Raw genomic sequence first — 144,179 nt, forward strand, 5'->3', positions numbered from 1 at the left:
AATTATTCATTTACAAAGTATACAGGATGGGACTTTTATTCTGAAGGATTCCAAAAATCTGTGTTACCCATAGGTACTTATTTATTCACGCCTGCTTCACAGCGGTAACATGGGTCACCTTCAGGGGACCATTGCGCTCTCCCAGAAGCTTGGCTGGTGCATAAAACCCACTAATTCAGACAAACAAAAAGTGTAATGGATCCACCTATAGAAATAGAATAAATAGAATGGAAATCCCATTTAAGTCAATGCTCCTTGATGGGTTGGCAATTCTATTTCTATGCATTCAATAGTCCAACGTTTACAACCTTGCAGATAGAGCTTGGAGTGAGTGTCTTGACTGGCTAGGTCTTTATCATACTTATTTTCCTGTCTATAATATGGTCATAGAACATTATCCTAGTTGGCAACCTTCATTTATTTTCTAAATGACATTGTGGACAAGGACATAAAGTCATAGCCACTTCCTGCTGCTATGCGGAAAGTTGTTAGATTTTGGAACATTATATTGTAGAACCTATGGTAATGTTTATACAAATCATATATGCTCAATTAGTGTCTGCTAGACCCTACACCCCCTTAATGGAAAGCTATGATGACGAAAGGAATGTTACCATCCTACTATAAAAAACTACAAATGATTACAAAAAGCCTAAATCAACTCTGAATATCCAAAACCTATGTGCAATTCCATACAAATTTCAAGCATACTGGGAAGATGTCTTTGACACCCTAATACCATGGAAGCAGGACTTCAATTTTGCATATAAAACATAAAAATAGATACATATTCAAGAGCCTCTCAGTTTAAAGATTTTCTACAAAATCTTGTCAACAAAGTCAAAATGCAGGTTCTGTAATGAAGAGGAGGAGGATATAGAACTAATGCATTTTTTTTTGGTACTGTCCGACAGTGGTTCCATTGTTACAGGTTCAAGACTGGCTTTCCCATCATTCCATCAAACTACATATTACCCCCAATTATCATATTGAGAGACCTCAAAGTCCATATTCGCTCAATTAATAACATAATACTTCTGCTAGGTCAAATATTAATATTCAAAACACAAAGTTCTTTATCTCTAACACCCAACCTGTTTATACAATTTGTTAGGCACAAATTAATCTTAGAAAGTACACTACAAACCAGAAAACTCAACAGCATTAAAGTAGGATATTCTGAGCAATAGGGAGTGGTTTGGAAACTATTATTGAGAAAGTCCACAAAATTGTTATTGAATTCAAATGAATACACGTTACTATAAGGGCAAAACGTTCCATGTCTGCTTTATTTATAATTGATTGATCACATGGCATTGCTTATATACAGTTGTAATTATATAGTAGGCCTATCGTCTGTGTCGTGTACATCTTCCTCAGTTTTTTATGTCTTGTCATTGTCTTGTTTGTATTTCGTAATTTTTTGTATTATTTTTTTTTTTAACCTAGACAGACACAGATATCAGTCCTTTCCACTCCTTGGGTTTTCTGCACTGTCATTTGCTTTGTTTACGTGGGTGCAAGGTGCAATAACGTAATGTCAGCAGCCAATCACTGATCCGTTGTTCAACTCTGTCCCAGACAATTATCAACATAACCCCTTATGCCTGCAAACATCTGCAACACACACACACATACACACACACACACACACACACACACACACACACACACACACACACACACACACACACACACACACACACACACACACACATACACACACACACACCTACACACAAACAGTCAGGCAGGCAACATAGACAGACAACCACTGCTGCACAGAGAGAAGGTAAACACTAAAGAGAGGTGGGTTAAAAAAGAAGAATAAAGAAAAAGAAGAACAACAAGATCAAGAGACGCTGTTTGTTTTGGAGGCCGGAGTAATGGAGATATTTAGTAAAGTGATGTTGGGAGGCCTGGTGTTGGTTCTACTGTGGTTGTTCATGCTGAGGAGGAAGAGACAAGTCCATCTACCCCCTGGACCCCGCGCCCTGCCGCTGATAGGCAACCTGCCTCAGATGGACAAACAGGCCCCCTTCAAGAGCCTTGTCAAGTGGAGTGGTGTGTATGGGCCAGTGATGACAGTGTATCTGGGGCGCCAGCGGGCCGTGGTGCTGGTGGGGTATGAGGCGGTCAAGGAGGCTCTGGTGGACCAGGCTGAGGACTTCACAGGACGAGCTCCCATCCCCTTCCTGGTCCGAGCTACCAGGGGATATGGCCTGGTCATCAGTAACGGGGAGCGTTGGCGCCAGCTACGTCGTTTCACCCTGACCACGCTAAGAGACTTTGGGATGGGCCGTAAGAGGATGGAGGAGTGGATACAGGAGGAGAGCCAACAGCTCATAGACAGTCTGGACGACACTAAAGCCATGCCCTTTGACCCCCATCCCTTCCTGAGTCGCACCGTGTCCAACGTCATCTGCTCTCTGGTGTTCGGCCAGCGCTTCGACTACGAGGACGACAACTTCTTGCGCTTGCTCAACATCCTCACAAACATACTGCGCTTTGGAAGCACCCCCTGGGGACAGCTCTACAACATCTTCCCCTGGCTGATGGAATGCCTGCCTGGTCGGCAGCATGTCATGTTCAGCCAGGTGGACGAGCTGAGAGGCTTTGTGATGAAGAAGATCCACGAGCACCAGGAGACCATGGACCCAGGCATCCCTAGAGACTTCATAGACTGTTTCCTCACCAGACTCAACCAGGAGAAGGATGTGTCCTCCTCTGAGTTCCATTATGAGAACCTGGTGTCCACAGTGTTAAACCTCTTCCTGGCAGGAACAGAGACCACTAGCACCACTATCAGATACGCCCTCATGCTTCTCATCAAATACCCTAACATTCAGGACCACATGCAGCAGGAGATCGACACAGTGATTGGTCGACACCGCGTCCCTCGGGTGGAGGACAGGAAGTCCCTCCCCTTCACAGACGCTGTCATCCACGAGGTGCATCGATTCCTGGACATCATCCCGTTCAGCCTCCCGCACTACGCTACCAAGAATATCTCATTCAGAGGGTACACTATCCCTCAGGGCACCGTGATCCTTCCCCTGCTGCACTCTGTTCTGCGAGACCAGGACCACTGGGCCACGCCCACAACCTTCAACCCCGATCACTTCCTAGATCAGAGCGGAAACTTCCAGAAGAACCCCGCTTTCTTGGCCTTCTCTGCAGGTAAGCGTGCCTGTGTGGGGGAATCTCTGGCTCGTATGGAGATATTTCTGTTCCTGGTGTCTCTGCTGCAGCGTTTCTCCTTCTCCTGCCCTGGAGGACCTGACAGCATTGACCTCAGCCCAGAGTTCAGCAGCTTCGGTAACATGCCGCGCCGCTTCCAGCTCATCTCTACTCCCCGCTGACCAAGAGGGGAACTGCAGCTGCACCACAGGAGGAACACTCAGGAGGAGGAGGTGTAGAGATGAGGGACAGGTGTTTGGACCAGATAGTAATGCAATGTATGCTGAGGATTCAGGCCAGTGTAATCTGATGAGTTGGAGGCTGATCGGTCAAGCCGGCTGTCAGTCAGGGGGTCCAGGTAGCAGTGTATCTTTCACTTTATCAGTGTATTTGTGTCTAAGCAATTAAGTCAATGTACACTACCAGTCAAAAGTTTGGACACACCTACTCATTCAAGGGTTTTTCTTTATTTTTACTATTTTTTACATTGTAGAATAATAGTGAAGACATCAAAACTATGAAATAACACATATGGAATCATTTAGTAACCAGAAGAGTGTTCAAACAATAAAAATATATTTGAGATTTGAGATTCTTCAAATAGCCACATTTTGCCTTGATGACAGCTTTGCACACTCTTGGCATTCTCTCAACCAGATTCATGAGGTAGTCACCTGGAATTCATTTCAACTAACAAGTGTGCCTTCTTAAAAGTTAATGCGTTTGAGACAATCAGTTGTGTTGTGACGACAAGGTATACAGAAGATAGCCCTATTTGGTAAAAGACCAAGTCCATATTATGTCAAGAACAGCTCAAATAAGCAAAGAGAAACAACAGTCCATCATTACTTTAAGATATGAAGGTCAGTCAATACAGAACATTTCAAGAACTTTGAAAGTTTCTTCAAGTGCAGTCGCAAAAACCATCACGCGCTATGATGAAACTGGCTCTCTTGAGGACCGCCACAGGAATGGAAGACCCAGAGTTACCTCTGCTGCAGAGGATAAGTTCATTAGAGTTACCAGCCTCAGAAATTGCAGCCCAAATAAATGCTTCACAGAGTTCAAGTAACAGACACATCTCAACATCAACTGTTCAGAGGGGACTGTGTGAATCAGGCCTTCATTGTCAAATTGCTGCAAAGAAACCACTACTAGAGGACACCAATAAGAAGAAGAGACTTGCTTGGACCAAGAAACACGAGCAATGGACATTAGACCGGTGGAAATGTGTCCTTTGGTCTGGTCCAAATTGGAGATTTTTGGTTCCAACCGCCGTGGCTTTGTGAGATGCGGTGTGGGTGAACGGATTATCTTTGCATTTGTATTTCCCAACGTAAAGCATGGAGGAGGAGGTGTCATCAAGGCAAAGGGTGGCTATTTGAAGAATCTCAAATCTCAAATGTGTTTAACACTTTTTTGGTTGCTAAATGATTCCATATGTGTTGTTTCATAGTTTTGATGTCTTCACTATTATTCTACAATGTAGAAAATAATAAAAATCAAAAACTCTGGAATGAGTACGTGTGTCCAAACATTTGACTGGTACTGTATACAGGGGTGAGCTAGGCGATGATGCTGCATGTTAGTTAGAGGATGCATCACATTGCATGGGAAGGAAAACTATCAGATTATACAATTGTGAAGTATTTTTCTACTCTTTCGCTGGCTTTATTCTTCTTTTTTAATCAGAAAGAAATACTATATTATGTATACAGTATGCCGTCTTCATACAACTTTGGAATTTGTGTAATTAATTGTTCAAGGATGACATACATGACAATACAATAGAGTACATAAAGACAGTATACATTAGGCCTATTACATGACATGTTGACCTCTTGATGTGTGGATGCATATTATGCTGCCCTGTTTTTCTAAATGGCTCAGAGAAGGTATGTTAACTAGCTAATTATGTGATCTGTGACCTTTTTACAGGCCCCTGACTCTGTTAACTTGTTGCTGCAGATCGGAAACCCCTTATCTGTTTGTTTGACAATATCTGATACAAAAAATGAATATGATATATAAATAGACAATGTGTGTGGGCTTTCATTCCCATTTGACTCCATGTGAACCAAATAAAAAGTTAGTAATTAGTTCATTTGGCCTCCCTTTTTGCCTCCTTTCTCTGAAGCTGGTAGATATCAATGTATGTTTTGTTTTGCAGGATCGTAGGGAAGCCAAATGCTCCCTTTTCCTCTTGTGTCTATCTATAATTAAATGTAGCTAATGGGCAGCACATGGTTAGTATGCCCCTGAATCAGATGCTCCATAACGTGACCACTCTGTGTCCCTGTCCCACTCTCAACATCACTCTGCCACTCAGTCACAGAGGCCAAGATGTTTCCCATCTACATTCAAGCGCGGTGAGTTCTTACACTTTATGCCAGGCAGGGACCCAGGTGTCACTAAAATCAATACTCTCAGTTTGTGGAACTAGCTGGCAGGACACTCCTACACTGTGTTGTATTGTTTAGAGAACAACATCTTGAGAACTCCAGATCAACTGTACGCTGATTGAGTGCAGTCAGTTCACTGTCTGAGTCACATTAGACAGAAATATCCCACATTTCTAGAAACTTTGTTAGTTTGCTCATTTCTATTTTGTTTGACAAGGCTATTGGTGACTGTGACCTGAGTTTAAAAGTTCATGTGATTTTTGTCTTTACCATATTAGTGACCAGACTTGGTTTTTAGCCTATAACTCTACAAGCTGAGGTCAAAACCAGACAAGTGTAATTTTATTGTTACATTCAACTTAGCTTCTTCTTTTATTTTGTTTTATCTACTCTGGGAGGGGGAAATGCACATTTGTTGAGGATGTTCTTGTGATGTGCAATATCTAAGTCAAATGAGGTCTCTACCAAAGTGCACTGTAATGGGTGGCAGGTAGCCTAGCGGTTAAGACCATGGGGCCAGTAATTGAAAGGTTGCTGGTTCGAATCCCAAGCTGACTTGGTGAAAAATCTATTGATGTTCCCTTGAGCAAGGCACTTAACCCTAATTGCTCTGGAAAAGAGCGTCTGCTAAATATAATAGGGAGGTGGTGGAGGCTTCAACTACTTTATTTAATATTTGTATTACATTTTGAGATAATAGATACAGTTGCATAGCCTACTAATTTGCAAGTAGATGCCATCAACCCTAACCTATAGGTTATGTCAGGTGAAAATAGACAGGATCCTGCCGTTCCTCGCTTTGTGCAGCAAGGTCAGGATGTTGTCTATAGGTAGCGCTACTACTCTCTTGATTAACGGAATTTTACAGTTCCAGGAATGTTCACTGTAGTGGGCAAGACTTCGTTCATTTTGCACCAGTTCAAAGTTTACATAACTTTTTTTCAGAAGAGAACAAAAACAAAACAATTATAAAGCTGCCTTTATTTGCACTAAATTATTTAGTTCCATTCTATCTCTTATCATTTATTTGCCTATTTTGTGTTTTGTTCCCCTTCAGAAATAACAAAAACAATCTGCGCCTGAATGTGACCACTATACTGAGCCTCCTCATAAATTGTGATATAACCATGACAGGGAGTGAATGTATCGAGATGTACAGTATCTTATTATTATTATTAATAATAATAATATAATTGTAATTAATGTGTGGGTAACCTCTGCTGGGAAGAGACAGAGGAAGAGGCGAAGCGAGAGTGATAACGGCCCAAAATCTGTCTTTCTTCAGCAGGTAGCGTTTTATTGTTTAGTTTTTCGCTCATCAAGCGAGGAGTTTTTGTATGGAGGTCAATGAGTGTCGAATTTGGTTAACAAAACATTTTATGGGTTATTTGCTACGTGTGGGTTATTTGATCGAATATACGTTTTGTAATGCTTAGGTTGTTACGACGGTACTGACATAAGTATGACACGTGACATCCCGGCAACTTTGAGAAAAAAACACTTTATAGCGGAGTTCTTCTGCCTGTTGTCCACACGCGTATCTGCCCTCTCATTGGCTAGAATGGTCCCACTTGATCTTGCCTCCTCCCGACTGCCTTCCATTTCTGAAGACGTTTCTTTTCATTGTTAGAGCGGCCACTTCAGTATTTGGTCAATATAATGGATAATCTGTGGTAGAGAGACATTTATGCAGGTGTTTATTTTGGAAGGCAGCTTTCTTATCCCATTTTATATTAATCTGCTAATTCTCTGGGTTCACTGATTATTGGCTGATCTAAGGTCATCTATGCATTTGTTACTCTCATTACCCAAGACTGAGTCTATTTGATATGATACTGATCCTAGATCTGCGCGTAGAGGCAACTTTGCTTAGAACCATAGACGTTAAGCTTAGAAGGCGCTACTTCCTGACAAACCAATCAGTTGAAACACTCATGACCGACAGGTTTCGCGCGTGCGCTTTCAGCACTTTCGGCTATCAGGAATATGGCAGCGTCCTGAGCCCAGAGTGAAGATAGCGCAATTAAGCAGCTACAGCATCGGATTGGAAAAACAGAAACACAACAGCCACGCACATTGGAGGGTGGGGGTTCAGGGTCGGAAAATAATTGCATCGGGTAGCGAACAAACAGGTAATTTCATCTGCGATTGCCACAATGCACAACTCATTTCCTTCATGTTTCAGCTCATAGACAGAGCTAAGCTAGCTAGCGTGGCTAACCTAGCTAGCTAGGCAGCTTACTAGCTTCCCCCTTTTGCGAAAAACACATCCAGTTAAAGTGTGTTGATAATAACATAAAACACTGTGACAGTTCTAGGCTTCGCTTGTCATGATATTTACAATGTTCATCACGGGAATGGCCATTTCGACTCGTCTTTACTCGGTCTCGAGACTCCTCCCAACTTGGCCCGCTCGAGCTGCACTTGAATGTGGCCCTACTAGCCGCTAGCTTGCTACCCAAGCAGAGCCAGATACACAGCGGCTGCCAAACGGGGTGTGATCAAAGTGAGTCGGCAGTTATTTTATCAAATTGCAGAAACCCATATATACATTATCTTTCATTGTGTCTGCGAAAGCATCTACCTAGTTAGTTTTTCTAACGGAAGTTAGTTATGTCAACCTATAGCAAGGTGTTTGAAGAGCCTTGTTTTGGTCATAACCTGTGTGATATGTACTGTGAAATACATTTTCAAATTTTATTAGTCGTATGTACAGGACACACATGGTATACACCGACAAACGAAATGCTTACCTGCAAGACATTTTGCAATCATACTGTACATTTGAAAGCGGCATCTACATTATCAGGCTAACTGCACTGTGTTGTGGTTGGCATACATTCTCAATAGGATTTATTGTGCTCCTACAGCTACATGAAATAATTAACTTTATTTATGGGAAGCAATTTCAGGAACAATGCTCATTATTCTGCTGTGTTATTAGTACGTGTAGGGGATTTTACTTCCTAAATGAGTGGTGGTAACATGTGGGGAATAATATCTGTCGATACCTTCATTCGGTCTACAACAAATGTGATAATCTAGGCAACTCCATCCACCATTTATCCAAGATTGAAGCTTTGGAAGTAGCCTTATTAGTTAGTCAGTTAATTAATTAGTCAGTGCTCAATCAGACACATAATAAGACTAATGTCCACTACAAAGGCTGAGATCCACAAGGCCTAGGGGGGGCAATTCCACGGTAACAGAATGATGCTGAGACTAAGATTCTACACTTTAAAATGTATGTCAAACAAAAACCAATCATTGCAAAGTTAAACAAACCATACAACTCTATACACAAGGACTACTTTTAAGAATTTCCACAAACCGTCATTCTGTTACCAAACTTTGCATCTGCACTGTTCTTCAAGTAGGCCTAAATGTGTTTTTCTAAAATGTTCAGTGGACATTGTTAAAAGTAGTCCTTGTGCATAGAGTTGTATGCTTTGTTTAACCTTCAATGTTTTTTGTTTTTACATACATTTTAATGTGAGAAATCTGAGTCTCTGCATCATTCTGTTACAATGGAATTGCCCCTAGTCATTGATTGCATGGACGCTATGTAACGATAAACAGATCACAAGACCCCTTTCCCTAAAGTTATCAGTTGCAGCAATATTACCAACTGATACAATGTTAAAGAACCCTAGTGGAAATGTTGAGGCACAGAATTATCAAACCTCAAGTGTGTAAAGCCAGGCATTTCTTCCTCAGTAGCAGAGTGCTATTATATTAGCTATCACTAACCAGGTTTCCATCCAACCTTTTTATACAAGTGAAGTACATTTCAGATAAAATAACGTTACCACAGGCATGATGGAAACAGCAAATTTGTCGGTAAACTTTCCAAATGTCGACAAAACAAAATATGCTAGATGGGATCTTTTTGTGTCTTTAAAATGAATTATGTGAGAAATGGCGGTGGAAACACTTTTATTAGCAAATATTGACATAATAACCATCATATCTGAGTAAATTGGAATCACGCAATGATATTGTGTGGTCCTCCCACTACGACTCGGGGGAAAGCATGCAGTTTATTAGGCTACAGATGAAATAAGTTATAATGAACTTCACAGGGTGGTGAAAGTGCTGTGCACGGTAATGAGTTTGATGTTCCTTTCCAATCAATATCAAGGGTCTTATTCTGGTGAAATGATGATCGATGCTTGGCTGCCGTTTGACAAATACAAATGATATTTTGTCCATAAAAATCTCATCATATAGGTAGCCTACCTGCGCTGTATCTGTGAGCTGTTGGCTAGAGCGCACATGCCAAGACCATAGTGGGCACATTCGCTATATAACACAATTTTGTTTTTGACAAAACCATCAAAGTTGAAAATGCGATGGAAACCCATTTAACTCGTTTTTTTAATTCGGTACATGGGAATTTAACCTCAAGTTATTTTTCTATGCACTACGTCATCACACACAGCGTTTTCTCCACAACAAGGTAATTTGATGTAAACATTTGCATATTGTTTTTATGCGGATTTGAGAATAGTTGCATGAAAATCTGTCGCCAATTGGATGGAAACCTAGCTTCTGTGTTATTTATATGCATCTATTTTCCCCTTTGATGGCATGGACTTATCTTAGAATTTCCCCAAAGTTTAATTTGTTGTTTTAAACAGTTTCTATTTCCATCCAGGGAAGCACTGTCTGCTGTTTGTAAGATAAATCTAGCAAGTGATGATAAAAACATAGGAAACGTGTGTTGTTACACCATGCTCCTGGCTTGCTAACTGTGTTCCTCTCAGACAAATACGATTTGACTCTTTATTCCCATAACTGTTACATAATTGTTATGTGTTATCTGTGGCAGTTGCTGTTATCTTAAAATCTTGTGCAGAACTCCAATGATTTAGTGTTATTGCACAGTCACATGTCACATGAAAGCAGGTTACACAGTCACCCAACGTTCAGAGAGGCTCTGCGCAGTCAGCACTGTTCACTCACTGCTTGGAAACCATACGCTGCCTCACAGGTCGTGTAACCCCCCTACTGTGAGGTGTCCTTACAATCCTTTTGCAGCTCTGCCTTGTTGATTGTGTGTATACCATCCCTTGGCAAGCTAAGGAACTATTTTCTCCAGGACCAAAGTACTTTTCTCTATAATTCTGCCTGGTCTGAGATGGCTTGTAGCTCTGCAGCTATTGATCCACAGGAAGAGCTGGGAAGGGCCATCAGATGACCACATCCTGGAATCTGGGCGTTCTCTTAATACCCCTCATCACGGTAACATAATTAAACTGCATGGCCTTTGAGTTGAGAGGAGTGCAGGGCACGTGGTCACATTTATGCCCATTGGAAACGTCCATCGCTATTATAAAATCACATCCGTCTGGGATGGATTAAATTCATTAGGAGGAATGGTTTGATGCATAAAAAATAATGTGCACAGATTCAGAAATGTTTCTTTTAGCTTAGATGACTCTAGCTCTGGTTCTCTTTCAGAGGAAGTTTGATAACTAACTTTAGGATTAGTCAGCTAGCTCCTGTCTGGTTTTCTATAGGCTATGTGTCAGTAGTGAGTCAAGAGGGAAGAACACCCATCAAATACGTTGCCTAGGAAGTTTGAATGATGCAGTTCTCCGTGATTGAATCTTCCCATTAAGAAGGGTTCTACTCGTCTCTTGGGGACACACTGGCCTTTCATAAGGATTTATTTCGCTGCCCCTTGCTGCAGGCTGACATGGAGAGGAAGGAAAATAAAAGTCTGTTATTTCCAGGAGGATCTGAGCAGAGTGCTGACTACGGTTCCCCATGTGACACTGACAATGCAGTGGCCAGCAGAGCGAGGTTAATACTGCTCTCTGGGCACGATTTACTACTAGTCTACTACTACTCTCACTGTGCTGTGTGTCTGTCTGTCTGCTAGTTACTACTAGTTTTACTTCTTTTTTTATCCAGTGACTTTCTTTGTGATTTTGTGTGACTGTAGTTACAATCCACATAGGCCTAGGTCTAGTATTCTCAACACAAGTACAGAAAATATGGAAACCTCTGTTTGCCGTCTCGTTATGACACATGGCCAATGTTCCACTTTCTAAGGGAATCTTCTGCTACGAGTCAAATTTAGTGTATATAAATATGGAGGTTTTTGAGGGTAAATCAGGATTGAGATTTAAATATATTATGTCTGAAAAAACGGTTCCCTCAGGTTTCATTGTTTTGTCATGATGATCAATAAATTCTCTTGGTATGCTGAGATGACCGGCTCAAAGGCTGCGTTTTTATTTTTGCAATGTTGTTGACCACTTGCATGCAGTTTCCATCCCATGTTGCTGTATTGGCACTATTTCCCCCATTGCCTGTAAGTAGACTATGCCTCAGTCTCCACTGAGTGTCAGTGAATATTTGCACACATAAGCTGTCAACGAAGAGATGGAGAGAGATGAATGTAAACTGTATGTGAAAGTTGAGGGCATCCACAGTGACTCTGATTCTAATAGTTGCTGTGATGGCTTTAGAAAAGGAATCAGTCAGAAAGAGTATCACATCTATCGGTTGTGTCGATTCCACTCTAATTTGCTGTTCAACACTGTTTATTCCATGTTTAGCACAACAGAGTTTGCCAGCGATGCGACAGGACTCTCCCAGCCAGCACAGGGAGTGTCAACAAGGATTTCCATGCGAGGTGTAGAATGTGATCCGCCAGTGTGAAGTGTGTGTGTGGCAGGTTCTTTTGGACAGTGTGTGACATAAGGTGCAGTAATGGAAGTCTTTAAGAGCAGGGTGGATCCTGTCTGACTTCTCAATAGAACTAAGCTTCTGCTTATCCAGATGCCTGTACTCCACTCCCAACTCACATGACTACTTCAGATAGCAGTAGGAGGGGAATCCATCCCTCTCATTGACCTGTGCTCTTCACGCGTAATTGAATTAGCAAACCGTAGGCCTAATTCTATGCTTGCTGCCATTCGCTCAAATGAAAGTTGCCTGGTGTCCAATTCCACTGCTCTGACCTCTATGTACTCAATGAAGCGATACTAAAGCGAGACTAAAAATCCCATTTCATCATCCCTTTGTGTCTGTCTTACCCTGACCTTGTTCTCTTGTGTTGCAGGTCTTGCCAGAAGATGAATGTCGTCAAAGACAACAAAGACCTGGCCTGTTTCTACACCACCAAACACTCCTGGAGGGGAAAGTAAGAGACACCTCATATTCTAACATTCCTTTCCCTGAAAGACCTCGCATTGATACTGATAGGATTTCATTGGTTGAATGAATGTTTTCTCTGTTCTTGGGGCTGGTTTGCTAGGCCGAGTTGGGTAATTGCTCCTTACTACTTCACTAGTCAAGTACCATAACTTCTATATGCATTGCTGCTTTGTGAAAGATAGCTTCGTTTTCTTGATGTTCAGGTCAACTAGGTAATGTCAGATCCGGTACATTCCCTTCTATTCTTTATCATTCTCTACCATCCCACACAGATCCTAGTTGTAGGCCTAGCAATCAGACAGCAGAACAGACACACTGATGTCAACAAGCCAAGGGAAAGGGCTGAAATCCCTGACTCAGTGCTTCCATTGTGTGTGTGTTTCCTTATCTTCAATGGGGGACAAGGTGTACATAAATCACTAGTGTCAGATTCTCGCTAACCTGAATACATGTCTCTGAAATCCCAATACCTAGATACCGCAGGTTAGACTGCGCTCGTGATCTATGACATAAGGTCCATAAATACAGCTCAATGGTAACAACCATGAGGTCATGAATCAATGGGATCTAGGTCTATATACTATGGAAAGGGAAAATGTTACTAAACAAACTGGTCCCATCCCTTTTCTCTGGTTGGCCTCAACAGTGGTGAGACATTGAGCAGTAGACAACGGGACCACAATACCTATACCTGCTTCCTAAATAGCTTTGTCCCATAAAGGCAGCCATTGACTGGTAACTTTAGCAGTAGTGCTAGAGAGCAGATTATCCACGGGAAGGGGAGGGTTGAGGGCTTCATAATATATCATCTTCTACTCTTCCTGCTCATGCTCCGGGATGTGTCCTCTTGGGACCTGTGGTGTGTGTGTGGACACTGTGAACTGGACAGTCAGTGAGTGAGGCCAGGGCATTGACTGGGAGGTCGAGAGAGAAGGGTTTGGTGTATTACGTAATGTTGTTACTCCTCTTCGCTCCCTGTGGAGCATAAGGCCGAAGCAAGGTCCTTTGCGGCTTTCTCAGCTTCACCCCAAGACAGTTTTGTTTGTATAGCCTACAGTAGACTATTTGCTGTGGCTTTATGGAACTCAATGGCAATGCAGGCGACTGTACGCAGGCACTTTACTGGAGTGCAAAGCCGAGCTTCTCTACTGTGAACACAGAACATCTGCCAGGGGGCCAACCTTAATTACAATCAACCTTGATTAGCCTGCACTCTTGTTAAAGTCCCAGCGTGAGCAGCACTTTTGTCCTTTTAATTAGAACCTCCTTAGTCCTGAAATACAGTAGAGAGCAGGTCCAGTTTGAAGAAGCTAGCTACAAGCCTTGGTAGAAAAGGTTCTCCACCGATTGCACGGTTTCAAAGGGCTTTTTCTGATGTGTGTGTAGTAGTATTTTCCTCTCCCACGGCTGTGTCCCTTGTGTAGTCTTAGTCCTTTTAAATCCTGTGGCTCCTGGCATCTTAAGGCTGTATTAGATTTGGCCCGGCGTGGCAAACAGGCTGCTCAATGTTGTGGCCACACAAAGGACCTCTCTCAGAGCCATCGCTGCCTGGATCGTGGACCGTCAAGAATCTCCGCTCCCCTGCTGCCATGACGAATCTGCTCTGAGCCGAGTGTGAAGGATTCACTCTACACACACAGACCACATAGGTTATGTTTAGGCTACAGTTTACACATACTCCTTACACACAACACACGGCTGCCAAAACCAGTTTACCAGGAAACTGGTTTTGGCAGCCATGTGTTTTGTGTAAGGAGTGTGTGTTTGGCCAGTGGTGATTCTGAAGGCCTCAGGTCCTGGTTTTGCTTTATTGGATTGTTAATACCCTTAAGGTCAAGCCAAGGTTATGAGGACAAGTGCTTTCCAAGATAAGTGTTGAAGTTGTTCTAGGCGCATACTTTCCTAATGGGATCTTAATGAGGATCTATAACAGTGTGGTAGCTAGCTAGCTAATGCCTAACCAGTAGTCTACCACTTAGTTTAGCGTCACCTAGCTTCATTTAGCTTAGCTTAACCGCCAGTGAAGGAGTGAAAGCTCCATTACTCAGTAATCTGATTGACGGACTGCTTCTTTTGTCTTCTTCTGATTCAATCAAGGCTCAGACTACATATCTCATCCTGTATGATGAAGTGGAATGGAGGCTGCTGTCCAAAGGGAGGCTTTTGTTAAAATGTCAACTTACAGTGCCTTCAGAAAGTATTCATACCCCCTATTCCAAAAAAATTTGTGTTACAGCCTGAATTCAAAATGGATTAAATTTATTGTTTTTATCCAATATCTCATTAAAATAAGTATTCACACCCCTGAGTCAATACTTTGTAGAAGCACCTTTGGCAGCGATTACAGCTGTGAGTCTTTCTGGGTAAGTCTCTAAGAGCTTTCCACACCTGGATTGTGCAACATTTGCCCAATATTATTTAAAAAATTCTTCAAGCTCTGTCAAATTGGTTGTTGATCATTGCTAGACAACCATTTTCAGGTAGATCTAAGTCAAAATTGTAACTCAGCCTCTCAGGAACATTCACTGTCTTCTTGGTAAGCAACTCCAGTGTAGATTTGGCCTTGTGTTTAAGGTTATTATCCTGATGAAAGGGGAATTCATCTCCCAGTGTCTGGTGAAAAGCAAACTGATCCAGGTTTTCCTATAGGATTTTGCCTGTGCTTAGCTCCATTCTGTTTCTTTTTTATCCTGAAAAACCTCCCCAGTCCTTAATGATTACAAGTATACCCATAACATGATGCAGCCACCACTATGCTTGAAAATATGGAGAGAGGTACTCAGTAGTGTGTTGTATTGGATTTGTCCCAAACATAACACTTTGTATTCAGGACAAAAAGTGAATTATAGTGCCTTGTTGCAAACAGGATGTATGTTTTGGAATAATCGTATTATGTACAGGTGTCCTTCTTTTTACTTTGTCAATTAGTATTGTGGATTATTTACAATGTTGTTAATCCATCCTCCGTTTTCTCCTATCACAGCCATTAAACTATGTAACTGTTTTAAAGTCACCATTGGCCTCATGGTGAAATCCCTGAGCGGTTTCCTTCCTCTCTGGCAACTGAGTTAGGAAGGATGACTGTATCTTTGTAGTGACTGCATGTATTGATATTTGAAACACTTCCCAAAGTGTAATTAATAACTTCACCATGCTCAAAGGGATATTAGTGTCTGCTTTATTTTTTCATACCTATCTACCAATAGGTTTCTTTAAAAAAAAGAATGTTAAACACTTAGTGCACACAGGGTGAGCATGCAACTTATTATGTGACTTGTTAAGCACATTTTTACTCCTGAACGTATTTATGCTTGCCATAACAAACATTTCAGTTTTAATTAATTTGTAAGAATTTTGAAAACCCCTTTTCTACTTTTTCCACTTTGTCAGTGACCAAAATATGTCAATTTAAGACATTTTAAGTTCAGGCTGTAAAACAACAAAATGTGGAAAAAGTCAAGGGGTGTGAATACTTTCTGAAGGCACTGTACCTGTAGTCTAATGGCGTTTTCTCACAGTTTTGAGCTATACTTTGAATCAGGGTTTGATTATTTGTTACATTGTATTTTTGGGGGGGGTTCCGGTTGATTTCACATTGCCAATGCAGTGGTGTAAAGTACTTAAGTAAAAATACTAAAAGTACTACTTAAGTAGTTTTTGGGGGTATCTGTACATTACTTTACTATTTATATATTTTTTTTACTTGCACTTTTACTTCACTACATTCCTAAAGAAAATAATGTACTTTTTACTCTATACATTTCCCTTGACTCCCAAAAGTACCCATTACGTTTCGAATGCTTAGTAGGACAGGAAAATTGTCCAATTCACACACTTATCAAGAGAACATCCCTGGTCATCCCTACTGCCTCTGATCTGGCGTACTCACTAAACACATGCTTAGTTTGTAAATTATGTCTGAGTGTTGGAGTGTGCCCCTGCTGTCTGATTTGCTTAATATAAGGAATTTGATACTTTTACTTTTGATACTTAGTATATTTAAAACCAAATACTTTAAGACTTTTACTCAAGTAATATTTTATTGGGTAACTTTCACTTCTATTAAGGTATCTTTACTTTTACTCAAGTATAACAATTGGGTACTTTTTCCACCACTGGCCAAATACCAAATGGAAAAAAATTCCTCAACAAACCACGTGTCCATGCAAGTCAGTTGTTTATTGGACAAAAATGCTCATCTATTATTATCAATCCATGTATGATTTATCATGAAGCTTCACTTGTGTGTCCCAATCTTCATATTACATTCGCTTTGGTCTTCCAACAACATGCAGAAGGAAACAGCGCAATAGCCGCTCTAACTGCAACGTGACTAGGCTATATGCAGTGGCCTATAGCCCCAGTCTCTCCTAATCTAAATCGGGTCGCTCATAAATGCGCTGCTATACTCACAGAATGTTTCAGCGATATTAAGTTATGATGATGCGTGCTGCATTTCATCAAATGTTTGCACTCAAACAACCAATAATACTGTGCGACTGGTTCTTTTCGTGTGTTTGGTCTGGACTGCATTCTCACCTGCAGTGAACTGCACCATGGTACGAATTGAATCGGACCGAGACCACCCTTTTTGAGCGAGCCACGGTGCGTTTTTTAGTGTGCTCCCGAGTATGGATAGTGTTCACACCAGTCCAAATGAACCAAACTAAGAGGGTAAACACACCAATTCGGTGTGAAAGCCCCCTAAATTGTTCAACATTTCTAGGCTAAGTCAGATTTCCATGCACATGGACGTCTCATTCAGTTTGTGCAGATGTCCATTACAAAGTCTGTTTTAAATGGCTACTGGATTTTCCTAGCATTAGCATGTTGGCTAAATGTTTGGCGGGTTGCACATAGCAACATTCCTAATGATTTGGATTCAGTTATGTTCGATTTTACCATTAGAGATGTGGGGTTTGTGTGTGAGCTGCGAAAGAGAAGTGGTTGTACCAAGGTTTCCAGCAGACACAGGAAGTTGCTTAAAGTGATGCGTTATTCTGAAATCTGAGGCCGGGAAAGGAAAGGAAAGCAAAACCCCAAAGTATGTACAGAGTGGAGGAGGGATGGCTTTAAAAGGCATAGATGACTGAAGAAGTGGTCACTTCAGTTATGCCTAGTTCATTTCTCACAGGGTTTTCTGCTGTGTCAGTGAGGTTGAGGGCTGGACTGTGCACTCTGCTGCATCTTGTGCTTTCTCTCATATAAACTCCCGTTACTGCAGGGTGTCAGTGAGGTTGAGGGCTGGACTGTGCACTCTGCTGCATCTTGTGCTTTCTCTCATATAAACTCCCGTTACTGGAGGGTGTCAGTGAGGTTGAGGGCTGGACTGTGCACTCTGCTGCATCTTGTGCTTGCTCTCATATAAACTCCCGTTACTGGAGGGTAAAACCTTCGTCTCTGTTACACCCTGGTAACATAATCTACCATAACCACCCCCTGCCTTCCTCCTCTGTCCCAGGCAACAGTGAGGAATTGTAAAGAAGGGAAGAGACATGGATTCAGTCAATGGAAAGGCTCTTTCAGTTTGTGTGTGTGCGCGTGTATACAGTGGAGAGAACAAGTATTTGATGCACTACCGATTTTGCAGGTTTTCCTACTTACAAAGCGTGTAGAGACGGAATCTAAAACAAAAATCCAGAAAATCACATTGTATGATTTTTAAGTAATTAATTTGCATTTTATTGCATGACATAAGTATTTGATCACCTACCAACCAGTAAGAATTCCGTCTCTCACAGACCTGTTAGTTTTTCTTTAAGAAGCCCTCCTGTTCTCCACTCATTACCTGTATTAACGGCACCTGTTTGAACTCGTTACCTGTATAAAAGACACCTGTCCACACACTCAATCAAACAGACTCCAACCTCTCCACAATGGCCAAGACCAGAGAGCTGTGTATGGACATCAGGGATACAATTGTAGACCTGCACAAGGCTGGGATGGGCTACAGGACAATAGGCAAGCAGCTTGGTGAGAAGTTCAAGATGACGGTCAATCACCCTCGGTCTGGGGCTCCATGCAAGTTCTCACCTCGTGGGGCATCAATGATCATGAGGAAGGTGAGGGATCAGCCCAGAACTACATGGCAGGACCTGGTCGATGACCTGAAGAGAGCTGGGACCACAGTCTCATAGAAAACCATTAGTAACACACTACGCCATCATGGATTAAAATCCTGCAATGCACGCAAGGTCCCCCTGCTCAAGCCAGCGCATGTCCAGGCCCGTCTGAAGTTTGCCAATGACCATCTGGATGATCCAGAGGAGGAATGGGAGAAGGTCATGTGGTCTGATGAGACAAAAATAGAGCTTTTTGGTCTAAACTCCACTCGCCGTGTTTGGAGAAAGAAGAAGGATGAGTACAACCCCAAGAACACCATCCCAACCGTGAAGCATGGAGGTGGAAACATCATTCTTTGGGCATGCTTTTCTGCAAACGGTACAGGACGACTGCACCGTATTGAGGGGAGGATGGATGGGGCCATGTATCGCGAGATCTTGGCCAACAACCTCCTTCCCTCAGTAAGAGCATTGAAGATGGGTCGTGGCTGGGTCTTCCAGCATGACAACGACCCGAAACACACAGCCTGGGCAACTAAGGAGTGGCTCCGTAAGAAGCATCTCAAGGTCCTGGAGTGGCCTAGCCAGTCTCCAGACCTGAACCCAATAGAAAATCTTTGGAGGGAGCTGAAAGTCCGTATTGCCCAGCGACAGCCCCGAAACCTGAAGGATCTGGAGAAGGTCTGTATGGAGGAGTGGGCCAAAATCCCTGCTGCAGTGTGTGCAAACCTGGTCAAGACCTACAGGAAACGTATGATCTCTGAAATTGCAAACAAAGGTTTCTGTACCAAATATTAAGTTCTGCTTTTCTGATGTATCAAATACTTATGTCATGCAATAAAATGCAAATTAATTACTTAAAAATCATACAATGTGATTTTCTGGATTTTTGTTTTAGATTCCGTCTCTCACAGTTGAAGTATACCTATGATAAAAATTACAGACCTCTACATGCTTTGTAAGTAGGAAAACCTGCAAAATTGGCAGTGTATCAAATACTTGTTCTCCCCACTGTATGTGCTTGTGTGTACATCATGCACCAAAGCCTGGCTGACTGTAGACAATAGATTTTCCAGCTGTAGTCAATACCCCAGTGCCTAAGTGCTTATCACTGCCTTGCTTTCCATTAGGCCTCGGCGCAACTCTAGAAGCTGTGTACAGCACAACAGCACACTAGTGTGTTTGTTTTTATATACCCAGTGTACTTTACCCTCCGTGGCGGCCAGTCCCGTCAGGTGAGAGTGATTCCTGTCTAAAGTCTCACTCGGGTTAATATGCATACTGCATACTTTACTCTAGTTGTCTATTAATGGAAATAAAGCTTGGCCTTGGAATTCATCTCTTGTTCAGGATATCTTCTGGGCTTAGCTGTGGTACGGCTTTCGAGAAAATCTAGATATTCAAACCAAACAGCAAAGGTGGGGAAGATCAAGCCTTCACCCCCATCTCCAGTAATAATGAATAGTTTATCCATCTAACCTATTGTTTTAGTCTGAGTTTTATCACTGCCAATTAAATGTTCCACTGCTTCCAATAACACTCGTATGAACTTTCATAGCAGTGCCTTTATAATGATATAAAGCTATCTCTGAGGTCATGGTGGGGGAGACTGAATGATGACTGTTGTTGTGAGGAGCAGCATATCATGCCCTGCCCTGTACATGACATAACCTCTGACCCATGTAAATAGGCTATGGCTATGTAGAGTTTCCTGACCATGTGACCTGCCCAGGAAAACAACTGAGCCCCTATTTAAAGCCTTTAACCTGGGCCCAGAGTAGAAAAACAACCCTGGCCCTGGCTACTACAGGACCGGTACCTGTCTTGGGCTGTTCTAAACTTGGGCTGGGTGAGTGGCTGTCTCTGCCTGGAGAGGATGAATAATGAACCAGTCGTGTACTTAGAGCTGAGAGCGAGGGAGGGTGGAGTTGGCTCAGGCTAGGATGAAAGGAAAACCATGTGCTTGCATGATGATAGAGGAGGAGAGGGAGCTCAGTTCTGCTACTGGGATTTATTCCACCCAAACCTTGACTCCGATTACTCTCAATCTACCTCTGGATGTCTATACTGATATCTGGGCACACTCAGATGTGGCCTTTCTACCTGTTTTATCCACTTTCTGTTTCTCTTTACCTAGTGAAGATGTGTGTGTGTGTGTGTGTGTGTGTGCACAGGGCACACGTCAGAATGTTTTGTGTTGGGGACAACGGTGATTAGGAGGTGCTGAAAGTGCTCCTTTCAGCTCATACACACTCTCCGTGCAGCTGTTGAAGAGAGGCAACTCTGTGTGAAGTCAAGGTCTACAAGCGTGACAGTCTTCTCATGAGAATATGCCTATGCCTAAATGTGTGTAGGTAGAAGATTGTAAGACGACAAAAAAGCCAAATAATAAGTAGTTGAAAATGTAGGGTCTACGTGATCGTAGTCATTTTGAGACGCAGAGCAAGGAAGGTTGCATGACTGTCGTCATAAGGCCGGTTCACCCTTCCTGTGTTGGGTCAATGTTCTTATTCTCATCTGTCAGTCAGTCAGCTTCCACCGAATCTGTTGCCTCACTCATTCAGCACATTTTAAAAGCATCAGCGTGACCCCAGCATGGTTAGCAGTATGTTGGAAGGTAGCCAGAAAAGTCCAGTCCATTCACTTTGTCCAATTAAACAACCCAGGAAATAAGTCCTTTGGCGGTTAGCTTAGCAACATCTGAGCCTCACGTCTGACTTCAGCCTGGTTTAGTGTTATAGTTCAGTTCAGATGAAAAGTTGTGGACAGGTTTTTGTTGCTATAGTATCTTGGCTCGAATATTTCATTTCAGAGCTCTCTCTTATCCTGTCAGTTTCAGTTTCGGTGCCCAAGTAGCATTTAGGTTAGTGTGTGTGTGTAGTCTGCCCCCAGCCTCTACACATCTACATGTTTGTATCTACAGTATCTGCCCAGGGACTACAGATGAAAACTAGCTAGCTCGTTAAATGTGGCACATTTACAGCAATGTTAATTAATGTACATTGCCCCTGTCAAATAAATAAATCCATCCTTTTTGATTTGAGGTCTTGTCTGCATCACAAATGGCACCCTATTCCCTTTGTAGTGCACTACTTTTGACCATTTGGGATGGATATTTGTTGGGATGTGATGCTACTCCTCAGTATCGCACTTAATTTCATTTTCAGCATTTGGCTGCTGGTGGTGAAGTGAGTTAAGGTTTAGCGGCCTTAGCCCTAGTGTGTTTCTCTGTGTGAGTGGCGACGTTCCCAGCTAGCCTAGTCTCCCCCTCTTTGTCTGAGCGTGGCAGTCTGATGTAGAGGAGAGGGATCAGGGGTGCAGCTTAGCGGAAACTCTTCAGCCGGTCTGAGGTAGCTAGGGTGGGGGGTAAATGGCTGGAACATCAGACCCCCCCCCCCCCCCCCCCTCCCGGACACACGCAAACTTGCGCACACACACACACACCAGGGCTGCACGATTTGGACATATCTAATAGCCATTTTGTGATTTTCATTCACGTTGGTGAAAACTTGATAGTTCTATGAGACATGGTTAAAACAAGTGTCAAAGTAGAAAACGGCCCATCTAAAATGAGATCACAAGCTGTTCTATATGAACATTATTTTAGATGTTATATAAAAACTTCAAAACAACCAAGCACACACAATTTCTTTAGGAAGTATCCTTTCAATGGTTTGGCAATGAAAAAGCCAGGAAGAAGTTGTTCCATTCAGAACAAGGCATGTCATTGCACAAACACATGCTGATGTACTTACTCTACACACCATCACGGGTACTAGGGTATGCAAACATTTGTGAGCTCAGTGCATTTAGCCAAATATTATTATAATTAACTAGGTTTCCCCTTTCATCTGTGATTTAGCTAGCTAGCGATTGGCATTAGCGGCTAATGAATTTTGTAAGCACAGACAGCATGCTAACTAGCGTTTTGCATAGAATAAGATACACAAACGAATAGTAGAGCATAGAAAATGTGGATTTTGACAGTATGCTGACTGCATGCGAGTGCCATTTGCGGTGTGGTCAAGCCTCGAAGAACAGCCTCCTTGAGTGGTTGGGAGCGGGGCTGCAGGAGGTGTGTGGCGTGTGTCTGGGAGCCGGGTACAGGAGAGAGAACTCACCAGCAAAAAATCACAATTATAAACTGGGTGGTTTGAGCCCTGAATGCTGATTGGCTGAAAGCCGTGGTATAGCAGACCGTATACCTCTTGTATGACAGTTATTTTTACTGCTCTAATTACATTGGTAAACAGTTTTATAATAGCAATAAGGCACCTCCGGAGTTTGTGGTATATTGTCAATGTAAATATTGATAAATAATGAATATACTGTACATGCGCCAATTTAATTCCACACAATTATGCTAATTAACCTATAGACCGATAAGCATGATCAGTCAAATGTATTTACATCGACTGGTATTTCCATCAATGAAAAGGCTAAAAAGTCTAACGGCTAATGGAAACCCTGGGTAGTAGGTGCCAGTCGCACCGGTTTGTGTGTCAAACAAGTTTCCCGTGTGTATCAAGAATGGGCCATCGCCCAAAGGACATCCAGCTAACTTGACACAATTGTGGGAAGAATTAGAGTCAACATGGGCCAGCATCCCTGTGGAACGCTTTCAACACCTTGTAAACTCCATGCCCTGACGAATTGAGGCTGTTCTGAGGGCAAAAGGGGGTGCAACTCAATATTAGGTATTCCTAATGTTTTTTACTCTGTTTTTTAAACACAGTCCGCTTCACTGTGGCTGCCCTTTTCGACTCCCTCTGAATGTGGCAGGCAGTCACATTTCTCATAGATCTTGAGCACACTTCCCTTGACTTATATATTAACTCAACCGCCCTCTCCCTCAGTGTCAGCTACTACTTGGTTTATGTATGTATGTACAGTGAGGGAAAAAAGTATTTGATCCCCTGCTGATTTTGTACGTTTGTCCACTGACAAAGAAATGATCAGTCTATAATTTTAATGGTAGGTTTATTTGAACAGTGAGAGATAGAATAACAACAAAAAAATCCAGAAAAACGCATGTCAAAAATGTTATAAATTGATTTGCATTTTAATGAGGGGAAATAAGTATTTGACCCCTCTGCAAAACATGACTTAGTACTTGGTGGCAAAACCCTTGTTGGCAATCACAGAGGTCAGACGTTTCTTGTAGTTGGCCACCAGGTTTGCACACATCTCAGGAGGGATTTTGTCCCACTCCTCTTTGCAGATATTCTCCAAGTCATTAAGGTTTCGAGTCTGACGTTTGGCAACTCAAACCTTCAGCTCCCTCCACAGATTTTCTATGGGATTAAGGTCTGGAGACTGGCTAGGCCACTCCAGGACCTTAATGTGCTTCTTCTTGAGCCACTCCTTTGTTGCCTTGGCCGTGTGTTTTGGGTCATGGTCATGCTGGAATACCCATCCACGACCCATTTTTAATGCCCTGGCTGAGGGAAGGAGGTTCTCACCCAAGATTTGACGGTACATGGCCCCGTCCATCGTCCCTTTGATGCGGTGAAGTTGTCCTGTCCCCTTAGCAGAAAAACACCCCCAAAGCATAATGTTTCCACCTCCATGTTTGACGGTGGGGATGGTGTTCTTGGGGTCATAGGCAGCATTCCTCCTCCTCCAAACACGGCGAGTTGAGTTGATGCCAAAGAGCTCGATTTTGGTCTCATCTGACCACAACACTTTCACCCAGTGAATCATTCAGATGTTCATTGGCAAACTTCAGACGGGCATGTATATGTGCTTTCTTGAGCAGGGGGACCTTGCGGGCGCTGCAGAATTTCAGTCCTTCACGGCGTAGTGTGTTACCAATTGTTTTCTTGGTGACTATGGTCCCAGCTGCCTTGAGATCATTGACAAGATCCTCCCGTGTAGTTCTGGGCTGATTCCTCACCGTTCTCATGATCATTGCAACTCCACGAGGTGAGATCTTGCATGGAGCCCCAGGCCGAGGGAGATTGACAGTTCCTTTGTGTTTCTTCCATTTGCAAATAATCGCACCAACTATTGTCACCTTCTCACCAAGCTGCTTGGCGATGGTCTTGTAGCCCATTCCAGCCTTGTGTAGGTCTACAATCTTGTCCCTGACATCATTGGAGAGCTCTTTGGTCTTGGCCACGGTGGAGAGTTTGGAATCTGATTGATTGATTGATTGCTTCTGTGGACAGGTGTCTTTTATACAGGTAACAAGCTGAGATTAGGAGCACTCCCTTTAAGAGTGTGCTCCTAATCTCAGCTCGTTACCTGTATAAAAGACACCTGGGAGCCAGAAATCTTTCTGATTGAGAGGGGGTCAAATACTTATTTCCCTCATTAAAATGCAAATCAATTTATAACATTTTTGACATGCGTTTTTCTGGATTTTTGTTGTTGTTATTCTGTCTTTTCCTGTTCAAATAAACCTACCATTAAAATTATAGACTGATCATTTCTTTGTCAGTGGGCAAACGTACAAAATCTGCAGGGGATCAAATACTTTTTTCCCTCACTGTATGGTTATTCAGTTCCAGTGACAAAACACTAGCAGTTTTTCAGAGCGCCACTCATCCGGTACAGAATAAACGTCCGCCTCCGAAATGGCACCCTATTCCCTTTATAGTGCACTAGAGAATAGGGTGCCATTTGGGATACACACAAGTTCCCTGTTCCATTGGTCTCACTCTGTCCAGTGTCAAACTCCCCATTTACATTTTACATTTTAGTCATTTAGCAGACACTCTTATCCAGAGCGACTTACAGGAGCAATTAGAGTTAAGTGCCTTGCTTAAGGGCACATCGACAGACTTTTCACCTAGTCGGCTAGGGGATTAGAACCAGCGACCTTTCGGTTACTGGCACAACGCCCTTACCCAATAAGCTACCTGCCACCCCCTAGCCATCCCCAGACATAATAAGGTCTTTATTTCTGCCATGGTTATTTCCAGCTCAGGAGGTATTTCGTGGAGCATTGACTGATGGGGGAACAAGGTTAGCATCAATTCATCAATGCTAATGGAATTCTCAAGCCAAGCCAATGCTAAGCTAACATCTGTCACTTCAGAAGTACCATCTCTTAGGCTACAGCAAGGGCAATCATGTCCACCACCTACCTCACTGCAGTGCTCCACAGTCCACTCCACACTGATTGTCTGCATCCCAAATGGTACCGTATTACCTAGGGCTGGCACAATTACCGTATTTTATGGATGAACACCGTCATGAAAATAAAAGAACTGTCCTAACTGTAAAAAAGATATATTGTTTTGTGTGTGTGGTACGAACAGCTGACTGAAGACAGGACGGCTGGGCAATCGTGTGGTTGAGTCCGTTTCCGCAGTAACATGGACTCTTTACAACATAACTTTGGTTGCCTTGCATTCATTTGGCAGAACAATAACCATCATCCAAAAGTCCATGACTGTTACAGCCCTGCTATTACCTATATACAGTTCTACGTTTGACCAGGGCCCATAGGTCTCTGCCTCTAGTCAAACGCAATGCACTGTACAGGGAATAGGGTGCCATTTTGAGATGCAGACATTGTTTTGGCTGTTAAGCTACCTCCTGTGTCTTGTAGATCCTTGTATAACAGATGTTGTGTAAGTAGATATCTGACATACTGAGCTCTCCTCCTCTCTGTTCCAGGTACAAACGAGTCTTCTCCGTGGGCACTCATGGCATTACCACGTACAACCCCACCACGCTCGAAGTCACAAACCAGGTCAGTGGACTCACCTTTAATCCTGTCATGTTTTCTCAAAGTCTGAGTCATGTGAAATCCATGTGATAAGTACCATTATGTGATGACTGTCAACATATTTTTTTCTGTTTAGTCCTAAATATCCCAGTGGTTATGGTTTTGTTCAGCATATCTCCTGTCACCAACTTGGTGAATATCTATGACCTGTCATTTTCACTGTTATGGAATGTGACTTGTTGACATGCGACATGTTGGTCTCTCTGTCTCTGTCTCACTCTCTGTGGTGCCCTGTAGTGGCCATACGGGGACATCTGTGGCATCACCCCGGTGGGCAAGGGCCAGGGCACCGAGTTCAACCTCACATTCCGCAAGGGCAGTGGCAAAAAGTCAGAAACGCTCAAGTTCTCAACAGAGCACCGGACCGAGCTGCTCACAGAGGCACTGGTGAGAGAACACACCATTGGTTCTGGAAGAATATACTTTATAAATACCTGAGTAGCTTAGTTCAACTGCCTTACCGCATCAGAACCCAAATATAAGTTTTTTTAGTCTAATGTTTGTAAACCTTTTAAGCAAACATTGTATAACTTCAAAAACATGGCTAAAGCTAGCATTTTGATCTCATGGGTGGTCAGTCCATAGCTCCATCTATACATTTGAGAGGGGTTACATTTCTTAAGCCCCACCCCTCAGCTGTTTACCCCAGAAAGTGGTGAGATGACTGCTTAGTAGTTCTTTGAATCCCAGGTTGCCCCTTTAATCAATATGTTGTAATGGGGAACTACACTCACCTCCTACCACCAGCACCCATGTGTAGCATCAGCCATTATTTTTTAATGAGAATGCTCACAACACATTAGCAACAGTGGCCGACTGTTGGTCGCTTTAGAAACACCATCACATACAATAAAAGTAAGGCTGTCAAATGATTAATTGCATTAATGGCATTACTTAATTTTTGAATTTCCTCAAATTTGGCCCTAAAGAAAATATTTGTCTATTTCTAAAAGCAGTGCATTGAGTTACAGGCATACTATGCTTTGATTGTAAGGGACGGAAACACAATTATCTACATTAGAATGTTGTAATCGCATGTTCACCATAAACAACACAAAAGTCCCTCTAACATACAAGCTATTAATGTTCCCTCTTAGGTGTTTAGGTAGGCCTACTCCCTCTTATCAATGTTCTTGAAGGTTAACACCTGCACACAGCACACACAGCTTTAAGTACTGTTAAAGCTTCAGGAATTCTAAATGAGTGTGACTATAGGAAAAAATAACTGGCTCTATGGATACAAAGAACAAAGAGCTTTTAAACTTGTCCAACAATGTTATGAACACACTGTAACCGTCTGTACTCTTCAGATAACTACACACACAATCATACACAACCCACTATTGCATATGCAGCCTACCTTTTGAAGCATCTCTTTGAGTAGGCTATCCCTTTTCAGTTCTTCCTGTGCCATCCAAATTTGGGCATAGCCTAGTCAGTGGTCAATTTATCAGGTTGCTTGGTAACATGGTAACAATGTTTGTTATCAAACCAACAAATAGCTGCTTGCGTGTAGTTTAAAACAGCCTGCGACATGCGCAAGAATCTGCGGCAGAAAGAAAAAAAACATAGCTCTGGTAATATTGGGCATAACTTTTACATGATTTTGTCTAGAGGCTTCAATCAGGTGCAAGCATTGACTGTAGCTGTGTTCCGTTTTGTGTTCTGCGCTTAAAAGGGTCCGTGAGGAAATTAGTGTGCTTAACTAGAGTCCATGCCTCCGCCAAAATCTAATTAGCATGATAAAACATCTGTTTAAGCTAGGGATCTGTTTTTTTGCATGGGCTAGGTCTCAATCCGCCGTTGTCGGCCTTCCGCATCTGCAGTGGAAGGTGGCAGAGCTACAGCGGTGTTTGTCAGACCAGGAGACATCCCAAAAATCGGTCTTCTCAAGAAAACGTCTGTAGCGTTCGAATGGTTTTGACCCCTCTATGGAAAGATGACACACTCACGAAAACAATGGAGTTCTCCGTTTTGCTCTATGACCCCCACAAGCGTCACGGGACTCATCTGAAGTCGGTGCTGCCGATCTGCCTACCTCTGTCTGTAGAGTCCGAAAGTTTGGCCTACACACTAACATGACCCCTCTGTGAAAAGGTGAAACTCACTAACACGTCCGTTGTTTTGCTCTGGGATGCCCACAAGCATCACAAGAATAGTCTGAAGGTAGCCCGGTACCAGTTAAAAAAATTAAATATGGAAATATATATGGAAGTAGTTTTATAAATAATTATCTGATCTTTCTTATCTCTCAGCTATAGGACAGACACTTCCTTTTGATACATTTTTGGACTATCTGTTTTTCAATGTATGAGTCTGTTATTCATTGCGTTTCTATGGGCTAATAGCAGTATTGCCAAATTTATCCCCCAAAAAAGTATATATATATTTTTTTATACCTAAATGGGTTCTAAAATTAAAAATCTAATTGCTAAATAATCCTTGGTATGACGATCTTAAAACAATTCCATATCTTGGCCTAAAGAATCCCCCTTAGACTCTAGGGGGTTAAAATGTTCAGTGCGGTGAAGAAATGGAGACAGGATTAATAGCGTCAAAACATTTTACGGCGATAAACAAAAAGCAATTAAGTTGTCAAAAGTGCGCACACACACACACATCTAAATTGCAGTGGAGGTGAAACATTTTTGCTGCAAAAACGCTCATTGTCTAAAAATGTAGCAAAAAATTATAGCGCTTGCAAGTTACAGGTCCCTTGACACACCACGCAGAAAACAAAATGTGTTGATGACATGAAATTGGTATTCTGAGGAGGTGTAAGAGATTCTCTCTCTAATGAGTCTGATATTTCCCATAAGACTCCAAAGTTCCTCTTTCTAGTGAGTAAATGGGAACGGCACCTCCGTACCTTCAGGCTCTGATCAGTCCCTACACCCAAACGAGGGCACTGCGTTCATCCACCTCTGGCCTGCTGGCTCCCCTACCTCTGCGGAAGCATAGTTCCCGCTCAGCCCAGTCAAACTGTTCGCTGCTCTGGCACCCCAATGGTGGAACAAGCTCCCTCACTCACCACCTTCCGGAGACATTTGAAACCCCACCTCTTTAAGGAATACCTGGGATAGGATAAAGTAATCCTTCTACCCCCCCCCCAAAAAAAAAAAAAAAAAAAAAAACATTGTAAAGTGGTTATCCCACTGGCTATAAGGTGAATGCACCTATTTGTAAGTCGCTCTGGATAAGAGCGTCTGCTAAATGACGTAAATGTAAATGCAAATTAGACCAGCATATTCTTCTCAACCTTTTATTTTTTATTTTTTATTTTATTTTTTATTTAACCTTTATTTAACTAGGCAAGTCAGTTAAGAACAAATTGATAATTGCAAGACAACCATTTTCACATCTTGCCATAGATCTTTAAGCCGATTTTAAGTCAAAACTGTAACTCGGCCACTCAGGTACGTTCACTGTTGTCTTTGTAAGCAACTCCAGTGTAGATTTGGCCTTGTGTTTTAGGTTAATGTCCTGCTGAAAGATGAATTAATCTCCCAGTGTCTGGTGGAAAGCAGACTGAACCAGGTTTTCCTCTAGGATTTTGCCTGTGCTTAGCTCCATTCCGTTTAATTTTTATCCTGAAAAACTTCCCAGTCCTTAACGATTACAAGTCACCCAAAACATGATGCAGCCACCACTATGCTTAAAAATGAGTGGTACTACTCAGTAATGTATTGGATTTGCCCCAAACATAAGACTTTGTATTCAGGGCAAAAACTTAATTATTTTACCACATTTTCTGCAATATTACTTCAGTGCCTTGTTGCAAACGGGATGTTTTAGAATATTTTTATTCTGTACAGGCTTCCTTCTTTTCACTCTGTCAATAAGGGTAGTATTGTGGAGTAACTACAGTTTTCTCCTATCACAGCCATTAAACGCTGTAACTGTTTTAAAGTCACCATTGGCCTCATGGGGAAATCGCTGAGGGGTTTCCTTACTTTCCTGCAAATGAGTTAGGAAGGACACCTGTGTTTTTCCATAAATAGCCACTCCTCACCCTTTTTGCAATCTATCACAACTGAAAATATTGTAACCACAAATATCAATGTCCTTATCCGACACCGAATCATTCAGCCAAGTCTCTGTGAGAAACAACATATCAGGGCTCGCGTCCTGCACCCACACATCAAGAAGGCCAATCTTTTCAATCAAACTCCACACGTTTGTGTTCAACAGCCTAATTAAACTTATTCAAAGGATGATATCAATCATCTAACTAAAAAGAAACAGTGCATTAGGAGGTTTTTTTAAATGGATGGCAATGCATCACAGCCCGTATTCATAAAGTGTTGCAGAGTTAAAGTGCTGATCTAGGATCAGGTCCCCCCTGTCCACGTAATCTTCATTATGATCTGTAAGGCAAAACAGGTCTTAGATCAACACTCTCTGAGAAGTTTTATGAATACGGGCCCAGATTACAATGGATACATGTTTAATCTGATCTCCCCTTCTCTCTGCAGAGATTCAGGACAGACTTCTCAGAGGGAAAGATAACTGGCAGGGTGAGTATTGAGTGAGGTAATGGAGAAAGGAGCGAGGGAATGAAGACCTGAACGAAAGAGTGAAAGGAGAACAGAATGCATGACCTCACTACAGAGGAGAATGGAATGATATGAATGCCGATATGAATGAATATAAGGTGGAGGAGGGGGAGCAAAACAAATGAGTAAACAAACACTGCACACATCCCAGGGCCATGTTGAGTAGATCAGAGAGGGGGAGGAGGAAGGGCATAGTGGAGCAGCCTCTAGTTCTTCTTCCTGAGTTGATAATAATAGGATCTGTGTTCTCTCTCTCTTTCCCTCTCCTGCGCTGAGCTAGTCTAGGAGACGCGATCAGGAACCCTGAGGGTTTTATTGAGTGTTCCAAAATGGCACCCTATTCTCTATGTAGTGCACTTCTTTTGGTCAAAGTTAGTGCACTATATACGGAATAGGGTGCCATTAGGGACAGAGCCTCTGTCCATGTTTGTTTTCTCCTCCATCAGCACAATCCCATTTCCTTGGGGGAGAGAGGTTGGAATAGAACAGCAGCTCGCCTGCTCCCGTAAGGGTGACTTTCATCTACAGCACAGATCAATACAAATTCTTGGTGATCTCATCGAAGAGGAGCACAATGGTTGCACCCCAAATGCCTCCCTATATAGTGCACTACTTTTGACCAGAGCCCTATGGGTCTCTAAGGGGGTTTCTAAGCATTATCATTACCTAGCTCTGGTCCAGGGCATTACTGTACGTGCTGCTTGCCGACGTTGCGCACGTAATGCCCCGGACCAGAGCTAGGCGTGATGATGCTCAGAGCTATATCATGCAGTGATGCTATGACATTTGTCCACTTTGTTAACATTTGTGTCCCTCCTGTCAGCGCTACAACTGTTACAAGCACCACTGGAGCGACACGCGGAAGTCGGTGAGCCTGGAGGTGACCCCGGGGGGCATCGACCAGATCGACCCCCAGACCAACCGGGTGGTGTGCTCTTACGACTACCGTTCCGTGGAGGGCTTTGCAGAGGTCAACGACTACCAGGGGGGCTTCTGCATCCTCTATGGGGGCTTCAGCCGCCTGGTACGTACCTAGGGGGGAGGGTAGTGTGTGTGTGTCTCTCTCTCTAAACCAGGGCTCTCCAACCCTGTTCCTGGAGTGCTACTGTCCTGCAGTTTTTCACTCCAGCCCTAATCTAGCACACCTGATTCTAATAATTAGCTGGTTGATAAGCTGAATCCGGTAAGTTACAACGGGTTGGAACGAAAACCTACAGGACAGTAGCTGTCCAGGAACAGGGTGGGAGAGCCCTGTGTCATGTAAAACTCTTCCCAGTGTGAAATAGTTCCCAATTGTTCTGATTGTGTTGTGATTGTCGAGGTCATGTTGTAAAAATTTTCACAGCGTGAAAATGTCCCTAGTCAATAATTGCACGCGCGTCTGTGTGGATGGCTGAGCTTGTGCAGATGTTTCTCTTACACCCCCTCGCCCTTGATTTAGCAAGCCTAATTAGCTGTAAACTGGTCGAGATGGCTTGTTCTCAGAGGTGTGCAGTTTGAACTTGTTTGTATAGCTAACTAACTAACAAATATATATGTACTGTCAATTGAAAACGTAGCGCCCAAGTCTTTGCAATCGCAAAAAATCTCTCCTCACATCAACCCTCAGCACATCAACCCTCAGCACGAGTCGACAAGCTTCAGATTGGTCAGAGTCAATACTCCTGGCCACCATTGATTGGCAGATGTGTGAAGCAAATGCGCGTGCCCACAGAACAGTTTTCCGAGGTCGAGGGAGGGTGTGAGAAACATCCGCGTAAAGAGATGCTTGTGCAATTATTCAACTGGGAACATTTTCACGCTGGGAGAAATGTTACAGCATGACGTCACAATCAGAACACGATCAGAATGATTGGGAAGGTTTTTACATGACACCCTGCTCTAAAGGTTTGTTTGTCTGTGTGCAAATGTGTTTATGCCCTTGAGAAATCCTACTGTCCAGGACTTGACTCACCATTCTTATTGCACCCCAACCCAATCCCATCCCTTTATTCACCTTCCTATTGCCTCTCTCTGCCCATACTTCCCATCCCCCTCTCTCTACCGTCCCATCCCTCCCTCTCTTACCTATCTCTTTCCCCCCGATCCCTCTCTCTCCAACTTTCCATCCCATCTTCAGCACCTGTTTGCGTCAGAGCACCGGGACGAGATCATCAAAAGCGCCATCGAGCATGCGGGCAACTTCATCGGCATCACACTGCGGCTGCGTAAGGACCCGCTGACCTTCGAGGACTTTGTGACGGATCGACTGGGGAAGTACGGCTCGGACGAGTCCATCACCTCCCTGGCTGAGTTTGTGGTGCAGAAGATCTCCCCACGCCACTCGGTCAGAATCACTCCTATCCCGATCACTCCGTCCATTACTTTTATATATGACCTGTTTATTTGACCTGTGTTGACCTTTTATGAGGATGCAATTTTTCTTTATTATGACATCGAGATGAAAATGTTATTTGTAGTCAACTGGCCCTTATAGACTTGAGACTAACTTCTTCTGTGATGTTTGTCTCTGACAGGAGCCCGTTAAGAGGATCCTGTGCCTGACAGAGACATGTCTGGTGGAGAGAGATCCAGCCTCCTACAACATAGTCACCATCAAGCCCTTTGGAGAGGTGGGTGGCTGCTACAACTCCTACATAAATACTGGGGCTGACTCATAGAATTGGTAGAAGAAGAATTTTCCATGATGTGTTATAATGTGGATTTCTGTCTGTTTTATCCATTCTATTTCTATGGCCCGGCCTCTGCCTCAGGCTCTGTTAAATGCCATGTTTGTCTTTTTCAAATAAATTGGACTGAAGCACTGTTGTTTTAGTGTAATTTGGGGTAAACGCTGTGTGTGTCTGTGTGTGTATCTGCAGGTGTTTGCTCTCATCTGCGATGCGGAGAACCCCCAGGTGTTCACCATAGAGTTCATCAGAGGCCAGATCAGGAAGTACTGCTCCACAGACCGGTACAGTGAAACACACAGCTCCTATTGTACACATACGGTATCATGAGTGCCATATTTGCCCTCTACAGTTTCCTTCCACAGGTTTTTCTTTTTATACCAAATCTGTCGGTCTCACTCTGCTCTGCTGTTCTTCATGTGTTCATGTGTGTTATATTTAACCCATCCCACATCTGTCTTTCTCTATTGTTTATAAGTGTGTGTATTTGTGGGTCATATCTGTTTCCCTCTCCATCTTATTGACTGAATCTGCTGTGTGTGTTTAGGGACTCCCTGATGGCCAGTCTGCTGGACGGGGTTCGTGCGTCGGGTAACAGGGATGTGTGTGTGAAGATGGCCCCCACCCAGCGGGGCCAGCGCTGGGGCCTACTGAGCATGCCTGTGGATGAGGAAGTGGAGAGCCTGCACCTCAAATTTCTGGCAGTGCCCCCTAGTGAGTAACACCTTTCACGGGTGTATTCATTAAGCACCAAACTATTTGAACTTGTCCAATAAGCCATTTTCAGTTGCAAAATGTTTTTCGTTTGACCCAGGTTTTATCAGTGACCTGAAATGGCCAGTTTAATATTATATCTTTAAAGGACTGAGGGTTTGAACATGTGTCCCTGTCCCTCAGATGGAAACTTTGCAGACGCAGTGTTCAGATTCAACGCTAACGTATCCTACAGCGGTGTGCTGCACGCCGTCACCCAAGACGTAAGTGTGTTGAAACCTACCAAGCGACAGTGTGTTGAAACCTACCAAGCCACAGTGTGTTGAAACCTACCAAGCGACAGTGTGTTTAAACCTACCAAGCCACAGTGTGTTGAAACCTACCAAGCCACAGTGTGTTGAAACCTACCAAGCCACAGTGTGTTGAAACCTACCAAGCCACAGTGTGTTGAAACCTACCAAGCCACAGTGTGTTGAAACCTACCAAGCCACAGTGTGTTGAAACCTACCAAGCCACAGTGTGTTGAAACCTACCAAGCCACAGTGTGTTGAAACCTACCAAGCCACAGTGTGTTGAAACCTACCAAGCCACAGTGTGTTGAAACCTACCAAGCCACAGTGTGTTGAAACCTACCAAGCCACAGTTTGTTGAAACCTACCAAGCCACAGTGTGTTGAAACCTACCAAGCCACAGTGTGTGTTTGGTAGTGTACTAGGCCTATTTTTAACATTCCTCTCCTCTTCCGGTCTCTCAGGGTCTGTTTTCGGAGAACAAGGAGAAGCTGATAAGCAATGCCGTCTTGGCCCTGCTGTCCCAGGAGTGTGAGCTGCCGGGCCCCAACGCTGAGCTGGAGAGCCACTTCCAGGCCCTCCGACGCCTGGTGGCCTCAAAGGCCGGCTTCCAGGCGTTCACACAGCTTCCCAAGTAAGGCTTCCGACACACACACACACACACACACACTACTGCCCCTTCTTCCTGACTTTCCGTCTCTCCTTTCACTACCCCTTTCTCCCTTCTTCAAAGCTCTGACTGTCTAATTGTGCTTTTCACTTCTCCCTCCTCTGCTACATTCTCCCAGTCCTTCTGCTCCCCTCTCCATCCCCCTCTCCTACTGGTAGTTGTTGCTATGCAGTATTGTGTAACGATGTTGTGGGAAGTGTGTAGGTAACAGACGTACTCTGTCATTCCAAGGTCTGGTCAAGGGTCTGGATTCACAGATGGAACGTAAATATTAATCCATACATCTCAGTCTGCCCTCTGTCTGTCTTCCCTGTCTTCTCTCTCCGTCTACTACTCTCCTTTCATCTGTCTACTACTCTCCTTTCATCTGTCTACTACTCTCCTTTCATCTGTCTACTACTCTCCTTTCATCCGTCTACTACTCTCCTTTCAGCCGTCTACTACTCTCCTTTCATCTGTCTACTACTCTCCTTTCATCCGTCTACTACTCTCCTTTCATCCGTCTACTACTCTCCTTTCATCCGTCTACTACTCTCCTTTCATCCGTCTACTACTCTCCTTTCATCCGTCTACTACTCTCCTTTCATCCGTCTACTACTCTCCTTTCATCCGTCTACGACTCTCCTTTCATCCGTCTACGACTCTCCTTTCATCCGTCTACGACTCTCCTTTCATCCGTCTACGACTCTCCTTTCATCCGTCTACGACTCTCCTTTCATCCGTCTACGACTCTCCTTTCATCCGTCTACTACTCTCCTTTCATCCGTCTACTACTCTCCTTTCATGTGTCACACACAGGGAGATCAAAAGAGAGGTGACGTCATCCATCTCTCTTCTCCACCTCTTTCTTCGTGTGTGTGCCCATCTCTTTCTGTCTCTCTCGCTCTCTGTCTCTCTCGCTCTCTGTCTCTCTCCTGATCTGTATCTCTCATGTATCCAGGACACTGTCTCTCTCTCCTCTGGGGTCACTGAGATGTATGAGAGGATTTCCATTCTTTGTTCCTGTATAGTTGAGAATGAACCCCCAGACCCTTTTAAAATGATATTTGTAGACCAGAGATGCCATAAAAATGAGGCTGTTTGTCTGCCTTTTTGAAATTCCAGTGTCAATGAGTATCCCCCTTGTCTCCATATCATGTCAATGAAATGAATTAATGAGTCTTTGTCTAGTTTAATCAGTGTGTGTGTGGTGTGCTGTGTTGTGTTGTGTTGTGTTGTGTTGTGTGTGTGTGTATTGCAGGTTCCGGGAGAAGTTGGGGGTGAAGACGGTGAAAGCTCTGAAGAGGAACAACAACGGAGTGACACACGCCGCTATAGACATGCTCTGTGCTCTTATGTGTGTAAGTGCCATTTGGATTCCCCTGAGCTGAAAGTTCACTCACACAGACGATCTTACACACAATTCTGGTGTGGCGACATGACACTACCGAGAATGTGACTGCCGTTGTAAATGCACAATTTACATTTACAACATTTAATTGCAATTTTATTTGCATCCTTCCAGCCGATGCACGATGACTATGACCTGCGACAGGAGCAACTGAACAAGGCCTCCCTGATGTCCTCCAAGAAGTTCCTGGAGAACCTTCTAGAGAAGTTTGTCAGCAACGTGGTACGTGTTTCAGCCTCAGCCTCTACTAACCTTTTTTGATATTGGTGCTGAAACCTGGGAGCGAAACCAAAGGAAGCCATCTTGCTTCTTTATTAACAGTCTCCTTCACACTCTTTTTTTTCTTCCCCTTCTATATACTCCCCCTTTCCCTCCAGGACCACGGCACAGGGGCACTGGTGATCAGCTCGCTGCTGGACTTCCTGACCTTTGCCCTGTGCGCCCCCTACAGCGAGACCAGCGAGGGCCAGCAGTTTGACATGCTGCTGGAGATGGTGGCCTCCAATGGGCGCACCCTCTTCAAACTCTTCCAGGTAGCTAGGAGGGGCGAGAGAAAGGTCTGGAATCCATAACTGATATGCTCCGTTTCAGTTTGGGTTCCAGGCTAAGAATAAGAGAAAAGGAAACCGTATAAGGTATGTGTGACGATCTGTTTTGACGGGATTCATTTAACGTTGTCTCAGTGAGTTGTTGTTGTTTTCCAGCACCCCTCTATGGCCATTGTGAAGGGAGCAGGCCTGGTGATGAAGGCCATCATTGAGGTGAGGTTGGGGGGAGCAGGACTTGATATGACAAAGGATAATTATTATGATTATATTGGCGATGATCAACAAATTATGATTGTTTTCTTTATTAGGAGGGGGATAAGGAGATAGCCACTAAGATGCAGGAGCTGGCACTGAGTGAGGGGGCCCTGCCCAGACACTTGCACACCTCCATGTTCACCATCAGCTCAGACCAGAGGATGCTCACCAACAGGTAAAGGACTAAGGGTCCAAATCGGTTTACGTCAGATTTTTACGTACATCTCCCATAACGTCCATGCATGATTTACTCAATCAATTACACATCCTTATCTCAAGTTAGGATTCTGACAAATTCACTCATGGTTTTGAAACTGTTCCTCCTACAGGCAGCTGAGTCGTCACCTGGTGGGCTTGTGGACAGCAGAGAACCCCATCGCCATGAGCCTCCTCAAGAGAATACTGGTTAGGCTCCCGACAGGTGTTCAGTAGGGCTGTGACGATACCAGTATTGCAATATTTTTTTCATGGCGAAAATGAAAACACGACGCCCTCTTTGGTCCTTTAAAAACCTGCTGTATGTAAAATATTGTGTGCTATAGCTTAGAAAATAAATACATGTGACTGGATTGCAACATAATGATGTTTGTTTCCAACATAAATCTGCTTCGTGTTTTGTTTCCTTGCCACGATGGTAAGGAGTATCGCAATACTGGTATCGTCCCGACCCTAGTGTTCAGGCAATTCACTTGTGTACCATCCATACGATTAGAGGCAGGGAATTTGATAGTGTACAGTCTCTCCATCTCTCTCTTTCTTTCTCTCCATCTCTCTCTCCCCTCAGCCGACGGGGCTGCTGGCGTACCTGGACAGCCCTGATCCTGTCCCGGAGAAAGATGTGGACAGGATGCACATCCGGGACAATGTCAAAATCGCCACGGTAATCTGCAGTAGAGACAATAATGACATTCCCCTTTACGCACTCCATACACCGTTGTGGTACCTTTAGAAATGCATGTATGCTTGGATGTTATTAGTACTGTATATATTTTTTTACTGACTGGCCTTTTCCTGTCTGGTCCTTACAGGACCAGTTTGGTCAGCAAAAGGTGCCCGACTGGCAGCGGGTGGCGGGCAAGGCAGCCAAAGAGGTGGAGAAGTTTGCCAAGGAGAAGGCTGACATCGTGCTGATGCACTGGAGGGACAAGATGGGTATCGCCCAGAAGGAGGTGAGGAGGGACTCACTGCTCACTTTTCTCCCCCCATTCAGGGGCTTCATTCTGGCCCAGTAGCACTAATGGTGACGCCCTCATTCCGGCTCCTCTGGCTCTTGCTCCTCCTGCTGGTGCTGAGTTGTATTGCAAGCTCTACTGCTTCCATAGCCATCTGCTGGACTGGTCCAGGTACTGTAGTACCAGTTAGCATGGCTAGCATCGCTATCACCCTGCAGCTTTGCCATGGGGGAGACACTCTGGGAACCAGTGGGTTCTGAACCGCATTCTAACAAATCCTCTGCTTTGCTGTTTTTGACGCTGCTGAACAGATATGCGCCGCTTGCTTTGTGTTGCGTCTGCCCTCGTTTGTATGCGTCAGAGGGATCCACAGAGATCTTGGAAGTGTAGTGTTGCTGGGATTGATGTTAAAACTCTTGGTGCAGTTATGACTTCTACTTAGAGCAACATAGGGTATGAATGATGCCACTGAGTAAAATTCTGTGCATTATGGTGACAGAATGAAATGCAAGCATTTACAGTAACAGTTAATGTCGCCAAGACGGTAAATGAGAGATGTCTTGTTTAAAGGACTAATGTGTGTCCTTGAGTAGAGCCGACCATCTGAACGGGCCAGTTATTAACAGAAAACACTCTCTCTGCCCTCTTCTCCTTTGCTATACGGGCCACAGCTGCGCCTCTCATTTGGCACAAATCTTTAATCAAATCTCCTTTTAAATCAACTGTGCCACAACGCTGCCACAAACCGAAGTTCACCTATACTTTATATGACCATCACTGGGTTTTTCCTGGGTTTTTGTCTCACCACACAAGGTTTGTCTAAGTACCAAAATAAACAGGAACTTGTTAGTGCGGATTCTGAACGAGACTATTGTTAGAGGGCTGACTGTGGGTGAAGGTGATTCCAGCTCAAATCAATCATTTAATTGAACTTTCTTTCCTTTATCTGCGAACCAATCACCTCACACACTCTACAATCGCTACCACAACCGTTGTGATTTCCTTTCCATTATTATTAATTTGATGATACAGTAAAATAATGAACCCCTATGTCATCGCGACTGGAGGCTGTCTTACTGTTTTTGTCGATATAGATTTTGATTGTATGATGCAGATTGCCTTTGACCTTCTAACTTCATTGAGAAGCATCTCTGTTTGATCCGACTGAGGACCAATAATCTCTCTGTGTTGTCTCTTGCCCCATCCTCCCCCTCTTGTCTGTTGTTGTTCTTTGCTGTCAATCAAATGCAGCAGGACAGAAATAACCTGGTAAGTAGAACTGACCAATGGGAACCCCTCTTCCTCCTTTTTGACCCCTCCCACTCTTACCTGTCAGTTTTAGAGCTCATGTAACACATGTTGTGGGATCCCATCTCTGTATTTTGATTTTTGTCACGGTTTATGTCAAAGGTTGTGTGTTTTTGTTGGTGTTTGTTATCATGACAGTATTTTTCACCTGGTGGTCAGTGACATTAAACGTTTGAATTCATTAATACAGTAAAAAAGGTATTTGTTAAAAAAACATATTGTAACATTGTGATAGATAAAATACATGCCATTCAATACATGCCAACCCATACCTACATGCCATACCTGACTCTGTTGTACCTTGAACGTTGTCTAGATCAAGATCTATATGTTCCCTTGCCAACTCCATTGCTGTCATTATCAAGCCAAAGATGAGAATTTGGCATGACAATGATTGACAGGAAATTGGCCTGATAGCCTGAGTGCCAGTCAATTCATGCTATTGTGAACGCTGGTGTTAGTGGTGTCATAATCATCGTAGCTGCAGTCATCCAATCACATCGTATCATCCACTCATGTAGAGCAGTTGTCCAACAACGCAGAGTTGACCATTGGAAAGGTCTAGTGTAGTAGTGACTGCCATTGTTCTTGGCTGTACTACAGAATCCCAACCAAAAACCTGTCGTTCTGAGGAAGAGGAGACAGAGGATCAAGATCGAAGCCAATTGGGAGCTCTTCTACTACAGGTACATTTGGTCACTTACTCACAAAATGGCCACCTTACTGTCTCTCTTACTAATATAGACTTTTGTGTTTTATCCTCTATATAAAAATGTTTAATGTTTCTCAGGTTGGAGCAGCCTTCTACTTTAGAGGATAAAATAAATTCAATCAATCAATTCATGCATTAAAAGTGAATATTTTGATTTTGGATAAGTAGTCCCATCTCCATCTCTGGTTCTCCGGTGTCCTAGGTTCCAGTTGGACCACGCGCGGTCCAACCTCATCTGGAATCTGAAGACGCGGGAGGAGCTGCGGGATGCTCTGGAGGGAGAGATGAGGGCCTTCGGCGTGGACCGCGAGCTGGGCAACGCTAGCGTCATCTCCTGGAACCACCAGGAGTTTGAGGTCAGGGGTCAAACCAAATTATGACCATATTATATTATGATCATTGATTGATCGTGTGGATTGGTAGCTGACTTGTGGTGGGTGTTTGCGTATGTGTTGCAGGTGAAGTACGAGTGTCTTTCGGATGAGATTAAGATTGGTGATTATTACCTGCGTCTGCTGCTGGAAGAGGATGAGACGGACGAGTCGGGGGCCATCAAGAGATCGTAAGACATCCGCTACCTACAGCACAATCAGCTATGTCTAACCCATCTAATGAGAATATTGCTCTTAAATCCAATCGAAAGGATAAAGTAAAATGTTCAAATTGTTACATTTCCCCAGAGTTTCTTTAGCAATTTCCCTCCCTCTCGCTCTCGCTCAGGTACGAGTTCTTCAATGAGCTCTACCACCGTTTCTTGCTCACCCCCAAAGTCTCCATGAAGTGCCTGTGCCTGCAGGCTCTCACTGTCGTCTATGGGAAGTGCTGCGAGGAGATCGGCCCCTTCACCGACACCAAGTACATCATGGGCATGCTGGACCGGGTCAGTGCTGTGGCACACACAAACTGTCAGAGATCCGTTGGGACAGTTTTGTAATGGTAACAGTCTCTCTCTCTCCCCCTCTGTATTTACAGTCTACAGACAAACTGGAAAGAGACAGACTGATCCTATTCCTTAACAAACTCATCCTCAACAAGAAAAATGTAAAGGAGGTGATGGACTCCAATGGAGTCCGTATCCTAGTGGACCTGCTCACCCTGGCCCACCTACACACCAGCCGAGCCACCGTCCCACTACAGGTAGGTCTTTACAACTGCCCTGTCTGAACCACCCAAATTGTAGCATATTCTTCTCATCATGTATCTAACGTATGTTTTGATACAGTTACAGACCATGGAAGCGTATAGCTGTCGGAAGTCCAATAGAATTTCGACAGCTATATGCTTCCATTACAGGCCAGTCTGTCTGGTTTCATGTTAATAACGTACGTCTTTGTCTGTCAGAGCAACGTGATCGAGGCTGGGGCGGACATGAAGAGGGAGAGCGAGAAGGAGTGGTACTTTGGGAACGCAGACAAAGAGAGGAGGGGCCCCTTCAGCTTTGAAGAGGTACGTTTCTACTGAATGCAAAACCAAGACTGATGCTAAGCTCTACCCCAGGGTTCATCAACTAGGTTTGGCCTTGGGCCACATTTTCTCTGAGCTAATAGTCGGAGGGCCAGAACATAATTAGCATATCATATTAGCACAATTAATAGGCCTACACTACAAATTGAACAAAATATTTAACACATCTGCGTAGTACATAATAAATTCAGTGACAATAACATAATAATTTCGATCTGATTTAAGCTCATAAAATCACCAATGTCTCCATAAATAAAAAATAAAAAAGGTATGTTTTTCCTCTGTGCGTTGATTGGTGGGGAAAAACAGGTCTACGTAGCCTACTGTAGTCTACACTACTTTTATGTCAACATTTGTTCAGAACAATTAGCTTGATAGCAAGAGAAAATGTTGCTCTCAAAAAGTATCAAAAGAAAGGTGGATAATAAAAATTGAAGTTTCATGGATGGACAGAGATATGCCTTCATCTTACCACCTTTCTCCAAAGCCAAGCCACTGTGTCTTATTTGCAATGAAAATGTCGCTGTTTTGCAAAGAATTCAATCTCAGACGGCTTTATGAATCTAAGCATGGTACTTTCAAAGTGGCCTTCCCGCTCCAGACAGAGGCCCGACGCAGAAACATTTAAGCACTAACTGTAAGCTACACACACAGCAGAAGAATCCTCCTTCGTGGCCTGACCCAACAACAGAAGGTCACAAGTGCCTCCCTAAAAGCGTCCTGGGTTCTAACCAAACACAACATGCCCTTCACAGATGCAGAGGTATTTAAAAAGTGCATGTTGACAGTTTTGGAGGAATTGGTTACCGACAAGTCTATGGATAGCATAATTGCGTCTGTCAAACAGGTGCCCATGTCTGCGTCAACAGCCGGCCGCAGCGTCCATGCACTATAATAATAATAATATGCCATTTAGCAGACGCTTTTATCCAAAGCGACTTAGTCATGCGTGCATACATTTTTTTGTGAATGGGTGGTCCCGGGGATCGAACCCACTACCTTGGCGTTACAAGTGCCGTGCTCTACCAGCTGAGCTACTGAGGACCACCATGCACTGGTGGATGATGTGCATAGGATTGTTCTGGAGGGGCTCAGTCAGGCTGAGCATTTTTCCCTGGCTAGTGATGAGAGTACTGACAACACCGATGTAGCACAATTGTGTGTGTATATGTCCGTTATTTTCATGGAAATGACTTTAAAGAAGAGCTACTGCCACTGATTCCCCTCGAAGGACACACCACTGGGGACATCCTATTCACAAAGCTGGAAGAATTGTTTACGCAACATGGCCTGTCATTCGAAAAAGTCAACTTTGTGGTCACCGACAGGGCTCCTGCTATGGTGAGTAGACACAGGGGCCTGGTCAGCAGGTTGAAGGAAATTGCCCCACAAATGAATGGCTTGCATTGTCTCATCCATCAAGAGTGGCCTGTGTGCCAGACTAAACAGTGAGCTAAAAGATGTGATGGATAAAGTAATGCGCATAATCAACTTTGTCAGGGAGACCTCACGCACCCAAGAACGTATTTTCCGCAAGCTTGTGACAGAATCAGAGGCGGCCACCCACGATGATCTCCTTTCACAACGACGTGCGCTGGCTGAGTAAAGGAAAAACTCTAGAACGATTCTGTGAACTACATGACCAGGTTGTGGATTTTCTCAGAAAAAGCCAAATGAGGGCAGCAGTTGACCGCCTTCGTATTCTGGAAATTGAGGAATTCCTCTCTGTTGCTTTTTTGGCTGACATATTCTGTCACTTAAACGGGTTAAATCTGCGGTTACAAGGAGGAGGGACAGCAGTCGTGGACATGGTGGAACAACTTGAGGCCTTTACTAAGAAGCTTGAGTTGTTCTATTTGGACTTGTCATCCGGAAGGCTACTGCACTTCAGCACACTGAAGAAACGACAGGCAGAGGGACCAGGCCGCAGCATTGTCAGAGATGGAAGATTTCATCTAGCAGCTGAGGGACAACTTCTCCACCAGATTTGAAGACTACAGCGTGACCAAGGATATCATTGCGTTTGTACGTGATCCATTCACAGTCCGCCCAGGTGGAGAATTCTCCTCTCTTGCTAAGAAAACGATACCCTCGCTGGAACTGGCCGCAATTCAAACTGAGCTGGGCGGACTGTGCAACTTTCCCGTTAAGTAAGTAACTTAGTATTTAATAAATAGTCATAGGCTACTGACATTATTGTGATTATTATTAGTGGTTATCCAGGGATATTTTAGGTCTCATGCTGACAGTATTTTCTGTTTTGTTTTGTCATTACAGTAGCAGGTTATCCCGAGACTCCCGATACAGACATTCAGACACAGACATCGCCTTTTTTTCTTTAAATGATTGTTTTATGTAGGATGCAACCTTTTTGGCCAGTTGCAATTGTAAGTAGGCCTAATAAATAAATAAATAAATAAATCCCACTTCTATTAGGCCTTTTTTATTTTACAACTGCGACCTGGCCAAGATAAAGCAAAGCAGTGCGGAATAAACAAAACGTACAGCCAATAACACAATAGAAAATCTATATACAGTGTGTGCAAATGTAGTAAGTTATGGAGGTAAGGCAATAAATAGGCCATAGTGTTAAAATTATTACAATTATAATTTAGTATTAACACTGGAATGATATATGCAGAAGATGATGTGCAGATAGAGATACTGGGGTGCAAATGAGCAAAATAAATAACAATGTAAATTACAATATGGGGATGAGGTAGTTGGGTGGGCTAATTACAGATGGGCTGTGTACAGGTGCAGTGATTGGTAAGCTGCTCTGACAACTGATGCTTAAAGATAGTGATGGAGATAAGTGTCTCCAGCTTCAGAGATTTTTGCAGTTCGTTCCAGTCATTTGCAGCAGAGAACTGGAAGGAATGGCGACCAAAGGAGGTGTTGGCTTTGGGGATGACCAGTGAGAAATACCTGCTGGAACGCATACTACGGGTGGGTGTTGCTATGGTGACCAATGAGCTATGATAAGGCGGGGATTTGCCTAGAAGGGATTTATAGATGACCTGGAGCCAGTGGGTTTGGCGACAAATATGTAGTGAGGGCCAGCCAACGAGAGCGTACAGGTCACAATGGTGGGTAGTATATGGGGCTTTGGTGACAAAACGGATGGCACTGTGATAGACTACATCCAATTTGCTGAGTAGAGTGTTGGAAGCTATTTTGTAAATGACATCGCCGAAGTCAAGGATCGGTAGGATAGTCAGTTTTACGAGGGCATGTTTAGCAGCATGAGTGAAGGAGGCTTTGTTGCGAAATAGGAAGCCGATTCTAGATTTAACTTTGGATTGGAGATGCTTAATGTGAGTCTGGAAGGAGAGTTTACAGTCTAACCAGACACCTAGGTATTTGTAGTTGTCCACATATTCTAAGTCAGAGCCGGCGAGAGTAGTGATTCTAGTCGGGCAGGCAGCGTTCGATTGAAGAGCATGCATTTAGTTTTACTACCGTTTAAGAGCAGTTGGAGGCCATTGAAGCGGAGGTTTGTTAACACAGTGTCCAATGAAGGGCCAGATGTATACAAAATGGTGTCGTCTGCGTAGAGGTGGATCTGAGAGTCACCAGCAGCAAGAGCGACATCATTGATATACACAGAGAATAGAGTCGGCCCGAGAATTGAACCCTGTGGCACCTCCATAGAGACTGCCAGAGGTCCAGACAACAGGCCCTCCGATTTGACACATTGAACTCTATCTGAGAAGTAGTTGGTGAACCAGGCGAGGCAGTCATTTGAGAAACCAAGGCTATTTAGTCTGCCAATAAGAATGCGGTGATTGACAGAGTCCAGATTGTCTAGCCCAGCTGATTTGTAGTGGTCCAGATTTTGCAGCTCTTTCAGAACATCAGCTATCTGAATTTGGGTGAAGGAGAAGCGGGGGGGGGGCATGGGCAAGTTGCAGCGGAGGGTGCAGAGCTGGTGGCCGGGGTAGGGGTAGCCAGGTGGAAAGCATGGCCAGCCGTAGCAAAATGCTTGTTGAAATGTTTGATTATCGTAGATTTATCGGTAGTGACAGTGTTTCCTAGCCTCAGTGCAGTGGGCAGCTGGGAGTAGGTGCTCTTATTCTCCATGGACTTTACAGTGTCCCAAAACTCTTTGGAGTTAGTACTGCAGGATGCAAATTTCTGTTTGAAAAAGTTAGCCTTTGCTTTCCTAACTGATTGTGTATATTGGTTCCTGACTTCCCTGAAAAGTTGCATATCGCGGGGGCTGTTCGATGCTAATGCCGTACGCCACAGGATGTTTTTGTGCTGGTCAAGGGCAGTCAAGTCTGGGGTGAACCAGGGGCTGTTCTTAGTTCAGAATGTTTTGAATGGGCCATGCTTATTTAAGATGGAGAGGAAAGCACTTTTAAAGAATAACCAGGCATCTACTGACGGAATGAGGTCAATATCCATCCAGGATGCCCGGGACAGGTCAATTAGAAAGGCCTGCTCGCTGAAGTGTTTTAGGGAGCGTTTGACAGTGATGAGGGGTGGTCGTTTGACCGCGGACCCATTACGGACGCAGGCAATGAGGCAGTGATCCTGGTTAAAGACAGCAGAGGTGTATTTAGAGGGTAAATTAGTCAGGAGGATATCTATGAGAGTGCCCATGTTAACGGATTTAGGGTTGTACCTGGTAGGTTCCTTGATAATTTGTGTGAGATTGAGGGCATCTAGTTTAGATTGTAGGACGGCCGGGGTGTTAAGCATATCCCAGTTTAGGTCACCAAGCAATACTACTCTGAGGATAGATGGGGGGCAATCAATTCACATATGGTGTTCAGGGCTGAGGGGGGTCTGTAGCAAGCAGCAACAGTGAGAGACTTATTTCTGGAAAGGTGGATTTTTAGAAGTAGAAGCTCAAACTGTTTGGGCACAGACCTGGATAGTATGATAGAGCTATGCAGGCTATCTCTACAGTAGATTGCAACTCCGCCCCCTTTGGCAGTTCTATCTAGACGGAAAATGTTGTAGTTGGGAATGGACATTTCAGAATGTTTGGTGGCCTTCCTAAGCCAGGATTCAGACACTGCTAGAACATCAGGTTTGGCTGAGTGTGCTAACGCAGTGAATAACTCAAACTTAGGGAGATGGCTTCTGATGTTAACATGCAAGAAACCTGGTCTTCTAGTGCGTTGGGTACAGAGAAAAAAAGGGGGCGATTTCCGGAATAGATTCAGGGCATTATGTACAGACAAGGATATGGAAGGATATGAGTACAGTGGAGGTAAACCTAAGCGTTGGGTAAAGATGAAAGAGATAGCATCACTGGAGGCACCGATTGAGCCGGTCTCCGCGTGTGTGGGGGGTGGGACAAAGTATATATCTGAGACAGGTTGAGCAGGACTGGGGGCTCTACATTGAAAAAGTATAGTTAGAACTAACCGAAATAGCAATAGGCAAGGCATATTGACATGGGAGATAGGCATAAAGCAGTCACAGGTGTTATTCGAGAGAGCTAAGACAACAGCTGGTAATGGCGACGAAAGTTTGAGCTGAGGCTAAACAGATCAACAGGATGGGTTACCGTATAAAGGAACAGTCCAGCAGGCATCAGCTGTGTAGCTGAGTGATCATAAGGTCCGGTGAACAGCAATAAGTAAGTCCGGGAGCAGTTCAGTGGCTGCTACGCTACAGGCGAGCTGGAGGGACGGCTGTTGATTGCGTGTGCTAGCGGGCTGGGGCTAGCAGATGGTTCTTCGTGGTCGTCGCAACGGGAAGCCTGTTGAAACCACATCAGACGATTACGTCGGCAGACCAGTCGTGATGGATCGGCGGGGCTCCGTGTCAACACTAGGAGGTCCCGTCCGGTTGACAGAGAGGTAGATAGCCGGGAGATGGGCCTGGCTCGAGGCTAGCTCAAGGCTAACTGGGGTTAGCTTCAGGGCAGTGGTGATTAGCCAACAACGACAACAGCCATTTGGTTGCAGCTAGCTACTTGCGATGATCTGGTGTTAAGGTCCAGTGATTCAGTGATTCCGGCAGAAAATCCAATATGCTCTTGCTCGATAGCGCGATGTTGATTGCGCTGCGGTTGCAGCTTTACGTTTCAGCACCACAAATGGTCCGCTGCCTGCTTTATTAGTTGACTGTCTCCTGCATTCTCACTCCTCATTAATTAAGTTAAAATGTAACTTTTGCATTATTTAGGTAGGGTCACTTCCTTCTTGGGACATTGCATTTGGGACTTTTTGCATCTCAGGTCCAAGATCATTTTATTTAATGAAAAAAATATTCATAATTGCTTTGGGGGGCCAAATAATATTGCCATATTTGGCCCGCGGGCCCCCAGTTGGGGAACTCTGCTCTACCCCAATAGGTCTGTTTCTCTTGATCCAGTGCCATTGATTAGGTCTTTTTTGGTATCCAAGACAATGTTCATTTTGTAACATCGGTGAACTATCCGTAAGTATGCTATCTTGATGACTGAAGATATCCACATTTCGCCCATCAGATGCAGGAGTTCTGGAGCAAGGGCGTGCTAACGGCCAAGACGCGGTGCTGGGCCCAGGGCATGGATGGCTGGCGCCCCCTGCAGGCCATCCCGCAGCTCAAGTGGTGCCTGCTGGCCAGTGGACAGGCGGTGATGAACGAGACGGACCTGGCCACGCTCATCCTCAATATGCTCATCACCATGTGCTCCTACTACCCCAGCAGGTAGGGAGAAGATCCTCAGTTATAACTCTTTTTTTTAACTGTCTCTTTCTTCTCTCTCACTCGACCATCCCCCTCTCTCTCTTTTGCTGACACAAAGTTGAAAATGTGAAAATGTGTCTGTCTTTCCCCAGGGACCAGGACAATGCCATTATTCGTCCCTTACCCAAGATCAAGAGAATGGTCAGCGACAACACCTGCCTCCCTCACATTGTCCAGGTGAGCAGAACCAGCCTATTATTAGGTCTATCCTTCCTACCTCAATGGGACTTCCTGGTTAAATAAAGGTCAAATGTGTAATATTTCCTCTCTTCACCTCCCTATATAAAAAATACCCTGATGAAGGTTGCTTGAGACCAAAACGTTGGTCAAATAAGATCCATTCAATTGTTGGAATCAACATTAAAAGTGAGCTGGATAAAAAAATATATTTAAAAAATTGAGCAAATGTCATGTTTTCTGTTCCCTTCTCCAATCAGCTTCTACTGACCTTTGACCCCATCCTAGTGGAGAAGGTGGCCAACGTGCTGTACCTGGTGATGCAGGATAACCCCAACCTGCAGCGCCTCTACCTCACCGGCATCTTCTTCTTCATCATGATGTACACCGGCTCCAACGTGCTGCCTGTGGCCAGGTCCGAGATGCACATGTACACACACGCATGTCATACACACACATGCGCACTAACACTTTGCTCTTCAGATAGGTCTTTTAAGTTGTGCGTTTGGACTCTGTCACATCTTGTGTTTTTCTTTAGGTTCCTGAAGTACTGTCACCTGAAGCAGGCCTTCAAGTCAGAGGAGGCCAAAGGTACAGATATCGTCCAGCGCAGTGTGCTGGGGCCGGTGCTGCCTGAGGCCATGGTGTGTTACCTGGAGAACTACGAGGCAGAACGCTTCTCTGAGATCTTCCTGGGAGAGTTTGACACGCCGGAGGCCATCTGGAGCAGCGAGATGAGGTAGACACAAGCTGTCTGTCTGGGGGGAGGTCTAACAATTGTTTTGAAGAAGATTTTTCTATAAGTTTGTCTACATCTACCTCTTGTGTGTTGGTTTGTGTGTCTGATGTGTGTGTCATCCCCCCTGCCCCCCTCCAGGCGGATGATGATTGAGAAAATTGCGACCCACCTGGCTGACTTCAGCCCACGGCTGTACAGCAACACACGGGCCCTCTACCAGTACTGCCCCATCCCTGTAGTCAGCTTCCCCCAGCTGGAGAACGAGCTCTTCTGCAACATCTACTACCTCCGACACCTGTGTGACGCCAACCGCTTCCCCAACTGGCCCATCCGAGAGCCCGTATGTTCAATGTCTGTATGTGTGGGGGGGGGGGGGGGGTATTGACTGTGTGAGTCTTGAGAGAAGGGGCTTGTGAAAGGTTGATTTGAAGTTGCTTGAAGTGAAAGTGTGTATGAAAGGTGTTAGTGTATGAGCGAGATGGAGACTGTTAATAGTGCTCTGTGTTGTTGTCTGCCACCTGCAGGTGAAGCTGCTGAAAGACACCCTGGAGGCCTGGAAGAGGGAGGTGGAGAAGAAGCCTCCCTCCATGTCTGTGGACGACGCCTACGAAGTCCTCAACCTGCTCAAGGGACAGGGACAGTAAGTGGCCTTGCAAACATAAAGAAGAAGCTTCTCCCTCTCCTCTACAAGAGGTCTATCGGTACTCTGTATATGGAATATGTTTGATTTTGGTTTCTCCACAGACACGAGGAGAGTAAGATCAGGAAGGCCTACTTCAGACTGGCCCAGAAGTACCATCCGGACAAGAACCCAGAGGGCAGGGTACGTTACGTCACCATTTCTGCACCCTATTTCCTACGTAGTGCACTATATAGGGAATTAGGTGCCATTTGGGACACAGACATCATCCGAGTTTGAGGAGTTTTCCATCCCTGTCTTGACGCATTACCTTCATTGTTCAGAGGGGTGTGTGTTAATAACTGTCTCTGTGTGTTCAGGATATGTTTGAGAAGGTCAACAAGGCCTATGAGTTCCTGTGCACCAAGTCGTCCCGCATCATCGACGGCCCCGACCCCGAGAACATCATCCTCATTCTCAAAGCCCAGAGCATCCTCTTCAACAGACACAAACAAGGTCTGGCACTAATACTCTCTGCAGTTTTCTCCACTGTCTGTAGTTATGTTATACGCATCAAAAGTGAATACACATGGAAGGTGCGTCACAATCGCTAAATGTAAACACAATTAGAGACACCATCATTTTTGGAGGCATGATATTGACGTGGCAGTGTTGCTGTAGCTAGCAAAAGAGTGTAGGAGCAATCGCTAACTAGCTGTATAAAAAAAATATTTAAAAAATCCATTGGCTGGTTTGCTAAGCGTCTGGGTCATTAGCCACCGCAAATCTCTTTGCTAGCAAACGTGACGCTGTCTCCAAAACTGCAAGGTGTCTCCAGTAGTGTTTACTTTTTGACACTTTTGATACTTTCCAAGAGTATTATTAATGTAAACTGTTGTTGTCCTCTTGTCAACAGAACTTGAACCCTACAAGTACGCCGGCTACCCCATGCTCATCAAGACCATCACCATGGAGACGGGTGATGAGCAGCTGTTCTCCAAGACTTCCCCCCTGCTCCCGGCTGCAATCGAGCTGGCCTTCCACACGGTCAACTGCTCCGCCCTAAACGCTGAGGAATTACGCAGAGAAAGCGGCATTGAGGTATAACTAACAACACTACTGGCTATTCGGATATCATGATCATATTCATTAGGCACCAAACGGAAGTAAACGGACTGAAACAGGGAGTTGTCCAATAAGAAATGCTAGTTTTCCTTTTCCATTGCAAAAAGTGTTGCTATGTTTTGAAACAGTGTGCACTAATGAATACGACTCAGATACTACTGTTGCAACAATATTCACCTTTTCTGATCGACATTCCTACATTCATACTTTCATGGTTTATAACATGATCTAAAAAAAGTATCCCCCACCCTTTCCGCCAGATTCTGTTGGACGCCCTATCCCGGTGTGTCGCTGTTTTAACCGCTTCCAGCAAGTCTGATGACATGGCTGTTCAAGTAAGACCACCAGATCCACAGTGTAGAGCCGTGGCTGAGACACATATACGATTCCCCCACCGGAGACTGGGGTTCATTCCTCGTGTCTACCCTTTCCACTGTTTCTGTCTTCCCCTCTAATTTCCTTACTGTCTGAATAAAGTGTAAAATCCCCTTTTATTTATATATATATACATATATATTAGAATACAGTGCTAATAATGTGACATAGATGTTTGTGGATGTTGTGTATTCTTAAATAAATATATATATATATACACACACACACACACTACCGTTCAAAAGTTTGGGGTCACTCAGAAATATCCTTGTTTTCGAAAGAAAAGCAATTTTGTTGTCTATTAAAATAACATCAAATTCATCAGAAATACAGTGTAGACATTGTTAATGTTGTAAATGGCTATTGTATCTGGAAACGGAATATCTACATAGGCGTACAGAGGCCCGTTATCAGCAACCATCAGTCCTGTGTTCCAATGGCACGTTGTGTTTGCTAATCCAAGTTGATCATTTTAAAAGCCTAATTGATCATTAGAAAACCATTTAGCAATTATGTTAGCAGAGCTGAAAACTGTTGTGCTGATTTAAAGAAGCAATAAAACTGGCCTTCTTGAGACTAGTTGAGTATCTGGAGCATCAGCAATTGTGGGTTCGATTACAGGCTCAAAATGGCCAGAAACAAAGCGACTCCGGGATGCTGACCTTCTAGGCAGATTTGCAAAGAAAAAGCCATATCTCAGACTGGCCAATAAAAAGAAAAGATTAAGATGGGCAGTCTGAGATATGGCTTTTTCTTTGCAACTCTGCCTAGAAGGTCAGCATCCCGGAGTCGCCTCTTCACTGTTGACGTTGAGACTAGTGTTTTGTGGGTACTATTTAATTAAGCTGCCAGTTGAGGGACCTGTGAGGCGTCCGTTTGTCAAACTAGACACTCTAATGTATATGTCCTCTTGCTCAGTTGTGCACTGGGGCCTCCCACTCCTCTTTCTATTCTGGTTAGAGCCAGTTTGCGCTGTTCTGTGAAGGGAGTAGTACACAGCGTTGTACGAGATCTTCAGTTTCTTGGCAATTTATCGCATGGATAGCCTTAATTTCTCAGAACAAGAATAGACTGACGAGTTTCAGAAGAAAGTTCTTTGTTTCTGGCAATTTTGAGCCTGTAATCGAACACACAATTGCTGATCCTCCAGATACTCAACTAGTCTCAAGAAGGCCAGTTTTATTGCTTCTTTAATCAGCACAACAGTTTTCAGCTCTGCTAACATAATTGCAAAAGGGTTTTCTAATGATCAATTAGTCTTTTAAAATGATCACCTTGGATTAGCAAACACAACATGCCATTGGAACACAGGACTGATGGTTGCTGATAATGGGCCTCTGTACGCCTATGTAGATATTCCATTAAAAATCAGCAGTTTCCAGCTACAATAGCCATTTACAACATTAACAATGTCTACATTGTATTTCTGATCAAATTGATGTTATTTTAATGGACAAAAAAATTGCTTTTCTTTCAAAAACAAGGAACTTTCTAAGTGACCCCAAACTTTTGAACGGTAGTGTATATATACATATATATTAGAATACAGTGCTAATAATGTGACAGATGTTTGTGGATGTTGTGTATTCATATATATGTAAGCATACACAACATCCACAAACATCTATGTCACATTATTAGCACTGTATTCTAACCCATACATGTCTGGCTGGACATTAGTGGTTCAGTGTTGAAAGGGGCTGTGTTGTGTTGCCTGTGCCTAGGTGTGCGGCCAGGTGTGTAAGTGCTACAGTGTAGCGGCTCAGTTTGAGGAGTGCCGGGAGAAGATAATCGAGCTCCCTAACATCATCAGGGACCTGTGTCACGTGCTCTACTATGGGAAGGTGAGATCTCTACTTAATCATGTAACAACAGCCTTGTATCGCTGGCTCTGTATACACTGTGATACCACTCTATCATCCAATGCAGAAAGGGCAAACATAAAAAATAAAAATAAAGAGATTTTAAAATTGAGCCTATACATTCAATTGAAAGCAATTTCTCTTGTACTCTCTCAGGGTCTCCCGCGGACGGCGGCGCTGGCTGTGCAGTGCGTCAGCTCCTTCGCTGTGGATTACTTCCTGCAGACGCACCTGTACCATGCCGGCGTGCTCTGGCACCTCCTGGTGCACCTGTTCAACTACGACTACACGCTGGAGGAGAGTGGCGTGGCCACCAGCCAGGACACCAACCAGCAGGAGGTGGCCAACAGCCTGGCCAAGCTTAGCCTAGTGGCCCTTAGCCGTCTGGGAGGCTACACCCCGCCACCCCCACCCCCCGGAGAGGGAGGTGTAGTGGAGACTAACGGGGTGGAGGGGCAACCCCCGGAGAACCCGACGATTCGTAAGAGCCTGGCAGCCATGCTCACCCCCTATATTTCAAAGAGGTTAGGGTCGGTGGCACCGGCTGAGGTTAGTGATATGGGAAACTGTAAAAGGTAGATATGCAGATTAGACACAATAACACACATACTCATAGACCCACTAGTTAAAACACTCTTGACGATATACTATGATATGCCACACTTCACACACACATTCACTCATGCTTCTGTTTCCATGTCTACTAGGTGTTGAAGCTGCTGAACAGTAACTCCGAGAACCCCTACCTTATCTGGAACAACGGGACCCGGGCCGAGCTGCTGGAGTTCCTAGAGGACCAGCAGGAGGCCAACATCAGGAGGGTGAGCAGAGCAGAGCACACGGACTGGCTCTATCATATGTTTCAGCATGGACGTCCGTTATCGCGGTAGAATTGGGTCGTGTTCATTAGGCACCATACAAAAGGAAATGGTCTGAAATGTGGAGGGACTACCCAATTAGAAACTCTTGTTTTCCGTTGCAGTGTTTTGGAATGTTTTCTATTGCATGCCCTAATTAACATGACTCTGTATTATTGGGCATCCTGTGTTGTGAGTATAGTCATGTCTCTCTCTGTCCTAGGGGGAGAACGATAAGAGCTTTGGCTCAGAGTTTGTGTTCAGCGACCACGGTAAAGAGCTGATCGTGGGCGAGATCTTTGTCAGGGTCTACAACGAGCAGCCTGCCTATCCTCTGGAGGTGAGCCCCAACACTCGGTGTAGCGTTTGACCTTGCCCCATACTCCTCCCAGTTACTGTCAACCACTGTTCAAGCAAATTGCTACTAACAACATTGTAGTCATTGTCATGTTCATAGTCATGTCATTAAGTAGCACTCAGTCACGGTAATCCATTTGCTTCATGCAGCTCACAGTAATATCTGAAAACCTGCAGGTAATTATCTGGTAATACCTAGGTATTTAGCTACAATAATATCATTAAATAGAACGCTAGTAATTTGTTGTATTTCCATTGCTATATCCATCCATAGATTTAGTTTGAAACGCCAGATACAAGGTGTTATAAGCTGTATTATAAGCCTATAACCATGTCTCCCTGGTCTCCATGGTCCAGTACCCCAAGGCGTTTTCAGCCAGCCTGCTGGACTACGTGGGCTCCCAGGCCCAGTACCTCACCACCCTGCTGGCCATGTCCCAGAGCAACAAGGTGGAGTCCCAGCAGCATGCCGAGAGGCTCCGCTGGGCCGAGATGGCCCTGGAGGCCCTCCGCAACGTCATCAAGAACAACCCAGGTACACAACAACCTACTTCTATGATTTCTACAGTCACCCCTACTACTACTGCAGTCAAAACGACTACTACCATTTATCCCACTACTATGAAAAGTACGTTTTAAGATTGCTGAAGCAAGCACACACATTTTGCTTTAGGAGAGTTAAGAAATGCCCCTCCTAGTAGTTTTTTGAACTGTCTTCGTTGCCTTTTCTCCTCACCTGAGCTAACTGAAAGTGTGCTCATTGGTCTTTGTGGTTTGCTGACTTGACTCTTTGTGACCCCCAGGTTCGGAGACGGAGTGCATCGGCCATTTCAAGCTGCTGTTCTCCTTGTTACGGGTTCATGGGGCTGGGAAGGTACAGCAGCTAGCACTGGAGGTAAAACAGAACTAAAATATTCATTGTTTTATTTCATTATTGACTGAATTTGTTATAGAACATTTAGTAGAACACTTTCATGTGATATCCTGTGGGACACATACAGTGGGGAAAAAAAGTATTTAGTCAGCCACCAATTGTGCAAGTTCTCCCACTTAAAAAGATGAGAGAGGCCTGTAATTTTCATCATAGGTACACGTCAACTATGACAGACAAATTGAGAAGAAAAAAATCCAGAAAATCACATTGTAGGATTTTTTATGAATTTATTTGCAAATTATGGTGGAAAATAAGTATTTGGTCACTTACAAACAAGCAAGATTTCTGGCTCTCACAGACCTGTAACTTCTTCTTTAAGAGGCTCCTCTGCCCTCCACTCGTTACCTGTATTAATGGCACCTGTTTGAACTTGTTATCAGTATAAAAGACACCTGTCCACAACCTCAAACAGTCACACTCCAAACTCCACTAAGACCAAAGAGCTGTCAAAGGACACCAGAAACAAAATTGTAGACCTGCACCAGGCTGGGAAGACTGAATCTGCAATAGGTAAGCAGCTTGGTTTGAAGAAATCAACTGTGGGAGCAATTATTAGGAAATGGAAGACATACAAGACCACTGATAATCTCACTCGATCTGGGGCTCCACGCAAGATCTCACCCCGTGGGGTCAAAATGATCACAAGAACGGTGAGCAAAAAACCCCAGAACCACACGGGGGGACCTAGTGAATGACCTGCAGAGAGCTGGGACCAAAGTAACAAAGCCTACCATCAGTAACACACTACGCCGCCAGGGACTCAAATCCTGCAGTGCCAGACGTGTCCCCCTGCTTAAGCCAGTACATGTCCAGGCCCGTCTGAAGTTTGCTAGAGTGCATTTGGATGATCCAGAAGAGGATTGGGAGAATGTCATATGGTCAGATGAAACCAAAATAGAACATTTTGGTAAAAACTCAACTTGTCGTGTTTGGAGGACAAAGAATGCTGAGTTGCATCCAAAGAACACCGTACCTACTGTGAAGCATGGGGGTGGAAACATCATGCTTTGGGGCTGTTTTTCTGCAAAGGGACCAGGACGACTGATCCGTGTAAAGGAAAGAATGAATGGGGCCATGTATCGTGAGATTTTGAGTGAAAACCTCCTTCCATCAGCAAGGGCATTGAAGATGAAACGTGGCTGGGTCTTTCAGCATGACAATGATCCCAAACACACCGCCCGGGCAACGAAGGAGTGGCTTCGTAAGAAGCATTTCAAGGTCCTGGAGTGGCCTAGCCAGTCTCCAGATCTCAACCCCATAGAAAATCTTTGGAGGGAGTTGAAAGTCCGTGTTGCCCAGCGACAGCCCCAAAACATCACTGCTCTAGAGGAGATCTGCATGGAGGAATGGGCCAAAATACCAGCAACAGTGTGTGAAAACCTTGTGAAGACTTACAGAAAACGTTTGACCTGTGTCATTGCCAACAAAGGGTATATAACAAAGTATTGAGAAACTTTATTTTCCACCATAATTTGCAAATAAATTCATTAAAAATCCTACAATGTGATTTTCTGGATTTTTTTTTCTCATTTTGTCTGTCATAGTTGACGTGTACCTATAATGAAAGTTACAGGCCTCTCTCATCTTTTTAAGTGGGAGAATTGCACAATTGGTGGCTGACTAAATACTTTTTTCCCCCACTGTATATACTTGCAAACGTATCTGTTTTCGAAATCAACCAATCAATCAGCCCATATGCATGCACTGTATATTTCAATCCCTGACCTGAGACCTGTTTTTGTGTCCTCCCTAAGGTTGTGAACACAGTTACCTCCAACCAGGACTGTGTGGCCAACATCGCTGAGTCCCTGGTGCTGTCCAACTTACTGGTGCTACTGCACTCTCTGCCCTCAAGTAAGACCACAGAACACCTACTGCATCTAGTCCTTTCTGCTAGCTATATACACTTTTATTCAAAAATGACCTGTCTGATTTTCTGTATCCCTTTCAGGCCGGCAGCTTGTACTGGAAACTTTATACGCCTTGACCTCCAACACCAAGATAGTCAAAGAAGCTATGACTAAGGGTCAGTATTATGCCGATTTATTGTTAGTTCTTGAATATACAGTATAATATTCTGTTGTGTATATGGGCTTATATCATCGTCTGTTGCCATGGGTAACCGTCCCTCTTTCCCTCCCTCTCTCCTCCAGGTGCGTTGATCTACCTACTGGACCTCTTCTGTAACTCCACCCACCCCCAGGTGCGCTCCCAGACGGCCGAGCTCTTCTCCAAAATGACCTCTGACAAGCTGGTGGGGCCCAAGGTGAGGCAGTGTCCCTGTGTGGAGGATGAAAGGGAGAGACCTATCCCTCTGTAGAGACTACTTTAGTACTGCGTCCCAAATGGCAACCTATTCCCTATTTAGTGAATAGGGAAAAGTAGTGCTCTAAATAGGAACTAGGGTGCCATTTGGAAGTATTTTTGCCCTCACTCATTCTCTGTCCCACATCTTCTGTCCTCTCTCTCCCTCATCCCTCTCTCTCTCAGGTGCGTCTGACTCTGATGCGCTTCCTGCCGGGCGTGTTCATGGATGCCATGCGGGACAACGCGGAGGCAGCAGTGCACATCTTCGAGGGGACGCACGAGAACCCGGAGCTCATCTGGAACGACGGCTCCCGGGAGACTGTCTCCACCACTGTCCGGGAGATGATGCTTGAGTACGCAACCACCTTTCTCTCGCTCTCTCACACACACACACACACACACACACACCATGTGGCTTTGTAGTCGTTAGGCCCTAAATTGTTCCTGACCCTGAAAGTGTTGACATAATGACAGCACAATATTTAGCTGTGAAATGATGTAATACACCATTTATACTGTATATTTGATTTGTGTCTTTTGTACGATATATTCCTCCTTATCCTCTGCAGGCACTTCAAACAGCAAAAGGATAATCCTGATGTCAACTGGAGAGTAAGTGTATCCATATTCAATGTAATGCTGTTCTGTATGTTGTGGATTTCATCGTAGGCCTACAGAGAATAAGAATAAACGCTCAAACAACAAAATAATCACATGGGATGCCATTGTACTAATGTTTATGATATACGGTGTGTTGACAGCTGCCAGAGGAGTTCACGGTGGCGTATGGGGCGGGGCAGGGTGAGCTGGCGGTGGGCGGAGTCTTCCTACGTATCTTCATCGCTCAGCCAGGCTGGGTGCTGCGCAAACCCAGAGAGTTCCTAGTGTCCCTCCTGGAGACCCTTACTGAGCTGTACGAGAAAAACAACCCCAATGTGAGTACACACACGTGTTCATCTCCTTGCGACCATGAGATTATCTCGCTGAGTGAATTTAAAGCACATTTGGTACACACACACACTTCCTGTAACTGAGCAGAAAAAAATATCTATTGTCATCTCATAGAATTCCCTGTATCTCCATTTTGGTTTGATAAACCTTTCGCTGCTCGTTTCCAACAGGGTGAGGCCCTGGAGACTGTTACCACGGCGGCGGTGTGTTTGTTCAGCACCCAGACCCAGCTGTGTGACCAGGTCCCTCCCCTGGGCCACCTGCCTCGCATCCTGGCTGCACTGACCCACAAGAACAACGCTGTGCCCAAGAGCTCCATCCGCCTCATCCATGTGCTGTCGGACAACGAGGTGCGTTCACAGTGTAGGGCTACAACAAACATAAATTCATGATATTTAATGGGCAAGATAAACTGACTACCTTAAGCTATAATTGGCTAATGTAGTGGTATAACTATAACCAAGCCAACTTAAACTACATACAGAGTCTACAATAGTCCTGATTGATTGTGAGGTCAACGATCTTCCCAAGTACACTAAATATGTGTTATATTTATTTCTGTCACGCGCGGAAAGGTATTTAAGTTGAATGCCATTTTTCTGTATGTGTGTGCAGCAATGTGTGCGCTCCATGGCCTCTCTGGAGACCATCGGTCCTCTGATGAGTGGGATGAAGATGAGGGCGGACATGGCAGGACTGGCCTGCGAGGCGCTCAACCGAATGTTCCAGAGAGAGCAGACTGACCTGGTGGCTCAGGTACCTCATCTCTATTATGGTTACATCCCAAATGGCACCCTATTCCCTATGTAGTGCACTACTTTTTACCAGGGCTCTTGTCAAAAGTAGTGCACTATAGGGAATAGATAGCAATTTGGGATGCATCCCATCTCTCTCTTTTTAGGTTTCATTTTCTCACACCATTTCTTACTGTTAATTCCTTAGCAAAAGACATGTTGTGTGCCGTCCTTTTTATATGTGTTGTTATTCCATGTCATTTGAGTGTTTTAATGTGTTTGTACGTGCACACACAGGCCCTAAGAGTGGATTTGGTGCCGTACCTTCTGCGGCTACTGGAAGGGATCGGGCTGGAGACCTTAGACAACCCCTCGGCCACCAAGGCTCAGATCGTCAAGGCTCTCAAGTCCATGACACGCAGTCTGCAGTATGGAGAACAGGTAAGGCACCACTGGCTTTATGTTAATCAATATATCATCCAACATATCATCCAACATATCAACAGGGCTCCAGACTAACATTTTCCCCTGATGGCACTGGTGCCACTAACTTTTACAGAATGGCTCGTTCATCACAGCAGCAGGCCCCAGCGAAACAGGGACAGGGCAGAGACTTTTATTACAGGAATCATGAGGATAATGCATATCACTGTTTAAACAAATCATGGTTTTAGTAGCCTGAAAAAATTGGATGTTTTGGAGTGAGGTGAGCATGTAGAATGTGCAGCTTGCATCAATGCAACCAATTAAAAATGTAACTCGCACAGCCAACTCAAAAGGACGCAAAATGTGACTAAATTGTCGCAATATTAACTACCTGTAGTATACTGAGGCAGAGCACAGCTGTTTGATGTATTTGAACTTGTAGTTGAAATCAATTTCAATCAATCAATTTTATTTTATATAGCCCTTCTTACATCAGCTAATATCTCGAAGTGCTGTACAGAAACCCAGCCTAAAACCCCAAACAGCTAGTAATGCAGGTGTAGAAGCACGGTGGCTAGGAAAAACTCCCTAGAAAGGCGAAAACCTAGGAAGAAACCTAGAGAGGAACCAGGCTATGAGGGGTGGCCAGTCCTCTTCTGGCTGTGCCGGGTGAAGATTATAACAGAACCATGCCAAGATGTTCAAAAATGTTCATAAGTGACAAGCATGGTCAAATAATAATCAGGAATAAATCTCAGTTGGCTTTTCATAGCCGATCATTAAGAGTTGAAAACAGCAGGTCTGGGACAGGTAGGGGTTCCATAACCGCAGGCAGAACAGTTGAAACTGGAATAGCAGCAAGGCCAGGCGGACTGGGGACAGCAAGGAGTCACCACGGCCGGTAGTCCCGACGTATGGTCCTAGGGCTCAGGTCTCTCAGTTGGCTTTTCATAGCCGATCATTAAGAGTTGAAAACAGCAGGTCTGGGACAGGTAGGGGTTTCGTAACCGCAGGCAGAACAGTTGAAACTGGAATAGCAGCAAGGCCAGGCGGACTGGGGACAGCAAGGTGTCATCATGCCCGGTAGTCCTGACGTATGGTCCTAGGGCTCAGGTTCTCAGAGAGAAAGAGAGAACGAGAGAATTAGAGAGAGCATACTTAAATTCACACAGGACACTGGATAAGACAGGAGAAGTACTCCAGGTATAACCAACTAACCCCAGCCCCCCGACACATAAACTACTGCAGCATAAATACTGGAGGCTGAGACAGGAGCGGTCCGGAGACACTGTGGCCCCATCCGAAGAAACCCCCGGACAGGGCCAAACAGGAAGGATATAACCCCACCCACTCTGCCAAAGCACAGCCCCCGCACCACTAGAGGGATATCCTCAACCACCAACTTACAATCCTGAGACAAGGCCGAGTATAGCCCACAGAGGTCTCCACCACAGCACAAACCAAGGGGGGGCGCCAACCCAGACAGGAAGATCACGTCAGTAACTCAACCCACTCAAGTGACGCACCCCTCCCAGGGACGGCATGAAAGAGCACCAGCAAGCCAGTGACTCAGCCCCTGCAACAGGGTTAGAGGCAGAGAACCCCAGTGGAGAGGGGAACCGGCCCGGCAGAGACAGCAAGGGCTGTTCGTTGCTCCAGAGCCTTTCCGTTCACCTTCACACTCCTGGGCCAGACTACACTCAATCATATGACCTACTGAAGAGATAAGTCTTCAGTAAAGACTTAAAGGTTGAGACCGAGTCTGCGTCTCTCACATGGGTAGGCAGACTGTTCCATAAAAATGGAGATCTATAGGAGAAAGCCCTGCCTCCCGCTGTTTGCTTAGAAATTCTAGGGACAATTAGGAGGCCTGCGTCTTGTGACCGTAGCGTACGTATTGGTATGTACGGCAGGACCAACTCGGAAAGATAGGTAGGAGCAAGCCCATGTAACGCTTTATAGGTTAACAGTAAAACCTTGAAATCAGCCCTTGCCTTAACAGGAAGCCAGTGTAGGGAAGCTAGCACTGGAGTAATATGATCAAATTTCTTGGTTCTAGTCAGGATTCTAGCAGCCGTATTTAGCACTAACTGAAGTTTATTTAGTGCTTTATCCGGGTAGCCGGAAAATAGAGCATTGCAGTAGTCTAACCTAGAAGTAACAAATGCATGGATTAATTTTTCTGCATCATTTTTGGACAGAAAATTTCTGATTTTTGCAATGTTACGTAGATGGAAAAAAGCTGTCCTTGAAACAGTGATATGTTCGTCAAAAGAGAGATCAGGGTCAAGAGTAACGCCGAGGTCCTTCACAGTTTTATTTGAGACGACTTTACAACCATCAAGATGAATTGTCAGATTTAACAGAAGATCTCTTTGTTTCTTGGGACCTAGAACAAGCATCTCTGTTTTGTCCGAGTTTAAAAGTAAAAAGTTTTCAGCCATCCACTTCCTTATGTCTGAAACACAGGCTTCTAGCGAGGGCAATTTTGGGGCTTCACCATGTTTCATTGAAATGTACAGCTGTGTGTCATCCGCATAGCAGTGAAAGTTAACATTATGTTTTCGAATAACATCCCCAAGAGGTAAAATATATAGTGAAAACAATAGTTGTCCTAAAACGGAACCTTGAGGAACACCGAAATGTACAGTTGATTTGTCGGAGGACAGACCATTCACAGAGACAAACTGATATCTTTCCGACAGGTAAGATCTAAACCAGGCCAGAACTTGTCCGTGTAGACCAATTTGGGTTTCCAGTCTCTCCAAAAGAATGTGGTGATCGATGGTGTCAAAGGCAGCACTAAGGTCTAGTAGCACGAGGACAGATGCAGAGCCTCGGTCTGACGCCATTAAAAGGTCATTTACCACCTTCACAAGTGCAGTCTCAGTGCTATGATGGGGTCTAAAACCAGACTGAAGCATTTCGTATACATTGTTTGTCTTCAGAAAGGCAGTGAGTTGCTGCGCAACAGCTTTTTCTAAAATTTTTGAGAGGAATGGAAGATTCGATATAGGCCGATAGTTTTTTTATATTTTCCGGGTCAAGGTTTGGCTTTTTCAAGAGAGGCTTTATCACTGCCACTTTTAGTGAGTTTGGTACACATCCGGTGGATAGAGAGCTGTTTATTATGTTCAACATAGGAGGGCCAAGCACAGGAAGCAGCTCCTTCAGCAGTTTAGTAGGAATAGGATCCAGTATGCAGCTTGAAGGTTTAGAGGCCATGATTATTTTCATCATTGTGTCAAGAGAGAAATGTATGTATTGTGTTTATGTTGTGTGTAATGTATTGTGTACAGTGTTTATTTTGTATACAGCAGTACCGTGTGTCTAAGACACTTTTCCCCTCAGGACATTAAAGTTGATCTTATCTTAACTGCTATGGTACTGTACACGTGTATCAGTCTGAGTGGTCCTGTGTTGCAGGTGAATGAAATCTTGGCTCGGTCCACTGTGTGGAGTGCCTTCAAAGACCAGAAACATGACCTGTTCATCTCTGAGTCCCAGACCGCAGGGTACCTCACAGGTAGGAATCTGCACACACTCACGCGCTCACACACATTATGTTATGCACTACAAAGAAGGTAAGTTTAGAGGGGGCATTCTACGAGCTCAATCTGAATCCTTCGTTCTTCTATGCTTCCCTTGGGCACTTTGTGGCTGCTGCCTCTTCACTTTGTGCTTAGTACCCTCCCTCCTTTTCCTCTCTTCCTCCTTTCCTTCCCTTTCTCCTCCTTCTCCTCTTCCTCCACATTTCCTTCTCCAGGTGTGTCCACTCCCTCTCTCATGGCAGCCAGCAGCCCCCTGCGGAGTGGGCTGTAGTTTCCTGTGCAGGGCCCTCCCAGCGCGCCTCCTCTCTCTTTGCTCTGACGCAGGTAGACTTTATCCTTGCTGTCATGCCACCCTCCACCTCCACTCTTTGACCTGTCACCCTCCATCTTGTGCCACTTCAGTTTTTACATTTCCACTTTTCCCCACTCATCTCCATCTCCAGACATGGATTGGAAAAACACTATACGGATGAAGTTCCTGTAGCACAAATCAATGGGTGAATCCTCTGAACCAGTAATGTGGCAGCCCTGCCCTTGATAAGCCAACAGTGTCCCTAATAAAGTAAACAGTGACAATATGCTCACTGACACTCTCAGTAGCAATAGTTCATATACTCATATACCTCCATGCCATCTCTAGTACCACCTCCCCATACAACCAACCCTGTAGCATAACCACACGATGTAGCACTTGCATCAGATAGTGACTTTCACTTGCACCACATCATGCCTCCTCAGTCACCCAGTTTGAACATTCGCAGTGGCCTTTAGTATGTCTTGGCTTGTAAAATTCTGGCAACTTTCCAAGAATTCTCGGGTTTAATAAATCCTGTTAGGACTCCAGATTTCCTGTTTATTCCCTCCTGATTCCAGAAGTCTTCCAACCTCAATTTCTGAAACAACTGGGAATTTTTGGAAAGTTACCAGAATTTTGCCACCCTAAGTACAGTTGAAGTTGGAAGTTTACATACACTTAGGTTGGAGTCATTAAAACTTGTTTTTTAACCACTCCACACATTTCTTGTTAACAAACTATAGTTTTGGCAAGTCGGTTAGGACATCTACTTTGTGCATGACACAAGTAATTTTCCCAACAATTGTTTACAGACAGATTATTTCACTTATAATTCACTGTATCACAAAGTTTACATACACTAAGTTGACTGTGGCTTTGAACAGCTTGGAAAATTCCAGAAAATGATGTCATGGCTTTAGAAGCTTCTGATAGGCTAATTGACATAATTTGAGTCAATTGGAGGTGTACCTGTGGATGTATTTCAAGGCCTAACTTCAAACTCAGTGCCTCTTTGCTTGACATCATGGGAAAATCCAAAGAAATCAGCAAAGACCTCAGAATAAAAATCGTAGACCTCCACAAGTCTGGTTCATCCTTGGGAGCAATTTCCAAACGCCTGAAGGTACCACGTTCATCTGTACAAACAATAGTACACAAGTATAAACACCATGGGACCACGCAGCCGTCATACCGCTCAGGAAGGAGACGCGTTCTGTCTCCTAGAGATGAATGTACTTTGGTGCGAAAAGTGCACATCAATCGCAGAACAACAGCAAAGGACCTTGTGAAAATGCTGGAGGAAACAGGTACAAAAGTATCTATATCAACAGTCAAACGAGTCCTATATCGACATAACCTGAAAGGCCGCTCAGCAAGGAAGAAGCCACTGCTCCAAAACCGGCATAAAAAAGCCAGACTACGGTTTGCAACTGCACATGGGAACAAAGATCGTACTTTTTGGAGAAATGTCCTCTGGTCTGATGAAACAAAAATAGAACTGTTTGGCCATAATGACCATCGTTATGTTTGGAGGAAAAAGGGGGGACCTTGCAAGCCGAAGAACACCATCCCAACCGTGAAGCACGGGGGTGGCAGCATCATGCTTTGGGGGTGCTTTGCTGCAGGAGGGACTGGTGCACTTCACAAAATAGATGGCATCATGAGGAAGAAAATGTATGTGGATATATTGAAGCAACATCTCAAGACATCAGTCAGGAAGTTAAAGCTTGGTCGCAAATGGGCAATGACCCCAAGCATACTTCCAAAGTTGTGGCAAAATGGCTTAAGGACAACAAAGTCAAGGTATTAGTGGCCATCACAAAGCCCTGACCTCAATCCTATAGAAAATGTGTGGGCAGAACTGAAAAAGCATTTGCTAGCAAGGAGGCCTACAAACCTGACTCCGTTAGGAGGAATGGGCCAAAATTCACCCAATTTATTGTGGGAAGCTTGTGGAAGGCTACCCGAAACATTTGAACCAAGTTAAACAATTTAAAGACAATGCTACCAAATACTAATTGAGTGTATGTAAACTTCTGACCCACTGGGAATGTGATGAAAGAAATAAAAGCTGAAATAAATTATTCTCTCTACAATTATTCTGACATTTCACATTCTTAAAATAAAGCGGTTATCCTAACTGACCTAAGACAGGGAATTTTAACTAGGATTAAATGTCAGGAATTGTGAAACTGAGTTTAAATGTTTTTGGCTAAGGTGAATGTAAACTTCCGACTTCAACTGTATGTCTCACTCTTATCTAATCCTCTGTCTTTGTCTCTCTCTCTCTCCTTCACTCTCTCCCCCTCGCTCTTCCCCCCCCCCCCCCTCTCTCTCTCTCTCTCTCTCTCTGTGGTTCCTGCAGGTCCAGGTGTAGCAGGCTACCTTACAGCAGGAACCGGCTCCACAGTGCTGCCCAGCGTTCCGCCCCCTGTGGACAATGACATTGGAGACTCGGGTTGATTGACTGAGTGACAGACAGACTGAGAGAGAAGTGCTCAGGCATCCAGACTACCCTGCGGCTCACAGGCTGCTGCTCAGAGAGACTGTTCAGCTCCCCGAAGGAGAAAGAGAGGGAGGAAGGAGAGGGGGCCATCATTTTACATTTACGTCATTTAGCAGACGCTCTTATCCAGAGCGACTTACAGTTAGAGTGCTTTTTTTTTTTTTTTCATACTGGTCCCCCGTGGGAAACGAACCCACAACCCTGGCGTTGCAAACGCCATGCTCTACCAACTGAGCTACAGGGGACATCATCACAGACTATCATTGACTGTCTCCTAAATGTCTGCCATCAAACGCTTAAAATGTCACTATCCTTCCCCTGCCCCCAAACAGTCGTCGTAAACCTTTGTTTGATTGTTTTAAAGCGAATGATAACACTTGTTGTCGAATCTACTTTTTTTTCTTCTGTTTTTGTGCTTTGTTTTTTCCAATGAGACAAAAATAGTTTACTTTTGTATGAATATATTTTTTAATCTTAATTTTTTTTTGTGGGGGAAAAGACAAACGGAAGAATATCTGGGCCTACCTCTCCCTCCATTCTCTTCTCCTTCCTCTCCTCCATCATGCCCGGTCTCACTACTCTGCCTGGCAACACACACCCTCACAGATCACAGCCACTAGTCCTGAAGGAGGGTACTGTATGTGTATCTGGCCTGAACATGTAATCACTGGACAAAGATTAACTTAATCTCCTCCGCTCACCAGTTTACAGGACCAGTCAAACCTTTCCTAATTTTATAATGTATGTTTTAGTGTCGTATGGAAGAGGTTGAAAAATGTGAGGAGGAACTCACAGAACTGTGGTGTATTATTGCTTTGACCTCCCCTTCCTCTAAAAGGAACAGCGCCGGGGAATTTGAGACAGAAGCTGACGTCTAGTCTTGCCCTGTCTGCCCCTTTTGAAGTGGCCATATGTGCGTTCGTTGTCTCCTTTCTTTATTACCCCAATCATGATGATCCTGCTCCATACTTTGCTCTACTCACTCTATTTGGAGTTTATCGTTTCTGCCGAAACCAACAAAATTTTTGTATGTTATTTTCCTTCCCCAGAATGCAAAAAGCACTCTAATATTTATAGGTAAATAAGTCTTTACCAACTCAAATGAGCTTCTGCTAAGACATGAGGAATGATACTGACTCTGATTATAAATATATGACTAGTGCAATTGTGAAATGTTCAATGTAATATGATGAACTTTCTATATTGAATGTACATTTTTTTTTCAATCAGTCGTACTTGTACATACAATTTTAAGAATAAAAGGGAACCCACAGTGTTATTTTCTCTTCATGTGTGTTTCTATTTTCAATGATACTGAGAAGAATGAATGACAATATAAAGTACAGTCAGATAAGAGAAATGTCAAACTTTATACCAAAGTGGGGCATAGCAACACTACATACATTGACAGAACAAGCATACTCTTGTGCCATAAAGGTCCAGAATCTTGGGCTGCAGTACAGATACTAACAATACACATCTAATCAATGTACAACTCATACTTGTTAGTATTTCAGTTATTTCTGATATTTTAAGTAAACTGGGCTTCAGATTTGACCCTTTCATTTTGGGGGGGGGGTCATCTTAATGGTGTGCCATTGGTGGCATGCTGAATCAGCTACACAGCAGGCAGCAGCAACTGTAAGTGGAAATCGTGTTGGATTTGAGTTTATTTATATGCCTGCCAGCAGAGGGCGCACATACAAGTTCACTTTATTTTCTTAGGACCCTCACTTCCGTCTGCAGCTGATTACCATTTCCGCGCGCGAATAGCAACACCTTCAAGATGTTTGCACTATTGTTTTCTTTTTTTCAGAGTTGTTGTACACAAGTGATCGAGGCAAATGACCTGTGAATTACGATAACAATGATTGTTTGTTCAGGTTTAAACATTTTATTTTGATGGTCTTCAAGCTCTGTGAATGACGAGTTCGGATTCGAGCAGTCGTCCACTCGTCTTCATTTGGGCCACTCGCGAGCTCGATTACTTTTAAAACTGTTCATGTTGTTTGCTAGTTTTAGATAAGTTAACAAACCTAGTTATTTCCTAAAGGAACAATATATAATATTGGAGGTCTAATAAGGTAAGAACATTGGTGAACCAGGGGCCGGTTTCCCAAAAACATCTTAAGGCTTAAGTTCATTGTTAGAACCATAGCTACGATCCTATGGTTCTAACGATAAACTTGGACTTGGATGCCTTTTTAAACCGGGCCCTGAACTGTTCCCATGGCCCAGACGTTTGAGCATATACACACCGCACATTCGCGGCCATAGCAGAAAGTGACTGCCATGTTATAATTACTTGTCAGCTAATGTTAGCTAGCTAACGTTAAATATGTAGATGACACTATAGTCACTAAAATAAGTTAAGTTAGCTGGTTAACAATGTAATCTAGCAACTAGCTATATTCTCTGTAGCTAGCTAACGTAAGCTATATGTCACGAATTAAAGAGCCAGTATTAGCCATATGACTGTTCCTAATTCCATATAACGGGTTAATGCACTTCTGTCACATGGTAGGTTGACGATGTCAAAAAGAGATGGAGATGGCTTCGTTGTGAAGTTTGTAGAAGTCAATGGACAAAAGACAGACCTTACTGTCAAGGCCTATGAGGTGAGTGCCACTTTGATTATGATACCAGTGTCCATGACTAACCACTAACATTTGATAGTAAAATGGTCATGCTTTTTGTTTCTCCAGCAGTGTTTGTTATTGAAATTAATAATATTTATTCTCCTTCTGAAACAGGCCATCATGGCGCTCCAGTCAGAGAATTACTTGAAGAACATTGATGAGGAGACTGCATTACAGATGGACCATAATGACAAGTCTCTATTCGTCTTCAGTACCTTTTCCACCCTAGCCTTCCACCACTGCACAAAGGTCTGTCTCAAGACGCACATTTTCCCAAACCTGGCTTCTACCTACAGTGAGGGGAAAAAAGTATTTGATTCTCTGCTGATTTTGTACGTTTGCCCACTGACAAAGAAAGGATCAGTCTATAATTTTAATGGTAGGTTTATTTGAACAGTGAGAGACAGAATAACAACAACAAAATCCAGAAAAACGCATGTCAAAAATGTTATAAATTGATTTGCATTTTAATGAGGGAAATAAGTATTTGACCCCCTCTCAATCAGAAAGATTTCTGGCTCCCAGGTGTCTTTTATACAGGTAACGAGTTGAGATTAGGAGCACACTCTTAAAGGGAGTGCTCCTAATCTCAGCTTGTTACCTGTATAAAAGACACCTGTCCACAGAAGCAATCAATCAATCAGATTCCAAACTCTCCACCATGGCCAAAACCAAAGAGCTCTCCAAGGATGTCAGGGACAAGATTGTAGACCTACACAAGGCTGGAATGGGCTACAAGACCATCGCCAAGCAGCTTGGTGAGAAGGTGACAACAGTTGGTGTGATTATTCGCAAATGGAAGAAACACAAAGGAACTGTCAATCTCCCTCGGCCTGGGCTCCATGCAAGGTCTCACCTCGTGGAGTTGCAATGATCATGAGAACAGTGAGGAATCAGCCCAGAACTACACGGGAGGATCTTGTCAATGATCTCAAGGCAGCTGGGACCATAGTCACCAAGAAAACAATTGGTAACACACTACGCCGTGAAGGACTGAAATCCTGCAGCGCACGCAAGGTCCCCCTGCTCAAGAAAGCACATATACAGGCCCGTCTGAAGTTTGCCAATGAACATCTGAATGATTCAGAGGAGAACTGGGTGAAAGTGTTGTGGTCAGATGAGACCAAAATCGAGCTCTTTGGCATCAACTCAACTCGCCGTGTTGGGAGGAGGAGTAATGCTGCCTATGACCCCAAGAACACCATCCACACCGTCAAACATGGAGGTGGAAACATTATGCTTTGGGGGTGTTTTTCTGCTAAGGGGACAGGACAACTTCACCGCATCAAAGGGACGATGGACGGGGCCATGTACTGTCAAATCTTGGGTGAGAACCTCCTTCCCTCAGTCAGGGCATTGAAAATGGGTTGTGGATGGGTATTCCAGCATGACAATGACCCAAAACACACGGCCAAGGCAACAAAGGAGTGCCTCAAGAAGAAGCACATTAAGGTCCTGAAGTGGCCTAGCCAGTCTCCAGACCTTAATCCCAAAGAAAATCTGTGGTGGGAGCGGAAGGTTCGAGTTGCCAAACGTCAGCCTCAAAACCTTAATGACTTGGAGAAGATCTGCAAAGAGGAGTGGGACAAAATCCCTCCTGAGATGTGTGCAAACCTGGTGGCCAACTACAAGAAACATCTGACTTCTGTGATTGCCAACAAGGGTTTTGCCACCAAGTACTAAGTCATGTTTTGCAGATGGGTAAAATACTTATTTCCCTCATTAAAATGCAAATCAATTAATAATATTTTTGACATGCGTTTTTCTGGATTTTGTTGTTGTTATTCTGTCTCTCACTGTTCAAATAAACCTACCATTAAAATTATAGACTGTTCATGTCTTTGTCAGTGGGCAAATGTACAAAATCAGCAGGGGATCAAATACTTTTTTCCCTCACTGTACTTATCCTCACATGTCACAACGTGTTAAGAACACTGTCAGCATTCGGCGATGAAGTGTACTGAAAAATAATCAGTAGTGTAAAACTGTGTTTGTCTCTGTGAATAGTTGGGCTGTCGAGTGGTGAGTCCACTAGTGGTGCTCTTCTGCCTTCAGCAGCAGCGCTGTGTGCCCAAAGCAGAGCAGCCTGTCTACAACATGGCCATGGCTGATGTCACCATCTCCTGCACCAGTCTGGACAAGGAGGCTAGGGTAAATCCATTGCGTTCCCCTGTACTCTGCTTGACTCGTCAACAAGGATGCCAAGTGTTTTTGATGCCAATTATGTAATTAATCCACATCAATGGCCTTACAGGGGAACTCTTGAAAATAGAACCAGAGCGTAATTTTACACTGAGCAGTGCGAGCCTCTTACGGAGCCGTGCTGCTTAGGTCCAGGTTACATTGAAATGAATGGGAGCGTCTCACGCCCAGAAAAGGTTACGCATCCAATGTAGCAGGCCTGTTAGTGACTCTGTGTGTCTGTCTCTGTACTTCCAGGCTGACGTGATGGATCTGGTGCAGCTGATGGGTGGGCGGGTCTATCGGGACCTTAACGTGTCTGTCACTCACCTGATTGCCGGGGAGGTGGGCAGCAAGAAGTACCTGGTGGCCGCCAGCCTAGGGAAGCCCATCTTGCTGCCCACTTGGGTCAAAACCTGCTGGGAGAAATCACAGGACAGGTAATAGCGCTTTTTATGCCTTTCTCATTTAGCCAGAGACATTAATGAAAAGCTATGTCTGTAATCAACCAATGATATAGCAAGTATGTTAAAAGTGTACATCTAGTTTCAAATTGTATTAGTCATATGTACGGGATACACATGGTATACAACATCCAACGAAATGCTTACTTGCAGGTTCCTTCTCGACAATGCAACAACAATAAGAAATAATAAAATATAAGAATACTAACAAAGTAAATAGCTCAGAAAAAAACACTGAACAACAATATAAGCGCAACATGTAAATTGTTGGTCCCATGTTTCATGAGCTGAAATAAAATATCCCAGAAATGTTCCATACGCACAAATAAAACAATGTTGTGCACAAATTAGTTTACATCCCTGTTAGTGAGCATTTCTCCTTTGCCAAGATAATCCATCCACCTGACAGGTGTGGCATATCAAGAAGCTGATTAAACAGCATGATCATTGTGCTGGGGACAATAAAAGGCCACTCTAAAATGTGCAGATTTGTCACACAACACCATGCCACAGATGTCTCAAGTTCTGAGGGAGCGTGCGATTGGCATGCTGACTGCAGGGATGCCCCCCAGAGCTGTTGCCAGATAATTTTATGTTAATTTCTCTACCATAAGCCGCCTCCAACGTCGTTTTAGAGAATTTGGCAGTATATCCAACCGGCTTCACAACCGCATACCACGTGTAACTACACATTTACATTACATTTACATCATTTAGCAGATGCTCTTATCCAGAGCGACTTACAAATAGGTGCATTCACCTTATAGCCAGTGGGTTAACCACTTTACAATGTTTTTTTATTTATTTATATAATTTAGTTGTTTATTATTATTTATTTATTTGTAAAAAAAAAAAATTGGGGGGGTGGGGTAGAAGGATTACTTTATCCTATCCCAGGTATTCCTTAAAGAGGTGGGGTTTCAAATGTCTCCGGAAGGTGGTGAGTGACTCCGCTGTCCTGGCGTCGTGAGGGAACTTGTTCCACCATTGGGGTGCCAGAGCAGCGAACAGTTTTGACTGGGCTGAGTGGGAACTGTGCTTCCGCAGAGGTAGGGGAGCCAGCAGGCCAGAGGTGGATGAACGCAATGCCCTCGTTTGGGTGTAGGGACTGATCAGAGCCTGAAGGTACGGAGGTGCCATTCCCCTCACAGCTCCGTAGGCAAGCACCATGGTCTTGTAGCAGATGCGAGCTTCAACTGGAAGCCAGTGGAGTGTGCGGAGGAGCGGGGTGACGTGAGAGAACTTGGGAAGGTTGAACACCAGACGGGCTGCGGCATTCTGGATGAGTTGTAGGGGTTTAATGGCACAGGCAGGGAGCCCAGCCAACAGCGAGTTGCAGTAATCCAGACGGGAGATGACAAGTGCCTGGATTAGGACCTGTGCCGCTTCCTGTGTAAGGCAGGGTCGTACTCTCCGAATGTTGTAGAGCATGAACCTACAGGATCGGGTCACCGCCTTGATGTTAGCGGAGAACGACAGGGTGTTGTCCAGGGTCACGCCAAGGCTCTTCGCACTCTGGGAGGAGGACACAACGGAGTTGTCAACCGTGATGGCGAGATCATGGAACAGGCAGTCCTTCCCCGGGAGGAAGAGCAGCTCCGTCTTGCCAAGGTTCAGCTTGAGGTGGTGATCCGTCATCCATACTGATATGTCTGCCAGACATGCAGAGATGCGATTCGCCACCTGGTTATCAGAAGGGGGAAAGGAGAAGATTAGTTGTGTGTCGTCAGCGTAGCAATGATAGGAGAGGCCATGTGAGGATATGACAGAGCCAAGTGACTTGGTGTATAGCGAGAATAGGAGAGGGCCTAGAACTGAGCCCTGGGGGACACCAGTGGTGAGAGCACGTGGTGCGGAGACAGCTTCTCGCCACGCCACATGGTAGGAGCGACCGGTCAGGTAGGACGCAATCCAGCCCAGGACCTCCACATCTGCATTCTTCATCTGCGGGATCGTCTGAGACCAGACACCCGGACAGCTGATGAAACTTGGTTTGCACAACCAAAGAATCTCTGCACAAACTGTCAGAAAGTGCCTCAGGGAAGCTCCTCTGCGTGCTCATCGTCCTCACCAGGGTCTTGACCTGACTGCAGTTCAGCTTCGTAACCGACTTCAGTTAGCAAATGCTCACCTTCGATGGCCACTGGCACGCTGGAGCAGTATGCTCTTCACGAATGAATCCCGGGTTTCAACTGTACCGGGCAGATGGCAGGCAGCGTGTATGGCGTTGTGTGGTTGAGAGGTTTGCTGATGTCAACGTTGTGAACAGGGTGCCCTATGTTGGCGATGGGGTTATGGTATGGGCAGGCATAAGCTATGGACAACGAACGCAATTGCATTTTATTGATGGCAGTTTGAATGCACATAGATTCCGTGATGAGATCTTGAGGCCCATTGTTGTGCCATTCATCTGCCAGCATCACCTCATGGTTTAGCATGATGATGCACAGCCCCATGTCGCAAGAATCTGTACATAATTCCTGGAAGCTGAAAATGTCCCAGTTCTTCCATGGCCTGCATACTCACCAGACATGTCACCCTCTGGATTGACGTGTATGACGGGGTGTTCTCCTTCCCGCCGATATCTAGTAACTTCGCACAGCCATTGAAGAGGAGTGGGACAAAATTCCACGGGCCACAATTAACTGCCTGATCAACTCTATGCGAAGGAGATGTCGTGCTGCATGAGGCAAATGGTGGTCACACCAGATACTGACTGGTTTCCTGATCCACGCCCCCACCTCTTTTTTTTTTCTTCAGTTTTTTTTGTGTCTTTGACCAACAGTCATGTGAAATCCATAGATTAGTGCCTAATTAATTTATTTCAAGTGATTGATTTCCTTCTATGAACTGTAACTTTGTAATTGTTGCATTTATATTTTTGTTCAGTGTATATAATACCATTTTTAGCATAAGTATAATACAGGAAGGCACAATTTAAAGTCCAGTATTTACACGTGTTTTGGGGAAGGGGGGGATTGGGTGGCAGGTGTTTACATTTTGCAGTATTTAGCAATCATAATAAGAGTCTGGTAGCAGCAGTTGTGTTTGTGTGTGAGTGAGTGCATGTGTGCTAAGGTGCGGAGAATCAGCAGGTGGTCAGTTCAAGTGTTCAGCAGTCTGACGGCTTGAAGATCTCTGAGCCTGTTAGTATCAGACATCATGCTCCGATACCGTCTAGCCGACCGTAAGGGTGTGAACAGCTTGTGGCTGGGGTGTGTGGGGTCCTTGATGATGCTGCAGGCCTTCCTCAGGCACCGTGGTGTCGTCAGCAAACTTGATGATGGAGTTGGACTGAGGACACGCCCCTGTGTTAAGAGTTCGTTTGGGGGAGGTGTTGTTGCCAATCCTCACAGCCAGTGGTCTGCCCGTCAGGAAGTCCAGGATCCAGTTGCAGAGGGTAGTGTCCAGACCCAGGGCTCTGAGCTTGGTGTTGAGCTTGGAGGGAACAATAGCGTTGAATGCTGAACTGTAGTCAATGAACAGCATTCTCGCATAGGTGTTCCTCTTGTCCAGATGTGTTACGGCCGTGTGAATAGCGATGGAAATGGCATCTTCCATGGAGCGGTAGGCAAATTGGAGTGGGTCCTGTGTCCCTGACATGCTGGCCTTGATGTGGGCCATGACCAACCTCTCAAAGCACTTCATGATGACTGGGGTGAGTGAGACAGGGCGATAGTCATTTGGGCATGTCACATTGTTTTTCTTGGGCTCTGGGACAATGGTGGTGTCCTTGAAGGAGGTGGGGACTACAGCCTGGGACAGGTTGAAGATGTCAGAGAAGACACCCGCCAACTGGTCAGCAATGCCATCTGGGCCGGCGGCTCTGAGTATTCACTCTTTAAAAAAAAAAAAAAAGAGTTTTCCTCACGTCAGCCTCGGAGAGAGAAAGCACTTGGTCGTCCGGAACAGCGATAGCCTTCTAGGATGGCTCGGTATTGTCTGCCTCGAAGCAGCAATATAATGTGTTAAGCTCGTCTGGGAGGGAGGCTTCGGTGGGCACCACACACCTGGGTTTGCCTTTGTAGTCTGTGATAGTCTGTAGTCCTTGCCACATGCGTTGCGAGTCTGATTTGTCGAACATCAATTCAAGTTTGAGTCTGTATTGTCTTTTTGCATCCCTAATGGATTTGCGGAGTTCTTGCCTTGTACGCGTCACCGGGGTTCGTTCTGCTGACATTGAATGCTGCAGTACAGGCTCTCAGCATGGTACGGATATCTCTGTTCATCCAGGATTTTTGATTGGGGTATGTCCAGATTGTTATTGTGGGTACATCATCATCAACACATTTCCTAATGAAGCCTGTGACTGACGATGTATATTCCTCAATGTTGATGAATGAGTCCTGGTTGGATGAATCTTTTAACATATGTCAATCAGTATTCTCAAAACAGTCCTGCAGCATTGAGTCTGCCTCCTCTGTTCAGTGCCTTACTATTCTCTGTATTGATGGCTCTCTCTTGAGTTGCTGCTTGTAGGTGGGGAGTAGGAACAGAGACGTGATCTGATTGGCCAAAGTGGGGGCGTGTGTTGGCTTTGTATTCGTCACAGATGTTTGTATATACATGGTCCAACACATTGTTTCCTATTGTGGGGCAGGATACATGTTGGTGATGTTTTGGAAAAATGTGTTTTAAACGTGCTTGGTTAAAGTCGCCAGCAACGGCCTCCCGAGTGGTGCAGCGGTCTAAGGCGCTGCATCGAAGTGTTGCGGCGTCACTACAGCCTGGGGTTTGATCCCAGGTTGTGTCATTACCGGCCGTGACTGGGAGTCCCATAGGGTGGCGCACAATTGGCCTAGCGTCATCCGGGTTAGGGGAGGTTTTGGCAGGGGAGGCTTTACTTGGCTCAACGCACTAGCGACTCCTTGTGGCGAGCCGGGGGCCTGCAGGCTGACTTCGGTCATCAGGTGTTTCCTCCGACACATTGGTGCGGCTGGCTTTCAGGTTAAGCGAGCGGGAGTTAAGAAGCGCGGTTTGGCGAGTCATGTTTCGGAGGACGCATGACTCGACCTTTGCCTCTCCCGAGCCCGTTGGGGAGTTGCAGCGATGAGACAAGATCGTAATCACGAAATTGGGGAGAAAAGGGGGGTAAGAATTACAACAACAACAAAAAATTCCAGTGAAAATAAAGAGGATTCTTGCTGGCTAATGATCTTGTACAGTTCGCTGAGTGCCGCCTTGGTGTTTGCTTGTGGCGGTATAACACACAGCTGTGATAAAACACGTGAATTCCCTCTCCATATAGTGGGGTTTGCATTTTAGCATCACATTCCAGGTCGGGTGAAAAGGAGCTCGAGATGCTTTCAACTTCGGTACACCAGGAATTGTTGATAAGGAAACATATCCCTCCCCCCTACTCTTACAGAAGCCGCCGTTCGATCCATATGAAAAATGATGAAGCCGTCTGGTTGAATAGCGGAGTCGAGTGTATCATCCATAAGCTATGTCTCTGTAAAAACGAAGACATAGCATTCCCTGATGTCCCTCTGCGATTGAAGCCTTACTCAAAGTTCACAATGTTTATTTTCCAGCAAGTGGACATTAGCCATCAGGATACTAGGAAGAGGTCGTCGTGTAGCCCATCTTTTCAGGCTAGCTTGGAGTCCCCATTTCCTCCTTCGTCGCCGGCGTTGCCTTCGGTCATCTTGGTCAGCAGCAACCGATAAGCCCGCTATGCGTGGAACAAAGGAGCAAATGTAGTATTCCAGGTCTAGGAGGCTGAGAGAAGTGTGTAGCTTCAGATTCATGATCGAGAAGTGTTTGACGGTCGTAGGCAATTATTGCACGAACATTCTGAGCAAACAAAATAATAAGACAAAAATAGCCATAAGAAAGCAAAGTCGTGCAGGAACCGGCAAGACGCGCGCCTTCCTCAGCACCGCCATCTCATCGTATTTACGTATGTAGCTGCACTTCTATTTCAGACTGACATAAATTGAAAGGTGCAATATTCAGTCATTTTCTGGTTGCTAAAATTCTAATAGTTCGCCTAATTTCACTTTGTGACAAAACAAGCAATGCATAGTGTAGAACAAGCAATGCATTACCATCTAAACCGCTGTGAAATATATTTTCAGTAACCAAATATATTGTATTTTCAGCTGATTTGAAGCTTGTGTACAAAACTGAAAGTAAAAGACGCAAAAACAAAGCTTAAGAACAGAAATCATAGAAATGGCACACAAGAACAGATCTACTGCTTCTTAGACTTGCTTTAACTGAGAATTACAGATCTACATTTTTACATTTTAGTCATTTAGCAGACGTTCTTATCCAGAGCGACTTACAGTTAGTGAGTGCATACATAGAACTCACATTTCAATGTGAATTTGGTTGTCACTCAAAAAGTTACATATTGCAGCTTTAAACAGATCTACTCATCCCCCTGTCCCGGTCTCTCTTTCCCCCTCCAGCCTCTTCAGATACACTGACCTGCCCATAGAGGACTACTTGTGCCCTGTGCTCCGGGGCTGCACCGTCTGTGTCACAGGCCTCTCCACAGTGGAGCGTAAGAAGGTGCAGAGGCTCTGCCAGCAGCACGGGGCCAGCTACACCGGACAGCTCAAGATGAATGAGTGCACCCACCTCATCGTCAGCGAGCCCTCGGGTAGGTCGAACTTACCATACCGTTATTGTCCAACTTAGTTAGGTTCAGAATCAGTTCAGCACACATCACAAATACAAAGAAATTAAGAAGGGATAAATCCAGCTTCAGCCACGCAGATTTTTTTTCTTCTCATAATCACAAGGACAGTCTACATGCTTTAGCCCTGTCCTTCTGATGTCCTTTCATATAATAACAGCTTTAGGTCGTAGAGTTCCTGAGTCTCTCTTACTGCCACCCAGTTTCCATCACTTTCACTGATCCCTCTCTTTGTCTGTGCCTGCAGGTCAGAAGTATGAGTGTGCGCAGAAGTGGAACGTCTTCTGTGTGTCTCTGAACTGGCTGTTTGACAGCATCGAGAAGGGCTTCTGCCAGGACGAGAGTCGCTACACGGTGGAGCGAGGGGCTCAGAAAGCCAGCAAACCCCACACATCTACCCCCACCGGCACCAGCAAGAAGAAAGAGGGTGAGGCGCCAAGCTCAACATTTAATATTTCCATTTTTATTTCAGAATTTTAGGACTGATTATTCAGTTCAATAGTAGGGATGTGCACGGTTATTTGAATATCCAAATGGATGTTTGTATTCGAATACTTGAGTATACATTTTTGCAAAAATAAATCAATATAAGCCTATTTTAACTGGAATTTAACAACAAAAGGCTTTTTCTAAATTACATTTAAAATATCAATGTGGCATTCTTCCATACAAGGATATACCATGACATTTCAAATTATTAATTTAATTAAACAAACGTTTTATGACGTGCACGGTGCGCCCCATGAAAAGACCAATAGCCGGCCTGTTTGAGTTTGTTTACATTTGTACAGGGACAGTGCACATTAATCAACATTTCTGTAAAATTGCAGGTTTTAGCTAGCTGGCTAATTTTCAACCGCAGTTGCTGGGCAGGTTATTAAAATCAATAACAATACAGACATGCAGAGCAACATAGGACAAGCAGCACGCAGACAGAGCAATAGCCCAAAAGGCAACAAAACAAAATGCATAAAAGTATTTCCACACCTCACAAGCTACAGACAACATGGAAAGCGGCAATACGGTAGCCTTCGTGTGTAGCGTGTTTATTGGCCAATCAAAGCGTCAAAGAGGCTCAGTGTGTAGCAAATGGAGTGAGAGCTCACTAATGCAATGCAACATGGAATTAAATTACTAAATTAAAAGTTAGTGAAATGAGAAGGAGTAGGCTATAACGAGCAACCAACAGGTAAGCTGTTTTATCTGAATGGGGTTGGGGAAAAAGCACAGCATGTGGCCTCAATTAGCCTAGCTAGCTATAGCTGTCTAGGTTCTCTAGGCTACTCCAGTCAAGACGGGCACTGTTAAATGGGATGATGAATAACATTGTGGCTGCTACAAGTTAGCTAGTCTTGGCTGTAGCCGAGTTGCCTTTGCGTCTCGCTCTCCCTCTGTCTGCTCGCTACACACACCACCCTCCGCAGCTGCAGCAATAGAGGAGAAGGGTCTGAATGCGGCAAGTGTCCAGGGTTCAATAGAGCGCCAGCCTCTCTCCCTTGCGCAGCAGTGCTCAGGTTACAAACGTAGCTACGTTAAAAAAATTGTATTTTGAATATCCGGATATCCGACAGATATTCATGATACTATTCGAATAGTAAAATTACTTAAAACCCCCATCCCTATTCAATAGATCTGTATTGACTCTGAAGGGCAATTGTCGTGTAGCGTAAAAATACATATACATACATAAAAACACACACAGCAAATATCCATATTATAATGCTTCAAAGTGCTTAGAAAGAGCCCCTGGTCACAACAATGAGGTCATTTGTTGTTGTTGTTTTCCTTCAGAGGGTGCGTCTCTACTGGGGTTGAGCCACATTTCTGTGACCAGCAGCATGACGGTGAATGACACGGCCTTGACTAATGCCACGGTCAGCCGGCTGGACACACCAGACCCTATCGACGTGCTGGACATCACAGTTGGCCCCGCAGATGACCTGCTGGACGGCTGCAAGGTCAGGAGGAGGTCCTCTCAACACTTAATCTTGATATGAGCCACTCGATTGAGATCCTATAACTCTCTATTAGAAGAAAACATTTGATTTGAATTCTCTGAGCCACTCTCTCTATGGAGTAATCACAGGTTACTTTCCTTACTGAGGCCTTCAGTTCCAGTTCCATTGCTCTTATAGAAATGTGCTAACCAGAAGTTCAATTCCGTTCACTTACAGACATGACATATAGAGTCACATACCTTATGGTTCTTTATTGCTTATGGTTTCTTATTGTAAAGCCACTTTGGGTTTTAGAAAACACAAGTTGAATTTCTGCTGTCTTCCCCTGTAGCTGTACCTGTGTGGGCTGCCAGGGATGAGGCTGGAGAAGCTGCGTCGCCTGGTCAACATGGCCGGTGGCCTGCACTTCAACCAGCCCAGCGAGGAGCTCACCCACGTGGTCATGGGAGAGACTGACCAGGACACCAAGACCTTCCTGGCCAAAGCCACACACAGGTCAGTCAGTACCACAGAGCTGTCACAACAGCACCCCAACAAGACCACTGGCTGTTATTAGACACATACAGCCATTGCATATCCATAATGTATTACGCTTAGGTTGATAAGCTTTGTCATTAAACCATCATTTGTTCTAGTACGGATATCACAAGAGGTTGGTGGCACCTTAATTGGGAAGGACGGGCCTGAGGTAATGGCTGGAGCGGAATTAGTGGAATGGTATCAAATACATCAAACACATGGTTTCAATGTGTTTGATGCCATTCCATTTGCTCCATTCCAGCCATTATTATGAGCCGTCCTCCCCTTAGCAGCCTCCACTGACGGATATAGATGCAGGAAAGCAGTCTTGGACCCAAACCCTGTAGATACAGTGGGGGAAAAAAGTATTTAGTCAGCCACCAATTGTGCAAGTTCTCCCACTTAAAAAGATGAGAGAGGCCTGTAATTTTCATCATAGGTACAAGTCAACTATGACAGACAAATTGAGATTTTTTTTCCAGAAAATCACATTGTAGGATTTTTAATGAATTTATTTGCAAATTATGGTGGAAAATAAGTATTTGGTCACCTACAAACAAGCAAGATTTCTGGCTCTCACAGACCTGTAACTTCTTGTTTAAGAGGCTCCTCTGTCCTCCACTCGTTACCTGTATTAATGGCACCTGTTTGAACTTGTTATCAGTATAAAAGACACCTGTCCACAACCTCAAACGGTCACACTCCAAACTCCACTATGGCCAAGACCAAAGAGCTGTCAAAGGACACCAGAAACAAAATTGTAGACCTGCACCAGGCTGGGAAGACTGAATCTGCAATAGGTAAGCAGCTTGGTTTGAAGAAATCAACTGTGGGAGCAATTATTAGGAAATGGAAGACATACAAGACCACTGATAATCTCCCTCGATCTGGGGCTCCACGCAAGATCTCACCCCGTGGGGTCAAAATGATCACAAGAACGGTGAGCAAAAATCCCAGAACCACACGGGGGGACCTAGTGAATGACCTGCAGAGAGCTGGGACCAAAGTAACAAAGCCTACCATCAGTAACACACTACGCCGCCAGACGTGTCCCCCTGCTTAAGCCAGTACATGTCCAGGCCCGTCTGAAGTTTACTAGAGTGCATTTGGATGATCCAGAAGAGGATTGGTAGAATGTCATATGGTCAGATGAAACCAAAATAGAACTTTTTGGTAAAAACTCAACTTGTCGTGTTTGGAGGACAAAGAATGCTGATTTGCATCCAAAGAACACCATACCTACTGTGAAGCATGGGGGTGGAAACATCATGCTTTGGGGCTGTTTTTCTGCAAAGGGACCAGGACGACTGATCCGTGTAAAGGAAAGAATGAATGGGGCCATGTATCGTGAGATTTTGAGTGAAAACCTCCTTCCATCAGCAAGGGCATTGAAGATGAAACATGGCTGGGTCTTTCAGCATGACAATGATCCCAAACACACCGCCCGGGCAACGAAGGAGTGGCTTCGTAAGAAGCATTTCAAGGTCCTGGAGTGGCCTAGCCAGTCTCCAGATCTCAACCCCATAGAAAATCTTTGGAGGGAGTTGAAAGTCCATGTTGCCCAGCGACAGCCCCAAAACATCACTGCTCTAGAGGAGATCTGCATGGAGGAATACCAGCAACAGTGTGTGAAAACCTTGTGAAGACTTACAGAAAACATTTGACCTGTGTCATTGCCAACAAAGGGTATATAACAAAGTTTTGAGAAACTTTTGTTATTGACCAAATACTTATTTTCCACCATCATTTGCTAATCAATTCCTAAAAAATCCTACAATGTGATTTTCTGGATTTTTTTTCCTCATTTTGTCTGTCATAGTTTACGTGTACCTATGATGAAAATTACAGGCCTCATCTTTTTAAGTGGGAGAACTTGCACAATTGGTGGCTGACTAAATACTTTTTTTTCCCCACTGTAGGGTTGCAAAATTCCAGTAATGTGCTCAAAATTCCCAGAAATCCCAGTTGGAATATCTCTGGAATCAGGAGGGAATAGGCAGGAAATCCAGACTCCACCAAACCGGAATTTTTGAAAATAATTTTGCAACCCATCCTGTAGTCAGGTAGGAAATAACCTATGAGGAGTATCTTGTGCCTTGATGTGATCCTATCTTTCTGATCTCTCCTCCAGGCCCCATGTAGTGACGGTGCAGTGGCTGCTGGACAGCTTCTCCAGAGGCAGCCTGCTCTCCGAAGGGGACTACCACCACCCAGCCTGTCTGCCCCCCGCCCCTTCAACCGTGGCCATGCCTGCCCCCCGCACCTCCGCTTCCCGTCCCTCCTCCACCTCCTCAGCTGCCCCCCTTGCCCCCGAACCAGCTACCCCTCGACACAGAAAGGCAGAGGAGGACATGCTCTCTCAGTACATGGATGATGACCAGACAGTGGGTAAGGGAGGAGCTCCTCTGTGTAGACTCAGTGTAGCAGCAAGACCACAACTCAAAGGAGTCACATCACGGGTCACCTGTAGCCTCATGTTGGTATTCTGTTTATGTTTGATTGTTATTGGAGATGATTGTGAAGAATATTAAGATATTCACATTGCCTAATGTTGTATCACCACTATACAGTTTTTCCTGTTGACATACTTGTTACTGTTAGCTTGATTGAAAGTCACAGAACCTGCCCTCCCAGGTACCATGTGCCACCATAATATCCTCCTAACTTCCTCTCTTCATCCGCCATTTCTTTCCTCCAACCCCAGTGGAGATGCCTCCACCAGCTGACAGCAGTCGCCACAGGAGGCAGAGCTCTGCAGCACCAGAGCCCTGGGTCTCAGCCCCAGACCAGGCTTCTACTGCAGCCGAGGGTGGGGCCGGAGCTGACTCCACCCTGCAGGAGGCCGGTGAGGCGGGCCTGTTTGCGGGGAAACGCTTCCTCCTGGTGGGCTTTGGGGCCGAGGCGGAGGCCCAGCTGTCGGTGCTGGTGACGGAGAACTGTGGGAAGGTCCTGGTGGGGCGCACGCGGGCCGTGGCCGACTACGCTGTGGTGCCCCTGCTGGGCTGCAAGGTGGAGGCCACTGTGGACGAGGTGGTCACTGATACTTGGCTGGTAAGAGAGGGGATGTTGACAAACATTCTGGCTCCGTGTTTTTGTTGTCTTTCTGGTGTGGTGTGGGTGGGCTCTTTAGGCCAAGTGTGGGATTATCAAATGTGTGTGCGAGTCTTCACTAAGCCATATTGTGTGAGTTTTAAGCAATGTGTCTTTTGTGTAGGCCATGTGTGTGGAGCAGCAGTGTGTGTTAGAGCTGGGCTCACACCTCTTGTTCAGCCCTGTGTCAGTGATGGAGGGCCGCTCCCCTCTCAGTGACTGTGTCCTCTCAGTCAGCCAGTTCACCGGGGCGGAGAGGGAGTCCCTGGTAGAGCTGGCCAAACACCTGGGAGCCAGGTAACCACCTAACCACCACACACACGAGGAAGGACACAGTTTGCTCTTGTAGTAGTATACAGGTTGCACAGTAGATAAATGGCACCAGCTGCAGTTTTAAAAATAAAAAAGGCTACAGTTCAAGTACAGCGGTTGCTCAGTTGAAGGGCCACATTGTACACATGTTCATAACAGAAGCGGAAGATGTTGATTTGAAAGCGTTATGATGATGCTGGGAGGGCCATGGTGCTGTCACTTTTGCACAGGATTAAAGCTCATAGATGCTCTTAAACTTCTAGGCTCACTGAGCAGCCCTGCAGTGGCTCTGTTAAATGCACAGTCCCAGGTTGAGCAGGACAAGATGATTACTGCCAACGGTGATACACTGCACCCAGACTAGCCCCAAGGCAAGCCGCACACGCCTGGGAGTCATTATGCTCAGGTAGTGGATGCTGTGGCAAATAAACGCACATCTATCACCATGATGTCTAGATTCATCGAGAGTTTAAAAAAACATATCAAAATAACAAAATGTGCCTTGCACCATCCCCAGAATAGAGTACATCACAGGGAATGCTATAACAAAGCATTGTGGAAGAACACAGATCAATAGATTGCTGAACAACGTGTAGGACGGCTGCCAGAGCCATTCTTTGTCTCACCAATCCGTTGATTATGTTGCTGTTCACCAGTAAAGTCAGGAGAAGAATGGAAAGGATAAAGGGTTTCCCTGAAGTGATGTGCCAGAAAAAATGGGCATAAGAATCAAGCTCCTCTTGAACAGAGCACACGGTACTGTTGGGATTTGTTGAAGCCATAGTGTAAGACTTGTTGATCAGATGTAGTAGTCATTGGATCCTGAAGGGATAGCTCAGTGCGTCTGCTCTGCTATATTCTACCAGACTCATCAGATGAATCTTTCTGATGTGCCGTATTCTCGATGTACGGAATGCAGCCCTATAATGGGAGGTAACTCGCAGACGATTGATCAACTAAAACACTATAAACCACACTAAAGCTTGTCTGCTCAGAGGAATTGTAGGCATAGGCCTATCCCTAGACTCCATTTACACAGGCAGCCCAATTCTGATATTTCTTCCACTAATTGGTCTTTTGACTAATCAGATCGGCACTTTTGCCAATAATGGGCAAAAGATCAGAATTGTGCTTCCCGTGTAAACGCAGCCTTACAATCGCCAGTGGTGAATCCAATACAAAATGTAAGAGGCTGGCTGCACGCTCGCATTAAGAATGGACAGAATATGTTCCAGCCTTGCCTTATATTTAGCATTTGAATAGCTTCATTTGAATAGTAAATGTGTCCATTTGAATGGACACATTTACATCAAAGGACTGCACATTTTCAATAGGGCTGTAGGTGGATCCAACCTTTCCAATGAGACCTTAGGGAACCCCTAAGTCAATACTTGATGAAGGCACCATTAGCAGCAAAAACAGCTGCAAATATATTCAGATAAATGCTTTGTTGTTTTTTTTTACATTCTAATTTTATTATTGCATCATACTCCGTCACACACACACACTGGATATACTAGTCCCTTCTTGTCACAAACAGACATGTATTGCACTGAGAACGAAGTAACCTGTGGCTTATGTGTCAAACTGAAAGCCTGCAACAAGAACATTTGTGGCATATTTGTGCGTAGTTTCTCATGTCTTACTATTTTCTCACCTTTCCATCTATCCATCCTCTGGACAGTGTCCAGGACTACTTTGTGCGCATGGCCAACCAGAGGAAGGCCATGCTGGCTAGTACCCACCTGGTGCTGCAGAGCCCTGAGGGCACCAAGTACCAGGCGGCCCAAAAGTGGGGGCTGCCCGCTGTCACCCTGCGCTGGGTGCTGGAGTCTGCCAGGACGGGCCGGAAGGCAGAGGAGGGGAGATACCTGGTGGACTTGCCCTGTTCTCCAGGTCAGTCTGCCTAGCAATCATAGAGACTTCTTGAATGGATTTTAATTGAATGGAAAACCATATTTTCCTTTTTTTTTTTTTTTTCTGCCAACAGCAGTGGGGGATGAATGATGTTTTGGCAAAACTTTTAGTAACTTCTGGGCCGTTGAAACCTTAGCATTTCATTTATTGAGAGGGGATGAGTTTTGCACGAACAGTTAATGCTCTGCTGTATGTGATATATTTCATCTGAATCAGTTTATGTATTCCCTCTGTTCCCCAGAGAGAGAAGAGGAGAGTTTTGTGGGGGGCTCACAGAAGCCATGCATGCCCCCTCCCCCAGCCCGTAACAAGTCCCCAGAGATTCCACTGCTGGGCCCCCAGAGCGGGGTGGCCGTCACCCCCCTGGACACGGGCCGGTTCCAGAGTAAGGTGTTCCGCTCCGTGCTTGACCAAGGCCAGCTAGACAAGGACTGTACCTCTCCGGGAGGTCAAGAGGGGGACAGGAAAGCAGGGGGGCAGATAGAATCCCCGGCGCTGCAGTTGGACACCCCCTCCCGCTTCCTCTGCCGAGACCAGCTCTTCAGACCCACCTTCAATGTCAAGGTAAAACTCACTTGTCTCTATAGTGCGCTATACACTGAGTATACAAAACATTAAGACCACCTGCTCTTTCCATTACATAGACTGACCAGGTGAAAGCTATGATCACTTATTGATGTCACTTGTTAAATCCACTTAAATCAGTGTAGATGAAGGGGAGGAGACAGGTTAAAGAAGGATTTTTAAGCCTTGAGACAATTGGGACATGGATTGCGCATGTGTGCCATTCAGAGGGTGAATGGGCAAGACAAAATATTTAAGTGCCTTTGAACAGGGGCTATGGTAGTAGGTGCCAGGTGCACCAGTTTGTGTCAAGAACTGCAACGCTGCTGGGTTTTTCACACAACAGTTTCCCGTGTGTATCAAGAATGGTCCACCACCCAAAGGACATCCAGCCAACTTGACACAACTGTGGGAAGCATTGGAGTCAACATGGGCCAGCATCCCTGTGGAACACTTTCGACACCTTGTAGAGTCCATGCCCCGACGAATTTAGGCTGTTCTGAGGACAAACGGGGGGCTCCAACTCAATATTAGGGAGGTGTTCCTAATGTTTGGTACACTCGGTGTATATGGAATAGTGTGCAAAAACACTCATTGACGGAATAGCGTTGAGCATTGGGGTGTTACGGTGACCGTAATACCACCACACCGGCAGTCACGAGTCATGACCGCAGTCAAATTCCACGTGACCGTTGAGTCACAGTAACTAGGCTTCTCCAAAACTGCACTCTGATGCCGCTGATGGTCATTAGTACCCTTCCAAACTTGCTAATGGCCTAGTACTCAGCGCCCTGGAACACGGTTGGAAAGCACATAGCCTACAGAGCCTAGTGAAACATTTGTTCTCATAAGCCCAGTCATTGAGCAATCGAGTTTTGACTGGCCGTTATTTAAAAGAGGATTCCAGCTTTCTCGTGCTGCTATATTTATTGCTCAATTCTTAAAATTAAGGACATTAATTTGCTTTATAACCGGTGTAGCCTACCTGGCATATTAAAAACATAACCGCACGTAACTTCCATTCGCTATTCGAGTGCAGGCTACAGATGACGTGTACAAACATTTGTGGACCATTTTAAATCTAAAAGAATTCAACCCATACTGTATATTAGTAGGCTATATGTAAAGACCAGATTAAATTCTGGGTGAGAATATTAAATGCTTGTCAAATAGTGAATGCGAGACTGAATTGTGTTTAGCCTGCGCAAGAAACAAAGCAGAGCTCATGCCTTTCATGCTACTTTTTTAAAAATAATTATGCAGCCTTACAATGTATTACAAATCTAAACGTATAGCCTAACGTTTATCACAACTAAAGTTGCATAGATAACTGTAAAATAAGCATATAGGAGGGACCTGTTTCTTTGTTAACTGCTCACCCTCGGAAATGCGTTTGGGGGGGAAAAATATCCTTTCTATTTTATTCAGCTATGTTCAATTGTATTCTTCTTACTATAAAATAATGCTACAGGAATTCATAGCAAATCTTGCCTGCTAACTGAACTAGTGTAGCCTACAGCCATATGGCATAGCCAGATCAGGACCTAACATAAGGATGACTCAGAATGCGCTATATTGTTCTTCTGAAATGGGCTACATTTTCTTCATATAATGTTTCTTTAGACCTGCCTAAAATAAATAATTGACTTATTGTGATTGTGTAGGCTATATTAAATTGATTTATTAGATCAATATTTTACATTAAAATAAAGTAAAGGGTTTAAAGTATCCAAAACAACCAAAAGATAGATTTCCACAAAACAGATTTTCGTTGCATTTTGTGTTTTTCCCAACAATGAGTCGGCGTGACATCAGATGGGTTCTCGAGATGTTCCAAAGGTCTGTAGATGTTCCAAAGGTCCGCATCAGTGGCTTGTAGGCTATGCGCAGAAGCCCGGAGAAGCTGAACGTGTTTATGTTAGAGAAATTTCAAGGTTTTTCAGCTTCATATTCATCCTCTCCAGCACCACCCGAACATCAACATGTAACAATTGCACCTTTCTATGTTTTGTAGTAAAAAAAGATAGAGGAAGATCAATGTTTCCAATGACATCGGTGTGCATCGTGTGATTTTAACCAATTATAATTAGGCATTGTCTACTAATTGGTTGATGTCATTGGAAACACTTATCTTCCTCTATCTTTTTTACAAAACATAGAAACGCGCCAATTTCTCATATGTTGGGGTGGTGCTGGAGAGGATGAATATTTTTTTTTACATGTCCCTTTTAATGGTCAATTACCGGGAGACCGGCAGTTATTTGCATGACAATCACCGGCTGACAAAATGTAATGACCGCCACAGCCCTAGTTGAGCATTATATTATAACAACACACCTTGAAAGTATGTATTTGTATATGACATTCCAGGCTGCGTTAGCGGCGTTGGACACACCAGGGGGCAGGTCACAGCAGAGTCAGAAGGTCGCGACCCCGCTGTCAGAGATCATTGGGAGAAACCTGAAGGTGGCCCTGGCCAACAGCACCCGCGGCCACCACCTTGACCTCCAGGCCCTTACAGCCAGCCCCCAGCTCAGCAAGGAGACCTACGGAGCGGTATTTTTTATTTTTTATTTATTTCACCTTTATTTAACCAGGTAAGCCAGTTGAGAACAGGTTCTCATTTACAACTGCGACCTGGCCAAGATAAAGCAAAGTAGTGCAATAAAAACAACACAGAGTTACATATGGGGTAAAAAACATAAAGTCAGAAATACAACAGAAAATATATATACAGTGTGTGCAAATGTAGCAAGTTATGGAGGTAAGGCAATAAATAGGCTATAGTGCAGAATAATTACAATAGTATTAACACTGGAATGCTAGATGTGCAAGAGATTATGTGCAAATAGAGATACTGGGGTGCAAAAGAGCAAAATAAATAACAATATAGGGATGAGGTAGTTGGGTGGGCTAATTTCAGATGGGCTGTGTACAGGTGCAGTGATCGGTAAGGTGCTCTGACAACTGATGCTTAAAGTTATTGAGGGAGATAAGAGTCTCCAGCTTCAGAGATTTTTGCAATTCGTTCCAGTCATTGGCAGCAGAGAACTGGAAGGAATAGCGGCCAAAGGAGGTGTTGGCTTTGGGAATGACCAGTGAGATATACCTGCTGGAGCGCAGACTACGGGTGGGTGCTGCTATGGTGACCAATGAGCTAAGATAAGGCGGGGATTTGCCTAGCAGTGATTTATAGATGGCCTGGAGCCAGTGGGTTTGACGACGAACATGTAGTGAGGACCAGCCAACAAGAGCGTACAGGTCACAGTGGTGGGTAGTGTATGGGGCTTTGGAGACAAAACGGATGGCACTGTGATAGACTACATCCAATTTGCTGAGTAGAGTGTTGGAGGCTATTTTGTAAATGACATCGCCGAAGTCAAGGATCGGTAGGATAGTCAGTTTTACGAGGGCATGTTTGGCAGCATGAGTGAAGGAGGCTTTGTTGCGAAATAGGAAGCCGATTCTAGATTTAACTTTGGATTGGAGATTCTTTATGTGAGTCTGGAAGTTGAGTTTACAGTCTAACCAGACACCTAGGTATTTGTAGTTGTCCACATACTCTAGGTCAGACCCGTCGAGAGTGGTGATTCTAGTCGGGCGTTCGATTGAAAAGCATGCATTTAGTTTTACTAGTGTTTTAAGAGCAGTTGGAGGCTACTGAAGGATTGTTGTATGGCATTGAAGCTCGTTTGGAGGTTTGTTAACACAGTGTCCAATGAAGGGCCAGATGTATACAAAATGGTGTCGTCTGCGTAGAGGTGGATCTGAGAGTCACCAGCAGCAAGAGCGACATCATTGATATACACGGAGAAAAGTGTCGGCCCAAGAATTGAACCCTGTGGCACCCCCATAGAGACTGCCATAGGTCCAGACAACAGGCCCTCCGATTTGACACACTGAACTCTATCTGAGAAGTAGTTGGTGAACCAGGCGAGGCAGTCATTTGAGAAACCAAGGCTATTTAGTCTGCCAATAAGAATGCGGTGGTTGACAGAGTCGAAAGCCTTGGCCAGGTCGATGAAGACGGCTGCACAGTACTGTCTATTATCAATCGCGGTTATAATATTGTTTAGGACCTTGAGCGTGGCTGAAGTGCACCCGTGACCAGCTCGGAAACCGGATTGCATAGCGGAGAAGGTACGGTGGTATTCGAAATGGTCGATGATCTGTTTGTTAACTTGGCTTTCGAATACTTTCGAAAGGCAGGGCAGGATGGATATAGGTCTGTAGCAGTTTGGATCTAGAGTGTCACCCCCTTTGAAGAGGGGGATGACCGCGGCAGCTTTCCAATCTCTGGGGATCTCAGACGTTATGAAAGAGAGGTTGAACAGACTAGTAATAGGGGTTGCGACAATTTCGGTGGCTCGTTTTAGAAAGAAAGGGTCCAGATTGTCTAGCCCAGCTGATTTGTAGGGGTCCAGATTTTGCAGCGCTTTCAAAACATCAGCTGTCTGAATTTGTGTGAAGGAGAAGCGGGGGTGGGCATGGGCAAGTTGCAGCAGAGGGTGCAGAGTTGGTGGCCGGGTTAGTGGTAGCCAGATGGAAAGCATGGCCAGCTGTAGCAAAATGCTTGTTGAAATTCTCGATTATTGTAGATTTATCGGTGGTGATAGTGTTTCCTAGCCTCAGTGCAGTGGGCAGCTGGGAGGAAGTGCTCTTATTCTCCATGGACTTTACAGTGTCCCAAAACTTTTTGGAGTTAGTGCTACAGGATGCAAATTTCTGTTTGAAAAAGTTAGCCTTTGCTTTCCTGACTGCTTGTGTATATTGGTTCCTAACTTCCCTGAAAAGTTGCATATCGCGGGGGCTATTTGATGCTAATGCTGTACGCCACAGGATGTTTTTGTGCTGGTCAAGGGCAGTCAAGTCTGAGGAGAACCAGGGGCTATATCGGTTCTTAGTTCTGTATTTTTTGAATGGGGCATGTTTATTTAAGATTGAGAGGAAATTACTTTTAAGGAACAACCAGGCATCCTCTACTGACGGAATGAGATCTATATCCATCCAGGATACCTGGGCCAGGTCAATTAGGAAGGCCTCCTCGCTAAAGTGTTTTAGGGAGCGTTTGACAGTGATGAGGGGTGGTCGTTTGACCGCGGACCCGTTACGGACGCAGGCAATAAGGCAGTGATCGCTGAGATCCTGGTTGAAGACAGCTGAGGTGTATTTAGAGGGTATGTTAGTCAGGATGATATCTATGAGGGTACCCATGTTTACAGATTTAGGGTTGTACCTGGTAGGTTCGTTGATAATTTGCGTGAGGTTGAGGGCATCTAGCTTGGATTGTAGGATGGCTGGGGTATTAAGCATATCCCAATTTAGGTCACCAAGCAGTACAAACTCTGAGGATAAATGGGGGGCAATCAATTCACATATGGTGTCCAGGGCACAGCTGGGGGCTGAGGGGGGTCTGTAGCAAGCGGCAACAGTGAGAGACTTATTTCTGGAAAGGTGGATTTTTAGAAGTAGAAGCTCAAACTGTTTGGGCACAGACCTGGATAGTATGATAGAGCTCTGCAGGCTATCTCTACAGTAGATTGCAACTCCACCCCCTTTGGCAGTTCTATCTAGACGGAAAATGTTATAGTTGGGGATGGAAATTTCAGAATTTTTGGTGGCCTTCCTGAGCCAGGATTCAGACACTGCTAGAACATCAGGGTTGGCAGAGTGTGCTAACGCAGTGAATAACTCAAACTTAGGAAGTAGACTTCTGATATTTATGTGCAAGAAACCAAGACTTTTGCGATTACAGAAGTCATCAAATGATAGCGCCTGGGGAGTAGGAGTGATACTGAGGGCTGCAGGGCCTGGGTTAGCCTCTACATCACCAGAGGAACAGAGGAGGACTAGAATAAGGATACGGCTAAAGGCTTTAAGAACTGGTCTTCTAGTGCGTTGGGTACATAGAATAAAGGGGGCAGATTTCCGGGTGTTATAGAAAAGATTCAGGGCATTATGTACAGACAAGGATATGGAAGGATATGAGTAAAGTGGAGGTAAACCTAAGCGTTGGGTAACAATGAAAGAGATAGCATCGCTGGAGGCATCAATTGAGTCGGTCTCCGCGTGTATAGGGGGAGGGGCAAAGGAGCTATCTAAGGCAGGTTTAGCTAGGCTGGGGGGTCTACAGTGATATAGTACAATTAGAAATAACCGAAACAACAATAAACTAACCATGTTTGGGCTGAGGCTAAACATAAACAGGATGTAGTACCGTAAAAAGGAACAGTCCAGCAGATATCAGCTGTATAGCTGAGTTATCATAAGGTCTGGTGGTGAAGCACTAGTGAGTAAGAGGCTACGGCTAGCGTGTGCTAGCGGGCCAGGGCTAGCAGATGGATGGAATCTTCGTGGTTAACGTCGTAACCACATCAGACGATTTCGTCGGCAGACAAGTCGTGTAGGATCGGCGGGGCTCCGTGTCAACACTAGGTGGTCCCGTCCGGTTGACAGAGAGGTAGATAGCCGGGAGATGGGCCTAGCTCAGGATGATTAGCCAGACCACAGCGTCCGTTTTGTTGTAGCTAGCTGGTAGCGATGAATCCGGAGTTAAAGGTCCAGTGATTCAGTGATTCCGGCGGAAAAACTGATATGTTCTGGGTCGATAACGCGCTGTGCAGACTGGCCGAATATCCGGTGATCAATGTCCAGTGATTAAAATTAATCCCGCAGAAAAAAATCCAATGTTCTGGGTGAAACACCGCTAGCTGTGGCTAATAGCAAGTAGCTAGTTAGCTGGCTAGCTAGTTTCAACTGGAGATTCTAGATAAAGGTAAGTCAATAATAGAATCCGTTCCACATTGAGTGAGGCGGGTTGCAGGAAAGTATATCTTGTAGAAGGATGAAAAGTCTGATAGGGAAATATGTACGAAAAATAGGGTATTTACAGGCTATTTACAGACATACGATAAAAACACAACTGCACTACTACGCCATCTTGGAAATCTCAGTACAGACAGTACAGTACAGACACAGCCAAGTTCATATACACAGTTGTTTATATGCCAGTGTGACTGGTGTCTCTTTGTGTGCCTGTAGGTGGAGGAGAAGGAGGCTGCTGCCCTGGCTGGTGTGGTGATCTGTGTGAGTAAGAAACTGAGCAAGAAGCAGCGGGAGCTCAACGGCATCGCTGCCTCACTGGGAGCTGGCTTCAGGTACTCCTCTCAACTCAACAATACATACTCGCAACTACGTCTAGAATGTTAGTCATTTTTATTTATTTTTTATTTCACCTTTATTTAACCAGGTAAGCCAGTTGAGAACAAGTTCTCATTTACAACTGCGACCTGGCCAAGATAAAGCAAAGTAGTGCGATAAAAACAACAACACAGAGTTACATATGGGGTAAAAAAAACAAAGTCAAAAAAATAATACAACAGAAAATATATATACAGTGTGTGCAAATGTAGCAAGTTATGGAGGTAAGGCAATAAATAGGCTATAGTGCAAAAATAATTACAATTAATATTAACACTGGAATGCTAGATGTGCAAGAGATGATGTGCAAATAGAGATACTGGGGTGCAAAAGAGCAAAATAAATAACAATATAGGGATGAGGTAGTTGGGTAGGCTAATTTCAGATGGGCTGTGTACAGGTGCAGTGATCGGTAAGGTGCTCTGACAACTGATGCTTAAAGTTAGTGAGGGAGATAAGAGTCTCCAGCTTCAGAGATTTTTGCAATTCGTTCCAGTCATTGGCAGCAGAGAACTGGAAGGAATGGCGGCCAAAGGAGGTGTTGGCTTTGGGGATGACCATTGAGATATACCTGCTGGAGCGCATACTACGGGTGGGTGTTGCTATGGTGACCAATGAGCTAAGATAAGGCGGGGATTTGCCTAGCAGTGATTTATAGATGGCCTGGAGCCAGTGGGTTTGACGACGAACATGTAGTGAGGACCAGCCAACAAGAGCGTACAGGTCACAGTGGTGGGTAGTGTATGGGGCTTTGGAGACAAAACGGATGGCACTGTGATAGACTACATCCAATTTGCTGAGTAGAGTGTTGGAAGCTATTTTGTAAATGACATCGCCGAAGTCAAGGATCGGTAGGATAGTCAGTTTTACGAGGGCATGTTTGGCAGCATGAGTGAAGGAGGCTTTGTTGCGGAATAGGAAGCCGATTCTAGATTTAACTTTGGATTGGAGATTCTTAATGTGAGTCTGGAAGGAGAGTTTACAGTCTAACCAGACACCTAGGTATTTGTAGTTGTCAGACCCGTCGAGAGTAGTGATTCTAGTCGGGTGGGCGGGTGCCAGCAGCGTTCGATTGAAGAGCATGCATTTAGTTTTACTAGTGTTTAAGAGCAGTTGGAGGCTACTGAAGGAGTGTTGTATGGCATTGAAGCTTGTTTGGAGGTTTGTTAACACAGTGTCCAATGAAGGGCCAGATGTATACAAAATGGTGTCGTCTGCGTAGAGGTGGATCTGAGAGTCACCAGCAGCAAGAGCGACATCATTGATATACACGGAGAAAAGAGTCGGCCCAAGAATTGAACCCTGTGGCACCCCCATAGAGACTGCCATAGGTCCAGACACGACACTTGCCATTAATGATGTGCCATCCAATACTGTGTGTGTGTTCCAGGTGGTCGTGTGACGACACCGTAACCCACTACATCTACCAGGGTCGTGTGGGGGACAACACGCGGGAGTACAGGGCTGTGAAGGAGCAAGGGGTGCATGTTGTGTCCCAGCACTGGCTGCAGGCGGTATGGAAGGTTTCCAGTACACACACACACACACACACACACACACACACACACACTAAACACAAATGTTCTGCATAAAGTAAACGACAGGCAGGCTCTATTCTTATATCAGACTGAACAGTCACAAAACGTGTTGCTGTAGTTCGTGTGCGTGTTTGTGTGTGTCCTCAATACTGACTCATTGCTGTCTCCAGTGTGCTGAGGATCAGAGACACGTGTCGGAGTCTCTCTACCCGTTCACCTACAACCCCAAGATGAGCCTGAACCTCAGCCAGATGCCTCCTGACAGTAGCCGGAGGTCTCCCCCTGCCACCCGCACCACACAACTCAGAGACCTCACTGAGGCCCAAGAGAACAGGGTACGTTCCTTACAGAAACCGCTCACCTCTAGATCTGGGGCTGTATGTATTAAGCGTCTTAGAGTAAGAGTGCTGATCTAGGATCAGGTCCCCCCCGTCCATGTAATCTTATTCATTGTGATTGAAAAGACAAAACTGATCCTAAATTAGCACTTCTACTCTGAAATGCTTGATACATACGGCCCCTGTATTGCTCAATGGTTTGAGTGTCTGGGAAATGGTGCATGGAGGCTGTCAGTTAAATCTTTTTTATCATAACCTCGTCTCCCTCAGATTGAAGATAATTCCGTAGAAGACGCCACAACCTCCCATCACGTCACTGAAGGAGAGACTGACCAAGAGCAGGGCCAGGACAATGCAGAGGAGAAAGGTGGGGCTCTTATGCACTGATGATCCACTGATCTGCCCTTCTGTGCTCAAGTGCATTGAATTGAAACATTCCGGGTCCATACTTGTGAACTCTTGCTAAGACCACAGGTTTAAACTTTTTAGAGAAACTATAATAGTTGTTAGCTAATGGACAAAATTCAGTGTTTTTGCTTATGTTTCACGCACATCCATGTGCTTTTACGGAAAAAGATGGAGGACGATTATACAACAAAAGTTTATATTCGTTTATCGTTAAAATAAAATAAGAGGCTCATGATCTTTGTCAAGTAGCACTAATTTACCCTCCATTACTATCACCAAAGATGGTGGATAAATTAATGTCTTACTCAGGTCGTTTTAAAATGGTCCCAGTTCCGGTCTGCTTAAGGGGTGGCTCTCCCATGGACACCAATGCGATAGCAGCTCTGTCTGGTCTGCTTAGTTCATTGACTGTATATGAACCAGGAAAAATGAGCAAGTGGGACGTCTCGCTTCCTCTTCCAGCTCTGCTATCACTGCCAGTTGCTGTCCATTAAGGTGGTATGATTGGAATCTTTTGAATACGGTAAGTGTGGGTTCGAGTCCCCCTTGCGACAAACTCTACTGCTGGTCCTCGAGTAAAGTACAACATTATAATGATGCATATAAAATGTACAATTTAAATGTACACGTGTATGCAATATATATGATTATTAGCAGTATGTTTATCTACAAGGCTGAAGATAGAAGCAGCTCCTCATTAAATCTATTCTTAATCTTCATTTTCAAGGTGCTGGCTGCACTTCCCTTCTCAACACACTAACACAATAAGTGTAACTTCTACATTTCAAAGTACAAAGAAAATATCCTCTGAGATTTGAACCCTTGCTGCAAACTCTGAAAATTAGCACGTTTTCCAATGGGAAAAGCTAACAGCTAGCATAGTTGTAAAAGCTTTAAACCTGTGGTCTAAGCAAGAGTTCGTAAGTATGGCCCCTCCTGGTTCATACAGAATATGAGGCTGTTGACTGAAAAAGTTACGTTTGCACTTATCAGGAGTGAACTGAATATCTCTGAGTGCAGGTCCCCAAAACACACACATACATACACACTTCACTTTCTTTCATTCCCCTCATCCTCTGACCGTCTCTGTCTCCCAGACCTGTCAGAGACCCTGGAGATGAGGGAGAACCTCCAGAGGCAGCTGCAGGAGATCATGTCAGCAACCAAGATGACCACCAGCAGGCGCTCTTCAGCCCGCCTGGGCTCCGTGGGGACAGACTCCCATACCCCTGGCCTGGGCTCCGTGGGGACAGACTCCCATACCCCTGGCCGCAACGCAAACGTCCGACGCACAATGGAAGCACTGCGGTACGAGACACCGACAGACCGGGGGGCTGCAAAATGTGAAAATAACCTTCAATTAACCTTCACTATTCAGTTTCCCTGTGCCGATGACCAGATCTGTGTCCAGACAGTCATCCCATTGTTTGGTTTTCAAATTCCTCTGCGCTACAAATGTTTAGATTTTACTTGAGACTGAGTTGAATTTGTGCTGTAAGTTTGTTGGATGTTTACAATGTAAATATTTGTTTGCCATGTAAATAAGGCATGTACATAGTTACAGTGTGAAAAAGGGCTAACTCTCTCTGTCTGTGTCTCCCTCTTCTGGTGTTACTCAGGATGTCTCGTCAGGCAGCCGTGGACCTGAACACAGAGCCGTCTCAGAGTGAGCAGATCGTGTGGGACGACCCAACTGCCCGGGAGGAGAGGGCCAAGCTTGCTGACAACCTGCAGTGGCCCGGCAGCCCTTCCCAGCACTCTGTGCCCCTGGCTGTACCCTCAGCAGCACCCCTATCCCACTCTGACAATGCCGGAAACGCACTCCGGGACTCCATGACCGACTCTGAAATGGTGGAAATGGGTGAGGAGGAGGGGAATTAAAAAAGTAGTCCCCTGTCTTCAATCATACTCAAGTGTTGCTAAAGTTGTAAAGTTTCAAAGGAGTTAAAAAGAAAGTGCAATAGAACTTAGAAATTCTGTTTTTCAATCTTGTTATATATGCCAACGCACCTGCAGCAAGAGATTCTTTCTATTGAGGTGCCAAATATTTACCTAATGAAAAACATTCTCCCTCCTATTCAGCGGAGTGTGACATGATTGACCAGCAGATGGGTGAGAAGGTGATGACCGTGCCAGAGCCTGACCTCCTCACCCCTAAAGCCCCCAGCATCGCCTTCCCCCTCGCCAACCCCCCCGTTCCCCCAGAGCCACAGGTAACCACACACACCCTCCCTACCCTCTTGTAAGGTGATATTATAAGTAAATGTTTAGATGTGAATTGTTACTTAGCTGCGCAATGGTGTACTGTGACAGTGACGCTAAAAGTCTGTACTGTCAACAGACCGAAGAAGAGAGTGAGGCGGCGAAGGAGCCTCCTCGGTTCCAGCTGTCCTCCCTCAACCCCCAGGAGAGGATAGACTACAGCGCCCTCATAGAGGACCTGGGTGAGTCTCAATCCTGCTCCCTGACCACCTAACTAACTAGACGCAATCTTCTTTACCGTCTCTGTGGTACATATGTCATCCCGTGTGGCTCAGTTGGTAGAGCAAGGCACTTGCAACGCCAGGGTTGTGGGTTCGATTCCCACAGGGGACCAGTATAAGAATGTATGGACTCACTACTGTAAGTTGGTCTGGATACGAGTGTTTGTTAAATGACCCAAATGAAAAGTAGCCTCAACTCGTTGGTGCGTCTCAAATTGTCACCCTAATCCCTATATAGTGCACCACTTTTGACCAGGGCCCATAGGGTTCTGGTCAAAACTAGTGCATTATATAGGGAAAATGGGGCATTTGGGACCCACCCTCGTGTCTACTTTTTTTATCTGCATTGGTCTTAAAACATTGTATTGTTTCTTTCTCTTCTGAGACGTCTGTTTGTCAGTCCCCCTATTGCATTTGTCTGTCTGTCTCTTTGTCTGACTATACATGTCTGTGTTCCTGTAGGGGGCGTGGTGCTGGACAAACAGTGCTTTGACCCCAGCTGCTCCCACATCATCGTGGGGAACCCCCTGAGGAATGAGAAGTACCTGGCAGCCATGGCCTCCGGGAAGTGGATCCTGCACCGATCCTACCTGGAGGCCTGTCGCTCCGTGGGACACTTTATCCAGGTCAGGATCTGCATCAGACCACCACAACATGCCACTATTTCCTCCACAGACTCCTAGTGCCATCTTTTTGGATTTAATCTTTATTTAACCAGGAAGTCCCAATGAGGTCAGACATCTTTCACAAGGGAGAACTATCCAAGAAGGGGCAGCTCAGTTAAAAGATACATCTTGTTTATGTATCTTGACTTTAATGGAGAGGGTGTACATACTGTGTGTGTTCCAGGAGGATGCGTACGAGTGGGGCAGTAGCTCCATCCTGGATGCCCTACCCTCCATCAGCTCCCAGCAGAAGAGGCTGGCATTGGCAGCCATGCGCTGGAGGAGGAACCTGCAGGAACACAATGACCTGGAGGGAGCGTTCAGCGGTTGGACCGTCATGCTAAACATCGACCAGACCAGAGAGTCAGGGTTCAGACGACTACTGCAGTCTGGTGGAGCAAAGGTACAAACAAAACTCTTAAAGGGTAACTCCACCGCTTTTCAACCTCATTGTCATTATCTCCAGCACAATACCAGTGTCAACATATGGGAAAACGGCACATTTCTACGTTTTGTAGAAAGACATTTGAAGTTAAAAAGTTCTAACCGATGACCTAATCAAAAGTTAAAACATACTATTTTTAACTTAGATTTTCAAACTCTGAGATTCACGGTGACGTGGGAGCAAGAAAATACCCTCCCTTGGGCTAGAAACTCGTTGCAGGTTTTGAAAATCATTTTTTCATTTAATCCTGTGATGTCACAGAGACTCATTTCTTAATACCTTATCTTTTTAACCACAGATCATAGAAACGCACATATGTAGACACTGGTTTGGTGCTGGAGATGATGAATATGAGTTTGAAAAATGGCGGAATTGCCCTTTTAAGGCCTTTTCTCACCAACTGCGTTGAGATATTTTCTTCCTAATTCCGAAAAAATACAGATTCCAGTTTTGACATACTAAACCATTCACCCCAAGTCCAATGCGTTTTTCCCTTTACGTATCCAAAACAATTGCATAAAATCACTAGCGCTGCTGCGGTCATTCTCAGTGGCAATATGTTGTTCAAAGTGGCTAGAGAGGACACAGTAATGAGAGAAATTCTATACTACTGGAAAACATAATATGCTACTGAAAATATTAGGATAGGCTATTCATTCTATTGGATGAGTCATGAAAGGAGCTTGGCTACATTTCATTCAGTTGCACCCCATTTAATAAGAGAGGAAACTCAAAACTGGCACCTGTCGTCATTCCTTGCACATATGCTGACCATCATGACGCTTGCTGCCTACCGTTTTCTTTCAACCTGATTAAAAAAGAGATGAAGTCCAGACAGGCTAGGCCTGGGAAACTTTCTGAATGGACATAGAGAATTAGTAACTCATACATGCACACCCACCCACCTAAAAGGACCCATCAATCAAAGCCGCCTGCAACGCATCTCACTCAGACACTTAAGCAAATCACATTATTCGTTTTCCAGAAACATATTAAAGCCTTGTCTTAGCTTCAAATTTATAGGGGAGTGCCTTCAGAAAGTATTCATACCCCTTCGACTTATTCCACATTTTGTGTTACAGCCTGAATTAAAAATGGATTAAATAGATTTTCTTCTCACCCATCTACACACAATACCCCATAATGACAAAGAGAAAATGTTTTAATAGAGATGTTTGCGAATTTGATTAAAAATTAAATACAAAAATATCTAATTTTTATAAGTATCCACACCCTTGAGTCAATACATGTTAGAATCACCTTTGCCAGCAATTACAGCTGTGAGTCTTTCTGGGTAAGTTGCTAAGAGCTTTGGCAGTGTTCCAGAATTTATTTTTGCATGCAAAAAGACTCCAAAATCAAACATGTTCAGAATAAATTATTGACGGATTGCGGCAGGACTGTATTTCGCAATTGACTTGAACGGTGTCATAAGCAAGACGTGCTCATATAAAACAATTTTTTGACTTGGTGAGAGGGCCTTGACTGTCTTCTCTTCACTTACTGTTTCTTAGTATGGAGAAAGCTTATGATAGAAACTTCTGCTTTTCAAGTATCTGACTTCCCATCTCCTCCATACCTTTGTAGATATTGACAACGTGTGCACTTCTGGATGTTACTCCATCCACACTCTTGCCTAACCTCTTTCTCTGTTCTCCCTAACCCTCTCTCCAGGTTCTCCCCAGTCCCTCTCCATCTCTGTACAAGGGAACCACGCACCTGTTTGCAGAATTCAGTCGGTTGAAGCCGGGAGACTTCCGGGTGGACGTGCCAGAGGCCATGTCCCAGGGAGTCAAATGTCTGAAGCCAGAGTTCATCGCAGATTACCTCATGCAGGTTGGTGAGACTGTAACTAAAGCACATAACTGCCTCACAAAGTGACATATGCTGAAGGGAATATGTGTCTGACTACTTTTTAAAGGCAGTTTACAGTGCCTTCAGAAAGTATTCCCACCCCTTGACTTTTAACACATTTTGTTGTGTTACAGCCGGAATGTTAAAATGGATTCAATTGAGATTTTTTGTCACTGGCCTACACACAATACCCCATAATGTTAAAGTGGAATTATGTTTTTAGAAATGTATTAAAAATGAAAAGCTGAAATGTCTTGCTTTAATAAGTATTCAACCTCTTTGTTATGGCAAGCCTAAATAATTTCAGGAGTAAAAATGTGGTTAACAACTACCATAATAAGTTGCATGGACTCGCTCTGTGTGCAATAATAGTGTTTAACATGATTTTTGAATGACTACCTCATCTCTGTACCCCACACATACAGTGCATTTGGAAAGTATTGACTTTCTCCACATTTTATGTTACAGCCTTATTCTAAAATTGATTTTTGTTCTTTTTTTCTCATCAATCTACACACACTACCCCATAATGACAAAGCAAAAACAGGTTTTTAGACATTTCTGCTAATTTATAAAAAAAATATATAACTGAAATCACATTTTACGTAATTATTCAGACCCTTTGCTCAGTACTTTGTTGAAGCGCCTTTGGCAGCGATTACAGCCTTGAGTCTTCTTGGGTATGACGCTACATACTTGGCACACCTGTATTTGGGGAGTTTCTCCCATTCTTCTCTGCAGATCCTCTCAAACTCTGTCAGGTTGGATGGGGTGTGTCGCTGCACAGCTATTTTCAGGTCTCCAGAGATGTTTGTTCAAGTCCGGGCTCTGGCTGGGCTACTCAAGGACATTGAGACTTGTCCCGAAACCACTCCTGCGTTGTCTTGGCTGTGTGATTGGGGTCATTGTCCTGTTGGAAGTTGAAACTTCGCCCCAGTCTGAGGTCCTGAGCGCTCTGGAGCAGGTTTTCATCAAGGATCTCTCTGTAATTTGCTCCGTTCATCTTTGCCTCGATCCTGACTAGTCTCCCACTCCATGCTGCTGAAAAACATCCCAACAACATGATGGTGCCACCACCATGCTTCACTGTAGGGATGGTGCCAGGTTTCCTCCATACGTGACGCTTGGCATTCAGGCCAAATAGTTCATTCTTGGTTTCATCAGAACAGAGAATCTTGTTTCTCATGGTCTGAGTCCTTTAGATGCCTTTTGGCAAGCTCCAAGCGGGCTGTCATGTGCCTTTTACTGAGAGTGGCTTCCGTCTGGCCACTCTACCATAACGACCTGATTGGTGGAGTGCTGCAGAGATTGATGTCCTTCTGGAAGGTTCTCCCATCTCCACAGAAGAACTCTGGAGTTCTGTCAGAGTGACCATCGGGTTCTTGGTCACCTCCCTGACCAAGGCCCTTCTCCCCCAACTGCTCAGTTTGGCCAGCTCTAGGAAGAGTCTTGGTGGCCACTGTGTTCTTGGGGACCTTCAATGCTGCAGACATTTTTTGGTACCCTTCCCCAGATCTGTGCCTCGACACAATCCTGTCTCGGAGCTCTACGGACAATTCCTTCAACCTCATGGCTTGTTTTTTGCTCTGACATGCACTGTCAAGTGGTGGACCAGTATTTAGTCAGCCACCAATTGTGCAAGTTCTCCCACTTAAAAAGATGAGAGAGGCCTGTAATTTTCATCATAGGTACACGTCAACTATGACAGACAAAATGAGGAAAAAAATTCCAGAAAATCACATTGTAGGATTTTTTATGAACGTATTTGCAAATTATGGTGGAAAATAAGTATTTGGTCAATAACAAAAGTTTCTCAATACTTTGTTATATACCCTTTGTTGGCAATGACACAGGTCAAACGTTTTCTGTAAGTCTTCACAAGGTTTTCACACACTGTTGCTGGTATTTTGGCCCATTCCTCCATGCAGATCTCCTCTAGAGCAGTGATGTTTTGGGGCTGTCGCTGGGCAACACAGACTTTCAACTCCCTCCAAAGATTTTCTATGGGGTTGAGATCTGGAGACTGGCTAGGCCACTCCAGGACCTTGAAATGCTTCTTACGAAGCCACTCCTTCGTTGCCCGGGCGGTGTGTTTGGGATCATTGTCATGCTGAAAGACCCAGCCACGTTTCATCTTCAATGCCCTTGCTGATGGAAGGAGGTTTTCACTCAAAATCTCACGATACATGGCCCCATTCATTCTTTCCTTTACACGGATCAGTCGTCCTGGTCCCTTTGCAGAAGAACAGCCCCAAAGCATGATGTTTCCACCCCCATGCTTCACAGTAGGTATGGTGTTCTTTGGATGCAACTCAGCATTCTTTGTCCTCCAAACACGACGAGTTGAGTTTTTACCAAAAAGTTATATTTTGGTTTCATCTGACCATATGACATTCTCCCAATCCTCTTCTGGATCATCCAAATGCACTCTAGCAAACTTCAGACGGGCCTGGACATGTACTGGCTTAAGCAGGGGGACACGTCTGGCACTGCAGGATTTGAGTCCCTGGCGGCGTAGTGTGTTACTGATGGTAGGCTTTGTTACTTTGGTCCCAGCTCTCTGCAGGTCATTCACTAGGTCCCCCCATGTGGTTCTGGGATTTTTGCTCACCGTTCTTGTGATCATTTTGACCCCACGGGGTGAGATCTTGCGTGGAGCCCCAGATCGAGGGAGATTATCAGTGGTCTTGTATGTCTTCCATTTCCTAATAATTGCTCCCACAGTTGATTTCTTCAAACCAAGCTGCTTACCTATTGCATATTCAGTCTTCCCAGCCTGGTGCAGATCTACAATTTTGTTTCTGGTGTCATTTGACAGCTCTTTGGTCTTGGCCATTAGTGGAGTTTGGAGTGTGACTGTTTGAGGTTGTGGACAGGTGTCTTTTATACTGATAACAAGTTCAAACAGGTGCCATTAATACAGGTAACGAGTGGAGGACAGAGGAGCCTCTTAAAGAAGAAGTTACAGGTCTGTGAGAGCCAGAAATCTTGCTTGTTTGTAGGTGACCAAATACTTATTTTCCACCATAATTTGCAAATAAATTCATGAAAAATCCTACAATGTGATTTTCTGGAGAGAAAAAAAGTCTGAATTTGTCTGTCATAGTTGACGTGTACCTATGATGAAGATTACAGGCCTCTCATCTTTTTAAGTGGGAGAACATGCACAATTGGTGGCTGACTAAATACTTTTTTCCCCCACTGAATAGACAGGTGTATGCCTTTCCAAATCATGTCCAATCAATTGAATTTACCACATGTGGACTCCAATCAAGCTGTAGAAACATTTCAAGGATGATCAATGGCAACAGGATGAACCTGAGCTAAATTTCAAGTATCAGCAAAGGGTCTGAATACTTATGTAAAGGTATTTGTTTTTTATTTTTAATAATTTAGCAAAACTTTCTAAAAACCTGTTTTCGCTTTGTCGTTATGGGGTATTGTGTGTAGATTGATGAGGAAAACCTTTTATTTAATCCATTTTAGAATAAGGCTGTAATGTAATAAATGTGGAATAAGTCAAGGGGTCTGAATACTTAATGAATGCACTGTACAATTTTCTGTAAGGTCCCTCAGTCGAGCAGTGAATTTCAAACACCGATTCAACCACAACGACCTATTGGTAGATGGGTACAACATTTAAAAAGCAGACATTGAATATCCCTTTGAGCATGTTGAAGTTATTAATTACACTTTGGCTGGTGTATCAATACACCCAGTCACTACAAAGATACAGGCGCACTTCCTCATTGGACAGCGAGGAAGGAAACCGCTCAGGGATGTCATCAGGGATTTCACCATGAGGCCAATGGTGACTTTAAAACAGTTATAGTGTTTATTGGCTGTGATAGGAGAGAACTGAGGATGGATCAACAATATTGTAGTTAATCCACAATACTAACCTAAATGACAGAGTGAAAAGGAAGCCTGTACAGAATACAAAATATTCCAAAACATGCATCCTGTTTGCATTAATGCACTAAAGTAAAACTGCAAAAATCGTGACAAAGAAATTAACTTTCTGTCCGGAATACAAAGTGTTATGTTTGGGGCAAATCCAACACGTTTATATTTTCAAGCATGGTGGTGGCTGCATCATGTTATGGATATGCTTGTCACCGGCAAGGACTACAGAGTTTTTTTAGGATAAAAAGAAAACTGAATAGAGCTAAGCAAAATCCTAAAGGAAAGCCTGGTTCAGTCTGCTTTCCAACAGTCACTGGGAGACAAATTCACCTTTCAGCAGGACAATAACCTAAAACACAAGGCCAAATGTAAACTGGAGTTGCTTACCAAGACGACATTGAATGTTCCTGAGTGGCCTAGTTAGTTTTGACTTAAATCTGCTTGAAAATCTATGGCAAGACTTGAAAATGTCTGTCTAGTATTGATCAACAACCAACTTGACAGAGCTTGAAGAATTTTAAAAAGAGTAATGTATTGTACAATCCAGGTGTTGCAAAGCTCTTAGAGACGTACCCAGAAAGACTAAAAGCTGTAATAGCTGCCAAAGTTGACTCTAACATGTATTGACTCGGGTGTGAATACTTATTTAAGTGAGACATTTCTGTATTTCATTTTCAATAAATGTGCCAACATTTCTAAAAACTTTGTCATTATGGGGTATTGTATGTAGATTGGTGAGTGGGGAAAACAATTTCATACATTTGGAATTTAGGATGTAACACAACAATTGTGGAATAAGTCAAGGGGTATGAATACTTTATGAAGTATTCATACCCCTTGGGTAATTCTCACAAAACTGACCTTTTACCAATTTATAATTTTTCACGAAATGTCCTCTTTGTTCACTGAAATTAGCATCTGTACTTATCTATTTCATAATTATGTTTTTGGATCAGATTATGCATTTTACCACAATTCTCACAAAATTCTCTTTACTGCAAGTAAAAGTCCCAAAAAGTAAAAAACGAATCAATTTCTATTAATTTTTTTACATTGCTCTCCTAATGAAAAGACCTGAGCTAAACATGACATTGAAAATAAAAATATTAATTTCAGTTATAAAATTAAATCGCACTTTAATATTTGTAGCTTTTTAGCGGGTTCAGTAATGAGAAGGCCAAGTGGGGTAAAGGGGGTGTTTGAGAATAAGAACCTCATTCTGAAGGCATTTAAGCAAATAATTTTACTTGTGGCTCATCTATGGACTACTCATCTAGATCAGTGGTTTTCAACTGGTTTTGCCTCGGGACCCAAATTGAACCTGGTTGTCTCAGTCGCGACCCAATATTCACATCGTGAAAATACCATTTGGTAAACTATTTTTAATGCTATATTAAATGTAGCAAGTTAAATGACAAGGGAAGAACATTCCCACGTCTTTCATTGTCAATAATTAAATGTTGCCCATATTCTTGATGAAGAATGTTAGTAAACTCACTGGTTTGAGACTACAAAGTCAACCAAAATGGCGCTTCTAGTAGCTCTATATTAAAAATACTGTTTTTTTTAATGTAAGTTCATTATCATTTCTAAACACTTTCTACCTGGTTTAAGTTCAGACTGGAGTATATATTTTCATTTACTCAGACACCCGCAACCCATTCAAAACCTCCCGGGTCGCGACCTACCAGCTGCTCTAGATGCATCATGGGTGAATAAAACTTTATTTAAAAACTGATTGGAGTTTTACAGGAACTTTTAAAAAGTGTTTTGTTAATGAGACATGTCCACAGACAGTGTTTGTACATAATAAATATAGTTGAATGTTAACTTAAACTAGTAACAGTAGCTAACGTAATACTTCCAGGTCAACTGTAATATGAATACCATTGTAAAGCAGAATTTCTCCCCTTTCCAGCAAAGTCAATGATGAGATCTTCATGCTGCCCGTCTCTGCATGATTGTAGAAAGCAATGGAACTCCGCCGGGTCTTTTTAAAAATGGCGGGTGGTGAAGTGAAAGGGGGAGATATGAATACCATTTTTTTATGATTTATGGACAAACTACAGCAACATTTTTGTTTTATTCAAATAAGTTAGGTTTTTCTAAAGTAAAATGGTATAAACTGACCCGAGAATTTAATCTGGACGCATTTCGGTAATGAGAATTTGGGGTGAAACTGTACAAAATTCTGGCAACAATTTAAACATTGTTTAAAATAAGACGCTTTGCCAAAAACAAGACATCTTAGGCCTCAGAATGATAGTTGATTTTTGCAATTGCATCATGGTTCTGTAACCAATTTGCTACAGACATGTTTAAAACTGGTTTCATGAGTATCACCCATAAGTAATTTTGGGAAGGTCTAACGCGCGTGTCAAACTCATTCCACGGAGGGCCGAGTGTCTGCGGGTTTTCGCTCCTCCCTTGTACTTGATTGATGAATTAAGGTCACTGATTAGTAAGGAAGTCCCCACACCTGGTTGTCTGTCTTAATTGAAAGGAAAAACTAAAAACCGCAGGCATTAGTCCTCCATGGAATGAGTTTGACACCCCTGGTCTAAAGTGAAACCAGTTGGTTAATATTTGATCCATAAAATGGTAAGGTGCCTTCATTTAACCATACTATGTGATCAACCTTCTCTATAATACCCACCCTGGCCAGTTAAAGGTTCCCCATGTAACGTTTCCACCTGCAACTAGCGCCCAAATGCCAATTACCGTGAGGGGAAAAAAGTATTTGATCCCCTGCTGATTTTCTACGTTTGCCCACTGACAAAGAAATGATCAGTCTATAATTTTAATGGTAGGTATATTTGAACATTGAGAGACAGAATCACAACAAAAAAATCCTGAAAAACGCATGTCAAAAATGTTATAAATTGATTTGCAATTTAATGAGGGAAATAAGTATTTGATCCCCTCTCAATCAGAAACATTTCTGGCTCCCAGGTGTCTTTTATACAGGTAACGAGCTGAGATTAGGAGCACACTCTTAAAGGGAGTGCTCCTAATCTCAGCTTGTTACCTGTATAAAAGACACCTGTCCACAGAAGCAATCAATCAATCAGATTCCAAACTCTCCACCATGGCCAAGACCAAAGAGCTCTCCAAGGATGTCAGGGACAAGATTGTAGACCTACACAAGGCTGGAATGGGCTACAAGACCATCGCCAAGCAGCTTGGTGAGAAGGTGACAACAGTTGGTGCGATTATTCGCAAATGGAAGAAACACAAAATAACTGTCAATCTCCCTCGGCCTGGGCTCCATGCAAGATCTCACCTCGTGGAGTTGCAATGATCATGAGAACGGTGAGGAATCAGCCCAGAACTACACGGGAGGATCTTGTCAATGATCTCAAGGCAGCTGGGACCATAGTCACCAAGCAAACAATTGGTAACACACTACGCCGTGAAGGACTGAAATCCTGCAGCACCCGCAAGGTCCCCCTGCTCAAGAAAGCACATATACATGCCCGTCTGAAGTTTGCCAATGAACATCTGAATGATTCAGAGGAGAACTGGGTGAAAGTGTTGTGGTCAGATGAGACCAAAATCGAGCTCTTTTGGCATCAACTGAACTCGCCATGTTTGGAGGAGGAATGCTGCCTATACCCCCAAGAACACCATCCCCACCGTCAAACATGCAGGTTTAAACATTATGCTTTGGGGGTGTTTTTCTGCTAAGGGGACAGGACAACTTCACCGCATCAAAGGGACGATGGATGGGGCCATGTACCGTCAAATCTTGGGTGAAAACCACCTTCCCTCAGCCAGGGCATTGAAAATGGGTCATGGATGGGTATTCCAGCATGACAATGACCCAAAACACACGGCCAAGGCAACAAAGGAGTGGCTCGAGAAGAAGCACATGAAGGTCCTGGAGTGGCCTAGCCAGTCTCCAGACCTTTAATCCCATAGAAAATCTGTGGGGGGAGCTGAATGTTCGAGTTGCCAAACGTCAGCCTCGAAACCTTAATGACTTGGAGAAGATCTGCAAAGAGGAGTGGGACAAAATCCCTCCTGAGATGTGTGCAAACCTTGTGGCCAACTACAAGAAACGTCTGACCTCTGTGATTGCCAACAAGGGTTTTGCAGTCATGTTTTGCAGATGGGTCAAATACTTATTTCCCTCATTAAAATGCAAATCAATTTATAACATTTTTGACATGCGTTTTTCTGGATTTTGTTGTTGTTATTCTGTCTCTCACTGTTCAAATAAACCTACCATTAAAATTATAGACTGATCATGTCTTTGTCAGTGGGCAAACGTACAATATCAGCAGGGGATCAAATACTTTTTTCCCTCACTGTACATACCAGTAGTAGCAAAGAAATAGAAATCCACCAGAGTAAAACATTTTTAGAAAGGTGCGTGACACTGCAAATTAGCTTTTTTTCCATGACTAGCCGGTCCGGTTGGTGTGTGTGTGTGTGTGTACAAGTTCTTATGTTTTTTTAGTGGATTATGATAAAGTAAGAAGCAGTACCAAGCCATTTTAGGCGTTTCTAAGCAGTGTCCTTGTAAAACCATGAAGGAATCTAAATTACGGCTAAAATATTACATGTTGCTCCACTAACAAAATCAAGACTGATACTAAACCTCTCATAAAAGTCTGTATTTTTGTCCAGGAGCCGTCTACACCAATAGAGATGTACTATCTGCCTCAAGCGGCCCAGTGTCTGCCAGCGGGCACAGACGCCAGCCGCGCCACCCCCACCCACAAGCGCAAAGTATCAGGATATTCCTCCAAGCTCAAGAAGACACGCCTCAAGTGAAAACATCGGCATTTAGAGCTGTGGTGTCAACAAGTAAATTCCATCATTTTAGAAACGCCCTTGCAAGCCATAATGATAGTATGTCTGTAAATAAGATTTTTTTTAAATTAGTTGTATGAAAATAAAATGAATGTGACAAGTGGTTGTCGTTGTGATTGATTGCCGCTTTCACCAAGAGTCGGAGACAAAATGTCTCAAGCGCTCAACACAGAGATGCACTGTCAATGTATGTCCTGTAGAGGGCACTCTACAATCAGCTTGCATCCCAAGCATCATACCTGGAATGAGTGTATTTTAGTTTTTTGTTCTTAGCATCATATGCTGTACCATTGAGCTTTCTTTGCACCTCTGAGTGTACTGATACCAAAAGCATGGAAAAAATGTTGTAACCTCTCCTTTTTCCATTGACAACGTGAGTCCTCTCTGAGATCAATTCAACCTGCTGGGAACTGTGATAATTGCATTTGTTCAGGGTGTCACACCAGTGTCTCTCTGACCCATGCTGTCACACATCCTTTATCATTGTCATTACTGGCACCAGCCTTGTTACTCATGGCAACCACTTACCACCACGCTGCTGCCATTGCCTCTCTAAGCTGTAATTGTCATTTTTGACATGATGGAACATTGATCTCACCTACCAGATTCCAAATATGTGTATGTACAGTACCAGTCAAAAGTTTGGACACACCTACTCATTCCATGATTTTTCTTTATTTTTACTATTTTCTACATTGTAGAATAATAGTGAAGACATCAAAACTATGAAATAACACATGGAATCCTGTAGTAACCCAAAAAGTGTTAAAAAATCAAAATATATTTGAGATTCTTCAAAGTAGCCACCCTTTGCCTTTATGACAGCTTTGCACACTCTTGGCATTCTCTCATCCAGCTTCATGAGGTAGTCACCTGGAATGCATTTCAATTAACAGGTGTGCCTTGTTAATTTGTGGAATTTATTTCCTTAATGTGTTTCAGCCAATCAGTTGTGTTGTGACAAGGTAGGGGTGGTATACAGAAGATAGCCCTATTAGGTAAAATACCAAGTCCATATTATGGCAAGAACAGCTCAAATAAGCAAAGAGAAACGACAGTCCGTCATTACTTTAAGACATGAAGAACTTAGAAAGTTTCTTCAAGTGCAGTCGCAAAAACCATCAAGAGCTATGATGAAACTGGCTCTCATGAGGACCGCCACAGGAAAGGAAGACCCATAGTTACCTCTGCTGCAGAGGATAAGTTCATTAGAGTTACCAGCCTCAGAAATTGCAGCCCAAATAAAGGCTTCACAGAGAAACCACTACTAGAGGACACCAATAAGAAGAGACTTGCTTGGGCCAAGAAACACGAGCAATGGACATTAGACCGGTGGAAATCTGTCCTTTTGGTCTGATGAGTCCAAATTTGAGATTTTTGGTTCCAACCGCCATGTCTTTGTGAGACGCAGAGTAGGTGAACAGATGATCTCCGCATGTGTTTCCCACAGTGAAGCATGGAGGAGGAGGTGTGGGGGTGCTTTGCTGCTGACACTGTCTGTGATTTATTCAGAATTCAAGGCACACTTAACCAGCATGGCTACCACAGCATTCTGCAGCGATACGCCATCCCATCTGGTTTGGGCTTAGTGGGACTATCATTTGTTTATCAGCAGGACAATGACCCAACACACCTCCAGCCTGTGTAATGGCTATTTGACTAAGAAGGAGAGTGATGGAGTGCTGCATCAGATGACCTTGCCTCCACAATCACCCGACCTCAACCCAATTGAGAGGGTTTGGGATGAGTCGGACGGCAGAGTGAAGGAAAAGCAGCCAACAAGTGCTCAGCGTATGTGGGAACTCCTTCCGTACTGTTGGAAAAGCATTCCAGGTGAATCTGGTTGAGAGAATGCCAAGAGTGTGCAAAGCTGTCAAGGCAAAGGGTACCTACTTTGAAGAATCTAAAATCTGTTTTTTAAAATGTTGGTTACTACATGATTCCATAGTTTTGATGTCTTCACTATTATTCTACAATGCAGAAAATGGTAAAAATAAAGAAAAACCCTTGAATGAGTAGGTGTCTAAACTTTTGACTGGTACTGTATATACACAGAACAAGCTGACAAAGGCTACCCAAGGCAGAGGTCTACTTACTGTGATGGAGAATAAAGAAACCAATGGCAAAATGAGAAATCCCCAGAGCCCGCTAGATGTGTTCCAATCAATTCTGCTGCCCTTACAACAGCTGTGTGGCGCTCCCTTACTGTGAACACCAGATTTTGTTTAGCCACCTCTTACCCTGTTATGTTCCGATGCCAGGCTGGCTGGTGAGGGGAAGGGTTCCTACTACACGCCCATATGGAGGGGTAAGTGGTTTAACCTCAAAATGGCTAAGCTTCTGGTTGAATGCTTCAGGATTAGGGGAGAAGATGGGGGAGTGCTCCCCGCAGAGCAATAGGGTGACACTGAGGCTTTCAGAACCAAACTGGATGCGTAGCCTACATGTTCACTGATATGGTGCTAAACATGCTACAATAATATTGTCTTGTTGGTCACAAGAGTGGTCCTCTCACATGCGCAATACTCCCTAACCCATTTCATCAACTTAGTGTTTAACAATTGTGCTTCCATGTTGGCCAGCTATAGTACATTCACAATGGGAAGCCCAATTATATTAATCTGTCCCAGGTCTGTTTCTAGAGGCACAGATAAGGGTCCTCTCCCCCTCCACAATCTCACTGGCCATGTGTGTGTCCCAAATGGCACCCTATTCCCTATATAGTCCACTATATAGGGAATAGGGTGTCATTTGGGATGCATTCCATAAGACAAATGCTGCAGGGGCTGAGGAACCTAATGAGAAAGTCAGACCACTGGGACAGCACACAGCATGATTCCCACAACAACAACAATGCCATGTTTCCTTGGTGATGGTGGGAGGGATATGGGAGCCTGTGGCAGTGTTGTGTGTTGTCCATCTCCAAACCCAATAAACATTGCAATAACCGAAACCTCCATTCATAGTGAACTGATTTAGTAAATATTGGTGGTAGAAGCGAGAGTGAGAGCCCATGCCATGGCCCATGATTAAAAACCTTCCAAAGTGGGGTTTCTCAGCATCATGGACAATGTAGTTAAATCAAGTCAATTTGGATGTTTTCTGTCAACACTTATTTATTTAATGGGGTCATCTTTTTATTTTGTTAGAGGGTGTTGTCTTGGATTTGTGTTGCCTTGGCTGCACTTCTTTTCGGGGCCTAAACCCAAACACTGATGAAGAAATTGTCTTCGTTTAAAGAATTTCATTTTGGCCATAAAAATGCTGTCTAAAGTAGGAATTAATTGAAATTTGACATTTTAAAGATGTTTTTTACAACTTAAAGATGCCTTCTTATGGGTAAAACCACATACAGACAGATTGGTATAAGATACAGTATCTGCTCTATTGTCAGGGCACATGTTGACAAGATGTTGGGGAATCACTTGAGGGGAATATTGACCAGCTGAGCTCAGTTGGTAGAGCATGGCACTTGCAACGCCAGGGTTGTAGGTCCGTTTCCCACGGGGGGCCAGTATGAAAAATGTATGCACTCACTAACTGTAAGTCGCTCTGGATAAGTGTCTGCTAAATGACTCAAATGTAGTCACCTCAGTGTAGCTCAATAAACAAACTAGGCATTTTGTTATATTTCAGTCTTCTGTGATGTATATAAAGTGTAATATTGGGATGCAAACTTGAATACATTTCAACTCTATCATACATGGTACATGTGTCTTCAATTTAAGCCCATAACCATGTGTGTGATGTGTATACTTTTGTTTCAAAGTAGATTTAAGACTACCAAGAAACGCTCTGTGTGGACCCCTGTTTAAGCCACCGGTTACTGGGACAAATCATGCTTATCCGCACGGGCTCTTGGAAACCTAGCCCCTAATCTGAGTCAGGACAAAAAACTGTGCCTGCTGTTGTAGCAATATGTCCTCATTACATTTCCACTGCTGTACTCCCGCCACGAAAATCCAACAGTCCTTTAGTACATTGTGCACCCGCACAGTAACATATGATGCGCCTCATATTTGCGAAGCCTGTAGCCTCCACCAAGTGGTTATTTGCCAGCGTTGTCAGGTCCCAGGATTTCAGTGGAGGCGTCCCCGCCGTCCTATTGTATTGCGCTTGAACAAACTGGGTGGCTCCACCCGGGCAGCAGTATAGAGCTCCGTCGGATTGAACATGGAGCTCATGTGACATTCTGGTTCGGAACCCGACACGTGCGCGCGGCTTGTGTGACTGGAGTGGTGACACAGCGGCTTTTGGGGATTCATTTGACTGGGATACACGGAGTACCCGACGTACCGACGCACCTTGTGTAATAGGTAAGCAGAATCATTTGTGTGGCCCCTAGGCTATTGTGTGCTCAAATGGTAACATGTTTCGCGCATTCGTGAGTTGAAAGTCGATTTAGGCGTCACTGGGTTACTAACCTCGTGTTTAGATGTATCTACTCTGGCGTTTGTTGTTACATTGATACTACCACCGTACAGTTATTTTCGCGCGCGTAGCCTATGTGAGTGCGATTGTCTGCGACTCTTGAATGTTCTCATGACTCACTCTTTTTATCGGAGGAATGATATCAATGGGGCTCCAGGCTACTCGGGCAACTCTTTCTAATCAATTAATAACCCATTCCTCAGCTATTAGTTACAGTTCACGGTTGTGAGAGCCAGGGGAATACAATACACGAGTCATGGTTTAGATGCAAAGACGCTCAATAACTGGCTAAAATACAAATTGTTGAGTTACTGTATCTGACTGTGGTGGTGTTGCCTGGGTGTAAATCGGTACTATTTCTAGTAGACTGTTGCAGCATTTGGCCTGTGGGAAGACAAACCTGATGTTCTACAGTAGGAAAATAATAGGAGAGACATACTGTAGAAGTACTATACATTCCTGTTAAAAAAAGATGCAGAGCAAACAATTTTGGGTATATTTCCACCATCATCAAATGCAATTGGACCATTTTATGTTTTATCATCATTGCCATTTCCTAGCCATGTTAGGGATTCATCCATGCATGTGGAGACTTTGGGAGGTGGGGGCACATGGACGTTTTCATAATTGACCCTGAACTAATGACCAATAGGTAGTTTCAAGTATACACTGAATGCCTGACCTAAAACCCAACAGGAGTGGTGACAACCCACAGTGAGCTCTAAAAGTATTGGGACATTGACCATTTTTGTTGTTTTGGCTGTGTACTCCAGCACTTGGGATTTGAAATGATACAATTACTATGAGGTTAAAGTGCAGACTGTCAGCTTTAATTTCAGGGTATTTTCACCCATATTGGGTGAACCGTTTAGAAATTACAGAATTTTTTGTACATAGTCAATCCATTTTAGGGGACCAAAAGTATTGGGACAAATTCAGTTATCTGTAGTAAAAAGTTAAATATTTGGTCCCATATTCATAGCATGCAATGACTACATCAAGCTTGTGACGCTACACATTTGTTGGATGATGCATTTGCTGTTTGTTTTTGTTGCGTTTCAGATTATTTTGTTCCCAATAGAAATAAATGGTAAATAATGTATTCATTTCTATTGGGCACAAAATAGTCTGAAACACAACCAAAACAAACAGCAAATGCATCCAACAAATGTCTAGTAACAAGCTTGATGTAGTCATTGCGTGCTATAAATATGGGACCAAATACTTAACTTTTTACTACTTTAATACACATAAGTGAATTTGTCCCAATACTGTTGGTCCCCTAAAATCGGGGGGACTAAATTTGCCTCTGTCCCAATACTTTTGGAGCTCACTGTAGGTCATGTTTACTGAACCCTGAACCATATTCATCGTAACAATTAACACTTCATCTAACATCGTCCCTAGGCTATTGCATTTGGGCGGAAGTGTCTGGGAACGAGATTACACTTTACAGAAACTGTTTTACCACTTGACCGCTATTTCCATGGCATAATCCATCCATTGTTGTTGTAGTTGACTGGTTATAGAATGTATTATTTATGAAAACTACTGTGTATGTGAAACTGACAGATTGAGAAACCATTGAGAAGGAAGACACGGCAGAGACAGCTAATACATTTTTCTTCCATTAAAGGGTAAGTTCCCGCAGGAATTATTATATTATAACAACGGAAAGGCATAATAAGGGGCACTCTTAAAAAGTAAGACCATTATCTTCTCCCTCACATTGAATACTTTTTAAGCTGGAAACTTCGGCTTGGTTTCCTCAGCAACAGTGAGGTAGTAAATTGTGTAGTTGGTAAGTGCGTGTTAATTGAACCTGCTGGTCACTCTTACCATTGTGATTGGAATGTTGGTCCCCAGTTCTCCACAGAACCCCCCCACCCTCTTTGTTCTGGGGACAATCCTCCACTGCTGTGTGCGGGGGAAGAGGCAGGGTCATTAAGGGGCATTGACATCTGTAGCTGACAGCTTCCTTGGGGTCCATTGACATGCTGTATGTGGAGCTCAGAGACTGGTTAGTGAAACATATGAAGGAAGCATCCAATCCAAGGGACTAAGTAAACAAAATAACACGCAGGATGGCAGTCTCGTTAGAATTTAGATTGTCTGTCACCCTTGACGAGTTAGCTACACACATTTGTCAAGTCAAAATGAACTGTTTTAATACTGATCCAGGTTGTCCAAGATAAAGACCAAATGCCGTCATTGTTTACCATGACAAAGAACTAGAACCAAAATGTTGTGACTGGCTTTTATTCAACCCCAATGTTATGGTGTCCTAACTGGAGGAGTGACATGTAGAGGACATGAACCATTCCATCTGGGAGATTTATGGGTTATCTTGGTCCAATCCCCCATGATCCTTTCTGATGTGCTTGTGATGGAGGGCAGACCTGGGAGAGTGTATTGACTGTCTGGTATTGACTGCAACTGCCTCCCAACTTATAGACCTATCTGTCTTCTGTCATCTAGAGGAGCGTCAGGGGACCAGTGGTTGGACATCCTGCGGTCTTAACAAAATTGTCAGGAAAAGTCTGCTTCAGCAGTAGAAAACACCCGGAAAGTATTGACTTTCCCATCCAAAACATCAGGCCCCCTCAAACAAACTTATCAGGGATGGTTAAGGAAAAAGGAAAATCTGGTGTCTGACTCTGGGTTGTTGAGAAATACGATAGTAGTGAAGCTCTATGATTGCAAGACCGTGTGAAAGTGTTGGAATGTAGGCTAGTCAGGGCACCAGACTACAGAACAGTCCCACAAGAGCCCCCATGACTGGCGGAGCATGGTACCACTAGGCCCTACAGCATGAGGTGGAATTCACCCCTCTGACTAAATATGACCCACACAAACTATACATGCTCAGGGTAGACTTAGAACTCACTACCTTTAGTGCTGACAAAAGCACCATGCTGGAAAAACAGGATTTCATAGAACAAGAGAGGGAAGGAAAAAAACAGCCACCTGCTTCTCCTTTCCTGTATTTTCTAAATGTCACACCGCATTAGCAACTAGCGAGACGCTTTCAGACTCGGCTGCCTTAGAAATGAGTTTTGTTTAAGCCGAAAGAGATGAGGGTTCACACACAGGAACCGCAGGAGTTGGTGATATGCTGAAGACTGTTTGTTTGGAACAGCGAAAGCGCTCTATTCGACCAGGAAGAAAAATACATTTCCCCCTAAGCCACTTATGATCCTATCAGCTAGAGAACGCTCCCATAGGAGATGGAGGAGCGTTGGCCAGCCAAGCAGAACGGTTAGCCTCACAAAAAAATGGCTCTCAGAGGCGGTGACATTTCAAAAGCCATTATACTGTATAGAGACCAGTATCAGACTGAGGTCTGTCTGTGCATTGGGGGGTATCTGAGTGAATGGTGATATACCAACCCCCAGACGCTATAGGAACATAAAAGGCCAGGCCAGCGCTAGCAGAGGCCCCAGCTGCACAATCACATCAGCAACCACAGAAAAAGCAGTGGTAATAGATAAGTAGCCATTATGTTGATTAAAGGGCCCGATGGGCACAGGGAGATAAGAGCGCAGGCAGCGCCCGGCCGAGCGTGAGGACGACGTGTTTACATTGGGAATTCCTCACATTCCTCGGCTGCAGCCACGTCGATCCGATTCTACACCTCCACCCGCTGACGCTCAGGTCGTTCACCCCCTGTGCCAATGGGGACCCCCAAGGGGAAGGGGTAGGGTCCTCTCTGGCCAACTTCTATATGACGACACACTGGTCTTATGATCCTCTCTAACTTCCAATGGAAGGTCGGCTAAGTCATCTTGCAAAAGCACCTCTAGGTTAGTCAATATCTTGGTCATACATTTTCAGTCTCTAAGGAAGTATCAGCAGCAGGTTGAAGTGATTGTGCCTTCGGTTAATTCATCATACATCCTGTTTACTGCTTTTCAGCATGGTTGGCTGATCTTACTCTCCACAAAACAAGAGCTGGCTTAGATATTTAACCTGCTTATGTCAAACTCCCAGATGATCCCAATTCCCTCTGGAGACTAAGGACCAGTAATTCCCAGTGGATTTCAGCAGGTTTGGAGGGTTATCGCAAAGAGCTGCACTCAAGCCTATAAGACTATTGGCCAAGACATGACAGTCAACAGATACTGTATATTTTCTAATCTAGCCTAGGATACCAAGGACTCTAGCATTTTTTGACTTATTCATTAATTATATACCCATTGATTCTTGAAGAATATAACTTTTGAATGCTCCAGGAGCTTATTTCAACAGCCGTACCACATCAGAACTCAAAATATATGCTTGTTTTACTCCACTGTTTGTAAACAATGTCAATGTAAACAAACACTGTATAGTTAAAACTATTATTTTGATATCATGGATGGTCAGTCCTTGCATCAATAGCTCTGTCTATGAGTTTGAAAGTGGTTACATTTCTCCAGGCCCATCCCTCAGCTTTTTACCAAAAGAGAGGCAGGGTGAAGCTTTGTTATTGTTTCTATTAAAGTCATTATTTAGCTCGTTTGCAGATTGTCCTGAAATAGTCATGGCCATTCTTTCTGTGTCTTCTTCAATGATCATAGAGAGAGTTGTTTTTGCTGATCACGTGGACACAATTTGAGTCCAATTTGGTTATTGGAATTTGGCATTCCAGGACATATTGCTAAATCCCCTCAGGGTTAAGGGGTGCACAAATCTCTGGTACCCTTTGTACAAGGAAGTCATAAGGCTGGACTTAACACTAGACTTTATCCCCCAGTTGGCTGAATTTTTCACCAGCTCAGTCTTTGTCACCCAGTTCATTGTTAGTTTGACAGGTGTTGCATATTTGCCCTGAGAAACTCTAGACTGAGTTTTTAACCATAGATTTACGACTCAGCTTGAAGAGTTGATACCAACCTTTGAAGTCAACCTGGTCTCAGAGCATTTCGTATTACTTCGTATTATTATAGCTGGCTAACGTTAGCTAGGCTAGCGGTTAGGGTTAGGGTTAAGGTTAGGGGAAGGGTTAGCTAACATGCTAAGTAGTTGCAAAGTAGCTAAAAAAGTAAGTAGTATGTAGTTGAAAAGTTGCTAATGAGTGAAAATGCTAAAGTTGTCCGTGATGAGATTAGAACTCGCAGCCTTTGGGTTGCTAGACATTCGTGTTATACGCCCACCCATCCACCTCAACCAATATTTTTGCCTTAAGTAACCATCTGTTTTATATAACCATACCAAACGTAACATATCATACTAATTTGAGTGTCCCGGATTTACGTTTACTATGTTACATCTGAGACCAGGCTGTTGAAGTGGACAGCTTCTCATGGTCAGTAATGGTCAATAATGGCTACCTAAGTGTGAAAAGTGAAACAGAAAGACATTTGGAGGCCTTTGTGAGTGAAGGCACAGCGAGGGCTCGTGTTCAGGATTGATCTGCACTTTTAATGTGGTGCAGATGAATGGGACTAATAGGATTATAAGGAGGGCCTGGTGGGTGGAGAGGTAAGGGGGGCACATGCCACTCCTACCCCTGTGCTCTGGCCCAAGCTGGTCACCCAGGGTCATGTGATGGAGGGGAACAATGATGGCAGGTGTCGCCCTCCTGATTATTAAGGCTGGACTGGGCTCAAGCAGGAGGATTACTCCGACAGACCCACTAATGGTGGACAGGTTGTGACCCCTGTTAACAAGCAACGCAATTAATACCCTCATCACCTTTCCAAAGTGGCTTTCAATCTGAAGTTTAAAAAGGGTTAAATGGGCACCTCTGTTTCCTTGTAAACTACTTTGGATATATCTCTTTCAAGTGAGCCTGAAATACTGTGGCAAATATACAAAAAGGAACAACATTTCTCTTTTCTCCACTTCACTTCAGAACATTTAGCTCCTTTCAACAGTAAAGCTCAAGCCATAGCAGTGGTGCCCATGCAGGCCGGGCTCATCAGAGACGGGCTAGAGATTAAACCATGCACCATATGCTGAGTAGCCAGCCCAGGGGGACTACTGATTAGTGGGCTCCCATGTCACTGTCACCTGCTAATCGGTTGGGGGGGGAGATGCCCCCTTCCCCCATCCCATTTAGAGACCCTCTTCCATCTTTACCCTTAGCAGTGTCCTTCCACAAATCCCAGCTTTTCTGCTCAAAACAACCCCCCCTCATCCTCCCTCCCCCAACCCAGCTTTGGCGTTTCAGACGGTTGCCATCCTAAGTTTTGCTATTGTAGGTCAACCGAGAGTTCCCTGGGCTCAAGTGATGATAGCCTAGCTGTCTGTAGGATACAGTGGATAATGGTAGCCATCTCTCTTCTCGTCGTTGCTTGGTTCATAAAACCTTCCCTTTCCTCAGACAGTGAGTATATGCTGCTCGTCCTGTCTCTACTACACATCGCTCATTTCATGGCTGCTCAATCATCTGATTGGCTCAGAAGGAGCAGGCTGATGTTAGCTAGCTATATGTTTGGCTAGGAGGACAAACCCTTCACCAGGGTCACCTGAGGGAAATTAGACGATAGCGGAGGATGAAGGTGCTGAGAGTGCCTGCAGGAATAGCCTTTACATCCTGTGCAAAAGCTCTTCAGGAGAGACAGATAGAGAGGATGACAGGGATGAAGGTCTTCAGAAGGCTGGTTTTAGAAGAGGCTCCATGGTTAGAGATTAGTTTGTTTGGAAACCCAGAGTCTCTCCTGTTTTAATAGTAAGGATTATTTACTGTTCTCATCATGTTATTCCTCTCAATGTATCACTGTAACTGACATTTCACAAAAATCACTGAATTAGCCACCTCTGCAAGTACAGTGCATTCGGAAAGTATTCAGACCCGTTGACTTTTTCCACATTTTGTTAGGTTACAGCCTTATTCTAAAATTGATTAAATTGATAAAAATCCTCAGCAATCTATACACATTACCCTATAATGACAAAGTGAAAATAGTTTTTTAGAAATTTTGCAAATGTATTAAAAATAAAAAACAGATATACCTTATTTACATAAGTATTCACACCCTTTGCTATGAGATTCGAAATTGAGCTCAGGTGCATCCTGTTTCCATTGATCGTCCTTGAGATGTTTCTACAACTTGATTGGAGTCCACCTGTGGTAAATTAAATTGATTGGACATGATTTGGAAAGGCACACACCTGTCTATATAAGGTCCCACAGTTGACAGTGCATGTCAGAGCAAAAACCAAGCCATGAGGTCGAAGGAATTGTCCGTAGAGCTCCGAGACAGGATTGTGTCAAGGCACAGATCTGGGGAAGGGTACCAAAACATTTCTGCAGCATTGAAGGTCCCCAAGAACACAGTGGCCTCCATCATTCTTAAATGGAAGACGTTTGGAACCACCAAGACTCTTCCTAGAGCTGGCCGCCCGGCCAAACTGAGCAAATGGGGGAGAAGGGCCTTTGTTAGGGAGGTGCCAAGAACCCGATGGTCACTCTGACAGAGCTCTAGAGTTCCTCTGTGGAGATGAGAGAAACTTCCAGAAGGACAACCATCTCTGCAGCACTCCACCAATCAGGCCTTTATGGTAGAGTGGCCAGACGGAAGCCCGCTTGGAGTTTGCCAAATGGCACCTAAAGACTCTCAGACCATGAGAATCAAGATTCTCTGGTCTGATGAAACCAAGATTGAACTCTTTGGCCTGAATGCCAAGTGTCACGTCTGGAGGAAACCTGGCACCATCCCTAAGGTGAAGCATGGTGGTGGCAGCATCATGCTGTGGGGATGTCTTTCAGCGGCAGGGACTGGGAGACTTGTCAGGATCAAGGGAAAGATGAACGGAGCAAAGTACATAGAAACCTTGATGAAAGCCTGCTCCAGAGTGCTCAGGACCTCAGACTTGGGCGAAGGTTCACCTTCCAATAGGACAAGGACCCTAAGCACACATCCAAGACAACACAGGAGTGCCTTCGGGACAAGTCTCTGAATGTCCTTGAGTGGTCCAGCCGGAGCCCGGACTTGAACCCGATCTAACATCTCTGGAGAGACCTGAAAATAGCTGTGCAGCAACGCTCCCCATCCAACCTGACAGAGCTTGAGAGGATCTGCAGAGAAGAATGGGAGAAACTTCCCAAATACAGGTGTGCCAAGCTTGTAGCGTCATACCCAAGAAGACTCGATGCTGTAATCGCTGCCAAAAGTGCTTCAACAAAGTACTGAGTAAAGGGTCTGAATACCCTTGCAAATGTACAGTTGAAGTCAGAAGTTTACATACACTTAGGTTGGAGTCATTAAAACTTGTTTTTCAACCACTCCACACATTTCTTGTTAACAAACTATAGTTTTGGAAAGTCGGTTAGGACATCTACTTTGTGCATGACACAAGTAATTTTTCCAACAATTGTTTACAGACAGATAATTTCACTTATAATTCACTGTATCACAATTCCAGTGGGTCAGAAGTTTACATACACTAAGTTGACTGTGCCTTTAAACAGCTTAGAAAATTCCAGAAAATGATGTCATGGCTTTAGTACCTTCTGATAGGCTAATTGACATCATTTGAGTCAGTTGGAGGTGTAACTGTGGATGTATTTCAAGGCCTACCTTCAAACTCAGTGCCTTTTTACTTGACATCATGGGAAAATCAAAAGAAATCAGCCAAGACCTCAGAAAAAAAATGGTAGACGTCCACAAGTCTAGTTCATCCTTGGGAGCAATTTCCAAACGCCTGAAGGTACCACATTCATCTGTACAAACAATAGTATGCACGTATAAACACCATGGGACCACGCAGCCGTCATACTGCTCAGGAAGGAGATGTGTTCTGTCTCCTAGAGATGAACATACTTTGGTGCGAAAAGTGCAAATCAATCCCAGAACAACAGCAAAGGACCTTGTAAAGATGCTGGAGGAAACAGGTACAAAAGTATCTATATCCACAGTAAAACAAGTCCTATATCGACATAACCTGAAAGCCGCTCAGCAAGGAAGAAGCCACTGCTCCAAAACCACCATAAAAAAGCCAGACTAGGGTTTGCAACTGCCCATGGGGACAAAGATCGTACTTTTTGGAGAAATGTCCTCTGGTCTGATGAAACAAAAATATAACTGTTTGGCCATAATGACCATCGTTATGTTAGGAGGAAAAAGGGGGTTCTTGCAAGCCGAAGAACACCATCCCAACCGTGAAGCACGGGGGTGGCAGCATCATGCTGTTGGGGTGCTTTGCTACAGGAGGGACTGGTGAACTTTACAAAATAGATGGCATCATGAGGAAGGAAAATGATGTGGATATATTGAAGCAACATCTCAAGACATCAGTCAGGAAGTTAAAGCTTGGTCGCAAATGGGTCTTCCAAATGGACAATGACCCCAAGCATACTTCCAAAGTTGTGGCAAAATGGCTTAAGGACAACAAAGTCAAGGTATTGGAGTGGCCATCACAAAGCCCTGGCCTCAATCCTATAGAAAATGTGTGGGCAGAACTGAAAAAGCGTGTGCGAGCAAGGAGGCCTACAAACCTGACTCAGTTACACCAGCTCTGTCAGGAGGAATGGGCCAAAATTCACCCAACTTATTGTGGGAAGCTTGTGGAAGGCTACCCGAAACGTTTGACCCAAGTTAAACAATTTAAAGGCAATGCTACCAAATACTAATTGAGTGTATGTAAACTTCTGACCCACTGGGAATGTGATGAAATAAATAAAAGCTGACTATTATTCTGACATTTCACATTCTTCAAATAAATTGGTGATCCTAACTGACCTAAGACATGGAATTTTTACTAGGATTAAATGTCAGGAATTGTGAAAAACTGAGTTTAAATGTATTTGGCTAAGGTGTATGTAAACTTCTGACTTCAACTGTATTATTTCTGTTTTTATTTTTAATAAATTGCCAACAATTCTAAAAACCTGTTTTGCTTTTGTCATTATGGGGTATTGTGTGTAGCTTGATGAGGGGAAAAAACAATTTAATCAATTTTGGAATAAGGCTGTAACGTAACAAAATTCGGAAAAAGTCAATGGGTCTGAGTACTATTCAAATAGAGGCTTTTGGCGCGAGAGTACTTTATATGGTTCTCTCGCTATCTCTTTCTGCTCTCTGCTCTAAAGAGACGCCAACTCCCTGTCTAGTAATCTGAGGCGGCATTAATATTGAATAAGATGGAGAGAGGCGTCAGCCCCACAATTAATTTCCATATACAGAGCTGCTGACGATAATGAATAAAGCCTCAACAGAATAGGGGGGGGGGGGGGGGTTCTGTACAAGCCACATCACCATGGAGACAGTGGATTCAATGGATCTTGGGAGAACTCTGTAGTGGACACAGCTTGGAAACAACACAGGAGGGGCAAGCAGATAATAAACATAGTGACACGCCAAACAAACTCCCAGTCACACAAACTACACCGTAACTCATTGGCAGAAAGAACAACTGGGCAGCCATTGGGAAATGTCTGCTTAGTAAGCTGTCCTTCACTGTGTCTGCCTTCCTGGCTACTGGCTTTGATGTTCTGGCTGAGGGAGGGGTTACGACGCATGAGTTATGGATATGATTCTGGACTGGGTTCCGTCGCCCATATGTTCTGTGTTCTCTCCCAGATTGCCTAGCTAAGTGTTCCGACTCTATGGTAGAAAGACTGTTCTGGAAGACAGCCCTGAGCCAAATGAAAACGACCTCCTGTAGCTGCTGCCTGCCTGCTGGACAGTCCCTCTTCTTTAGCCGCATCTTTGAGCCAGAGATGGAAGCGTTTCAGGTTCATCTGAAGGTGCACATAAATCGAACAAAGTGGTTGTGGTACAGACTGTTTGTGCCAGTAAAATCACTGCAGTTCATTGCAGTGCAGTATAAGTCAGACATGCCTCTGAAACGTTGATGATTTATTCTCTGTGTGTCAGTATAGAAAATGTACTGTGTGTCAGTATAGAAAAGGTACTGTGTGTCAGTATAGTACATGTACTGTGTGTGTTTGTGTGTATAGGCGACGTGTGTTCAGTATATCTCATACTGTACAAGTGCACGTTTGTGTGTGATGATTCTACTTTTAAACTACTGGTTTTATGGTATTGGCTTCCTCTTCCTTTCTTCGCTCTCTCACACACACACACACTCACACTCACACTCACACTCACACTGCTCTGTTGTCCGCAGTGCTGCAGTCATCTCCTCTGGAAACTGTCACCACAGCAACTCTTAAAATAATGTCATTGAGGAGGCTTGGTTCCACTACTCCAATCTTCCTCCCCTGCTCCACTCACTTCATTTTTCACTCTTTCACTAATAATAGATCCTGCTGATCACCCCGCCTCATTGTCCCGTGCACAACACTTTGCAGGAGAGCGTGATAAAGGAACGAGAGAGAGAGAGGAAAGAGACACCTGCGAGTTTCTCACTCTTTGTCTGCTACAGCCGCAAACTCTCCCCTGGGCCAAGCGTTTGACATTTAACTACCACAGCCATGAACGGGAGCTGGAATGCCATTGACATTCATTTTGTCTGGCACGCACGGTCTCCTGCTGGGTGCGTTTTGTCCTCGGACCCTACTCCACCGAGATCCATCACAGCTCAGGACAATTTCTAGCGCACACAATGGATCTCTCTTGAGTGTTGGGGCCTACCATTCACCAACACAAATGTGTAGAGGAGGAAATTCACCCATATAAACGTGTTTTATTAACATGGTGAATATATTTTTAAAAAATAGATATATATATATATATATAGAGGTGAAAGCATTGGAAATGCTTTTGGCGGTTAATCTGCTTCTGTTTTGTGGGTGGCACTGTGTGCTGTTTTCGATGGATGGGTCCTGGCCTCTCGGGGCCTTAGGGATACGGAGGGACGTGGGTGGGATGCTGATCACTGGGATGACGGCTCAACTTGGGATGGGGAGGGGCTTTAGCGGGGGAATTAGTGGAGAACAATTGAAGGGTTACTCCGTAGCAATGCAAATATCACGATACAGCTATATGGACACTCAATCATTACGCTATTTTTTATTGGTAAATTTACAAACATATATAATGATAAATAGACTTGAAACTTGTATCTCATTATGGTGTATGGTGAAATAAGTATAGCCAGTTATAATTGTAATGGCTTAGCTGATAATAACAAAAGAAGAACAATATTTACATGGCTCAAAGAGAAGGAATATAATATCTATTGTATACAGGAAACTCATTCAACAATTCGAGATGAAGTAGCGTGGAAAAAAGAATGGGGGGGGGGAAATATACTTCTCCCATGGGCAAAGAAATTCAAAAGGGGTGATGATATTAATTAATAGTAATTTCGATCCGAATGTGCAAATTGTCCAAATAGATACGCAAGGTAGATGGATTATTTTAAATATGTTATTGGACCATAAACAGATATGGCTCATTAACCTTTACGGACCAAATAATGATGATCCACAATTCTTTGACAATATACACTGCTCAAAAAAATAAAGGGAACACTTAAACAACACAATGTAACTCCAAGTCAATCACACTTCTGTGAAATCAAACTGTCCACTTAGGAAGCAACACTGATTGACAATAAATTTCACATGCTGTTGTGCAAATGGAATAGACAACAGGTGGAAATTATAGGCAATTAGCAAGACACCCCCATTAAAGAAGTGGTTCTGCAGGTTGTGACCACAGACCACTTCTCAGTTCCTATGCTTCCTGGCTGATGTTTTGGTAACTTTTGAATGCTAGCGGTGCTTTCACTCTAGTGGTAGCATGAGACGGAGTCTACAACCCACACAAGTGGCTCAGGTAGTGCAGCTCATCCAGAATGGCACATCAATGCGAGCTGTGGCAAGAAGGTTTGCAGTGTCTGTCAGCATAGTGTCCAGAGCATGGAGGCGCTACCAGGAGACAGGCCAGTACATCAGGAGACGTGGAGGATTCCGTAGGAGGGCAACAACCCAGCAGCAGGACCGCTACCTCCGCCTTTGTGCAAGGAGGAGCAGGAGGAGCAATGCCAGAGCCCTGTAAAATGACCTCCAGCAGGCCACAAATGTGCATGTGTCTGCTCAAACGGTCAGAAACAGACTCCATGAGGGTGGTATGAGGGCCCGACGTCCACAGGTGGGGGTTGTGCTTACAGCCCAACACCGTGCAGGACGTTTGGCATTTGCCAGAGAACACCAAGATTGGCAAATTCGCCACTGGCGCCCTGTGCTCTTCACAGATGAAAGCAGGTTCACACTGAGCACGTGACAGACATGACAGAGTCTGGAGACGCCGTGGAGAACGTTCTGCTGCCTGCAACATCCTCCAGCATGACCGGTTTGGCGGTGGGTCAGTCATGGTGTGGGGTGGCATTTCTTTGGGGGGCCGCACAGCCCTCCATGTGCTCGCCAGAGGTAGCCTGACTACTGCTATGGACTGGCCCGCCCGTTCCCCAGACCTGAATCCAATTGAGCACATCTGGGACATCATGTCTCGCTCCATCCACCAACGCCACGTTGCACCACAGACTGTCCAGGAGTTGGCGGATGCTTTAGTCCAGGTCTGGGAGGAGATCCCTCAGGAGACCATCCACCACTTCATCAGGAGCATGCCCAGGTGTTGTAGGGAGGTCATACAGGCACGTGGAGGCCACACACACTTCTGAGCCTAATTTTGACTTGTTTTAAGGACATTACATCAAAGTTGGATCAGCCTGTAGTGTGGTTTTCCACTTTAATTTTGAGGGTGACTCCAAATCCAGACCTCCATGGGTTGATACATTTGATTTCCATTGATCATTTTTGTGTGATTTTGTTGTCAGCACATTCAACTATGTAAAGAAAAAAGTATTTAATAAGATGATTTCATTCAATCAGATTTAGGATGTGTTGTTTAAGTGTTCCCTTTATTTTTTTGAGCAGTGTATATAATAAATTATCAAGTCTGCAAGCAACTCAAGACAATATTATTATGGTGGGGGATTATAATACTGTTTTAAATAGCTCAATGGACCGTAAAGGAAATCACACCACAAACAATCACCCACATGCTCTTAAGGAAATTGTGAATGTCATGGATACATTAGAACTAGTAGATATATGGAGGCTTAAATATACTGATCTAGTGAGATATACATGGCGGAGACTGAATCAAGCTAGTCGTCTTGACTTCTTTCTTATCTCATTCTCGTTGGCACCAAAAGTAAAAAAAAGTGTTGATAGGGGACAGAATGCGGTCGGACCATCATATAATAGGCATATACATTACTCTTACTGAATTTCCACGTGGGCGAGGATATTGGAAATTTTATCAAAGCCTATTGGATGATAATTTATTTATAATTAGAACAAAGGAATTTATAACTGACTTTTTCCAACATAACATAGGTACAGCGAATCCCCTTATTGTATGGGACACCTTTAAATGTGCCTTTAGAGGCCATGCAATTCAGTACTCATCTCGAAAACAAAAGCAATTTAGGTCAAAAGAGTTTATACTAAGAAAGGAAATAGAAAGTCTAACAGAACAGATAGATGGCAATAAAAACTGTAACATAGAGGCTCAGAATAAATTAGAGGAAAAACAAAAAGAAATGGAGAAACTTATTCAAGAAAGATCAAGTGTAATATATTATAAAAATAAAGCAAACTGGATGGAATATGGGGAAAAATGCACAAAATTCTTTTTTAATCTTCAACATAGGAATGCTACCAAAAAGAACTTAATGAAACTGGTTACAATTGACGGAGTCACCCATAATTCACCAAATGATATTTTGAAGGAAGAAACAAAGTACTTTAAGCATATGTTTTCTTTTCAGTCGCCTCCATCTCCTCTAACTGAAGCTAATTGTAGAGATTTTTTTTCTATTGATAATGTCAAATTAACAGCCACACAGAAAGACTCATGTGAAGGTGAAATTACAGAGGAGGAACTTCTGGATGCAATTAAAGACTTTAAGTCCGGGAAAACTCCAGGGTTGGATGGCATACCAGTCGAGGTATACCAAACCTTTTTTGATATACTAAGAGGACCGTTATTAGCATGTTTTAACCACTCCTATGTAAATGGTAGATTATCTGACACTCAAGAAGAAGGTCTGATCTCATTATTACTGAAACAGGATACAAGTGGAAAATATAAAGATCCAGTCCATTTAGAAAATTGGAGGCCCCTTACACTTCAGTGTTGTGATGCAAAAATCCTAGCAAAATGTATAGCGCATAGAATTAAAAAGGTATTGTCGGATATTATTCATTCTAATCAGACAGGTTTTTTACATGGAAGATACATTGGAGATAATATAAGGCAAGTATTGGAAACAATAGAACACTATGGAAAATATGGGAAACCAGGCCTGCTATTCATAGCAGACTTCGAAAAGGCATTTGATAAAGTTCGACTGGGGTTTATATATAAATGCCTGGAGCATTTCAATTTTGGAGAATCTCTTATAAAATGGGTCAAAATCATGTATAGTAACCCTAGGTGTAAAATAGTAAATAATGGCTATTTCTCAGAAAGTTTTAAACTGTCAAGAGGAGTGAAACAAGGTTGTCCACTATCGGCATATCTATTTATTGTGGCCATCGAGATGTTAGCTATTAAAATCAGATCCAATAATAATATCAGAGGATTATAAATACAGGGCTTAAAAACAAAGGTGTCATTGTACGCAGATGATTCATGTTTTCTTTTAGATCCACAACTAGAATCCCTCCACAGCCTCATAGAGGATCTAGATACATTTTCTAACCTCTCTGGATTACAACCAAATTATGACAAATGTACTATATTACGTATTGGATCACTAAAAAATACAATTTTTACATTACCATGTAGTTTACCAATAAAATGGTCTGATGGTGATGTGGATATACTCGGAATACATATCCCAAAGGAAATAAATGATCTCACTTCAATAAATTTTTATAGAAAGTTAGCAAAAATAGATAAGATCTTACTACCATGGAAAGGAAAATACCTGTCAATTTGTGGAAAAATCACCCTGATAAACTCTTTAGTATTATCCCAGTTTACCTATTTGCTTATGGTCTTGCCTACGCCTAGCAAACAGTTTTTTAAATTATATGAGAAAAAAATATTCAATTTTATTTGGAACGGCAAGCCAGACAAAATTAAAAGAGCATATTTATATAATGAATATGAATTCGGAGGACAGAAATGATTAAATATTAAAGCATTAGACCTATCACTAAAATCTTCAGTCATACAAAAGTTATACTTAAATCCGAACTGGTTCTCAAGCAAATTAGTAAGATTGTCTCACCCAATGTTCAAGAAAGGCCTTTTTCCCTTTATTCAGATTACAACCTCTCACTTTCAGTTATTTGAAAAGGAAATAATCTCCCAAATGTCACTATTTCTAAAACAAGCCATAGAAAGTTGGTTGCAATTTCAATTTAATCCTCCAGAAACGACAGAACAAATAATGCAACAAATATTGTGGTTAAATTCAAATATACTAATTGACAAAAAAACTTTATTTTTTGACAGAATGTTTAAAAAAGGTATAATCTTCGTAAATGATATCATCGGTAGGACTGGTGGAGTTATGTCGCACATGCAGCTAACAGAAACATATGGAAATGTCTGCTCTACCCAAAATTACAACCAAATAATTGCAGCCTTACCGCAAAAGTGGAAGAGGAAAGTGGAAGGGGGAGAAAGTAAGGAACTTGTCTGTCGGCCTTGCATTAAAGAACATAATTGGTTAAGGAAAACTGTGATAAATAAAAAAGTATATCAGTTTCACTTAAGGACCAAAGGATTGACAGCCGTCCCATATAGATTGCAAAATAGTTGGGAAGAGATCTTTGACGTACCGATCCCATGGCATAGTGTTTATGAACTGACACGCAAAACGACACCGGATTCAAAAATTAGAATCTTTCAATTTAAATTATTATATAAAATTCTTGCTACCAATAGAATGTTATTTATTTGGGGGATACAATCTTCCCAGCTCTGCAGATTTTGCTGTGAAGAGACAGAATCATTAGATCATTTGTTTTGGTTCTGTCCATTTGTAGCTTGTTTTTGGACACAGGTCCAGGAATGGCTAAAGGATTGCAATATTCACCTGGAACTAACCTTGCAGACAGCATTACTGGGTGATCTGAAAAGTCATAGTCAATCAATCAATAATATAATAATACTTTTAGCAAAAATGTTTATTTTTAATTCACAATCTGTAGAAGCAATGAGAATAGAAAGGTTCAGAACTTTTGTAAAACATCACAGTACGGTCGAAATATATATGGCAAATAGAAATCCTATATGGATGGTGTTAAGAGATAGATGGGAGGTATTGAATAGAGTTGAAGGATGGGACTAATAACAAATAACAACAAATAATAACAAAGATAGCTAATAATGTAAGCATACTGTGTCCATAATAAGTATATAGGTTGTATGTTGGGAGCTTTTGGGAAAGAGCACAGTTAGAAAGATATGGCATATAGAAGCAAACCGGATGGACATCATGAAAATGATCGGAGAGGTTGAGAGTAGAAGAAGTTCAGGAGCAAAAAAAATAAAAAAATAAAAATATATATATATAATAGAATTATTGTAAAATTAACTCTGTCCATAAGGTGTAGATAGTAAGTATAGACCGGAAGTAGAGGCCTGGGCATTGTTGTTCACTAATTTACTCCAAGTAGGGAAAGGATGGTGGGGTTGAAAAGTAATAAAGGGGAGTATATATATAAAAATATAAAAAATAAAAAACATGGGGGATTGGAAGTGATGCAGACAATTACATTGATAGAAGATACAATCTATCTGCAATATTAAGCTGATCCATTCCCCCAATAAAAAAAAATAAAAAAAATAATAATAATTAATAATAATAAAAAAACATTAAAAAAACATGGTGAATATCAAGAAGGGATGTAAGTTAACTTTCACTGTTGGGACACAATCATCATTTGTTCAAATCTTCCTTCAGCTGACACATCTGTCTTCCAAGTAGAACAGCAAGCAAATCATCACCTTCCACCAAAGTAATGTTGCCACTTCATCATAAGCAAAATGACTGGGAATAATGCACTTCAATCAAACCTCGCCTCCAGACTAGCGCTGGACCGTTCACTGCCTTCATCCATATTAATAAACAATTCTAACTGTGTATGTGATCACTCATGTTGTTTCTGAGCCGCTGACCCTCCCGTCCACTACACAAACCATGCTGGGGCCTGCCATGCTAGGTACCTCCTCCTCTGTTTACCTATTCATTTATTCAGCCATGACTGATGACACGTACAGGCCAACCATAGCTCTCTTCATCTTCTGGTAATTAAACATCTGTTGGTGGTCGTTTTTCGCCTTGAAATCACTCCAAACACACACACACACACTCTGCGCGGTGCCGGCAGAAACAACTTGTCCCGGGCGAGCAGGCTAGCGTTTGGTAATTAGTGTGCTGAGTGGTCGCGTTGATTACTTCATTATTTCCCAGATAAGCATCTACGTGAGGCAGTTGATTGATGCTGCGGGTTTGACAGTAATACATGCTAAAGCTCCAAAGTTGCACTATACAGAAATCGCTCCACCATTTCCTGGTTGCTAAAACTAATAGTTCACTAATTTCAGTTTGTGACAAAATAACCTAGTATAGTGTAGAGAATCATTGTACCATCTAAACCGCTGTGAAATATATTTTCCTTAACCAACAATATTGTTGTTTCAGCTGTTTGAAGCTGGTGTACAAAACCGAATATAAAAGATGTAAAAACAAAACTTAAGAACGGGAAGCATAGAAATAGTGCATGTAGAACATATCTACCTCTTCTTAGACTTGCTTTCAAGTAGAATGATAGATCTGTAACTCACATTTCTATGTGAATTTGGTTGAGTTGCCCAAAAAGTTACATATTGCCACTTTAATAATAATAGCACAGTGCTGGTGAGAAAAGGGGGTTGGCAAACACCTAGCAGATAGTTGTTTACCGTGAATAGGCTAGGCTACAGTACCAAGGCATTCAGAGGAGCCTTTAACTTGTCTATTTGATGAAGGAACCATCAGGTCAGCTTAAACCATAGCTGAAACTAATTAGCAGGCCATCAAAGAGCTTTGGTGTAATTACTCTACAGTAGGGCTATAGGTTTTTACTCCAACCCTAATCTACCACACCTGATTCTAATAATTAGCTGGTTGAGTGAGATAAATCAGGTAAATTACAACTGGGGTTGGAGTGAAAACCTACAGGAAGGTAGCTCTCCTGGAAGAGGGTTGGAGAGCTCTGCTTTACAGTCATGGCGACGATACCATCACCATTAAAGCCTGAATCACATTATAGCAAAGGAGAATCCTCAGATGGGAGCCTGGCTGGGAGGCATGAAAGGAAAGGATTTGAAGGGTGCATCAAGGCTCAGACCCCTATTGCTTTGTTAAGACAGTTTACTTCAAAGGACGTCACCTGAAGTTGGTGTGTTTGCCCATAGTTAAGCAAACCCAATGATGCTTGCTGGACAATGTCTTGGTAAATCCTCAACTTTGAAAACAAAGTTTCCATGATGGCAAAGTTTTCAATGTTTCATCGTCCTTTCAAAGAGAAAGCGCTCATCAGAAACTCACAGATAATGGAACTAACAAGCAGTAAACTATCCAGGGGTACAAATAAGCCTAGAATAAACTCCCGAACAGCATGGAGTCATGCTCACTTTACCATGGCCAGACATCAGAGAGATGTGGGACAATGAGGTTTAGATACGATCTGCAAATCAATTGATAGGAAGTGCAATCTCCTCTTCCGATCCAGCCAAGTCATCTGTGCTGATGCGCTCTAAAGGGCGTAATGAATTTGTAAAGTGCACGATGGCAGACGCTTTGTGTCGCTTCAGGCACTGACAGTCAGATGAGGCCAATCACTGCTAGGCATGCTCTGATTGAGCAGTGTCTGTATGGACGTTTATTAGCTACCTATCCAATAATCGTGTTCCACCCTTAGATTGCTCTCTGGGCTGGGTTGTAGCTCCTAATATGTCTGAACTGAGCCCATCCGACACCTCTCCTACTGGTCTGAACTCCCAGCAGAACCACATCTCCAACAATAACCAACCTGTCTAGACAGAGTCCACACCCTATATGTCCTCATATCTGCTGTCTGTCTGTCAGGTCAGGTAAACAAACACGTCTCCATACCCACAGGGACTGGCTCTTTGACAAGCTCCATTATGGCCTTGGCTGCCCTGTTCCCACTCCTTTGTCATCAACTTGTACAGCCAGGGTTCTCCACAAATTGCAACTGTTTTAATCATGGGTCTCCTTCAGTGGCTGTGGGGAAAGGTCTCCTCTAGCCTAGTAGTACCCAGGCAGTGGATAAGGCTGGAGGGATAGAAGAATACTAGTTCTGCCACTTCCAGCTCTGGTGAATTACTCTCAGTGGGTGTCAATCATGAACACCCAAAGTCAGTCAAACCACTCCAACTCAGATCCATTCCACTGTATGGGAAGAATCAGAAGGATGAAGGACCAGTAGGATGTAAATAGAACAGTGCAAACAGCAACCAGACAATGACACTGCAACCGTGATTAAGGGCTCTTCATTCGTCATTACAATCCTCATGTTCTCATATGCAAACTGTCTAGCATCTGCCTTTGACTGTCAGTCTTAATCATGGCGTAATTAACCAAGCTTACATTGGCTGATTGTGCGAAAGTTTGGAGTGTTGTACTTCCCCATGGGTGTCGGTGAGTGTCTGTTTGCATGTGTGTAGCCAGACATGCTTCCATTGCCAGCCGCTTTCTTGGAGTTAATCCGTCTCACTAATAGCGAGGGATGGAGTAGAAGAGGACGGGGGAGAGAACAATGCAGCATCTCTCCTTCTCAGTCTCTTTCGTGATTCTTGGACGCTCTTGGATGCTCTCCCCCGCGGATGCCGGTTCTCCCGCTCATCTCACAGCTATGGCTTTGAAGTCCCTGGTCTGTGTTTCGACAGTCAAGGAAGTCCCCCCCCCCCCCCATTACCCTGCGTTCCTGCCATTGTCACCGACAAGCCCAGTAAAATGTTGTGTGTGTAGAGTATGGAACTTCCTGGACTTTTTTACGTTACGTTATGTGTGTATTTGTGTGTGCTGGGCAGCTTTTAAAGAAGGAAGAGAGAGGAAGTGTAGACACATTGGAGAGTTGTTATTTCCCTCACAATGCAGGTTATTTAGTGTTATCTCTACAGACAGGCTTGCCGAAGCTACCTCATGGAAATACTTGGACATTCCAGAAGGTCTTGTTCTCTGTCTTTTACCGGACATAGCATTGGAGTGGGTCATAGTTTCAAACATGGAGAGAGAATAGAGATCAAATCTCTCCAGAAAGCACAAATACCATAGTTTGTCATCATGCTTGTTTCTCCAACCATCTTGGATACCATGTTTTTGATTCATACTAATAACTCACAAGAGCTTTAGAACAAATACTGTTGCCTCATGCTGTATGTCTTTACAGGAGCGTTTATCTGAGCCTAGTCTGTATGGTGTGTGTGCTGTGTCACTCCTGATGCCTTGTGAAAGAGAGCATTAGACCATGAGACTGGTTTTGAGAGGACACACCCTTTGTAGTAATGATTTGGCATGTGTATGTCAAAACCCATCTGCATTTTGAAATGAATATGATGACATGTCTGTCATTTGTTTATCTGAGAGATTAAGTCTGTTTGTGTTATTACGTTCACTCTATTGGTGTCCATTAGACCTTTTATGGAGAAACATCAAACACAACCCAAGTAGCATGCTTCACTTCTATGGCCGCGTAATCTCTGTTAACCCAGAAGTAAAATCTTGCATAATTTGGTCAGCTGCGTGATTAACGTCTGTGTTCATATGTGTTAAAAATTGAGAGTTCCGGCAAAAACTAAGTCACCACCCTCGCAAAAGGAAACTCTCAGCCAAAGTACACTACATGACCAAAAGTATGTGGACACCTGCTCAACGAACATCTCATTCCAAAATCTTGGCCATTAATATGGAGTTGGTCCCCCTTTGCTGCTATAACAACCTCCACTCTTCTGGGAAGGCTTTCCACTAGATGTTGGAACATTGCTGCGGGGACTTGCTTCCATTTAGCCACACGAGCATTAGTGAGGTTGGGCACTGATGTTGGGCGATTAGACCTGGCTCGCAGTCGGTGTTCCAATTCATCCCAAAGGTGTTCGAAGGGGTTGTGGCCAGGGCTCTGTGCAGGCCTAGTCAAGTTCTTCCACACCGATCTTGACAAACCATTTCTGTATGGACCTCGCTTTGTGCACAGGGGCATTGTCATGCTGAAACAGTAAAGGGCCTTCCGCAAACTGTTGCCACAAAGTTGGAACCACAGAATCATCTAGAATGTCATTGTATGCTGTAGCAGCTGAAAAACAGCCCAGATTCGTCCGTCGGACTGCCAGATGGTGATGCGGGATTCATTACTTGAGAGAACACGTTTCCACTGCTCCAGAGTCCAATGGTGGCAAACTTTACACCACTCCAGCCGACGCTTGGCATTGCGCATGGTGATCTTAGGCTTGTTGTGCGGCTGCTCGACCATGGAAACCCATTTCATGAAGCTCCCGACGAACAGTTATTGTGCTGACGTTGCTTCCAGAGGCAGTTTGGAACTAGGTAGTGAGTTTTTTATGCGCTACGCTACGCGCTTCAGCACTCGACGGTCCCGTTCTGTGAGCTTGTGGGGCCTTCGCGGCTGGGCCGTTGTTGCTCCTAGACATTTCCACTTCACAATAACAGTACTTACAGTTGACCGGGACAGCTCTAGCAGGGCAGAAATTTGACGAACTGACTTCTTCGAAAGGTGGCATCCTATGACTGTGCCACGCTGAAATTCACTGAGCTCTTCAGTAAGGCCATTCTACTGCCAATGTTTGTCTATGGAGATTGCATGGCTGTGTGCTCGATTTTATACACCTGTCAGCAATGGGTGTGGCTGAAATAGCCAAATCCACAAATTTGAAGGGGTGTCCACATACCTTTGTATATACAGTGTAGTTTAAGCGTGGCCTTCCCCCAATCCTGTTACGTCCAAATAACCCCAAAACCGGAACTAATGTTGCTCGGATCTCACCCATCGCATTAATTCCTTGCAGATTCTCTCGGCCTACATGCAGAATCTGCCCATGGGAGATTAATGGCCATAGTATACAGCCCTCATATATGATATTACACCATTACATTATTCATCTCTCATGCAGATAGATACCCTAAGGGCCACAAGAATTGCTTTAATGTTAATGCATGATACTTTATCATTGCATGAATCATTTAGACAAGCAGCAGGATACTTCCACTGTCCTCTCAAACTTAGAGGAATTCTCATTGTGTCCCTCTTAAACTTGAATCTGTCTGGATGCAAGGCCAACTCCCTAACCACTACACTCTGCCATCCTCTACACACATGACTCACCTCTCCTTCAGTGATGAGCAATAGGACCGTGGGGACTTAATTGGACTGACATGGCACTAACTTTCCTTAACGGTTACCATGGCTCATAAAACATCCAATTGACAAACACCTTGACAAACCTTCCGCCTCAATTACATGCTCTCAACTGCCGGTACTACGGTCCTCGAGCATCACTTCTCATTTGGTTTTGTCAGGGAAAAGCATTGTTTTTCCTTGTACTACCTCTCCCCATCCGTCATGGCTGGCTGTGTCAGGCTCTGTAGAACAGTGTGCAGCCACAGTGTGTCAGGGCAAGGGGTGCCGGGGGAGGGCTCACCGGGTAACTGCAATGCCCACTGGGATGTCGGAGGATAGATAGTTGTTGACAGGTCCCCTGGCGTTGCGGCGCAAGCGGCTGCTGCTTTGTCATGCTACAGCGTGGGCCGTGGGACGCTGGGTTGTTTGTCTCCATTTGACATCACTGGTGAGGAGACTCATCTGATACTGCTGTGTCTCCGGGGCAAAAAATATCCCGTGCCGGGTTGTCCGACCAATCAGAGTTTAGAAAGGGCTGGACAGTGAGGTCTCATTGGACAGGACATTGTCCCTCCCGTGGCGCTCTCTGACTTCCCACTGTCTGTCCCCACAGTATTGAACTATGGTAGCTCAACTGAATCTAAAACAGCTGAATCTGAGAGTTTGTAATTCCCTCATTAATACGACCACACTATCTAGAACCTTAAAGGGTTCTTTGGCTGTCCCCATAGGAGAACCCTTTGAATAACCCTTTTTGGTTGCAGGTAGAACCATTTTGAGTTCCATGTAGAACCCTTTCTACAGAGGGTTCTACATGGAACCCAAAAGGGTTCTGACTGGAACCAAAAAGGATTCTACCTGGAACCAAAAAGGGTTCTCCTATGGACACAGCCGAAGAACCCTTTTGGAACCCTTTTTTCTAAGAGTGCAGAGCATTTGTTTAACATAAATTGTCTTGTCTTTCAACCACTCTTGTCTGCTTTAAAGTGGATTTTGAATGAGCCAGCACCCTTTACCAGTAATGCATTCCTTACTTTTCATTGTGCTAAACTCATTCCATGCTGCATTGAGCCCTGTGCTAAAAACTTGAGGACAGTAAAGAAGTTCCTAGCCTCCTGCATGCTTGTCTGTGGTATGGACCTTCAGTAATGTTCCCTTGCAGTTGGAGATTAGTTTACCCCGCTGTCAGACGGTGCAGAGAGACAGACACCGACAGGGTTAGCTGTCACACACAGCTGCAGAAGGAGACAAGGATGAGTGACAGGTGGCGGGCCCGCCGCAGATTGACTGTCAGATCGCTCGAGGACACACGTCTGTGGTCTTACAGGAACTCTCATTCGTTGACACACACACACACATACAAATACAGTGCATTCGGAAAGTATTTAGACCCCTTGACTTTTTCCACATTTTGTTATGTTACAGCCTTATTCTAAAATGGATGAAATATAAATATTTCCTCATCAATCTACACACAATACCCAATTATGACAATTATAGATTGTTTTGCAAATTTATTAAACATAAAAAACATAAATACCTTATTTACATAGGTATTCAGACCCTTTGCTATGAGACTTGAAATTGAGCTCAGGTGCATCCTGTTTCCATTGATCATCCTTGAGATGTTTCTACAACTTGATTGGAGTCCACCTGTGGTAAATTCAATTGATTGGACATGATTTGGAAAGGCACACACCTGTCTATATAAGGTCCCACAGTTGACAGTGCATGTCATAGCAAAAACCAAGCCATGAGGTCAAAGGAATTGTCTGTAGAACTCAAAGACATGATTGTGTTGATGCACAGATCTGGAGAAGGGTACCAAAAAATGTCCACAGCATTTAAGGTCCCCGAGAACACAGTGGCCTCCATCATTCTTAAATGGAAGAAGTTTGGAACCACCAAAACTCTTCCTAGAGCTTGCTGCCTGGCCAAACTGAGCAATCGGGGGAGAAGGGCCTTGGTCAGGGAGGTGACCAAGGACCCGATGGTCACTCTGACAGAGCTCCAGAGTTCCTCTGTGGAGATGGGAGAACCTTCCAGAAGGACAACCATCTCTGCAGCACTCCTCCAATCAGGCCTTTATGGTAGGGTGGCCAGATGGAAGCCACTCCTCAGTAAAAGGCACATGACAGCCCGCTTGGAGTTTGCCAAATGACACCTGAAGTCTCTCAGACCATGAGAAACAAGATTATCTGGTCTGGTGAAACCAACATTGAACTCTTTGGCCTGATTGCCAAGCATCACGTCTGGAGGAAACCTGGCACCATCCCTACGGTGAAGCATGGTGGTGGCAGCATCATACTGTGGGGACTAGTCAGGATCGAGGGTAAGAGGAACGGAGCAAAGTACAGAGAGATCCTTGATGAAACCCTGCTCCACAGCGCTCAGGACCTCAGACTGGTGCGAAAGGTTGACCTTCCAACAGGACAATGACCCTGAGCACACAGCCAAGACAACGCAGAAGTGGCTTCGGGACGAGTCTCTGAATGTCCTTGAGTGGCCCAGCCAGTGGCCGGACTTAAACCTGATCGAACATCTCTGGAGAGACCTGAAAATAGCTGTGCAGCGACGCTCCCCATCCAATCTGACAGAGCTTGAGAGGATCTGCAGAGAAGAATGGGAGAAAGTCCCCACATACAGGTGTAACAAGCTTGTAGCGTCATACCCAAGAAGACTCAAGGCTGTAATCGCTGCCAAAAGTGCTTCAACAAAGTACTGAGTAAAGGGTCTGAATGCTTATGTAAATGTGATATTTCTGTTTATTTACTGTTTTTGCTTTGTCATTATGGGGTATTGTGTGTAGATTGATGAGGAAAAAATACCATTTAATCAATTTTAGAGTAAGGCTGTAACGTAACAAAATGTGGAAAAAGTCGAGGGGTCTGAATACTTTCTGATTGCACTGTATACACACACACACCACCCCTACTGATGTCAGCCACACTCACACACTCCGCCTAGAGGCTGCTGATGAGGTGGTCTCTTCAATTTGACCCCTACACAGGTCAAATAGCAGACAATACATTATATTCAAATGTATGAAGAAGTTCAGGAGTCTGACCTGAGGCTGACATATATTTCCTCTTTAGAACATCCTTGTGAATCCATGGTTTTGGTATTGCCAGACAGTTATGAAGAATCAACTGCACATTTCAAAGAGGATTTTTCTGTGATGTTAAAGTCCCGGAAGTGGTGTATGTCCCAATATGATTCTTTTTAAGCATTGCTGCTGTACATGTCGGTTCTGAGCGTCAATACAAGTCGTTTCGGAAGTCAATACAACAGAGAATTAGGACATGGAGTCATCAATCTAGTCTAAGGAAGATGAGAGAGAGAGCAAGAAAGTAGACGGTCGTAGGGATGAAAGTAGGGGTTCTAAAGGAGAGAAGACCAAGGGGAGATGGGAGATGAAGGAGTGTTAGACGGCAACTTTAAACCGTGTTTGAGGCTATGAGATCAGATCATAGTGAAGCGCTATCACAGCCTCTCCCACTCACAAACCTCCTACAGTAGGCAAGCAACAGACTGAAGCAGTCCACTGCAGATACTCCATCACCCACAGCCCCCCACTAGCTAAGAACCAAGCTTGAGGAACATAGCATAGAAACTACTGGGCTTATGCAGCTAACCAAGCCTCAAATGTCAACTCTAGCTCAACACCCAACACTGTCAACCAACTGTTGCGTGCAAAGTACAACACCTACACCAAACCCCCGGCTGCTGCATAAAGGAATTCAAAGTGCAAATCAAGCCATTTCACGGCTGAGTAGCCTGACGTGCCCCAGTGTGGACACTGGACAGCCAGGCGTTGGACGGATCAAGGGTAAATGGTTACATGCTTGCTCATTATCTCCTACTAAGGTCTCATTGAGCACCTAGTCAAATAATCAATTTGCTGACATGTCTGTCTGGCAGATCTCGCCAACACTATGAACTTTAACGATTAGACGATCTTGATGTAAGGGGGCTTGTCTTGAACTAGACTAGAGCTGAAACGTTTGCCCTTTGCTTCAGAAATCTTTACACAAGGGACAGGAGGAAACAACGTCTGTTCTAATCTCAGGTTGATGCATTTGTTAAAAGCTGAGAGCTGTTGGAAGCATCCATCTTTTGATTCCTTGAGTTATTCTTCTGGATATTTGAATTATTTCTCTCCTCTTTTCATCTCTCTGGAACTTCCTCATCTTTCACTTGGATGGGAGAAGTGAAGTAGATTAGATTATCAACACAATACTTATTCACTTCATCAGTAGGCGACAGATACAGCATGAACAATGGAAAACTGAACAAAATACCTTACAATAAGCACGTTCTCCAATAGAGTGATTCTCTCTAGCTATATCATTCTGAGAGACAAAATATACTTGTACTTTTTCATCTCGACCGAAGCAGACTACTTTTTTGTTGATGTTGTTTATTTTTTAATGCGCCTCCTCTGCACCCATGGGAGCGTTCTTATTACAAACCTCCCTTTGCTGATCAAAGATGAATATTAATATCAGACGGTGTTGGTGTGGTGGGGTGGCTGTAAAAATGTTTCACTCCTGTCTAGTGTATTCTCAGTAGTAGATTAGACTCTGAAATACTTCACTTTAAATGCTCCTGTCTTCACACTCTCGAGGGTGCATGCTGTGTCTACCGTTTCAGGGACAGACTACTGAGTCTCCATCACAAATGGCACCCTATTCCCTACATAGTGCAGAGGGCTCTAGTCAAAGTAGTGCACAAAACAGGGAGTAGGGTGCCATTTGGGAGGCAGACAGACTCACCAGGAAATTATGACAGGCATCATCACGCCTTAAGTGGTGAATTTAGGTGTCAACCCACGCTCTCTATTTTTCTGTGGTATTACTTTCTTAGTGATTGTGACAGGTGTAGCGAGATGTGACGTGCTGCTAGCTTCACTTTACTGTTAGTCAGCAGCACCAACACAACACAGCAGCAGTCAATCGTTTTATTACTGTCTGCAGGGTCACACAAGGACATAGACAACATGGAGGAGAGGGAGATAGAGAGAGGGGGAGAAAAAGAGGGATAGAGAGAGATGAGTGAGAGAAAGTAGAGAGATATTTACGACTCAGACGCTGCCAGAGAGAGAGATGCCCTGCATCCCAGTCTCTGTCTTTACCGCTCGCCCCAATTACTGCATAGGGACAGAAGGCATGTGTGAAAATACATTTTCCCTTTTAATGACTGCTATGCTATGGCTTGATGTTAGGCGTCTCAGATTGATATCAGAGATTGATAATAGGACTAGCACACTGAGTGTGTGTGTGTGTGTGTGTGTGTGTCTGTGCGTGACGCGTGCATTTGTGTGTGGGTGCATTTGTATGTGTCTGTGCACCCTTAAGCCACATTAATATATCCTATTATTGGTGTTGACAGCGTGCCTGCAGACAGTCATTGGGATCGTTTGCCATTCTGTGGCATGCAGTGGGTCTGTTATTCAGTCAGTCAGTCAGTTAGTCAGTCAGGGAGAGTTGACCCCTTATGTAACGGTTTCTCGGAGTGACCCTCCCATGGCCCCGTTGTAAGGGTCACCTTGTGGCCCCTGTACTAAGGTGTGTGTTACAGACAAACTGCAGCCTGTGTTACACATGATGACACCCTGTTCACTATATAGTGACACTGTCCATCTACACTCTGGGGGAGCCCCATCCTTCCCACGTTAATGCCCTATTACCCTGCTTAGTCATCTTATTCAG

The 144,179-nt window shown here is 44.0% G+C and overlaps 3 protein-coding genes across 4 annotated transcripts; all 3 read left to right on the forward strand.

The window, feature by feature from the left end:
- Nucleotides 1-1,655: 1,655 nt before the first annotated feature.
- Nucleotides 1,656-5,284, forward strand: LOC311149068 (cytochrome P450 2F3-like). The gene has a single exon (XM_084186173.1). The coding sequence runs from the start codon at nucleotides 1,887-1,889 to the stop codon at nucleotides 3,360-3,362; it is 1,476 nt and encodes a 491-aa protein (XP_084042299.1). The 5' UTR covers nucleotides 1,656-1,886; the 3' UTR covers nucleotides 3,363-5,284.
- Nucleotides 5,285-7,530: 2,246 nt separating this feature from the next.
- On the forward strand, nucleotides 7,531-68,087 carry LOC311145646 (dnaJ homolog subfamily C member 13-like). 2 transcript variants are annotated; one of them, XM_084181913.1, is made up of 54 exons: nucleotides 7,531-7,714; nucleotides 12,658-12,738; nucleotides 26,441-26,516; nucleotides 26,790-26,939; nucleotides 31,028-31,069; nucleotides 31,932-32,132; nucleotides 33,228-33,434; nucleotides 33,625-33,720; nucleotides 33,970-34,061; nucleotides 34,325-34,491; nucleotides 34,675-34,754; nucleotides 35,246-35,415; nucleotides 36,692-36,791; nucleotides 36,956-37,063; nucleotides 37,219-37,374; nucleotides 37,546-37,602; nucleotides 37,698-37,819; nucleotides 37,974-38,049; nucleotides 38,429-38,524; nucleotides 38,673-38,813; nucleotides 40,068-40,085; nucleotides 40,728-40,810; nucleotides 41,039-41,192; nucleotides 41,295-41,398; nucleotides 41,557-41,716; nucleotides 41,809-41,973; nucleotides 42,178-42,282; nucleotides 48,752-48,954; nucleotides 49,086-49,170; nucleotides 49,431-49,585; nucleotides 49,709-49,909; nucleotides 50,048-50,249; nucleotides 50,434-50,549; nucleotides 50,654-50,732; nucleotides 50,909-51,044; nucleotides 51,445-51,629; nucleotides 51,914-51,988; nucleotides 53,753-53,872; nucleotides 54,047-54,439; nucleotides 54,598-54,711; nucleotides 54,971-55,087; nucleotides 55,462-55,639; nucleotides 55,908-55,999; nucleotides 57,793-57,892; nucleotides 57,990-58,064; nucleotides 58,192-58,304; nucleotides 58,529-58,698; nucleotides 58,915-58,957; nucleotides 59,107-59,280; nucleotides 59,467-59,646; nucleotides 59,912-60,052; nucleotides 60,328-60,471; nucleotides 63,883-63,982; nucleotides 66,668-68,087. In XM_084181913.1, exons 2-54 carry the CDS (start codon nucleotides 12,671-12,673, stop codon nucleotides 66,763-66,765), a joined length of 6,783 nt encoding a protein of 2,260 aa, XP_084038039.1. In that variant the 5' UTR covers nucleotides 7,531-7,714; nucleotides 12,658-12,670; the 3' UTR covers nucleotides 66,766-68,087. The 2 variants fall into 2 exon arrangements, with proteins under 2 accessions (XP_084038039.1, XP_084038040.1); XM_084181914.1 differs by lacking the exon at nucleotides 7,531-7,714 and adding an exon at nucleotides 8,015-8,088.
- A 725-nt stretch (nucleotides 68,088-68,812) lies between these two features.
- On the forward strand, nucleotides 68,813-110,853 carry LOC311101137 (DNA topoisomerase 2-binding protein 1-A-like). Its single transcript, XM_084142204.1, has 27 exons — nucleotides 68,813-68,892; nucleotides 69,333-69,426; nucleotides 69,562-69,696; nucleotides 71,455-71,598; nucleotides 71,887-72,068; nucleotides 78,509-78,702; nucleotides 78,986-79,165; nucleotides 80,530-80,696; nucleotides 81,028-81,191; nucleotides 83,347-83,603; nucleotides 83,920-84,266; nucleotides 84,430-84,602; nucleotides 86,302-86,513; nucleotides 86,776-87,098; nucleotides 89,469-89,654; nucleotides 94,140-94,255; nucleotides 95,689-95,812; nucleotides 96,007-96,171; nucleotides 96,445-96,541; nucleotides 97,680-97,890; nucleotides 98,202-98,443; nucleotides 98,665-98,795; nucleotides 98,924-99,026; nucleotides 99,528-99,691; nucleotides 99,915-100,133; nucleotides 101,850-102,011; nucleotides 110,568-110,853. Exons 2-27 carry the CDS (start codon nucleotides 69,340-69,342, stop codon nucleotides 110,712-110,714), a joined length of 4,632 nt encoding a protein of 1,543 aa, XP_083998330.1. The 5' UTR covers nucleotides 68,813-68,892; nucleotides 69,333-69,339; the 3' UTR covers nucleotides 110,715-110,853.
- The last annotated feature ends 33,326 nt before the right edge of the window (nucleotides 110,854-144,179 follow it).

The sequence above is a fragment of the Coregonus lavaretus genome, assembly GCF_964263955.1.
Source record: "Coregonus lavaretus genome assembly, chromosome: 2".
Classification (NCBI taxonomy): Eukaryota; Metazoa; Chordata; class Actinopteri; order Salmoniformes; family Salmonidae; genus Coregonus; species Coregonus lavaretus.

Coding starts and splice junctions, on each gene's coding strand:
- LOC311145646 (XM_084181913.1), top strand. CDS start 12,671: ATGAATGTCGTCAAAGACAACAAAGACCTGGCCTGTTTCTACACCACC. Junction 34,755..35,245: donor TGCACGCCGTCACCCAAGAC/GTAAGTGTGTTG, acceptor CCGGTCTCTCAG/GGTCTGTTTTCGGAGAACAA. Junction 41,399..41,556: donor TCGGGGGCCATCAAGAGATC/GTAAGACATCCG, acceptor GCTCTCGCTCAG/GTACGAGTTCTTCAATGAGC.
- LOC311149068 (XM_084186173.1), top strand. CDS start 1,887: ATGGAGATATTTAGTAAAGTGATGTTGGGAGGCCTGGTGTTGGTTCTA.
- LOC311101137 (XM_084142204.1), top strand. CDS start 69,340: ATGTCAAAAAGAGATGGAGATGGCTTCGTTGTGAAGTTTGTAGAAGTC. Junction 84,603..86,301: donor GCCAAACACCTGGGAGCCAG/GTAACCACCTAA, acceptor TCCTCTGGACAG/TGTCCAGGACTACTTTGTGC. Junction 87,099..89,468: donor GACCCACCTTCAATGTCAAG/GTAAAACTCACT, acceptor ATGACATTCCAG/GCTGCGTTAGCGGCGTTGGA.